The sequence below is a fragment of the Channa argus genome, chromosome 2, assembly GCF_033026475.1.
Source record: "Channa argus isolate prfri chromosome 2, Channa argus male v1.0, whole genome shotgun sequence".
NCBI classification, from domain to species: Eukaryota; Metazoa; Chordata; class Actinopteri; order Anabantiformes; family Channidae; genus Channa; species Channa argus.
The window spans coordinates 636,233-758,128 of NC_090198.1; the positions used below are offsets into that span (position 1 = coordinate 636,233).

Consider the following 121,896-nt stretch of genomic DNA (forward strand, 5'->3'; position numbering starts at 1 on the left):
AATCATAAAATCAATGAGATGTTGATTAACAAAACTTTTGAAATCCTTTCAGTCAACCAGCTGATGCTAAAACATTTTGCAGTGTATCTTAATTGGAATTCTGGAAGGAATTCAGTGCTATACCTGCTGAATGTACAGTTTTTATGTAAAGCATGGGAAAAGCAGCATTGACCACATGTAGCTCTCTACTGTCATCTAGTGGTACTTTTAAAGAGATGGTGACAGCAATAGTGTACAGTGCATCCAGAAAGTATCCCCAGCGCTTAACTTTTTCCACATTTTGTTATGTTACAGCCTTATTTCAAAATGGATTAAATTCATTATTTTCCTCAAAGCACTACAAAATAATACCCCATAATAACAACGTAAAAGAAGTTTGTTTGAACTTTAAAAACTTTGTTCAAATTTATCAGAGGAAACAGGATGCAGCAGAGCTCAATTTTGAGTGTCATGGCAAAGGACTTCTGTACATGTATTTTTTTTTGTTTCTTTTTTATTTCTTATAAATTTAGAAAGTTTTCAAACAAACTTCTTTCACGCTTGAGTATTGTTTGTAGAATTTTGAGAAAAAGAATGAATTTCATCCATTTTGGAATAAAGTAAATGGTAAATGTTCTGCACTTATATAGTGCATTTCCACCTATTGGCACTCAAAGCGCTTAACGCTGCTTCTTATTCACCCATTCACATCCACAATCTCACACACACACTCACACACAGATGGGGGAGCTGCTATGCAGCTGGCCTACACTCACCAGGAGCAACTAAGTTGGGGTTCAGTGTCTTACTCAAGGACACTTCGACATGTGACTGGAGGAGCCGGGGATTGAACCAATAACTGTGAGATTGGTGGACAACATACAACATATATAACATGCCTAGACTGAATATTGCAGGTTACAACCCCTGTTATGGCTTTATCATTATAAGCCCGCTATGCGTGAAAAAGAACATGAACAGACAAGGATTAAGAAAAATATTGTTAATTACCAAAATTTAAGTTGGGACTTGTGCAGTGATTGTATGAGTCTGTTACCCTGGCACTCCAGTACAGGAATCCAGTTCAGTCTTTACATTAAAGTGGTAGTTTCTAGCCTGCCTGAGGTTGAAATGAACTGGTTTCTACTCCAGGCCGAGGCAAAGGAATGTATCCAGCTATTCACTACCTTCATCCTAATCCCCTGCTGCCTCTTCACTAGCACCCGCATAAGCCTGAAACTACAGATACTAATGAAGTCACAGTGATTAACAGTAGCTTCTTTCTTATGCAACAGTTGTGATGGTTGTCGGAAAATAAGATGCAAGTTTACTTTAACTGCTTAGGAGATATTCATTTTAGGGACTAAATCAACTAGAGCCTTCCTCTAGTGAACCTGACTCAGCCACACATAAGCTATTCCTTTTACATCAATGAGGAGGCTACGGACACTTTATAAAATTATAAAATTACAGTTACAGCAGGGAAGCTTTCACTTTAACTGCAGATGTTGTCCTTTATTTGGCAGATGTAAAAGCAAACAGCAGACAACAATAGTGAAAATGATAAAATCAACAATTTATTGTTGCCCTATCATTCTACTCACAACCTCCTTGGTGGTTGAAGTGTGTAAAAATCAAAAATGTAAACATTAGTTGTTGAAAGTCTTTGGTTGAATCTTGATTCAATCATCTGTTTCCCTCCTTCGTGATGAAGTCTCATCTCCAGGCCCGACGGCCTAACTGCCTATGTATCGCCTAGTTAGCCAGATCCTGGATGTCTCCTGCTGGTCTCTGTGACTCTCTGGTCGAAGCAAAAATATTGATGCAGACCGACACAGCTTCCCTATGCAGCCGGAGGACACATGTCTAACTAACAAAAAGCTCGGGTTTTTATGCTCTCCCTCCATTAGGTAACGCTAACAATTAAATACTTTTAACCACTTCACAATTCTCTTGATATTTGATACATTTCGATACATTCAAAAGTATTCACACATCTCCAGTTGCTATATTTCTTTAATGATTAACCTTACTCATATTTTTTCTTTTAATCAATATGTCAAAATGTCATCTCCTCTTACTGTCTTTTGATAATGTCATTCCAGGTGTTAGAGACACACAGTACTGAATCCATTCTGGCTTTGTAGAATGGGCTTGTCATAGTTCTTTTCAGTTGGTTGTCTTTTCCTCTGAGCTGGTTTTAGTTAAATTCCACTATTTTTAGGATAGCATCCCTAAGGCATACTTTGTTTTAGGCCTTAAATGGTAAATGCACATTTATATAACACTTTTCTACCTATTAGCACTCAAAGCTCTTTACACTGCTTCTTATTCACCCATTCACACTCACACACCAATGGGGGAGCTGCTATGCAGCTGGCCAACACTCACCGGGAGCAACTAAGTTAGGTTCAGTGTCTTGCTCAAGGACACTTCCACATGTGACCGGAGGAGCCGGGGATTGAACCAACAACTGTGGTATTAGTGGACACGCGCTCTACCTTCATGCACCAAAGTCACACTCAGGGTACAATCAATGTCCTTTTTTCTCCCCTCCTTGTGGGTCTTAGTGAGTGTCTACAGCTGACTCACATCACAGACTAGCTTGATATCACTTTAATAAAAACCTAAAAACCAATTATTGGTGACTGGTCAGTAAGACTATATCCTTTATGTGCCTTGAGAAACTCTTTGGTAGCATTCCCTGTATGTTTTGGGTCATAATACATCTGCAATATGAAAAATGTCAAACATGGTGTTTGACAGATGATGATGATGATGATGCTTTGAATAATGGGATATTCCTTTCCATCTCCATACTTTCCTCTTCCTATCATTTTGCTACAAGTTAATTTGGTTTTATCAGTCCAGAGGATCTTATTCCAGAACTGGGGAGCATTTGGAGTTCCAGAGTTGTTCAACACGCCTTCTGTTCCTGCGCCTGTCCAAACACCTGTTCCAGACCACCTGCGGTCCAGAGGGGCCCATTCAGTTTGAAGCCAGCTTCAATCGAAGAGACTCCATCCTTGTTGACACTGCCTGTGATCTGGACAGGGCCAGTACTGTAGACCCATGGATACATTTGGTCCCTCAGGACAGTAGTTTCATTATTTGGTTTATAACTAGGTCATTAATTCTCCCCTGGAGAAGCATTTAATTGACTTTTTGCGATTCCCTGTCTTGTTTTTTTTATTATGACGTTACTTGTTTAGTCCCCTTTTCCAGCTACCAGCTGTAATTTTTAGATTAATAAAGTTTACTTGATTTCCCAAACTCCTGCTTGACTGCCTGTGCTCTGCCTGCCAGTTTTTATTAATCTTTTCAGCCCATCTGGCACTTTTGGGTCCAGTTTTCTAAATCCTCACACAAACTAATTATAAGACAGACAGTATGTATATTACTGCAGCAAACGAATAAACTCACCATGGTAAAGATATTAGGCTTAATACATTAGAACAGACAAACACCACATGGGACAAATACTATTCAGAAACAACAACTCACTATGCAGACAGATCCTTTTAACTTCAACAGCAGAACAACACTAGTTGTTATTATTTATACTGTAGAAACACTTAAATACACACCATGGGACATATACTCAATTACCCTGGGAAAAACTTTATGCTATGGCACAATTCAAAAAGAAACCATGGAAAAGGTACTGTGTTATATACAAACGAGGCACAGATACTACATTATTCTGCAAAAAAACAAACAAACCCATCACTGGAAAAATCAGCAAAATTCAGCAGAAACACACCATGGAATTGATATTACCCATCATACTCCAGATGAACAAAGACACCATGGGTAAATTAGTACGCTTTAAACTGCACTTTAAACACAATGTCATCACGAGAAAGATATTTGTTTTCAAATTACACAAACAGATTGTAACTGCTTTGTAACTGATCTGGCCATCACACAGAAAATCACAATGGGAAAGATACTTTTCTTTATACTGCAAAAACATACCAATACAATGTGAAACAAATACTGCACTTTATTGTGTAAATACACAAAGCCATGGGACATATACTAAGCTTTACACTACAAAACACATAGACACCATGAAAAAGATACTGCAGTTTGTATTGCAAAAAAACACACAAACCACACAAAAATTGGATTAGCAACACAGACCATATTTCACCTTTACCTCTCTCCATCTCTCTGGCTTCCCATAAAATCTAGAATATAATTTTAAACCCTGCTTCCTACATATAAAGCTCAGAATTGTCAGGCTCCATCATATATAGAAGACCTCATAGCACCATATCATCCGAGTGGACCACTTCAATTTCAGAATGCAGGCCTACTTGTGGTTCCTAGAATTTCCAAAGGTAGAATGGGAGGCAGAGCCTTTAGCTATCAAGCTCCTTTCCTTTGGAACCCTACTTCCCCTTCAGGAAGCAGACGCCCTCTCTACTTTTAAGACTAGGCTGAAAACCTTCCTCTTTGATAAAGCTTATAATTAGTAAAGTGCCCTGAGATGACTTTGTTGTGAATTGGCGCTATATAAATAAAGTTGAATTGAATTGAATTGAATTGAATTGTTATGCTGCTATAGGCTTAGACTGCAAGGCGACTCAGCCCTCGAGCCACTGAGCTCCTTTTCTGCTCTTACCTCACAATTGTGTCCACTGTATGACATTAACTTTGTGCGTTTTCTCCCGTAGTTGTAACCCCAAGGCTCAGGATGGCTGCCCACCATGAGCCTGGTTCTGCTGGACGTTTCTCCCATTTAAGGGAGTTTTTTCCTCTTCCCTGTTGCCCAGGGCTTGTTCAAGGGGGGAATTGTTGGGTTTTCTCTATACATCTTTGTAGTCTTGACTTTATTCTGTAAAGTGCCTTTAGAGAACCTTGTTGAGAATTGGTGCTATATAAATTAAGTTGAATTGAAATACACACAGTGACAGTTACAGCTTCACTAACAGCACTCATTTCAAAAATAAAACACTGACAAAATGTCTGGAGACCTGGAAATAATCAGATTACACAGAATTAAAGATCCATAGATATCCCTTAAAGGAGAACAAATTAGTATAAAGGCCTGTGCATCTCTTGCAGAATTAGGTTGTTCTTTGCACCTCAGTCAATCCAAGTAAAAACAGTAAATGAATCCCACACTATGCACTGATGCATGTGGATGTCTGGAGGATGTCTCCCCTTTGGAAGATAGGATAAAACTTCATTGATCCCACAGCAGGGAAATTCACTTGTTAAGCACCTCACAGGAATGGTGTAAGGTGCAAAAAGCATTTTTTCCAAAATATTTACACAAATTGAAAAGTAGAATATACAATGTATATCTAAAAGCAGTTAGAGCCAAAACAAATAACACAGCCAAGAGAATATTCAGCTTAACTGTTAAGTTAGTGTTAAGTACAGTCTTACAGCAGAGGGAATGAAAGATTTGAGCTATGGCTCCTTTCTACTCTAAGGGTATATCAGTCTGCAACTGAAGGAGCTGCACAGACCTCCGCTGTCAGATGCAGTGGGTGATAGGAATTTCAGCTTGGCTAACATCCTCCTCTCAGCCGACTCCTCCACAGAATCCAGTCAGGAGGGCAGGAGAGACCTGGCCCCAGGGCTGGGGAAACAGAAGAAGATTTGTGTGGATGCTGGGATGGTCTGAAAAGCATGACTTATTTTGCAAGCACATATAAACCCATGCAATGTCATTATATTTTCACAGTTGTGTGTTGGCGTTTAGACAATGTAAAAAATACAATTTTAAAATAATTTTTTAATACATTCAGAATTTTAGCCGAGTAATGCAACCACAAGGGGGCACAATCCAGTGTCTTGTTGTGCCAGTCCAAAGTCTGGAAAATTGGAGAGGGTTTTGTCAGAAAGGGCATCCAACATAAAACAGATGCCAAATCAAATATGCTAACTTTGATTTCTAATCCAATCCACTTTATTTATAAAGGCACATTTAAAAACAGCTGGGCTGACCAAAGTGTTTTACATTGAAAAAGAAAAAGAAAAAAAAAAACACGTAATAATTAAATCAATAACATCAAAGAATAAGACAAGCAAAACCAAAAACAAAGAGCAAAATTTCTGCGTTAAAGGCCAAGGAATAAAAGCTGGTTTTAGGACTATTTATAAACTTCCACACTCTGGGCCTGCCATTCAGAGGAAGCTTATTGCATAACCTGGACCATATGACTGAAAAAGCAGTTAGAGGTGACTGCTTTTTCTTTTGAGCCTTGTCTTAGCGACCTTAAGGAGCAGCTGATCAGTGGACCTGAAGGTACGAACAGGAATATAAGGATTGAAAAATTCTAAAATATACTACGTAGCCGGTAAACATTCGGCCAGCTGTGTTTTGTGCCAGCTCTAAGCAAGGGAGTGATGCCTGACTAACTCCTGCATACAGTACAATACAATAGTCAAGACGTGTAGTGAGAAAAGCATGTATAAGAGTTTGAAAATTAAGATAGGTATTAATTTAAATATCTGATTTTCTTGGACCCAGAAAGGTGCAGGACAAGCGAAGGAGTTTGAAGGCAATAATAGTTTATTGAATGTAAGTTGTAGTGATGGAACACGTGACCAGATGGTGTGGCAAGGAACAGGTACTGGTGTGGCTAAGATAAGGAAGAAAGAAAAGGTAAGTGACAGCCTAAAATGTATCCTTATAATATAGGGATAGTTGAAAATGATGATGGAACACTTATGAGGGAACAGGTCGGTGAGAGATTCCCCACAGCAAGGCAAAGCACCAGAAGGAGAGGGAGCCAACATAGATGATTGGATGGGGAACAGAGGAGAACTAAAGGCAGCTGATACTAATAGAGGGAAAGAAAACAACAAAGGCAACCACAAAGTAACAACTGAAAATACAAGGTAACAACCAACACATAAAGAAAGTGTCAGAAAAAAAAAGCAAATAAAGTCTGCAAAATCAGCTTTTAATTAATAGTCTAAAGGTAGTAATATTCACAGAAACAAAGTTTGTCAAAAGTCACTTACTTCGAGGATTCACATGCAGGCAGAGTAAAGCAGACATTTTCTGGGGAGACTCAGGTCCAGGACCTAGGCAAACAAACAAACAAACTAACCGACAAACAAAAGTCTCAAAATCAGTGGGTAACTCAAACAGAAGAAAAGCAGAACTCATGGGAAAACCAGATAACTAGATCTGCAGGAAGCGACAGAGAGGAACAGGTAAACAGGGCATATAAGGAATAGTCAACTGGTGTAGAGTTGACGCTGATTAGGCAGCACCGCAGGAAGAGACACAGAGGGAGAGTTTAAAAGAGTTTAAAAGAGCTCCCATCATCCTTTACTGAATCTGACTTCCATACCGGATCGATCGGGCCCGGGTTAACAATGGCTGCCACTGGTGCTGTTGACCTACAGGGTACCAGTGGAAATTGGGGTTCTGTTGGTCAAAGAAGGAGAGGGGGAAGGTGTATTTGTAGGCATAGATAGAAGAGGAAAGCCAAGAGTATAGAACTGATGGTTGGAACTTTGAACGATGGGACTATGACAGGGAAAGGTTTGGCAGGTTTGGTCTTCAGAACAGGAACACAGAAGGACACATGTTTGTGGACTTTGCAAAAAGGATTCAAATGAAAGAGATCAGATACTGCAAAGTATTGGTAGGGGAGATTGTAGCCAGACAACACAGGATGGTGGTGTGTAAATGACACTGGTGGTGAGGAAGATTAAGAGGACAAAGGCAGAGCAGAGGACGAAGTTTTTGAAGTTAAAAAATGAAGAATGTTGTGTCGTTGTCTGGGAGGAGGTGAGACAGACTGAGTGGTCAGTAGGTCTTTCCAGGTGACTGGACCACTACAGCTAATGTGATCAGGAAGACAGGTAGGAGGGTACTCGGTGTGTCATCGGGAAAGAGGAAAGTGGACAAGGAGACTCTGTGGTGGAACAACGAAGTTCAGAAGTGTATACAGAGAAACAGATTAGCTAAGAAGAAGTGGGACACTGAGAGAACTGAAGAGAGTAGACAGGAGTAGCTTAAGGTGAAGGTAGAGGTAGCAAAGGCCAAACAAAGAGCATATGAGGACTTGTATGTTAGGTTGGACACTAAAGAGGGAGAGGTGGATTTGTACAGGTTGGCCAGACAAAGAGATAGAGATGGGAAGGATGTGCAGCAGGTTAGTGTGATTAAAGATAAGGATGGAAATGTATTGACAGGTGCCAGGAGTGTGATGGGAAGATGGAAGGAGAACTTTGAAGAGTTGATGAATGAGGAAAATGAAAGGGAACGAAGAGTAGAAGAGGTGACTGGTGTGGAGCAGGAAGTAGCAAAGATTAGTAAGAGTGAAGTGAGGAGGACGTTGAAGAGGATGAAGAGTGGAAAGGCAGTTGGTCCTGATGACAAACCTGTGGAAGGATGGAAGTGTCTAGGAGAGGTGGCAGTAGAGTTTCTGACTAGTTTGTTTAACAAGAGGATGCCTGAGGAATAGAGGAGAAGTGGACTGGTGCCAATTTTTAAGAACAAGGGAGATGAGCAGAGCTGTGGCAACTACAGAGGAATAAAGCTGATGAACCACACAATGAAGTTGTGGGAAAGAGTAGTGGAAGCTCGGCTAAGGGCAAAGGTGAGCATTTGTGAGCAGCAATATGGTTTCATACTTAGAAAGAGTCCAACAGATGCAGTATTTGCTTTGAGGATGCTGATGGAGAAGTACAGAGAAGGTCAGAGGGAGTTGCATTGTGTCTTCGTAGATTTAGAGAAAGCGTATGACAGGGTGCCGAGAGAGGAGCTGTGGTATTGTATGAGGACGTCTGGAGCGGTAGAGAAGTATGTTAGAGTGGTGCAGGACATGTATGAGAGCTGTAAGACCGTGGTGAGGTGCTGTAGGTGTGACAGAGGAGTTCAAGGTGGAGGTGGGTCTGCATCAAGGATCGGCTTTGAGCCCCTTCTTGTTTGCTCTGGTGATGGACAGACTGACAGATGAGGTTAGACAGGAATCTCCCTGGACTATGATGTTTGCAGATGACATTGTTATTTGTAGTGCGAGCAGGGAGCAGGTGGAGGAAAATCTAGAGAGGTGGAGGTCTGCTCTGGAAAACAGAGGAATGAAGCTTAGCTGCAGCAAGACAGAATACATGTGTGTCAATGAGAGGGACCCTGGTGGAACAGTGAGGTTACAGGGAGCAGAGGTGAAGAAGGTGTAGGACTTTAAGTATGAGTGCAGGCAGGTTGGAATGGGTGGAGAGAATTGTCAGGTGTGTTGTATGATAAAAGAGTTTTTTTTTTGTCCTTTCGTCTTATCCCGTGAGTTCAGGGTCGCCACAGCGGATCATTGTCCGCATGCTGATTTGGCACAGTTTTTATGCCGGATGCCCTTCCTGACGAAACCCTCCAAAATTTCTGCCGGGCTTGGACCGGCATCGCACAGCTGGGGAGGGCAATGGGCTGTTAGAGGTTCAGTGTCTTGCCCTGGGACACTTCGACATATAGCCAGGGCCGGGGATCGAACCACTCGTCCTGTGGTCTGTGGATGAAAAGAAAGGTGTTTAGGACGGTGGTAAGACCAGAGAGGATATTCAGCTTAGAGACAGTGGCACTGAAAAAAAGACAGGAGGCAGAGCTGGAAGTAGCAGAGCTTAAGATGTTGAGGTTCTATTTGGGAGTGACGAGGATGGACAGGATCAGAAATGAGGACATCAGAGCTCATGTTAGATGTTTTTGAGATAAATTCAGAGGCCAGATTAAGGTGGTTTGGACATGTTCAGCCAGGCACAGGAGAGGAGAGACTGCATTCACAGTCTCTCCTCTCCTGTGCCCGGCTTCCCTGAGACAGGCTCCACATAGACTAAAGGATTCAAGGGACAGACACCAAATTATGATAGGTCCCCAGTCTGTGAGTTTGAGATTTACTGTCCTTAATCTGGGCTCTGGGTTGGGGTGTTTGGTACAACATTGTTCCCTTTTAAACCAGAAATACAACCTTTCAATACAACCAAAAAACTACCATTCAAAAGTAATGGGAGATGTCACTCTCCGCATAAGTTTTTGGAAGCTTAAATCAATTGATATAACAGATGTAACAAAAAAATAACCACAGGAAGTCAGAAATAATGCTAATTTACATTTAGTCATTTAACAGATGCTTTTATCCAACGTGACTTACACGTGAGGTACAGGCAGCAATAATCTAAGTCAAAGAGAAAATGTCAAAGCAAATTCCTATTAGAAAAGTGTTTACATTTCACAAGATGCAAGTGCAAGAAAGAGCAGAAATGAACTTTTTTTTTTTTTTGATAGAATAGATTTAAGTGTGGAACAGTTCTGTTTTCAGCAGTTTCTTCAATGTTGGGAGTGAGTTTGCTGAGCGTGCAGAGTTTGGTAGCTCGTTCCACCATTGTGGGATCATTATGCTGAAGAGATTTGCTTGGTGTCTTCTGTCCGGTGCTGGGACCACCAGATGTCGTTCGTTGGCTTGTAGACCTGAATGAGGGAGTTGAGGTAAGCAGGAGCTGTCGAGATGATAACCCTGTAGGCAAGAGACAGCGCTTTCAACCTGATGCGAGCAGCTACAGGAAGCCAGTGTAGAGATCTGAAGAGTGGTGTGATATGGGTCTTTTTTGGCTGATTAAAAGTGAGGCATGTTGCCGCATTCTGGATCAACTGCAAGGGTGTGATTGTGGACACCAGTAACCTCAATAACAAAGCATTGCAGTAATCAAGACGAGATACGACCAGCACCTGTACAGTGAGTTGGGTTTTATATTCCGTGAGGTAGGGTCTGATCTTCTTTATGTTGTAGAGGACAAATCTGCATGCTCTACAGACTGAGGAGATGTGGTCCTTAAAGCTCAGTTTGTCATCGATGATGGCCCCAGATTTCTGGCTGACTTAGTCCAGACAATCACTGTAGACGTTGATGCTGATGTTGTGTTGTGTCAAAGGTCTGGCTGGGAAGACAAGAACTTCGTTCTTGGAGAGGTTGAGTTGAATAGTCGCTGTCTCTCTCATCCAGGCAGAGATGTCTGAGAAACAGGCAGAATTGAGCGATGAGACAGACAGAAGAAAAAGGAGACTTTAGATAGTTTAGCAAAATTACAAAATTGCTGTTGTCATCAACCATCCATCCATTATTCTGCTATCTTCCTCTTATCCTGAGTCGGGTCGTGGTGGCAGCAGGTTTAGGAAGGCTTTCTAAACACCCCTCTCTCCATCAAAGTTTTTCAGCTCCTCTGGTGGGATTCTGAGGCGTTCCCACTCCAGATGGGAAATATAATCCCACCAGCGTGTTCTGGGTCTACCACGGGGTCTCCTACCAGTTGGGCATGCCTGGAAAACTTTCAGTGGGAGCCGGCCAGGATGCATTCTTATTAAATGCTCGAACCACCACGCAAAGAAGCAGTGATTATACTTCAAGCTCCATTTGGATGTCAGAACTACGCACCCTAAGGCTGAACCCAGCCACCCTTTGCAGGAAACTAATTTTGGCTGCTTGTACTTGGGATTGTATTCTTTCAGTCATAACTATAACATGACTCATTCCTAACCTGAATGGGGGCAATCGTTTTCTGAGAGAGAACCATGGGCAAAGACTTGGAGGTGCTGACCAGCTTCCCAGCTGCTTTACACTCAGCTGCAAACCGTACCGGTGGATGCTGAAGGTCATGGTGTGATGAAGCCAAATAGAACCACATCATCTCCAAAAAGCACAGAAGAGATTTTGAGGTCCCTAAACCAGACACTCATACCTCTACCCAAAAGCAGAATCAGCACAAACGTTCAGCCTGAGGTAGGGAAGTAAATCTATATTTAAAAAAATACAAGGTTCATACTAATCAGCAGCAAGTGCAGGCAACTGTGCATCCCTCCAAAGCAGCGGTCAGGGGTGTGGCAATGGAGAGCAGCCACCCTTTACAGGAGGAGAAAGGGTTAGAAGAACAATAGGCAAAGCACAAAACACACAGGCTGCACACAGTGCCGAAGTTCGACAATCGGTTAGAATGTGAAACCCTGATAATTGGCATTGACACCCTCCAGTCCCCCATTTTAAAAATGGGGACCACCACCCCAGTCCACACCTGATGGTGTGTCAGAGCTAGTGACATTAATAAACTAAATAAAGTGACTTGCCGCCGAGGAGTTCTTTGAGTACCACAGAGACCTCCACCAGTCCTATGGAAGACGCTTTCACAAGACTTAAGACTCTGCCTCCTCTTCAAAGAGCAAGTTGGACAGGTTCAGGAGCTCCTCAAAGTGTTCCTTCTACCACCTGACAACATTCCCTGTCTGGGTCACCAGTTCTCCTCCCCTGCTGAATACCCTCTGGGTCAAACCGTCCTTTCTGTTTCTAAAGCATCTGATGGCTTTCCAGAATTTCCCTGAGGCCAACTTAAAGTCCCTCTCCATAGAATCCAGGCCTACTTGTGGTTCCCAGAATTTCCAACGGTAGAATGGGAGGCATAGCATTTAGCAATCAAGCTCCTGTGGAACCAGCTCCCAGTTCAGATTCAAGAAGCAGACACCCTCTTTACTTTTAAGTCTAAGCTTAAATCCTTCCTCTTTTATAAAGTTTATAGTTATGATGCTATATGGTAATGCACTGAGCTCCTCTTGACACTCTCTCCTCTCACCCCACAATTGTCACCACTGTATGAAGTAGTTTACTGTCTCCCTCTGTCCCTTTCTGCAGGTGTCCCCGGGCTTTGGAGCTGTGTGTTTTCCAGTGTGCAGCTACTGGTCCTACCAACCTGCCCGATCTTTGTTGTTGCTCTTTTCTTTTCTCTCTCCACTTTCGACTCACCCCAACCGGTCAAGGCAGATGGCCGCCCACGCTGAGCTTTGATCTGATGGAGGTTTCTTCCATTAAAGGGAGTTTTACCTCTCCACTGTTGCCTAGGGCTTGCTCAAGGGGGAATTGTTGGGTTCTCTCTTTACATCTTTATAGTCTTGACTTTATTCTGTAAAGTGCCGTGAGATGACTTTGTCAATTTGCGCTATATACGTAAAGTTGAATTGAATTGAATGTGCACTTATGGCGTAGATCAATTGTAAATGGTCTGCACTTATATAGCGCTTTTTTATCTATCTGCACTCGAGCGTTTTACATTGCTTCTTATTCACCCATTCACACTCACAAACACACACCCACACACGGTGTGTGAGTTGTTTTTTTTTTTTTTATAAATTTGGAAAGTTTTCAAACAAACTTCTTTTACACTGTCATTATTGAGTATTGTTTGTAGAATTTTGAGAAAAATAATGAATTTCATCCATTTTGGAATAAAGTAAATGGTAAATGTTCTGCACTTATATAGCACTTTTCTACCTATTGGCACTCAAAGAGCATTCACACTCACAATCACACACACACTCATACACCGATGGGGGAGCTGCTATTCAGCTGGCCAACACTCACCGGGAGCAACTAAGTTGGGGTTCAGTGTCTTGCTCAAGGACACTTCGACATGTGACTGGAGGAGCCGGGGATCAAAACAAACAACTGTGAGATTGGTGGACGACCGCTCTACTTTCCTACGCCACAGTAACCCAGTGACACAAGTGGACAGAGGATTAGACATTGATGACCAGGCATTCCATATATTTTCAATTATTGAAGTAATGAAATTATTCTACTTTCATGGTATTTGTTTTAATTTTTAGATTTAAAAAAATCTATAATAACCAAGAATCAAATAGGTCAGAAAAAAAACATTCAGGCAAAGCAATAACATCCTGATGTCCTCCCTATCATTTATAGTCCTTTTACATGTGTCTAAAGAGACCAGCGCCTTCAGACGTCAAAAAATGTATATTGACTGACAGATTATATTTAAAAGCTGTGATTTGTGGCAGGTTTTCAGGCTTTGATTTTGCATTTAAATAACTATTTGCCAAATTTAAGAGAAGTTTAAAATGGTTATTTTGAACGGTATTGAATGCTGACCAAAACTTATGGATGGCTTGTAATGGTGCACATGAAAAGCTGTAGATTACTGTAGGCTGTAGGTATTATCTGCAAACAAGTAAAATTGTGCGTTGTGAATATTCTGGTTAATGTTACCTTTCTTAATGGTGAGAGATTTAGATGTGCAACTTTCTGCCTGTACACATTGAGTTTGGTCTGAGAGGTAATTCTGTAACCCATTTACAGTTTGATTTGACAGTCCGCTAGCAATGAGTCTGTGTTCCAATGTGGTTTAATGTGGAATCATGTCATTTACTATTTGTAGTTGTAAACAATACCGAAATACCTTTAAATACAATTAAACCCGCCAAAATAATAATCAGTTTTTCTGGCTTTTACCCTGGCCAGGTTATGGCCCTGTAACAGTTTGGATAAATCAGGGGTGAACCAAACATTGTTAAGTCCCTTAACTCTAAATTAAAAAAAAAAAAAAGAGCTTGTTAACAATACCACTAAACCCATCATAAAATGACTTTCATGCCGTTTCAACATCAGAAATAATTTTTCCTATACAATGTTTTAAATAACATTTTATAGCTTCTGGAATATTAGTCGAATCTGTGGGTCAAGATAACCCAGTACAATCCTTTAGTTTTAGTCCAATTATGGTCTCTGAGGTACAAAGGGCCCTCAAGCTCCTGGACATAACAAATTCAGCAGGTCCTGATGCACAAGAGCCCTTCTTTTTAAAGTAGGTGGCAGACATTATCTTCTCCTTTAACATCCATTTTTAATCTTTGTTTGACTACCATTGTAATTCCTAATATTTGGAAGTCAGCATTTTTTCTTCCACTGCTCAAAGGGGAGATCCCACCATCCTTAATCATTATAGGCCCATCTCTCAATGATCTGTTTTGGCTAAGATGCTAAAATCTCATGTGAGTGACCAATTAAAGGAGTTTTTACTTGCTATAATGTTCTATCCATGTAAATGTTTTGCACTTATATAGCGCTTTTCTACCTATTGGCACTCAAAGCACTTTACACTGCTTCTTATTCACCCATTCACACTCACAATCACACACACCGATGGGGGAGCTGCTATGCAGCTGGCCAACGCTCACCAGGAGCAACTAAGTTGGGGTTCAGTGTCTTGCTCAAGGACACTTCAACATGTCACCGGAGGAGCCAGGGATTGAACCAACAACTGTGAGATTGGTGGACAACCGCTCTACCTTCCTGCGCCACAGTCGCCCACAATCTGGTTATAGAAAAAAACAAATTTTATTGAATGTACAGATAAAAGGCAGCATTGTGTAGCCCTTTTTTATCAACCTTTCTAAAGAATTCGACACAGTAGACCATACAGTACTAAAGCAAAGGCTTGCTGCACCTGTACTATCAGAAAAAAGCTGTTAGCTGGTTTGATAATTATCTTTCTGATCAAACTCACTGTGTGCAGGTAAAGGGCTATAGTTCTAGTCCACTCAGAGTGATTAAAGATGTGCCCCAAGGATGAGTTCTAGGCCCACATCTTATAAATATTTACATCAGCAACATTGAACAGTGTGTCGCATGCAAAAATTCATTTCTATGCTGATGACATTGTTCTATACTGCATTGGATCAGCACCAGACCAGGCTCTCTCTCGACTACAACAGGCTTTTAACTCTGTTTACCAAAACATCATTTAAAAAACTTTTATTGTATTAAATCCTAATAAGAAAAAAGTTATGCTTTTCTCAAACACAAAATCAGAGAATCTGCCTTGTTTTATAACTTTACATGGAACAAATATTGAATGTGTTTCTAACTTTAAATGGAATTTTAATTGATGAAAATCTCTCCTTTTCGTTACATGCATAGAGCTGTTGAAAATGAAGTCTAGTTTTTCTCTTAAAGCTAAAAAGTGATTAATTGCTGCTACCTTTCTGTCCATATTAGATTATGGGTGATGTTTTGTACATGCATGCTTCATCTCAGAGGCTAGTGCACTTAATACTGTTTACCACGGTGCTCTGAGATTTATCACTAATTGAAAAGCTCTCACATACCATTGCCTCTTGCTTTTGGTCTCTGAGGTACAAAGGGCCCTCAAGCTCCTGGACATAACAAATTCAGCAGGTCCTGATGCACAAGAGCCCTTCTTTTTAAAGTAGGTGGCAGACATTATCTTCTCCTTTAAATTGCCTCTGTCCCTTTCTGCAGGTGTCCCCGGCTTTGAAGCTGTGTGTCTTTCAGCTTGCAGCTACTGGTCCTACCAACCTGCCCGATGTTTTGTTGTTGCTTTTATTGCTCTTTTTCTTTTCTCTCTTCACTTTCCACTCACCCCAACTGGTCAAGTCAGATGGCCGTCCACCCTGAGCCTGGTTCTGCTGAAGGTTTCTTCCGTTTTTTCTCTCCACTGTTGCCTATTCCTTGCTCCAGGGGGGAATTGTTGGCTTCTCTCTATACATCTTTATAGTCTTGACTTTATTCTGTAAAGTGCCCTGAGATTACTTTGTTGTGAATTTGCGCTATATAAATAAAGTTGAATTGAATGGTAAATGGTAAATAGTCGCTTATATAGCGCTTTTATCCAAAGCGCTTTACAATGTTGCTTCCCATTCACCCATTCACACACACACTCACACCGATGGCGGTGGCTGCCATGCAAGGTGGTCACCTAACCCACCGGGAGCAACTTGGGGTTCAGTGTCTTGCCCAAGGACACTTCGACTTGTAGCCAGGAGCGGGGATTGAACTACTGACCCTGTGGTCCATGGTCAATTGCCTTACCAACTGAGCTACAGCCGCCCCTGAATGTGTTTCACCTGTAGAAGTAGGGAAATCATGGTTGTTTTCCATAAATCATAACATAAAAAAATAGCATATTAGGAATCAGTGTAAACTGTGATGTTTTGTCTAACTCCTAAAATGACACGATGGGTTAGAGCAAACAAACTCTGCTGCTTGAGCAGACAAATGAACAGCCAATCTGGTGCTTTCAATTATTGCAGTGCTGCTACAAATGGCATAAGCAACACAAGGTGATCCATTAGCAGGATTCCTTGTTGCAGATACATGTGGTTCTCCACCATAAGGTGTAGGGAGTAAAGTTGAAGGTTTAGGTACAGTGCTTCAGAGTAACTTAAGACATGGCTAGTAAGACTTTTTTTCCAGTGCAATAACCTAGCTGGTTTAAAATGAGTGGTTATTATTCAGAGAATGACATGCACTGTTAGTAGACAAAAAGTAGCGAGGTTAGTTGTAGACAAAACAACTTTGGTAGCAGCTGCTAGAGCTCTTAAACCTGCAACCATACCTGTCTAATATCCTATAAGTATTAATTGAATTAAGCACAGGGTGTGTGACACTCAGTCTCTGCTACTACAGTCAGATTGTCAGCCATAGCCATATGTTTTTTTCCCCATGTGTGATGTCATATAGAGGTTGGGAGATCTCCGCATCAATAGACAATAGCCTGCTAAGCCAAAAAAGGAGATTATTTGTTTTTTGCACATCCAGAATTGATTGGATGTGTGTAGGAACCAATTATTAACCTCTGGAGTTATCATATGGCCAAGATTCCAGAAAGATTGCAAAACAAGTTGTAACTTATCTTTTAAAACCTGTGGCTGTTTTCCACCAGAAAACAAAGTAGGGACACTGGGTCTGTTTGGTAAATGACCTGCATTTATATAGCACTTTTCTACCTATTGGCACTCAAAGCCCTTTACACTGCTACTTATTCACCCATTCACACTCACAATCACACACACACTCACACACATACCAGTGGGGTAGTTGCTATGCAGCTGGCCAACACTCACCAGGAGCAACTAAGTTGTTCAGTGTCTTGCTCAAGGACACTTCGACATGTGACCAGAGGAGCCGGGGATTGAACCAACAACTGTGAGATTCGGCATGCCATCTGAGTTTGTGAACAAACTAACAAGTCAACGACATACTGAACTAGTGTACTACCACATGGGGGCTCCCAATACAAGAGATTTTCTGCCATTGCCAGAGAAAATAAAGTTGAACTGAAGTTGGTGAACAAACCTACTTTATTATCCTCTGACATTATTGTTTATGTATAGAATTTACCATTGAAAGTGGAACCAAATCAGAATTTTGAGTCAGGATGGACAGCAATGCTAAAATGTGCAAATGCCAAATCAGTAACCAAAAACCACCAAGCATCCTCTGAAAACTGTCACACCATGGTTCTTAGTTTTGTCACACAGGAGCTGGATTTCATCATCCAGCTCCTGCATGGCTCCGGCTTCATTTACAGTTTTAAGGTGTTGTGATGTGTGTGACTGATCTCCATCCCCCATTTTGTTTCTCTACAGGCAAGATGTAGGGGGTGTTGTAGGGCGAGGGCGAACATTCCATTATGGCACCATTGTCTATCAATGGTTGCATGACAGGAGCAATGCTTTCAACCTCTTAAATGGTCTAAAATTCGACTGTTTGTTGCCCTCAATTGCTTAGGTAGTTTTATGGAAAGCAATCTTTCCTCCTCAGCTGTCAGTGTCATAAGTTTTATGCTTAGTTCAGATTTAGAGAATATAAGCTATGGATACATTTAACTTGTATGTTGAGTTACTCAAGGTGGTGTTTTGTAATCTGATTGTATGGTAGCTGCATCATAGCTACCACACAATCAAACCCTTGCAGAAGATTCAAAATGTGGCAGCACACCTACTTTTTAATCAGCCAAAAAGGACTCATATCACACCAGTCTTCAGATTTCAACACCTGCTTTCTGTAGCTGCTCGCATCAGGTTCAAAGCTCTATCTCTTGCCCACAGGGTGATCACCTCAACAGGCCTTGCTTACCTCAACTCCCTTATTCAGGTCTAAAATCCCTCCCATCTGCTGCGGTCTGGTGAACGACGTCTGGTGGTCCCAGCGCAGCACAGAAGACACCAAGCAAAACTCTTTAGCTCAGTGATTCCACGATGGTGGAACAAGCTAACAAACTCTGTGCGCTTAGTGAACTCAATATTCCCAATATTCAAAAAACTGCTGAAACATAACTCTTTTGCACCGTATTTAAAAAAAAAACAAAACAAAAAATCTTTCTCTTTCTTGCAACTTATGAAATGTAAACACTTTTCTGATAGGACATTTTTGCTGCCTTGTACCTCACTTGTAATTCCCTTTGGATAAAAGCATCTGTTAAATAACTTAATGTAAATGCAAAATATTGAATTAAGAGTCACTAGAATATGTTATTATAAAGCTGCAATAAAACTCCAGTATATTCTGCGTTAGTCTGTACACAGTGCTCAGCGGGGCAGATGATATTTAGGCGTGCCTTTTATCACAGCTGGGAGGGTACACTGTAATGCCCCAATGCCTAACTGATTAACAGGCCCTGCAAAACAATATGAACGTATAAGATTTATTGCTGGTATGTTTAATTGATTTGTTTTTATTACCTGATGTGTTTGACACAGATGTCTTTGCACAACTCCGCTATAATGTTCCACCATTTATTTCCCAGCTGGCTTTTATTAGGATTGAATTAATTTCCTTGAATATAGCAGGTTTGCCTCATACATAAGTGATGCATCCTCATTAGTATCAAGCAATAAATGCTTATTCTAGTGAACATTAATTTCTTCCCAGAGTGTTTTTTTTAAATCTGTGGTCAAACTGTTTCCAAGAATGTTATGTTAAGATTGTATTTATTTCTTGTCACAAATTGAGGTTAGAGGGTGACCCAGGTAAAGTCTGCAAGAAGGAGTGTGGCAAATGAAGGGCTTTACAATGAAGGGCTGGAGGAAAGGGAAAGGTGAAACAAACTAAGGCAATTATATAGATACAAATATGAACTAGGAGAACAAATGGTAAATAGCGCTTTTCTACCTAGTGGCACTCAAAACACACACACACAGCTATGCAGCTGGCCAACACTCACCGGGAGCAACTAAGTTGGGGTTCAGTGTCTTGCTCAAGGACACTTTGACATGTGACTGGAGGAGCCAGGGATCGAACCAATAACTGCATCCGCTCTACCTTCCTGCGCCACATTAGCCCAGGACAACATGGGACAAAACTAATTATCATCACTAACTAGGAAATGTCATATGAATAAGTAAGAGAATGGCTAACTTCTCTGAGTGACAGGGAAACTAAGGAGTCCAAACAATAATAGGAACACAGAAGGAAATTAATGGATCAGAACAAAATATACTAGAAACCCATACATGAGAACAAGTGTAGAAATAATAAATTAACACAGACCCTTTAGAAAATGAGGAGAATACCAAAAAGACTAAAAAACTACAACAGATTAATCAAAACAACAATAGTACAATAAGTAAAGAATATGAATGTGTACAGCGAAATGAAAAAAAAAGACAACAGAAGAGATTGACAAGGAACAGATATACAATGACCTAAGAGTGCATGGTTAAAGAGAACAAACAGGATCTGATACACTGATAAACAGAAGAAAGTGCACACGTGCAGGGGATAAGAGCAAAATTAACAATAAATCAGTCGCCAAACCTCAGACTAACGTAACAGAAAATAGTCCAAAAGAGGGCAGACAGAGCAGGGAAGTGCAGGCGGATCCAGGAACATGCAACGAGAATCTGGAAAGGAATTAACCTTCAAGAGGGCTTAAATGGATAGGGGCACAGGTGAAAATAATTTGGACTGATGAGGTGTGTGAAGTTGCTGCGAGAAACTGCGCAACGGTAAGTGGGGAGGGGTACTATAAAATATAGCTCTAAGGCAGGAAGTAGAGAAAGAGAGGGGGAAAGAGTGAGTAAATGGAACAGGTAAAACAAATACGCAGAACAAGGTGTGAGAGTGAGGAGGTCAGAGGGCAAAGAAAGTCCAGGACCAGGACCATAACAATTTCTGGTGTAATTGGCAGATAATATTGTGACAATACTGTGGCATCAAACTATAAGATGATACAGCCTAAGAAGATGATGTTATTACAGAGATAAAATAACAAAAAACTGCATTAGTTAACATAATTTTAACTCACAGTACAGAGAGAGTAAATTAAAGTTACAGATCAAAATCCTGCTGTTACTGTCTAAGCTATAGACTCACATTACAATATCCCTATCTGGTCATGTTTTAGTTACAATATTGCAAAAGCAACCTGGCTGCTGCCCCCCTTAGCAACTATTCATTCACAAATATGTGGAGTCAGAACATTATTGAGGAAATCTTATACTGTATGTCAATTCAATTCAATTTTATTTAAATAGTGCCAATTCATAACAAATTTAAATATTAATTTAAATTTAAATTTAAATATTAATTTTTAGCTCTGAGAAAGATTGTGAACCCTATGGCCATATGAAGGTGTCACCTTGATCCTCGGCTCCTCCTACCTTCCTCCTCCTACCTACCTTAGACTGTAATCATCTGCTGGAGGTCTGAAAGCTGGTCTGAGTGCAGAATGTTGGTCTCTCTCTCCCTTCAAAGGCTGGTGCCTTGTTGGCACCTTGCTGGCAACTCGTTTATACCTATATCCCACCTTTAGCCTGTTTTTGACAATTTCGAACTTAATAAAGGCCTAAATCTTTCACTTTGTGATTAGCATTTTATTTTTTCTTACAATGCTCGACAGTTTGATGAAGTTGCTCTCTTTACACTTGAAGTGGTCGATGTTTATTTTATTACAGATGCATGACTATAGAAGACGCTCCAACAAAATGCTATAATCCAGCGATATGGCTGAATCCAATTTTAATATCACTTATCCCATTTCTACTTCTCACAATCTCATTTGACCTGGTCAATATGATGCCAGCATTCTATTTTTGAAATTCAGAGTGGGCTGCCAGTTTCAAACATTAGGAGCAAAGCTCTCATCATATCACTTTCATAGGAAAAATGCACTTTGAAATGAGTGTTCTCTTCTGAAGGGGTTTTAGCAAATATTCTGTTGTCACACAATTTTGTTATTTACTGTAAATGAGGTCAATAATCAATATTTAACTATAATGGCTGCTGAGCTTTGCACAGATGGATACAAACAGAACAACAGAAATCTACCAGTGGACAGAAAATGTGATATTAAGTGTGGCCTTTCTACAATAATAACCAAAGCATTACAACTAACAGGACCCTTGAGTGCAGTTTGGTGGGATTACTTAAACCCCAGTCTAAGCCTATAACAGCATGTTTATAACAAACGAGAAGCTTTATCAAACAGGAAGGTTTTAAGCCTAGGCTTAAAAGTAGAGAGGGTGTCTTCTTCCTGAATTTAAACAGGGAGCTGGTTCCACAGGAGAGGAGCTTGATAGTCTAAGACTCTGCCTCCCATTCTACCTTTGGAAATTCTGGGAACCACAAGTAGACCTGCATTTTGAGACCGAAGTGGTCTACTAGAATGATATGATGCTATTATGTCTTCTATATATGATGGAGCCTGACCATTCAGAGCTTCATATGTAAGAAGCAGGGTTTTAAATTCTATTCTACATTTAATGGGAAGCCAATGGAGAGAAGCTAGTGAAGGTGAAATATGATCTCTCTTGCTAGTTCCAGTCAGCACTCTTGCTGCAGCATTTTGGATTAATTGCAGGCTCTTTAGGGAGTTACTGGGGCATCCTGAAAGTGGGGAGTAACAAATGCATGGACCAGTTTTTCAGCATCACTTTGAGACAGGATGCTCCTAATTTTGGCAATGTTCCGTAGGTGGAAGAAGGCTGTTCTAGAGATTTGTTTTATATGTGAGTTAAAGGAAAAATCCTGGTCAAAAATAACTCCAAGGTTCCTTGCAAGTAGTACTGGAGGCCAGACTTATGCCATCTAGAGTAACAATATGGTTGAAAGCATATTTCTGAGATTTTTGGCCCCATATGACTTTAGTTTTGTCTGAGTTTAGAAGTAGGAAACTGAGGATATCTTCGCCTTTATGTCTTGTTGAATGGCATGGTTGAAGCTTGATTATTTGTTTTTTTCATCTGGTTCCATAGATAGATATAGCTGGGTATCATCAGCATAGCAATGGGAATTTAAGGAATGTTTTCTTATGATGTTGTTTAAAGGAGACATATATTAGGTAAAAGGTTTTTGGTCCTAACACAGAGCCTTGTGGAACTCCATAGCTATTTTTTGTGTGCATGGAAGATTAATGATTAATGATCAGATAGATAAGATTTAAACCAACCCAGTGCAGTTCCTGTCTCTGTAATAAAATGTTGTGATCACTTGTATCGAATGCAGCATTAAGAATAAACAGAACAAGTATAGAGACGAACCTGTTATCAAGATTCAAAATTATAAAGTTTTTATTTTCATATGCACAGACAGAAAGCATGTTTCCCTGCACAATGAAATTCCACACTAAATGTCATACATTAAGTAAAATAAAAATAGAAATAAAATAAAATAAAATAAAAAAAATAAGAGGAAAAAATAAGAGCAATAAAGGCAATAAAAGGTGAGGCAGTGCCGTTTTCGGTGAGGTATCTGATGCCAAGAAAAGATTGCTGATCTAATGCATCAAAGCAGTTGAAACAGGTTGAAAAGAGAAATGCAATGTAACATTATGTTATAGCCACCAACATTATGGGCCCTTTAATTCCACACTAATGTTACAGGTTTGACATAAAAGAAATACAGTGTCATGTACGCATCGTACAAGTCACTCCACATGCACACGTCTCATTAGCATACCATGCTGACTATGCGATAAACCATTCTTTATATTTTACACTACAAGTCATAAAAATACTGATAACACAAAACCAAAACATGTTGTAACCAAATCGGTTAGCTAACCAAATACCAACCAAAAAGCAATAAAAAAATGTTATCTGTACTAGGCACTAACTCTGAATAAGGGATTTAGAGATCGGAGATTTAATAATCCACATTTAATTGTTTTGGGTTTTGTTTTGTTTTTAAATTTTATTAGGTTATTATTATTTACTCCTCTTGTTTTATTTTTGGTTTATGTAATTTAGGTGGTACAGTCTCTATAGGTATTAAGGAGTTGTCGGATGGCTGACATTTGTAAGGACACTGCAGAGAGGCATGTAGGACTGGATCTCTGCATCCTATGCTCAACTCTGGATTGTCATACTTTAGGTCGACAGAAACCAGCCATATTTCTTGATAAGAAAGCTGCACCATCTAAAGTAGGATGGATGCCATCTCTCCTAATTAGCCTAGTCTTTCCCCCAAAATGTTTCCAATTATCTATGTAGCCCACATCGTTTGCTGGACAACTACTAGACAGCCAGTGGTTGAATAACAACATGCGGCAGATTCGGCCGGGGTCCAGAAAAAACTAGTCCGACATTGTTTTGGCAAAGTCACTACATATTCATTTTAGTGACCTCAGATTTGTGTAATCGGCTGCCATTAACTGCTGTGTGAATAATAATTTGTATTTACATTTAGCCAGGAGTTTCAAATATGATTTAATGTCGCCCGCTCTGGTACAAGGAAGACATTTGACTACGGCCGCTGGAGTCTTTAACTTCACATTTCTGACTATAGAGCTGCCAATTACCAGAGTTGGTTTCTCAGTGGGTTTGTCGCTGAGTGGGGAAAATCGATTAGAAACATGAACCGACTGGTGATGAACGTCAGGTGTCTGTTTAGCATTAGATCTCTTACGAACCGTCACCCAACCAGCTGGGGGACAGCTAACAGAGGTTACGCTAGGTTGGTCCGCACCAGCTACCGGGCCTAACTAGGTGGATTATTTTCCATAGCGCAGAGCCACGGTTCCAATTCCGTGAACCTCGCCTCCAAAGCTGCAGAAACCTTACACTTGTTCAATATTACATTATCACTAAAGGAGGCAGAGGAAAAAATAAACATGAGACACACTGAGCAAGTGAGAGAAGGAGAGACAGAGGAAGACAGAGAGGACATTGCCAACAGCTAAGCTAGCAAAGCTACGATAGGTTAAATTTGGAATTAGGTAACGTTAGGTTGTTATGTTTTAGAATAGCACATACTTGCGTAATACAAGCAAATATTTCACCTAAGGTATTTGTCATCGTGCCGAGAAATCACTTGTTTAAGTAAAATAGGAGGTACGATTAGTCAGTGAACAATCCTTCAGCAGAAACCCAACAAAGTGTGAAGTAACAGGAAGTCACAGAATACACTTACCGCAGGAGAAGGATGTCAGTAAACCAGCAGTATGCATTCTCCATTAGAAGTGGTGATTTGAACAAGAATTCTCTAAGACACAATCAAGCCAAGAAATGTAACCCATGAGAAATACAGCTGCAGAACCTGAATGACACTGTCTCTTTCAGAAAATTCAAAATAATGGTAATTGCTATCATTTGTCTGACCAAGGCAGATAGTCGCCTACCCCGAGTCTGGTTCTGCTGGAGGTGTTCTTATAATAGGAGTGTCCTATTGCTGAATTCAAGTACTGCTTCCCGCTTTGCTGCTATTACTCCCATCAGAGTAGTAAGACTACATCTAAAAATGTGTTGCTGGAGCTTAATGCCTCTTTGCTGCGGTTGAATCATTCAAGGGAGACAAGTTAAACATCTAGGCTGTCCATCTGTAGTTGTCACTGGTCTCCATGGAGGCTGACATTGCTCAGAAGTCCTCCTCTGCATCCAGGCAGACACCAGCAATTAAAGTAAAATTTAGACAGCTGCCAGACTTCAAGGTCTCATTGATCATTCTTCTGCTCCTCAGCTTCAGTTATAACTGAACAGTCAGAAGCCAAGTGAAGATAAGGACCAAAAGCTTCATGCAGATTTATAAAGGTTCAATAAAAAGCATTTACTGTATACAGAAATTTTTACATCCCTTTATTTTAAAACGGCAAAAAGAGTAAAACTATTATGGTAGGTTTCAGGTTTTAGGGCTTAGTCTTAACACAATGACAGGGCTCAGCTACAACTGTTTCTTCATTATCAGAATTGAGTAAACTGGTCCAGGTATAGTAAAACAATGAAAATTACAAGAGTGCAAAAGCTTGCATCCTCCTTCATTGATGATTTAAATTTTTATTAATTAATCCTCCTTGCTATGTCAAATAAGGGGATCCAAAGCTTTTTTAACCAACTGTAAATTAATCCATTCCTTTATTTAAGTAATGACTTGAGACAGACATTATTTGTATCATTGACTCTTCATATAACTCTGCACTATGCATCTTTGAGGAGCAGCCAATTCTCTAACTTTGAAGCTATAATAAAAATAAAGGTGTAATATAGCTTCCTCCATTCAAATGAAAGGATTTTACCAGATATATTCTTGTTTTTCAGAAGACCTTAATACAAAAACCCTCAAAGTGAAAACAGAGGAGACGAGGTCTCTTTGTTACTGTCCCTTTAAGCAGTCAGTATGGCTTTGACTGGACTGATGAGTGAATGTGCTTTAATGTGAACTACTGTAGTGTGTGGCTACAGTACAGCTCCAGGCTTCACATCAGCAGGTTGCTCCGGCAGAATTTTCAATTCAATCAGACAGAGCCTCCTCACACACTGACCTGCACACACTCGGAGGGGAGTCAGCATGAGTATAGTGTCTGAGCCTTTGGTCAGCAGCAGCAGCAGGTCTCTGTCTGTGGCAAAGAGACACAAGAGTATCAGGAAAAACTCTAGGAGGATTTATTCAGCCTACCAGGACCACCAGCAGGGGTAAGTCTGCTCTCTCTTCCTTCATTTGATCATCTCACTTTAATAATCCATAAAGCTTTTTTCCTTTCCTCTCCCTGTCTCTGTCCATCTCACTCATGGCTGTCATTCTTCCTAAATGGCATCCTGTAGTTTTTACAATTAGTCTTGTACTAAACCTAATAACTGCGGAAAATTACAAAGTGTTTCCTATGACTATATACTATCACCCATGCACATCTGAGAACTCGTGAGTAGGTAGAATAAAACAACCATGTCTGAATTTACATTTTTCTATAAAGGAATGATTTTGCTGTATAGACTTTTCAGAACAAAGCATGATAATTGCTTTTCTTCAAATTTTTATTATGAATTCAACAAATTTTGATAACATGATGTTAATGAAGCTCACATTATGAAACATGATTTGGTGGAAATGCAACAAGCTTGAGGTTTTGTTTTATTCTTACTGAGAAATCCATGTTGAATTCTATTTACATGTTTTCAAATAATCCATCAGATTTACATAAATCGAAGGTCACTCAAGCAGCTGGAGAACATATTAACACAAGATGACTGGATTTCACATGTTGCATAAAATTGATATTAGCAGTTGGGAAATGTGCAGATTTTCCAACAATCTCCACAATGATTCATTTCAACTTTTTGAGAATAAATATGTGATAGTTTAAGATGTAAAAATGAAAATGTATTTCAAAAATGTGCATAGATGAAAGATAGATGAGAAAAAATATACTTAAAATGACAAAAATCTAGGTTTGAGCTTTAGACTCTTCTTTCCATCATCCAGATTTTAATTAATTGAATTTGTTATCAAGTAATGTTAGTAAGTGTTCATATGAACATACACTCTGTGTATCTTATTTGTGTCTTGCAATAAATGTATTTCACAGTCTATTCGCATTTTATTTACGTGAAAATAGCTCGACAAGGCATTTGTCATACTGCAGAAGTCTCTGCATCAGGTTTTTAATTTCTTTTTAAAATTGATCACCTTTCAGAAGTCTCTCTAGATATGTTTTAGGACGTATAAAACAGTGCTTTGAATAACCACTTGTCCATGAGTGTCTAATAGTGTGTGTTGCACTGTGAAAATTTTTTCTTTTTTTTTGTCCTTTCGACTTATCCTGCGAGTTCAGTGTCGCCACAGCGGATCATTGTCCGCATGTTGATTCGGCACAGTTTTTACGCTGGTTGCCCTTCCTGACGCAACCCTCCCCAATTTCTACCGGGTTTGGACTTGACTGCACAGCTGGGGATGGGAATGGGTTTCACTGTCCTGCCTAGAGACACTTTGACCCATAGCCAGGACTGGGGATTGAACCACTGACCCTATGGTCCGTGGACGACTGCCTTACCAACTGAGCTACAGCTGCCTATCTGCTAAATTCATATAAAATTAACCATAATTCACATATTGCAGTTTATTACTAGTTCTTAATGTCAATGATGAAAATAATTAATAACTGATCAGTCTAAAGAAAGTGTTTAACACACATGATATCGCACAAGTCATAGGACAATAAACATTTTCTACTATAGTAAAATGAATTTTAAACTAAACATAAAACTGACTTGCGAACCGAACTACGGGTACATAAGTGGTGACCTCCTGTCTGTTAACTATTCACAGAGAGAAGATAACCCATTTATACAGCTGTCATGAGGAAACACTCCCCTCTGAATATCAAACACAGTACATGACTAAGGCATCATGTACGTTGCTTAAATATGGTAGTCAGACAAAATCATGCAATACGTGTACATCTATCAATGGCACACTGATAATTTTTCATTGAGACTGCTTTTCTAAGTTAAACATTGTTAAAATCTCAGACTCCCACCATGCACAATCCTTTAATAGTCTTTATTTTTTGTCCTCTATACAATGTAAAGCACAAGGCTTTTATTTATGATCCTCTTAACTTACCCTGCAGCTCCTCAGATGATGAAGATAAAGAGGATGAGCGAGTGGACAGCAATGACCCAGAGGAAATGTTCCAGAACATTCAGTACCAGAAGGAGATCATCGCCAATATTCGGACCAGACCATGGCCAATGAGACGCAAGCTCAAAGTTCTAAAGTAGCCCTCTCTTTATTGTTTTCTCCATATCCATGCAATCCTCTACTGTTTTAAAACACTCACACACACACACACACACTCCATATGGAGAAAGGATACTTTTCTAAATAAAAGTGCTGTGGAAATAAATATCAGAGAATTTAATTTGAATGAGGCAGCAGCTCATCCATCTGACCCTTATGAAGTACTGTAGACACATGACAACTGCAATGCATTTGCAAATCTGATTTGACAATTAAAGATTTCAATTAAAGATCCGTAATTAAATTTTCAAGTACAAACTACCCATTGTGTTCAATTGGAAAACTAATTGAAGATCTTTACAATAATTTACATTCAAGAATTAATTACATTAATGAATTACCATTAATGAGTATTTCTTACTATAACTTTATCTCCTAAACATGTGTACTTTACTAGCAAATGGTTCAGTTTAGTTTCCCTTTTTACAGTGCACAAACTAACTAAACACCATACTTACATATCATGAGGAAATAAGGAGATTTTGGTCATATTTAAAATGTAAGGACATTTTCTCACACCTAAGCTCTCTCTTTTTTAGTAAGTAACCAGTCACCATCAACTTATGCTTTTAATTGTCTAAACATTGCCATATCTAGAGGAAAAGAACATTAAAAACACATCGTAACCTTTATGTAAATTGTTTCTTATAGACACAGTAACGCTTGTTGTAACACAAGTATGATATTTGTATCAATTCAAAATTCTGAAATGTAGTTCCTGAAAAAATTTGGTATTCTTCCCTCACACTGATCTATTTTTCAGCTCTTATTACAGTATAATAATAATAATAATAATAATAATAATAATAATAATAATAATAATAATAATAATAATAATAATAATAATATAACTAACATATTTCAGATTTTGTTCTCACACTTTTTTTAGATAGACATCAGCTCTTGAAATCTTGAATAAACAAAAAACTCAGTTAGCTCAGGACCTAACCATTAACGGTCTCTTACATGGGGACAGACTACATCTCTGTGAAGAGGACAAAAATAAAAATGTGCAATAAAGATAATTTAAAAGATTATAAAGAATACATCTTAATCCCCAAATTAGATAATAATTTTCTGTGGCTCTATTTGATTAAACTTTGCTCTACTTGACTTAACTAAATTGACTTTGAGTCCCATAAGTTGTATATTGTAGTTTTATCTTTTTTAAATGCCTTGAAATATACACAAGAAAGACCTCACTGTTTTGTTTTTGTCCCAATCTGGGGTAATTCCTCTTAAATGTGATGTTAGCTGTTCTTATTTTGAGAAGATTTTCAGTTGTCACTAATGTCAAAATAAGAATGTGAATAACTTCTCAGGAGACAAAAGAAAAACATGTATGAGTTATATAATTGTTCCCTTGTATGCTTTAATTGCAATGTGTTGAAAGTAAATGATTCCGATACAAGAGTGAATAATTTGACAGTATTACCCACTATGTAAAAACCAAATAGTACTTCAGTTACATTTTTGTTAGATATGGGGCTGATAAGTAGGACTTGATTGTAATTTTTGGAGGACAGAGTTTGCTATAGAGGGTATGTGTTTGCATTGTGGAGGCTCATAGAAGAACTGGTTGTGCTGATGGATTCAATTTGTACCTATTTACTCCTACAGCCACACAGAGCTGGAGTAGACAGAGACATGGAAAGGTTTCACAGCAGGATTTAAAGTGCATTAAAAAGTACATTTTCAATGCTTTTACCACATTCTTGCTATTTACCAGAAACAACTCTGGACAAATATACAGCTGGAAACACCCAGCATGATGCCTAAACAAAAAATGACCCCTGGGAGTCACACAACATTGTGATGGCTGTGTTCTAACACATGACTAAACAGATAGTATAGCACAGACTGAGCCAGAGAAGGAGTAAATGAAGAGCTTCTAAGATGTGCTGAGTATGTGCCATGGATAACAGGTTTTATATGGGCAGTTTGTTATTACCGCACAGGTTTTATTACCACCATCAGGGATGGGATGCAAGTCTGCGTTTTTACACTCGCTTTAATCTCAGCCTGAATGTCTGTGATTACTCCCACTGCAATAACAGCTCATATTTCACACCGCAAATCAATGATTTCTTACCTACAGTTACTGATAAATTGTAGTTCGAGTCATGATTCTAATCTCATCAACCTGATATCACATAATATAAGTATGTCTATTCGACAACTGTAAATGTCACTTTTCATGGGTGAGGAGTGTACATTAGGTGCATAGTGACAGTAAATCATACAATCACTTTAAACTGTTTACTTCAATGGACCAGTTTGCTGTGGCTAGTTTTAGAAAGAAAATCTGTCTAATAGCACTTATTGCATTTTGATTTTAAAATATTCAGCATAATAACAATATGAAATAGTGCATTATTTGGATTCACCAATTAGTCTTTCAAGGAACCACTGTTGTATAAGAACAACAGAGCCTCAGTACAACAACTTAATGCAGACGTCATTCTAAACTCAAAATGTTTTACTAGAAATTATTTTCATACACTCCTAAAGTGTCTCCCCTACTGACACTGTGGCACCAGTGCAAATGTTTGCTGGATTATGTTATGGAAGGATGATAGGTTTTGGTTCAATATAAATATACCAAAATTTGAAGTAAATGGTAAATGGTCTCCACTTATATAGCGCTTTTTTACCTATTGGTACTCAAAGTGCTTAACACTTCTCATTCACTCATTTGCACTCACAATCACACACACTCACCCACGAGGGGGGAGCTGCTATGCAGCTGGCCCACGCTCAGCGGGAACAACTAAATTGGGGTCAGTGTCTTGCTCAAGGACACTTCAACATGTGACTGGAGGAGCTGGGATTGGTGGAAGATTGCTGTACCTTCCTGCGCCACAGTCGCCCCTTGTAAAGGGGAAGTGACCTGACCACAGCGTTTTCTTGACATTAAGCAAGTGATATGAGTGTCTTAAACCCAGCAATTAAAAAGTTTAATGATGCTGGGTTATTATTGACCTCTTCCAGTGGCGACTGCATTGAGACAGCAGGTTGACTTCACTACACATATAGTAACTGCACAACACGTTTTTATCCCATAGTTTCAGCATCAAACTGTGTGGTCTTGTTTCTTTGGTGTTACTATTGGACATTCCAAGATCGCCAATATTTGATGCCCTGGAAAAAACGGCGTCCTGTATTGGACATCCTACAGTGGTTGGGTTTATCCCCAGCTCCTTTCATTACATGTCAAAGTATCCTTGACCAAGACACTGAACCCAACTTAGTTACTGTAGACCCTTTACCTGTTATCTTCTACCTGTGTATGTTTGTTTCCCAGGCAGGCCAGAGAGATTGTTCTGAAGTATGAGGGCCGACTGACACGAACCAGAGGTTACCAGACTGCAGGAGCTGATGTACGGACATTAGTCATCCAATCATTTACACTCACAGGTGTTTTCTTCTACATGGGGTAATACTGACCCAAGCTTTAAATGCAACTTATTAGAGAGTCAACTTACATTTACCATTCACACTCACACTCACACCTACAGGCATGTCTTTAGAATATGAGAGGAAACTCACATAAACGCAGGGAGAACATGCAAACTCCACACAGAAAGACATGAGTCACAAGTAGATATGAACTGTGGATATTCTAGCTGTGAGGCAGCAGCTTGAACCATTTGACCACCGTGCTGAGCACAAATACAGTTTAATTACTGTATATAATTACAACACAATGCAACCTATAGCAAGCCTATAGCGGCATGGTTAGTTATAGTCATGCTGCTATAGGCTTAGACTGCAGACTTTCACCACTGTATTACATTAACTCTGTGTGATTTCACCCGTAGTTGTCTTTGTCCTTCTCTGTCTCCCTCTTTCTGTCCCTTTCTGCAGGTGTCCCCAGCTTTGGAGCTGCGTGTTTTCCAGTGTGCAGCTACTGGTCCTACCAACCTGCCCGATGTTTTGTTGTTTGTTGCTAGAACTTCATAGAAATACGTATCCCATACTGCACAGTCAGGACTGCTGAGTGCTGACAGGAGGTTCTTTGTGCTATTTCACTGCACTGCAGGAGCTTAATCTAAGCCAGAATGATTAAACGCAGTGAATGATTTTAAATGAGCTCCTAAACTCTGATTTGAACATTGCTTTTCTTCGCCTGTGGGCTGAACATACATATATCATACTGTACTGCAGATAACGTTCCTATTCTGTCCATATGTATAGCATATATACATATACAGACAGGAAGACAGGCAGGGAGGAAGAGAGCTATGCAGCCATAGAGTAGCAGCAAGACTGAATTTATAGTCTGTTGTTATAGCTGATTTTAATTAAATGTTCAGGCTCCTCAGGCCCATTAGTGAGCAGTCTGATTATGAGTTATTAATTCTATAGTTTGGCTCCCACTGACTTAAAACCGGAATCACTGGTCCATCTGACCTTACCTTGATTAATGATCATAATATCTGTTTTGATTTGATCTTTCATCCCATCATAAAATTTGAAAAGCTTTGCACATTTACATTGTTTCACATCTTGTATGGTAATAGGTCTGGTTGTATATCATATTCTATCAATTAATGCCTAAATGTCAAAATGGAGATTAGTTCTTGTGCTGTCAGTCAAATTAGCACACTAGAAGGTATTTAGTTGCATCAGTGATGTAAGCTGTCAGCTGTTCTTTGAAAATCTTTTGCCACAGGTAGTGGCAAGGTAGAGGTATGTTAACTCACTGATGTAGAAAACAAAGATATCCTATCTCTCAGAGAGCTTCAAGGAGTCTTCTGCATGCTGTAAAGTGCCCTGAGATGACTTTGTTGTGAATTGGCGCTATATAAATAAAGTTGAATTGAATTGAATTGATAGCAGCTCCCTGATGACTGCAAATCAATTACTATATGCCAGAAACTGAACAGGTGGATTTGCATGTGGTTCGTAGGACAGCTTTGCTTTTTCACAGACTAGAGAGCCGCCGTACACCCTCATCATTGGATGGCGGTAGCTGTATGTCTCTGTTTCCCCAGCAACAGCAACACTAAGCACAATAACAAGCATGTTACTACTATGTCTCATTAAAATTGCTTAATGACCTGACATTGGCATCAAAACACCAATGGTCAAATACATCTTTGCACAATGTCATCATCCCAGGAAATTATGTTTGATATAAATGTACAATGTTTATATAAGCCTTTATTATTGTTATTAACTAACATCAATTGCACTGGAATCAGTCACATTGCAGTTATATTCAATTCTATTCAACTTTATTTATATAGCGCTAAGTCATAACAAACTAATTTCTAGGCACTTTACAGAATATGGTTAAGGCTATACAGAGGTGTAGAGAAACCAGACAAATCCCCCTTGAAAAAGCCATACGCAACAGTGAAGAGGAAAAACTCCCTTTAACGGAAGAAACCTCCAGCAGGACCAGGCTCAGGGTGGGCGGCCATATGCCTCGACCAGTGTGGGTGAGTGGAAAGTGAAGAGAGAAAAGAAAAGAGCAACAAACGCATCAAGAAAGATCGGGCATGTTGTTAGGACCAGTAGCTGCACACTGGAAAACACATAGCTTCAATGCCGGGGACATCTGCAGAAAGGTAGGGAAGAGGAAGACAGAGAAGGACAAAGACAACTACAGGAGAAAACACACAGAGTTAATGTCATACAGTGGTGATAAATAAATGTGGGTTGAGAGGAGAGCAGAGAGGGACAAGAAAAGGAAAGGAGTTCAGTGCAGTCCAACCTAGAAGTAACAAATGCATGGACCAGTTTTTCAGCATCACTTTGAGACAGGATGCTCCTACTTTTGGCAATGTTCCGTAGGTGGAAGAAGGCTGTTCTAGAGATTTGTTTTATATGTGAGTTAAAGGACAAATCCTGGTCAAAAATAACTCCAAGGTTCCTTGCAGTAGTACTGGAGGCCAGACTTAGAGTAAGTAGTCTAGAGTAACAATATGGTTGGACATTTAAACCAACCTAGTGCAGTTCCTGTAATCCCAAATTCATGTTCCAGTCTCTGTAATAAAATGTTGCAATCAATGGTATCGAGTGCAGCACCCCGTGCTGTTTCTGTACTATGATGAACTTTTTCTGAGATTTTTTTGGGCCCAAATACTATGACTTCAGTTTTGTCTGAGTTTAAAAGTAAACAATTATGGGACATCCAGGGCTTTATGTCTTGTAGGCTTGAAGCTTGATTAACTGATTTTTTTTCATGTGGTTCCATAGGTAGATATACATTTACATTTTACATTTACATTTAGTCATTAGGCAGATGCTTTTATCCAAAGCGACTTAAGAGTGAGGTAATAGGCAACAAAAATCTAAGTGAAGGAGAAAACATCAAAGCAAAGTCCTATAAGAAAAGTGTTCACATTTCGTGAGATGCAAGTGCGGGAAAGAGCAGAAAGGAAGTTTTTTTTATTATAGATTTAAGTGCCTATAGATATAGCTGGGTATCATCAGCATAGCAATGGAAATTTATGGTGTTTTCTAATAATGTTGCCTAAAGGAGACATGTATAAAGTAAAAAGTATTGGTCCTAACACAGAGCCTTGTAGAACTCCAAAGCTAACCTATGTGTGCATGGATTATTCATCATTAACTTGAACAAATTAAAATCTATCAGATAGATAAGATTTAAACCAAACTAGTGCAGTTCCTTTAATCCCAATTTCATGTTCCAGTCTCTGTAATAAAATGTTATGATCAATGGTATCAAATGCAGCACTAAGATCTAACAGAACAAGTATAGAGATGAGTCCAGTATCTGAGGCCATGAGAAGATCGTTGGTGACTTTTACCAGTGCTGTTTCTGTACTATGATGAACTCTAAATCCTGACTGAAAGGCTTCAAACTAATTAAACTGTACTGGTGGTGGCATAATTGCTTTTCAACTACTTTTTCAAGGATTGTAGAAAGAAAGGGGAGATTAGATATTTGTCTGTAATTGGCTAAAACACCTAACACACAGTTATACAAACCTAATAAATGAAACATACATTTTTATACTTAGCAAAGCTTCACTTGGTTTTGATGAATCGCAATAACCCCAGCCCCAGTCAAATCCAGTTCTTTGTACTAGTCTAGGAAACAGCTGGTGGCACACTGGAACTAATTTGCTTGTCCCAGACCCAGTTCTCAGAAGTCGGCACTGGCTTTGAACCAGCCCTGGAACTGGCTTGGTGGAGTATTTATCAACAAGGAGACATGCACTAGTCTGACACAGAGGTTTAAAAATTCAGAGGCAAACACTAGGCTCGTGCAGTTCAATAAAATTATGTCATTGCGGGGTGCAGGGTTTTGCCCCATCTTCCGGAGGGATCACCCATGTCTCAGTATCAAACCATTGCTCCATGTTCTACACATTGTGAAGGTGTGCGTGACTGTCAGACTTTTCAGTGCTCCTTTAACTCTGTGTCTCCTCCTGTAGCTGCTGAAGAAACTTTCCCGTTTGCTTTACAACATTGTGGTTCTCTTTATTCCATGGGAAGTGAGGATCAAAAAAATTGAAAGTGAGTCAGACGAGATCCAATTTAATGTGATTTGTTAATATCGTGATAATGTTTGTGGTGTTTACAGGGCACAGAAAATGAAGATTTTTGACACCATGACTGATTTTTGTAATTATCTGTGTACCATCTCTAATATGCATCTCTGATTGTCTATAACGTATCATACACATGTGACTTTAGCTACTTACTTGTTAGTTGCTTTGGATAATCGACTAATTGTAATTGAAGTTATCATGTTTTTCTCTGTCTTGTTGAGGTCACTTTGGATCAGGTGTGGCCTCCTACTTCATCTTCCTTCGATGGTTGTTCGGTATTAACATTGTCCTCACCATCATGACTGGAGCGTTCATCGTCCTACCAGAGGTTAACAAGTCTCTGACACGATTTACTATGACAGTAACAATGTGAATCCTATGTAAACGGTTGATGAATTAGAGGCTCTGTACAGAAACCAATTAGCACTAATCGGACCCATAATAATCATGTGTATAACCATATTGGCCCCGTTTTTCTGTAACACATGGTAAACAAAAAAATTATAAATGGCTTTAAATGTTTTGGTCCCTCAAGTACTACTGGAAAAAAAGGTAATTGTTTGTGGTGTACCTGGGTTATTCTCGAGCAGCATCAGCTCATGCAGTTAAAGTACTAACTGCCGACAGGATTTATGTTTGTCACTGACATGTAGACACAGGCAATTTCCCAAGACATGATTAATCATCCCCAATGCCTAAATTTATTCCTTCATTTTGTTTTTCTATATCTTTCACTCCTTTCAGCTTTGCTATGGCTCGCCTTTCACTGTCACCTTTTATCCGTCCCTCCTTTATCCCACGTCTGCGTAGCAAGTAATATTATACAGCATCAAACACCTTGATGCCTCTGCCTGTTTAATAATTTGGTTTATGTGAGAAGATATTGAATGTAAGGTTAGACCACCTCCACTATTACTATTACTATTAGAAATGTAAACTAGCAGCTTGTTTTATACAATTGTAGAAATGTTAGCATGTATTCAGCAATGTTGACACTTTTCATGTGAAGTGATTCAACATGCAGTTCTTTGTTAAGCACTACAATTACTTTTGACTTCTATAGCAAATGTCTTCTATACATTAAAAAGTAAAAAAGACTCTATCCCTGTACTTTCTACCTGCATTTATCCAGCACATGATGGGTCTTTGGTGTATAGTATCATAATGCACTGAATTGTTCTGTGGTTTTACATTAGCTGCTGGCTGGAGCACCTTTTGGAACAACGAGGAGTAAAACTATCCCCAAAGATCATCTGGCTTCTGCCCAGGACCTGGACACCATCTGGTCTCTTGGGGTAAGCCTGCCTTCTTTTTACTGTTTTATCAATAGCACATTACTTACAGACACAATGGAGCATTAACATTTCTTTACTGCCTCCTTGACCTTGGCTTCCACAAGATACATACATTCAGAGTAGGGATGAAATACTGTTTGTTGTCAACGTGTGTGTTTGCTCTCCATAGGGTTACCTGCAGTACTCTGTGTTATTCTATGGTTACTATGGCAGCGTGAGGAAAATTGGCAGTGCTGGTTATCGGTTGCCGCTTGCCTACTTCCTGGTTGGGATGGCTGTGTTTGCCTACAGTTTCATCATTCTGTTAAGAAAGTAATCATCATGCTTTTTACAACTTATACTGATGTCATAATGATTTATGATGACGTAATATTATTATGTAATTCTTGATGTCATTTTAAGCAATTTTTAAGATCAGTTTTGAACATTATGACTTGGTTTTATACAGTAGTGTCTTTTTTAACAAAAACATATTTCTCATTGAAAAGTGACTTTAGCAAAAAAAAAAGATAAAATAACAAGATAAAGATAAAAACATAATTAACACAGATGAAAGGCAAAATATGATATTAAAATATTATTATCATATATGATTAAAATTATATTCCACACCGAATCTGACTTCCTCCACACCGAATCTGACTCCCATACCAGATTGGTCGGGGCCCAGGTTAACAACAACCACCACCGATGCTGTAGACCTACAGGGTACCGGTGAAAATTGGGCTACTGTTGGTTGAAGAAGAAGAGGAGAAAGGTGTGTTTGTAGGCAGAGAGAGAAGAGGAAAGCCAAGAATGTAGAAATTACAGTAAGGACTTTGAATGTTGGGACTATCACAGGGAAGGCTAGAGAGGTGGTTGACAGGCTGCAGAAAAGGAAGGTGGATATACTGTGCGTCCAGGAGATTTGGTGGAAAGGTAGCAAGACTCAAAGTTTAGGAACAGGGTTCAAGTTGTTTTATAATGAGTTGGATAGGAAGAGAAATGGAGTAGGAGTTATCCTGAAAGAGGATTTTGTGAGGAATGTTCTAGAGGTGAAAAGAGTATCACACTGGTTGATGAGTCTGAAGCTGGAAATTGAATACAATGTTTTTAGTGGTTAACCCCTACAGGTAGGATGTGAGTTAGAAGAGAAGAGAAATTCTGTAATGAGTTAGATGAAGTGATGCAGAGCATCCCCAGAGGTGAGAGAGTTGTCATTGGTGCAGATTTCAATGGGCATGTAGGTGAATGGAACAGAGGTGATGAGAATGTGATGGGCAGGTTTGGTCTTCAGGACAGGAATGCAGAAGGTCAGATGGTGGTAGACTTTGCAAAGAGGATGGAAATGGCTGTAGTGAACACTTTCACTAGTGAGCACTCAGGTGGACTACATCTTGTGTCAACATTGTATTCTGAAAGAGATCGGGGACTGCAAAGTGTTGGTAGGGGAGAGTGTAGCCAGACAACACTGATGGTGGTGTGTAAAATAACTGGTGGTGAGAAAGATAAAGAGGAATAAAGCATAGCAGAGGACGAAGTGGTCAAAGTTGAAAAAGGAAGAATGTTGTATAGTTTTCAGGGAGGAACTGAGACAGAATCTGGGTGGTCATGAGGTGCTTTCAGATGACTGGACCACTACAGCTAATGTGATCAGGGAGACAGGTAGGAGGGTACTCGGTGTGTCATCTGGAAAGAGGAAAGTGGACAAGGAGACTTGGTGGTGGAAAGATGAAGTTCAGGAGTGTATACAGAGAAAGAGGTTAGCTAAGAAGAAGTGGGACACTGAGATGACTGAAGAGAGTAGACAGGAGTACAGGGAGATACAGCGTAAGGTGAAGATAGAGGTGGCAAAGGCCAAACAAAGGGCATATGAGGACTTGTATGTTAGGTTGGACACTAAAGAGGGAGAGGTGGATTTGTACAGGTTGGCCAGACAAAGAGATAGAGATGGGAAGGATGTGCAGCAGGTTAGTGTGATTAAAGATAAGGATGGAAATGTATTGACAGGTGCCAGGAGTGTGATGGGAAGATGGAAGGAGAACTTTGAAGAGTTGATGAATGAGGAAAATGAAAGGTGGTAGTAGAGTTTCTGACTAGTTTGTTTAACACGATCTTGGAGAATGAGAGGATGCTGAGGACTGGAGGAGAAGTGTACTGGTACCAATTTTTAAGAACAAGGGAGATGAGCAGAGCCATGGCAGCTACAGAGGAATAAAGCTGATGAGCCAAACAATGAAGTTGTGGGAAAGAGTAGTGGAACCTCGGCTAAGGGCAGAGGTGAACATTTGTGAGCAGCAATATGGTTTCATGCCTAGAAAGAGAACAACAGATGCAGTATTTGCTTTGAGGATGCTGATGGAGAAGTACAGAGAGGGTCATAGGGAGTTGCATTGTGTCTTCGTAGATTTAGAAAAAGCGTATGACAGGGTGCCGAGAGAGGAGCTGTGGTGTTGTATGAGGACGTCTGGAGTGACAGAGAAGTATGTTAGAGTGGTGCAGGACATGTATGAGAGCTGTAAGACAGTGGTGAGGTGCTGTAGGTGTGACAGAGGAGTTCAAGGTGGAGGTGGGTCTGCATCAAGGATCAGCTCTGAGCCCCTTCCTGTTTGCTCTGGTGATGGACAGGCTGACAGATGAGGTTAGACAAGAATCTCCATGGACTATGATGTTTGCAGATGACATTGTGATTTGTAGTGAGAGCAGGGAGCAGGTGGAGGAAAATCTAGAGAGGTGGAGGTCTGCTGTGGAAAACAGAGGAATGAAGCTTAGCCGCAGCAAGACAGAATACATGTGTGTGAATGAGAGGGACCCAAGTGGAACAGTGAGGTTACAGGGAGCAGAGGTGAAGAAGGTGCAGGACTTTAAGTACTTAGGGTCAACGGTTCAGAGCAACGGAGAGTGTGGAGAAGAGGTGAAGAGGCGAGTAGCAGGTTGGAACAGGTGGAGAAAAGAGTCAGGTGTGTTGTGTGATAAAAGAGTATCAGCGAGAATGAAAGGAAAGATGTTCAAGATGGTGGTGAAACCAGAGATGTTGTTCGGCTTAGAGACAGTGACACTGAAGAAAAGACAGGAGGCAGAGCTGGAGGTAGCAGAGCTTAAGATGTTGAGGTTCTCTTTGGGAGTGACGAGGATGGACAGGATCAGGAATGAGGACATCAGAGGGACAGCTCATGTTAGATGTGTTGGAGATAAAGTCAGAGAGGACAGATTGAGGTGGTTTGGACATGTTCAGAGGAGAAACTGTGAATATATTGGTAGAAGGATGCTGAGGTTGGAGCTGCCAGGCAGGAGGTCTAGAGGAAGAACAAAGAGGAGATTTATGGATGTAGTGAGGGAGGACATGAAGTTAGTTGGTGTGAGTGAAGGGGATGCAGAGGACAGAGTTAGATGGAGGCACATGATTCTCTGTGGCGACTCCTGAAAGGGAACTTGTGTGTGACTTGTGTTTTCAAGTCACATTTTTTGGATTTATTGACATTCACAATGGCAAGTTTACAAGAGGAGTCAATGGAACAATTATATATTGTTAATATCTACTGCTAGCATGCTTCCATCTGGTGACAAATTTAGTTTCCGGTCACACCACTTGGCCAAAAAGTCACAACATTAGGACCCCTGCTTTTTAATCATTCATGGAGCTTAAGGGAGTAACTTAAGTCAGTATGATATTTGTGTTACAAAGTATGTGACCATAATTTGTAAACAGACATAAATATATACAAATATTTTATATCTAGGCCATTAATGGCCTTGATGAGGAAAAGTGAAAAGCATAAAAATGTAAGCATCATAAATATCCCTAAATTCAGTGGACATCTGGCTAAGATGTATCATAAATCCCTCTGAACCAAAGTGGAGAACTGGCCAACTGACTGATCAGCTCACCAGGTTGACCTTGCAATTCTAAAATTGTTGCTGTGATAATAGATTGCACAGTTTGATAATGTGTCCTGAATATTGATTGTCCTGCAGAATGGCCAAGAACTCCCGTCTGAGCCTGGCCAGTGCATCTGATGAGAACTTTACTTTTTGCTGGAGAGTTTTCTGTGCCTGGGATTACCTGATAGGAAACCCAGAGGCTGCAGAGAGCAAAGGAGCTGCCATCGTCAACAACATCAGGGTCAGAGATACATGTAGACAGACCGGACTCAGTTACACTAGCAGGGACACCTACTTTTCTCTTTTGCAATAATGTATATAATAATGTTTTTTCTGAACAGGAAGCAATTGTTGAGGAGCAGGAAAAGAAGAAGGATACCAGTCTGTAAGTGTAGTTGTTGCTTGTGTGGCATGTTCTCTTTGCATGTTCTTCATTAGTGTTCTTATTGTCCAGTAAGCTGAAATAACCAGATAGTTACGTCATCAATCCAGCTTTTTCCAGCACCCAGCTTGTAAAATCTCCACAGCCTCTTTATTCATCATTATATTAGTTTTATATTAGTATTATCAGAGAGACATGTTAGATTGACAAGAAATAATTAAATTATTATTAAATTATTATGAATATTTATATTGTGTCCTCCTCCTGGTTAGATGTCATCATGGCACTCAGAAAACTGTAAGCTACTAAAGGGTGCATAAGATATGTGTACTTTCTGTCTGATCAGTGAGTTTCTTTGTGTTTCAGGGCAGTTTTGATCAGTCTGCGTATCTTAGCTAACATCCTGGTGCTGCTGTTTCTGGCTGGTAGCATTTACATCATCTACTTTGTGGTGGACCGTTCTCAGAAACTGGAGCAGGAGAAGCCAGAGCTAACACTGTGGGAGAAGAATGAGGTAAGAGAACAGAAAAGACATCATCATTAATTTGATTCAATTATCCAACATACAATACTGGTAGAAGAATCAATAAAATTGGAAACCTGAGACTGACTCAGTGCAAGAAGCTTTCATCTATTTGTCACAGTTCATTTACTTTAAAGAGGCTGTAAAGGCTGCTGTTATGTCACCCTGATGATTCCACGACCAGATCAGTCTTCAAGTCATGCACTGCAACCATGGATACATTTTGAAAAAATTGGCTCCTTTTGATCAATATTTTGTGTGGGTCTCCAGACTATGTAGACAGCCAAACTATGACAAAAGTCCCCTTTTCTTTAGCTTTTTCCATCTTTTTGGAAAAGTGTGTTTGACCAGGCCACTCAGTTCTCTCCCTTCATGAGAAGAGTCATTAACATTGTTCTTCCTGTGGCTTAGTCCAAACACAATGGAGGCTTGAATGCTAGTGGATTCAGTAGATTATATATGGTTCACACACCTCACACTTGGGCAGTACAGTGTGTGTGTGTGTGTGTGTGTGTGTGTGTGTGTGTCTGTCTGTGGGTTCAATTGCATAAGCTACAAAACCCAGTTTTTTGTAAATATCTAAATATTGCATGATTTGAGTAATATAATATGGAATCTTTAAGTTATAATGTGAATTGGATACACAATTGAATTGTGTCAATTCAACTTTATTTATATAGCACCAATTCACAACAAAGTCATCTCAAGGCACTTTACAGAATAAAGTCAAGACTATAAAGATGTATAGAGAAAAGCCTACAATTCCCCCCTTGAACAAGCCCTAGGCAACAGTAGAGAGGAAAAACTGCAGGAGAACCAGGCTCAGGGTGGGCGGCCATCTGCCTTGACCAGTTGTGGTAAGTGGAAAGTGAAGAGAGAAAAAAAAAAAAGAGCAATAAAAGCAACAACAAAACATCAGGCAGGTTGGTAGGACCAGTAGCTGCACACTGGAAAACACACAGCTCCAAAGCTGGGGAAACCTGCAGAAAGGGACAGAGAGAGGGAGACAGAGAAGGAGAAAGACAACTACAGGAGAAAGACACAAATCTAATGTCATATAGAGTCTTGAATAAGGCTGTTCTAGAGATTTGTTTTATATGTGAGCTAAAGGACAAATCCTGGTAAAAAAAAAAACTCCAAGGCACCTTGCAGTAGTACTAGAGGCCAGTATGCTATCTAGAGTAACGATATGGTTGGACATTTAAACCAACCTAGTGCAGTTCCTTTAATCCCAATTTCATGTTCCCGTCTCTGTAATAAAATGTTGGGATCAATGGTATCAAATGCAGCACTAAGATCTAACAGAACAAGTATAGAGACAAGTCCATTATCTGAGGCCATGAGAAGATCGTTGGTGACTTTTACCAGTGCTGTTTCTGTACTATGATGAACTCTAAATCCTGACTGAAAGTCTTCAAACAATAATTCCTGTACAAGTGGTTGCATAATTGCTTTCCAACTACTTTTATAAGGATTTTAGAAATAATTGGGAGATTAGATATTGGTTTGTAATTGGCTAAAACACCTCAAGTGTCAAGACAGGTATTTTTCACAGATTGATTATGTCTAATACGAAAGTGTCTATCAAGGGTAAAGCTTCCTTGAGCAGCTTAGTTGGAATAGGGTCTAGCAGACAGGTTGTTGGATTAAATGAGGTAATAATTGAATTTAGCTCAGTGAGATCTATGGGTAAAAAGTAGACTAAGAGGGATTAGGGCCTTATTGATGATTCTAGCACTGTTTTACGTGATCGATCTGTAATATTTGTTACAATTTTATTCATAAAGTAAGTCATTGCTGCTCAGAGTTAACGGAATACTGGTACTAGTAATACACTCTTTTAGTACATTTACATATAAATTTATGTGTACTGTATGGAGGGACCTCCAGATTCCATTGGTTATGGGTGTTTAGGCAGGACAATGATGTTGGTTTGACTAATTTGTAGGTGCCTATCAGAGCTTGAACCCAATGCGAACAACTACTGGAAGCCAGGGTGGAGATCAAAAGAGTGGGGTGACGTGTATTGTTTTTGGCTCTTTTTGCATGTTGCATTGCGGCACAGGGATTTGGGTAGCACATTTAGAAGGCCAATTTGAGGCCAAACCAGCACGTCCAAGAGATGCTGTTAGTAATGCTTAATTGGTCAGTAATGACGACACCCAGAATTCTGACCTTGTGGAGACATATGTGTAGGTTCAGTGTGGGTAACTGTGGGGCAGGAAGGTAGTGGGGTCGTCCACCCAGTTGTTGCTTTGAACCCCAGCTCCTCCGGCCACGTCAAATAGTCCTTGAGCAAGGCACTGAACCCAAACTTAGACTCCTACTGAGTGTTGGCCAGCCGCATAGCAGCTCTCTGTACTCTTTTAAACAGTTAAAAGTAAAATAAAGTTAATAGTTTTTAGCATTCTAAATTATTTACTTGTTACTTCAAGTTAATTTACATTTCTGCACAAACATATACAGATATAATCTAAAAAGTTGTGTTTTTCTAAGCTGTTGTAGACAAAGAGTTAAAAACAACAAATGTGTAAACCATTTGTGTAAAACAAAAACTAAAGTCTGTGCCTTTATTTAGTCTAAATATATGGACCCATACCATTTTTACTGCGCCTACAGACTAGTTTTTCGGCCTGATTGAGAGTGTGGTGCGGGGGCTGTCAATAGACATATCATTCAGTTCCTGAATGAAACAGCTGTTCTTGATAACAGTCTACTGAGTCATGTAGGAAGTGGGGTAAGTGAAAAATTAGTAATAGACATTACTGGGTTGATAACTTTCCACATGGGCATAAATACAGTTCTTAGAGGGACTTGCTGTGTAGAAAGACACAAGGGGGCACAAGCCAGTGTCTTCTTGTGCCAGTCCCAAGTCTGGATAAATGTATAGGGTTGTGTCAAGAAGTGCATCCGACTTCCACACTGAATCTGACTTTTCATATCGGATCGTTCGGGACCCTTCATAACGACCGCCACCGGTGCTGTTGACCTACAGGTTACCTGTGGAAATTGGACTACTGTTGGTCGAAGAAGCAGAGGAGGAAGGTGTGTCCGTAGGCAGAGAGAAGAGAAAAGCCAAGAATGGAGGCCTGATGCAGAGAAGGAAGGTGGACATAATGTGTGTCCAGTTAGAAAGGTAGCAAGGCTAGAAGCTTAGGATCAGGGTTCAAGTTGTTGTACCATGCGTCAGATAGGAAGAGAAATGGAGTAGGAGTCATCCTGAAAGACGAGTTTGTAAGGAATGTTCTGAAAGGTGAAAAGAGTATCACACTCGTTGATGAGTCTGAAGCTGGAAATTGAAGGCGTGATGTTTGTGAGTGGTTATGCCCCACAGGTAGGATGTGGGTTAGAAATTCTGGAGTGCGTTAGATGAAGTGATGCATCCCCAGAAGTGAGAGAGTGGTGATTGTTGCAGATTAAAATGGGCATGTAGGTGAAGGGAACAGAGGTGATGAGAATGTGATGGGCAGGGTTGGTCTTCAGGACAGGAACACAGAAGGACAGATGGTGGTAGACTTTGCAAAGAGGAAAGAAATGGCTGTAATGAACACTTTCTTCCAGAAGGGTAACATATATTAGCAGAGGTAGAAGCACTCAGGTGGACTACATCTTGTGTAGATGTTGTAGCGAAAGCAGAGAGCAGGTGGAGGAAAATCTATAGAGATGGAGGTCTGCTCTGGAAAGCAGTGGAATGAATCTTAGCCACAGTAAAACACAATACATGTGTGTGAATGAGAGGGACCCAAGTGGAACAGTGATTTCAGCTTGAGAATGAAAGGAAAGGTGTTTAAGACGATGGTGAGACCAGCGATGTTGTTCACCTTAGAGACAGTGGCACTGAAGAAAAGACAGGAGGAAGAGCTGGAGGTTGCAGAGCTTAAGATGTCGAGGTTCTCTTTGGGAGTGACGAGGACAGACAGGATCAGGAATGAGGACATCAGAGGGACAGCTCATGTTAGATGTGTTGGAGATAAAGACAGAGAGGACAGATTGAGGTGGTTTGGACATGTTCAGAGGAGAAACTGTGAATATATTGGTAGAAGGATGGTGAGGTTGGAGCTGCCAGGCAGGAGGTCTAGAGGAAGAGCAAAGAGGAGATTTATGGATGTAGTGAGAGAGGACATGAAGTTAGTTGGTGTGAGAGAAGATGATGCAGAGGACAGAGTAGATGGAGGCACATGATTCTCTGTGGCGACTCCTGAAAGGGAACAGCCCAAAGGAAAAAAAGAATAGGGACTTGCCATGAAGCTAAAGAAATGTTTAAATACACCCTCCATGTTCTTCCTCCCTTAAGGTGAGTGTGGTGGTTTCTCTCATCACCATGATTGCTCCGTCTGCCTTTGAGCTGGTGGCTCAGCTTGAAATGTACCATCCACGGACTTCGCTGCGATTCCAGCTGGCAAGGTGATCCATTACTCCAGTAACTGTTGCCAAAAACAGCATTGGCTACACACTGTACTGTGCAGTGTACAATGTCACAAATCTAACTGTACTTGTTTATGTGTTACAGGGTGCTTGTTTTATACCTGGGGAATCTCTACAGCCTCATCATTGCCCTCCTAGATAAGGTCAACAGTATGAGCTCTATGGTGGGTATAGAAATTGCAGAAACAAAAGAGACTTTATACTTCTGTTTTTAGATCACTTTGTATCCTCTGAGGTGTGGCTGCTATTCCTTATAGCTTTAAAGTAGCAATAGTTACAGATCTCAGAAATCAGACGGATTTCTGACAGATTTCTGAGATCTGGAGATTGGGTTATAACATAAAAATTTAATCAGGTAGGGCAAGCAATTAAACTGATAATGCTTCTGGTTTAAAAGGGTATGTGAGACAAATTTAAAATAATATTATATTTTCTTATACATTGTTTCCATGGCAAATGCTGCAGATCAAAAAATATATTTAGTTTCTTCAGACTAAAAATAACTAGACGCTGTTTCACAATATGGTAAACTATTCTTTTAATATCGCAAAGTTGCAATTACATTGACTATGTTAACATGCACTTAGGTAACCAGGTTACTTTGAGAAACCATCTATCATGAGTAATTCAAGTTTAAATGGACTTAAGAAACCAGGTAACTGGAATTCTGCATATACATGCAGCAGAGGAGTAACCTGATTTCTTCCCCACCTCTGAGTTTTTGTGGTAGCCTTGCTTATTATTATTAATTAACTCCACAGTATGTCACTGCAGATTAACATCGCAAGGGGAGAGAGGAACAGGGAGACAAAAGAGTCGAAAAAACAATTGCAGTGGAAAGAAAGTTATGTAAACTTCTACGAGACACATTGTGTTAGTTTCCTTTTTTAACTGGACATTGGGTGTTAAAGACAGCATTGTCCCATTAATGATCACTCCTTTCATTCAGTCTTCTTTTCAGCTTCTTCTGTCTGCAGCCTTTTGCACGCGCAGTTGGAGAAAGCTGATTAGAAACCTGCTTTTACTTGTACAGATGGCAAAGAAATCTGTGTTCTCTAATATCTAAAATAAATCTACCTGTGGAAATCAGGTTTCCCTAATCCCCTAAACTGATTTTGGAACAAGCTCTTCCATTTACATGATAGTTAAGAAATAACCTGTAACCTGTTTACTTAAATGCATGTAAACACACTGATTGTTGTACAAAAATAATATTGCATGGATCCAATACATTTGTCATTCAGGTCCCACTGAGTCCAGGTAACTTGTCTGAGTCCAGCTCCTTCCTGGCTACCATCTCCCAGCATGAGGTGGATAGCCTTTCTACCTTGGTGTCGGAGATCTCAATCTCTGAGTATCATAACAGCACCGCAGCAACCATTGCCATGATGCTGGATGTAACTAACAGCAGCAGAAGCAGCTTAGAGACCGTTTCCAACCAAACAGCTCTATTTGAGAAGAACACCCGTTCTCAGCAGGACCAGTGCTGGGAGACCTACGTTGGACAGGTTCTGTCAGATTGCAGTACACTTTATATGACTGTTGAATTGACCTGAGTTTATCTTGTGATCTGTTTCAGTTTCTGTGAAACGTACAGTATTGAAGGGTTATAAATTTGTCAAAGTGTCTCTGGGCAAGATACTGAATCACTAACAGCCCATTCCCCTCCTCAGCTGTGCAGTGCCGGTCCAAGGCTGGTAGAAATAGGGGAGGGTTGTGTCAGGACAGGTATCCGGCGTAAAAACTGTGCCAAATCAACATGCGGACAATGATCCGCTGTGGTGACCCTGAACTCACAGGATAAGCTGAAAGCACAAAAAATAAATAAAGATTTTCAGAATTAGATGGTTTGAATGCAAGGACAACACCTACAAGGCCATTAATGAGAACAAACTAAATTATTTACCAAATTGTGGTGATAGAGTAAGTGTCAGGGGAACTGCCATCATTTCAATTTGCACACTTGTTACTGTTGCTACTAATTGATCATTATCATGTGGTTCTATTTCATTTGGACAGGAGGTACAATGTGCACATTACTTACTACTACTGCTGCTACTGCTTGAACATTCATATATGTTTTGCACGTAAGTCATTATTGCATACTTACTTTGCACATCGAGAGCATCCGGAAAGCATTTACAGCGCATAACTTTTTTCACATTTTGTTATGTATCAAATGGATCAAATTCATTGTTTTCCTAAAATTTTACGAACAATACCCCATAATGACCATGTGAAAGAATTTTGTTTGAAATGTATTAAAAATAAAACACAAAAACAATCACATCTACATAATTATTCACCACTTTTGCTTAATTTGTTGTTGAAGCGCCTCAAGTCTTTTTGAGTATGATGCTACATGCTTGACGCACCAATTTTTAGGAAGTTTCTCCCATTCTTCTTTGAAGTTCCTCTCAAGCTCAAGCCATTCTTTATTACTTCTTACTTTTAAACTCAGACAAAACTGAAGTCAGAGTATTTGGGCCTACAAATCTCAGAAATATGATGTACAGCTTTTGTTGGCATAACCCCAAAATTAGGAGCATCGTGTCTCCAAGTAATCACAATAAACTGGTCCATGCATTTGTTACTTCTAGGTTGGACTACTGTAATTCCCTACTTTCAGGATGCCCCAGTAACTCCATAAAGAGCCTCCAATTAATCCAAAATGCTGCAGCAAGAATGCTGACTGGAACTAGCAAGAGATCATATTTCACCTTCACTAGCTTCTCTCCATTTGCTTCCCATAAAATCTAGAATAGAATTTAGATACATACATACATACATATAAAGCTTTAAAGTCAAACTCAAAACTCATAAACAAAAGACCTCATAGTTCCATATCATCCCAGTAGACCACTTTGCTCTCAGAATGCAGGCCTACTTGTGGTTCCCAGAATTTCTAAAGGTAGAATGGAAGCAGAGCCTTTAGCTATCAAGCTCCTCTCCTCTGGAACCAGCTGCAAGTTCAGAATCAGGAAGCAGACACCCTCTCTACTTTTAAGTCTGGGATTAAAACCTTCCTCTTTGATAAATAGTCAGTTATAGTCATGCTGCTATAGGCCTGGACTGCTGGGGGACCCACCCCCCGATGCACTGAGTTCCTTCCCTCCTCTTGTCCCTCTCTCCTCTCCTCTCACTGTATGACATTAACTTTGTGTGTTCTCTGTGGTAGTTGTCTTTCTCCTTCTCTGTCTCTCTCTCTCTGTCCCTTTCTGCAGGTGTCCACAGGTTTGAAGCTGTGTGTTTTCCAGTGTGCAGCTACTGGTCCTAGCAACCTGCCGAGGTTTTGTTGTTGTTGCTTTTGTTTCTTTCTCTCTCCACTTTCAACTCACCCCAACCGGTCAAGGCAGATGGCTGCCCACCCTGAGCCTGGTTCTGCTGGAGGTTTCTTCCATTAAAGGGAGTTTTTCCTCTCAACTGTTGCATAAGGCTTGCTCAAGGGGGGAAATGTTGGGTATTCTCTATAGATCATAGTCTTGGCATTATTCTGTAAAGTGCCTTGAGATGACTTTGTTGGGCGCTATATAAATAAAGTTTAATTCAATTATCTTAGGGTCAATATCCTGTTGAAAGATGAACCGTTGCCCCAGTCTGAGGTCCAGAGCACTCTGGAACAGGTTTTCATCCCGGATATGTTTGTACATTGCTGGATTAATTTTTTCCTCGTTCCCTACTAGTCTCCCAGTTCCTGTCGCTGAAAATCATTAGCATGATGCTTTACTATAGGGATGGTATTCAATTCAATTCAATTTTGTTTATTTATATAGCACCAATTTACAACAAAGTAATCTCAGGGCACTTTACAGAATAATGTCAAGATTATAAAGATCTATAAAGAGAACCCAACAATTCCCCGCTGGAGCAAGCCATAGGCAACAGTGGAGACGAAAAACTCCCTTTAACGGAAGAAACCTCCAGCAGAACCAGGCTCAGGGTGGACGACCATCTGCCTCGACCGGTTGGGGTGAGTGGAAAGGGGAGAGAGAAAAGAACAGAGCAACAAAAAGCAACAACAAAACATCGGGCAGATTGGTAGGACCAGTAGTTGCACGCTGGAAGACACACAGCTTCAAAGCCAGGGACACCTGCAGAAAGGGACAGAGAGAGGGGGACAGAGAAGGAGAAAGACAACTATGGGAGAGAACACAAAGAGTTAATGACATACAGTGGTGACAATGGGGGTGGGTCCCCCAACCGTCTAAGCCTATAGCAGCATAATTATAATAAACTATATGCTTTATTAAAGAGGAAGGTTTTAAGCCTACACTTAAAAGTAGAGAGGGTGTCTGCTTCCTGAATCTGAACTGGGAGCTGATTCCACAAGAGAGGAGCTTGATAGCTAAAAGCTCTGCCTCCCATTCTACCTTTGGAAATTCTGGAAACCACAAGTAGGCCTGCATTCTGAGATTGAATTGGTCTACTGGGATGATATTGTGCTATGAGGTCTTCTCTATATGATGGAGCCTGACCATTCAGAGCTTTATATGTAAGAAGCAGGGTTTTAAATTCTATTCTACATTTAATTGGAAGCCAATGGAGAGAAGCTAGTCAAGGTGAAATTGATCTCTCTTGCTAGTTCCAGTCAGCACTCTTGCTACAGCATTTTGGATTAATTGCAGGCTCTTTAGGGAGTTAGAGGGGCATCCTGAAAGTAGGGAATTACAGTAGTCCAACCTAAGGTAACAAATGCATGGACCAGTTTTTCTGCATCACTTTGAGACAGGATGCTCCTAATTTTGGCAATGTTCCGTAGGTGGTAGAAGGCTGTTCTAGAGATTTGTTTTATATGTAAGGTATTGGCCAGGTGGTGAGTGGTGCCTAGTTTCCTCCAGACTTGACACTTGGTATTCAGGCCAAAGAGTTCAATCTTTGTTTCATCAGAACAGATAACTTTGTTTCTAGTGGTCTGAGAGTCCCTGAGGTGGGCTCTCATGTGTCTTTTGCTGAGGAGGTTTCCATCTGCCCATTCTACAATACAGGCCTGATTGGTGGAGTGCTGCAGAGATGGTTGTTCTTCTGGAAGGTTCTCCTCTGTCCATAGAGAAACGCTGGACATCTTTCAGAGTGACCATTGGGTTCTTGGTCACCTCCCTGATTAAGGCCCCTTCTCTCTCGATCGCTCAGTCTGGCCGACCGGCCCGCTCTAGGAAGAGTCCTGGTGATTTCAAACTTCTTTCATTAACAGATGATGGAGGTCACTGTCCTCATTGGGACCTTCAAAACTGCAGGAAGTTTTCTATAACTTTGCCCAGATCTGTTCCTCGATACAACCCTGTCTCAGAGGTCTACAGACAATTCTTTGGACTTCATGGCTTGGTTTGTGCTCTGACATGGACTTTCAACTGTGGGACCTTATAGACAGCTGTATGCTTTTCCAAATCACGTTCAATCAACGAAGAATGTCATGGTAAAGCCCGTGAAATCTTATGTATATGTGATTTTTTTGTTATTTATTTTCAATAAATTTGCAAAGATTTTAAACAAACTTTATTCACTTAGTCATTGTGGGGTATTGTTTGTTTAATTTTGAGTAAAATTATAAATTTAATCCATTTTGGAATACAGCTTAAACATAATACAATGTGGAAGAAGTTAGGCGTAAATTTGTTTCGTTTGCACTGTACAGTTCTACATAGTCCCTATTTCTATTTCATCATATTTTTTGCTTTTATACAGCATAATTGTTTTAATTATTATTATTATTTATTATCTAGTTTATACCTTTTTTTACTCACGCTCTCAGTGGAACATTTATAATAAAAACTATGAATGTCATGCCAATCAATCACGTAGCTCTTGGTGGAAAATAGCCAATCATCAACCAGTCAACCAGCTAAACATATAGACATAGAGACTATCTGTATTGATACCCCCCAATTACGCATTAGTGCTCTCTGTATAAGTTTATTTCTAGAGCAGGGGTCACCAACATGGTGCCCGTGGGCACCAGGTCGCTCGCAAGGACCACATGGGTAGCCGGCGGGCCTGTTCTAAAAATAGCTCACCATAGCGCTACTTACCAATGAGCTGCATCTAATTTTTTTGTTGCTATTCTTTTTTTAAATTACATTTGATAGTTATTGTGAGAAATCATTAACATCATCCTTGTCTTCACATAGATGAATATCATTAATTTAATTAATTATTAATAATAACATTTAATTAAAGGTGAATTGAGCAAATTTGTTATTTCAAAAGTGTGTATTAAACTGGTAGCCCTTCGCATTAATTGGTACGCAATATGTAGCTCTGCGTTTCAAAAAGGTTGGTGACCCCTGTTTTAGAGGTACCTAAGGTGATTGCTGCAGGTATTTTTGGGATGGTCATCTTTAGAATGCTGAATCACACAGCTACAGACATTACTGAATGAAGGAGCAGTTTCTAGTCTGATTTGAGTAGCAAATCAATAAATGACTAATACATGATTGTGTGTGTGGTATGTCTTCAGGAGATGCTGAAGCTGTCCATCATAGATATGATCTTTACGGTGGCCAGCATCCTGCTCATCGACTTCATCAGAGGTTTGGTTGTTCGCTACCTGAGCGACTGCTGCTGCTGGGATTTAGAGAGCAAGTTTGTAAGTCACATGTATTACTTTTCACAGATATTCATTTATTTATGGTGATTATATCTATACCCTAACAAATACAGATGATCTTACCTTACCTTTAAGTTCTGCTGATTATCTGTTGATAATGCATTTGAAAACCCTTAACCGTTTTTCATGTCTGTAAGTTGCTTTACATAAAATCGTTGTCCGGGGTACACAGCACAAAAGGCATTTTTTGTCAGATAGTTTTAAATGTTTACCTTTGATAATTGAAATTTGTTTTGAAAAAACATCAGTTGGCAAAATGCAGAGACCTGCGTAAAGTCACTGTGGCAGCTGTCAGAAGGAATTTTCCTTGTTACTACTGAACTGTTGTATACACTAAGTTACTTTGAAAAAATATGCCAATAAAAATCATAAAACCAGAAAAATGCAGTTCTTGAACTAATCAGCTGATGCTGAGCTGTGTTGCCTGCTAAAAGGTTGAGTAGGAGCAAAACTGCAATACTGGCAGAATATGTGAAGAGTTGGAATAATAGCAAAGGTAGAAAGGTAGTGAAATATAGTGTAAGCAATAGAAAGGTTTTGGAATAAGAGTTGTAGTACCTACATCACTAATCATTAGTACTAAATGGAAAATGACCTGTGTTTATTAGCTAAACAAATACTTAAAACATAAATATTCTACATATCTTGTGGATTATTTAGAATACATTTCCTGCTGTCTTTGGGATATATTCTAAATATGTATCTTAAAATCATGATGTAGGTTTTTGAGGTATATCTGCTTTGGCTATATTAAGAGTAATCATACTAGAATTACATTATATTAGTTTTAGTGACTCATCATGGATTTTTCATTCTCACCACACACATTAAGCAACAAATGATACCTGTTTTTGAAAAGCCTTAAAACCAATGATGGATAGTCGTTAATAAGCATGTCTTTCTCCCTTATTGAAAAAAATCTATATGCAGATATACACTGTTGCTAATAAAGTTAGAATAATTCTGTTTTCAGACACATTTATTTTTTTTGCAAAGGATAACTGTGTTTTAATGTTCAGTGTTCAATGCATTTTTCAAAGAGTTTGATCAATAAAGTATTGAGAATATATACACTTTATCTATCAAGAATAAATTACATTGACTTTATGAGAAGAAATAAAAAATATTTTATTCCAACTTTATGGGCAACAATGTATTTCAGTTTAAACAGCTGGAGACACAATCTCACTTGTTTTAAGACCTTTTACCTGAAACTGTTGAACAAAACAAACTAAAAATCACCACCAAACCTACAAATATGCTTCCCTTTGTCTTTCCACAGCCTGAGTATGGAGAATTCAAAATAGCAGAGAATGTCTTACACCTGATTTATAACCAAGGAATGATCTGGTGAGTGTGAAGCACTGAGGACATCATCCTAAGCTGTTCAATTGTATCAGCAGAGTCAGTGTAATAGAGCATCTAATTCAGAGTAAAGTCTAGCTGGTGCTGACCACCCCCATAACCCTATTTAAAGGACTGTTGCCCTCTATAATCTCTCCATTATACTCTTCACTGTATTTCCCCAGCTCATTTCAGAAATGTCACTTTGTACCAATGAATGTAATGAACTGAAACCATGAGGCACAGGAAATAATGTCTTTTATATGGGCTGTGACCCCAGTGTGTGTGTGTGTGTGTGTGTGCGTGTGCATGTGCGTGTGTGTGTGTGTGTGTGTGTGTGTGCATGTGCGTGTGTGTCTTTCTTCTAGGATGGGAGCATTTTTCTCTCCCTGTCTCCCTGCTTTCAATGTGTTGAAGCTGATCGGTCTGATGTATCTGAGGAGCTGGGCTGTTCTCACCTGTAATGTTCCTCATCAGCAGGTGTTCCGGGCCTCCAGGTATTGAATCTTATTTTTGGTGCAGTGAATTCTTATGTCAAACCACATTATTCAAATTATGGAGCCTTTTTCCTAAACTTTATACCATCTGCATTACAACTTTGCAGATACAATACACAAACCACACTGAAACTAATCATAGTAATAAAATTAGTATTAATCAACTTTGATACTGTGATGGGGTCAACCTTCATAGATAGAAGGTAAACAGGTTTAGACCCACCTGCTGGTTGCGACTTTTCTGTGTGATGTTTTCATGTTCTCCCTTTTTGTAGGTTTCCTCTAGGTACTCTGGTTTCCATCCAGTCCAATAGTCCAAAAACATGCATGTTTGTTAATTGGTGACTCTTGATTGTCTGTAGGTCTGAATGTGAGCGTAAATGGTTGTCTGTCTATGTGTATGTGTGTCTATGTGTATGTGTGTGTGTGTGTGTGTGCATGTGTTTGTATGTTTGTGTTCAATGTCACAGACTGTATGACACAACACATGACTTTGTCTCTGTTTGTGTGTGTATTTGTGTGTGTGTGTGTGTGTGTGTGCGTAGTACTGCAGTACAATATATGCACACAAACAAAGGCCTAAGGCACTGTAGCCCCTCTGATTCATGTAACAAGGTTATTGGGCCATTTATGTCCTTATCAGTTACTCCCAGACATGTTAGACACAATCATGTAGTAACCCCCGACACACACACACACAAACACACAAAGCTGAGAGGAAATTTCTTGTGAGCTATTAAAAGCACTTCTGCAGGGGAGAGACTGATAGTAACACAAGGCTGATAATAAAAAGGCCCCCCATTTTTATGCCCCCCTGCACATAATTATGGAATACTGACATACTGGAATGTTTAACACAGACTATATTTCTTTTGATGATAATATGGATTTTGTTCCAGTTGTTCACTAAAGAAATTCAGAATTCTTAGTCTCAAAAAAGATGTACACCAATTAAAAGATGATAATTGGTCTCCGGTTGCATCTTATTGGTTGTAATTTCAATTCAATTCAATTCAATTCAACTTTATTTATATGGCGCCAATTCACAACAAAGTCATCTCAGAACAGAAAGAAAGAACAGAGCCACAGAGAAGCTAGTGAAGGTGAAATATGATCTCTCTTGCTAGTTCCAGTCAGCACTCTTGCTGCAGCATTTTGGATTAATTGCAGGCTCTTTAGGGAGTTACTGGGGCATCCTGAAAGTAGGGAATTACAGTAGTCCAACCTAGAGGTAACAAATGCATGGACCAGTTTTTCGGCATCACTTTGAGACAGGATGCTCCTAATTTTGGCAATGTTCCGTAGGTGGAAGAAGGCTGTTCTAGAGATTTGTTTTATATGTGAGTTAAAGGACAGATCCTGATCAAAAATAACTCCAAGGTTCCTTGCAGTAGTTCTGGAGGCCAGACCTATGCCATCTAGAGTAACAATATGGTTGGACATCATATCTCTGAGATTTTTGGGCCCAAATACTATGACTTCAGTTTTGTCTGAGTTTAAACGTAAAAAATTGTGGGACATCCAGGCCTTTATGTCTTGTAGATATGCTTGAAACTTTATTAACTGACTATTTTTATCTGGTTCCATAGATAAATATAGCTAATTATCATCAGCATAGCAATGGAAATTTATGGAGTGTTTTCTAATAATGTTGCCTAAAGGAGACATATATAAAGTAAAAAGTATTGGTCCTAACACAGAGCCTTGTGGAACTCCATAGCTAACCTTTGTGTGCATGGAGGATTCATCATTAACATGAAAAAATTGAAATCTATCAAATAGATAAGATTTAAACCGACCTAGTGCAGTTCCTGTAATTCCAATTTCATGTTCCAGTCTCTGTAATAAAATGTTATGATCAATGGTATCAAATGCAGCACTAAGATCTAGCAGAACAAGTATAGAGATGAGTCCATTATCTGAGGCCATGAGAAGATCGTTGGTGACTTTTACCAGTGCTGTTTCTGTACTATGATGAACTCTAAATCCTGACTGAAAGTCTTCATACAAATTATTCCTATGAAGGTGATCACATAATTGTTTTGCAACTACTTTTTCAATTATTTTAGAAATAAAGGGGAGATTAGATATTGGTCTGTAATTGGCTAAAACACCTGGGTCAAGACAGGGTTTTTTAAGTAGTGGTTTAATTACAGCTACCTTATAGACCTGTGGTACATAGCCTGTTTCTAAAGATAGATTGATGATATCTAATATGAATGTATCTATTAAGGGTAAAGCTTCCTTGAGCAGCTTAGTTGGAATAGGGTCTAGCAGACAGGTTGTTGGTTTAGATGAGGTAATAATTGAAGTTAGCTCAGAGAGATATATGGGTAAAAAGCAGTCTAACAGGGATTGGGGCCTTATCGATGACTCTAGCACTGCTGTACAAGAAGATCTATCTGTAATTTTTGGGGGGATGATCTGGTTAATTCTTTATCTAATAGCTACAATTTTATTCATAAAGAAGGTCATGAAGTCATTGCTGCTCAAAGTTAAGGGAATAGTAGGCTCAACAGAACTAATGTAATACAAGGTAATGGTACCTTTTCATAAAATAGACTGTTTCAAAAGAATGGGAAACGTGTTAAGCACTATGCCGGGGTCAATTATTTTTTTCAATTCAATTTTATTTATATAGCGCCAATTTACAACAAAGTCAGCTCAAGGCACTTTACATAATAAAGTCCAGACTACACAAGCATGTCAAAGCAACCAAACAAATCCCCCTTGAGCAAGCCCTAGGCAACAGTGGAGAGGAAAAACTCCCTTTAACGGAAGAAACCTCCAGCAGAACCAGGCTCAGGGTGGGCAGCCATCTGCCTTGACTGGTTGGGGTGAGTGGAGTGAAGGAAGAAAAGAAGTGAAGGGAGCAAAGAAAAGAGCAAGAAAAAGCAACAACAAAACATTATACAGGTTGGTATGACACAAAATTAATAAATAAATAAAAGTATAGAGAAAAAGAGGGGGTAGCTCATTGCACTTGCGGGAGTCCCCCAATACTATAAACCTATAGCATCTTAAGTAGGAGCTAGTTCAGGTTGAGTGAGCAGTTTTAACTAAAAGTTTATCAAAAAGGAAGGTTTTAAGCCTAGTCTTTAAAGTAGAGATGGTGTCTGCCCCCCGAATCTGGATTGGAAGCTGGTTGCACAGGAGTGGAGCTTGATAGCTAAAGGCTCTTCTTCCCATTCTACTTTTGGAAATTCTGGGAACCACAAGTATTCTGGGATCGAAGTGGTGTAATTGAATACAGAACTATGAGATCTTTTAAATATGATGGACTTTGACCATTAAGAGCTTTTGTATGTACAGAGGAGGGTTTTGAGGGTTTTTCTAATTTAGATTTTATAGGAAGCCAATAGAGAGAAGCTAGTGAAGATCTCTCTTCCCTAATCAAGTCAGCACTCTTGCTGCAGCATTTTGGATTAACACCCCAAGAGTAGGGAATTACAGTATTCCAACCTTGAAGTAACAAATGCATGGACTAGTTTTTTGGGATCACTTTGAAACAGGATGCTTCTTATTTTAGCAATGTTCCGTAGGTGGAAGAAGGCTGTTCTAGAGCTTTGTTTTATATGTGACGTAAACGCCAAATCCTGGTAAAAAATAACTCCAAGGTTCCTCACCGCAGTACTGGAGGCCAAAGTTATGTCATCTAAAGTAACTATATTGTTAGACAGCATATTTCTCATCTTTTTAGGCCCAAAGAGAATCATTTAAATTTTGTCTGAATTTAGAAGTAGGAAATTGTAGGACATCCAGGTCTTTATGTCTTTTAGGCATGCTTCAAGTTTGACTAATTGGTTAGTATCTTCCAGAATAGTCCAGCTCACCATTACCGCGTGAAAGAAAGAAAAACTATCCAACTATCTGGCTTTGTCCAAATTTCTAAAATAAAAAATAGATTTTATTAAACACTGTTCTTCTAAACACACACTTGTTACCAGTCAAAGGAAACAGTAGTGGGGCGACTGTGGCGCAGGAAGGTAGAGCGATCATCCACCAATCCCCCAGTTGTTGGTTTGATTCCCAGCTCCTCCGGTCACAAGTGTCCTTGAGCAAGACACTGAACCCCAACTTAATTGGGCTCCGCCATCAGAAAAGTCCTACATAAGTGCATAACATTTACATTAAAGTCTATTGTTTGGCTTAGCTTGGATATTGTTCAGTCCGCGTAATCTACACTAGAGTTGAAAGCAACACATTTAAACTTTGAGTTTAAAAACAATTGATTTGGATGTTTTCCTTAGACATACAGTACAGTATGTACAGTCAGCCCCATTTTAAACCATATTTAGTGTGTGCTTTGCCCATACAGTCTTTTTTACATAAATGTCAATGACCATGCTTTTGTATTTGCAATGGGAGTAACACAAATTTAAATTTGTTGGTTAGGAATCTCTGTTTCCCCTCTGTGCTTATTATTATTTCACCTGTGTGCTTACCATTATTCTGCTCAGAATAAATGTCCCAATGCTCTTTAAAAAAAGCTATTCATTTCTGAAGAGAATAATGGATAGAACAATGGGTGTTGTACTTGGATTCCATCCAGTGATCAGAATGTACTAACCTTGATGTATAGTGTCCATAATAAGCTGGTGCATGCTTTTATTCTGAAATGCAAAAACACAAGAAAGCCTTTAAACAACATTCAACTTTGGTTAACTTTATACCTATACAAAGGTAAAGTTTTATTAAATGTGTAACGTTGGCCACATTTTCTTCTTTATTCATATTTTGTACGGTGAGGATAGATTTTACAGCTCAATGAACTAGTCCCTGAAATATTATACAATACATGCATTTTAAGAATTTATTTTTTATTTAGGCTAATAAGACTGGCGAGTAAAATCCTTGTAGTTTTCTCTGTAATGTCCCCATTTTAACTTTTTTTTTTTTTCAGATCAAACAATTTCTACCTGGCTATGCTACTATTCATGCTGTTTTTGTGTATGCTGCCCACTATCTTTGCCATAGTGAGATACAGACCGTCACAGCATTGTGGACCATTCAGGTAAACCTGACTTCCCTCAGTTTTATCTGGAATTGTTAAAAGTTATTTAACTACAATAAGAATGAAAAAAATAGTTTCTGGCCCTAACAAACATATGTTTATAAAATACAGTACTAGACCCACATACCTATTTCTCAACTATTCTTTATTGTAAATGACTGAAGTGTACTGCACCTCTGAGGGCTTGGTGTAGTTAGCTTTTCATAGGTAGATAGACTCATAGTTCCCAATAAAACATTTATATGTTTAACATTTTTCATTTATTTTAGCAGGGATATGGCAGATTGACGAACAATTAACATGTGCCAGGATTAGTAAAACAGCAAATTTTCATATGCTACAAGGACTTCTCCATCCTTTAAGTTGTCATAGGTCCTTTTACTATGTTTTTTAAATGTGATTTGTCAGCCAGCTGTTTGTTTAGGAAGTTACTGGTTCTTTGGGTCTTTGGGTCACCAGTTTAAGAAGGTATTTCATGCTTAGGCCATACTGTACAGATATACAGTGAGTGTTAACTATGTTTTTCAGTGGTCAAGAGAAGATTTATGACATAATCTCTGAAACAGTGGCCAGTGACTTCCCCCTGTGGTTCAGTAAAGTGATGAGTTACATCACCAGTCCTGTTGTAGTGCTGCCAGCACTGCTGCTGCTTTTGTAAGACTGAACACACACACACACACACACACACACACACACACACACAAATACATACCACCATGATTGTTGAATTCTACCTGTTTGTTTCAGCATGCTGATATATTACCTCCAGGCCATAGCCAGATCCCTGAAATTTACCAACAACCAGCTGAGGATGCAGCTGCAGACTGTGAGTTTCTTATAAACCACTTCCCGAGGGGTTAAGCAATATTTATATTAATCAAAAGATTAATCAACAAGTTAATCATTTGAAGATCTAACAATAATTTGTGCATGGTAACTCATGGTAAGTGTTCCAGGTGAGCTTGACCCAATGCATCCTGCCAGTCCTGGCAGTCCTTCCCAATAATTCCCAATAGAAGTGTACTCTTAACCTCTATGCTATCCAGTATTTACATACATCATTAGCGCCAATGAAATAAGTATTGGGGAGGGTAAATAATGTTCTAAACTGATCATTACAGACACTACATATTTTCTTAGTTATGTCCGTCTTATTTACTGTCTGTAGGAGCGGACAGATGACAAGAAGAAAGTCTTCCAGATGGCGGCAGGTATCTGTGATGTTTTGTCATGTCTGTAGTGTATAAAATGGTTTAATGTGCTGATGATATAATTTACCCTTCCGTCAGCGAGATTGCAGGCTCCAGAGGCTGCAGCAGACAAAATGCAATTGGACCAGCAAGATAGTGACATCACAAGTCAGGAGGCCTCCATCCACACTCCATCTCCCAGACGGAATGGCAGTGTCACAAACTTTCAGTCTCCTGTTCGTCGTGGAAACAGCATCCATACAATAACCCAGTCAGCATCCAGGACTGACCTGAACAGAGGAAGTGTGGCTGGATCTGTAAGAAGTCCAACAGTGACTATACTACCTAAACCCAGGCTGGAGCACATACCTAACAGGTAACAAACTAACACACACACACATTTGCATACACACACACGCACACACACACAAACACAGTGACCACATGTTGTGGTTCAACAAACAAAGCTGACTTTAGATGTTAATATGCATTTCTGGATATTTTTTACATGTTGTTCCTTTGCATCGTAGCGATTTAACATACATTTGTGGATGCTGCAACAAACTGTGTTCACTGAGAATGGTTTTCAGAGCCCATGCTGTGATTTCCAGCGCATATTAAAGTCTTTTAGTAATGTAATACTTCCTGAGGGTCAAAAAAATCATAACCATTCAATGTTGGTTTTTGTCCCTTTTGCACAGATATTTCTATTGATCATCTGTATGTTTTAAGATATTATAAACTCATAATGATGAAATTCCTTTATGTAATTTTTCCAAAGACAGGGCATAGACTAGAATGATGAACCTTACACCATCCCCAGTTTGAGACGCCTCTATTTATCCTCAGTCATGATACTGACTAATCAATTAACCTTATTAGTTGTCAGATGTTTCAAAGCTTTTACAGTTTTTTTGTTGCCCCTGTATCATTTCACCTGAAACATGAAACACCCAATTGAAAATGAGCTAATAATAATAATAATGCTATTAATAAAATCTCAGTTTTAACATGTCATAGGTTGTCTCTGTTCTTGATACAATAATTAAAAGGTTTCGAATTATTTACATATCATTGCATTCTCTTTTAAATTTTCTTTTAACATAAGATCCTAAGTTTGCCAGAAACAGGGTTTTTATATACTGATGTATTCAGTTGATTTCTTAAATAAACTTAAATAAACTTTCTTAAATAAACATTATTGTTTTGTTGCTCTGGTTTTAGTTGATCAAAAAATATTTGTCCAAATGTAAATAGTATGCATAATAGAGTAATAAACAGAATAGAGAACAAATCTCTAGATATTTATTTATTCTCAATAAAATGAAGTAAAATATTCAACATTAATGACTGAAACCATGACAGCCCAATTATACTTTCAATCACAGCTTGTTAAGATGACAATGAAATTAAATTCAATATTAATAAACTTGCATCTGCAGTTTTGTGTTCGTAATAGCAAGGTTTTAGTGAAGAGTTTCCTAAATGCTGTCTAAGATTCTTTTCCATCCTGAAAAAATTAACATTCTATGGGAAACACTAAGTATTTGTACGTTTTTGTGAATGTTGTTTTGCCTGTAAAGCTTTTTAAGCACCCATAATGTTCTTCTTCTTGCATGTTCAGGATACTTTTTTTTAAGTTGCATATACGTTACACAACTGCTGACCAATGTACAAATCATGCATCATTTTTGATTTCATCCCAAGCTTCCACGCAGTCCATTACATTCCTTAATAGCGTTTTAAATCTACTTAATTATCCATCACAGTTAGAGTCATGTTTCTTTGAATTATATATGTGAAGCGCACACATTTCAAATCTTTCAACATTATGCAACAATAACATACTAACAACAACATGACATAATGATTCCTTTGTGTGTTCTTCTTTCTCATAACAGGCCCCCACCAATTCTTGGTGCCCCTAGTGGCACCTGTAGGTCCAAGTCTTACCACCACATAATGTACAATCCCCCATCTCGCTCTTCTGACAACATCCACTCTGACCCCCTGTACAGAAAGACCGTACGTTCCATACGTCCTGTCGAGGCTGCTGGGATTATTGCTGCACAGAGTTATGGAGGACGGCGTGGTCACACCACACGCTATGTGATTGTCAATGAGCACGAGCCCAGAAAAAAGCTCCTTCGCTCAGCCACTCGGATCCCACGCCATTATCTCATGGAGGAGCCTGCAGAGATCCTCGAGCTCTACCCACGCAACATTAAACGCTACACACCCCGCACTGCTCACCACCAACTACATCCACATCACTCCCACCCATCACAGCAGCACCTGACTGAAGAGGAAGAAGAGGAGGAAGACGGAAAAGGCAGGGGAAGGGTGTCATCAGGAAAGGCTCATCGACCCCGTTCACTCTCTGATCTCAACCAGTCAACACACTTCTACATTGGTGACCATGACGAAACCCACATATTCATGGCTAAAGACAGCCGGAAATGTAGAGGAAAATATGGAGCACAAGAAGAGGATGAAGAGGAGGATGGAGAAGGGAAAATGGACTGGGGAGATTTGCATTTACAGTCCAGATCGAGGGCCAGCGTGAGGGGAGCAGATCCTCTTTTTGTGAGAACCACGCATCACATCCATTCCCCAGGACGACACTGTCAGTCCCCAGCCAAGACCAGGCATATGGAATCTTATGTGAAGCCCAAGATGAGACAAAAGCTGGAAACCCCTCTGACTGAGTCAGACTCAGCCTCCTTGGCCTCCAGCAGTGACCAGCAGAACAGCAGCACAGACCAATACATTCAGGTCATCCATAACAAGGAGCGCTATCTCAAGTCTGATGCTAGGCAAGGAAAGATGGCCAAAAAAAAGTCCAAAACCAGCTTTGATCTAAATGTTACTGAGTCAAATGACCTGGTCTGCTCCAATGTATGAGACCTTTGCTAAGTATTTTTCAAAATCCAGTACCTGTATGTGCTAATAGGTGTTAATACATTGCACTGAAAGCACAGAGTATATTATATAAATTATTTCCAATATGTTTTTGGTCTGCTAAAATTCTGACACATCTATATGGTAGCTACTTACATTTACTTGCTATTTCAGAATTGTGTGTTTCAATAAAGACCAACTATATTCACTTTGTCTGAGCTCACCCATAAAACCTACACATCTTATATAATTAAACTGTCTTCCAATGCTATCACAAGAAGCACACAAAACACCCAATGGACCCCCACCAAGCATTTATACTGAATAAACGTGGGATAAACTAAAAACTACGATTCCCAGCGTGCATTGCTGCAACAAGGGCTGATTCCAGCCGCAGGGGGAAGAAGTCAACCAGAATGCAAGAAGGAGTTGCCGCTTTTGCCTTCAAAATAAATTACCCAAAGCCTGTCTCTTGATTAAACGTGTCTCTGTTTCCAAACTGAGTGCAATCCTTGGATAAATCACTTAATGCTCTTGGACAAATAGGCATAATTTCGTATTGCAGTTATTATAGTGGATAGCACTTTGATAAACTGTTGAACACGGAGTTGATTTTGAAAACTATAACCGGAAATATACATTTTCTGAATGATTTAACGCTTCTTGGTTTTCCGAGAATTCGTTCTGCTGCTTTTGGTTTTTAACTGAAGCCGGTTTGCGCTTTCACACAGTCTTCTGCAAACATATTTTACGGTTAGGAGTAGCTGACAGTTGTTCGTGTTATTTATTCAGATACGTTGGTTTGTACCTGAGCGAGCGAGCTGCTTGTTAGTTACCGATACCTGACGTTAGTAACGTTCTAGTTAGCTCGTTTCATTCATTTTGGCTAACGCTAGCTTTACAGTGGCACCAACAGAGCGGACCAGGGTTTGATTCAGCGTCATTAGCTAACGTTAGGTACGCTCCTCTGAGTCCAGCGACAGCGTGTACAGTGGGGTTTCTATTTTTAATTTGTATTTTCTGGAACTATCCCTTATCTCTAGGACTCCAGCCTTTGTACCTAAGCTAAGTTTGTTTGCGAACTAGGTTAACAAGGTAACTAAAGTTTATTTTTACTACTATGGATTATGAACATAAGGCGAGGACAGTGGCTGACTGCTTGCTGAGCTACAAGAGGGATGATTCCGGATGGAAAGTCTGCAAGAAATCGGTAAATGAATTCAGTTAGTCGGATACAATTCTTCTGATCATGTAATAGAAAACCAAAGGAGAGTTTCTACGATAAATGTGTTGTCACCGACAGAGGTTGTTTACCAGAAAGCACAGATTTAGGAACTAAGTTGAGACTCAACTCTCAACATTTTGTCAAGAACTATAAACTACGCCAAGTACAAGTAAAATAAACACGTTTTATGCTATACTTTATGCTACTTTTACTCCATTACAGTTACAAAGAAGTATTGAAGTTTGTACTCCACTTCATTTATTTGACAGCTTTACCTATGTATTACTTTTTGGAATTCTAGTTTCCTAAATGAAGGAGGTAGAGCCAGAATGTTGGTTCAGTTCCCAGCTCCTGTCACAGGTCCAAGTGTCTTTAAGCAAGACACTGAACCCCAAGTTTTTTGATCCCCCATCGCTGTGTGATTGTGAATGAGAACCAGCGTAAAGCACTTTGGCCACCAATAAGGTAGAAAAGCACTATATAATTGCAGACCATTTACCATTTTAAAATATAATCAACTAGATACTGATGTATTTTATGGATGAAGAAGCCCTTAGTAGATATAGTGGCTAAAATTGGCTCCACCTTTACCAGCTGCTGGTTTTAGTCCACACCGAGTCTTTACACTAAAACACATCTTTGTTCTTTTTTTAGCAGATAAATTTGGAGTAGACCTTTATGTTAATCATATTATAAAAGCTCAAAAATGTAGTACTGTTTAGATAGAGAGTGATCTTAATAGGGTACTTGTATTTTAGGTAAAATGCAAAAGTGTTCATGTTAAGTAAAAATAAAATAAAACTTGCTTTATTAGATCTATTAGAAGAATAAATTATTTTACACAAATGGGGGATAGAATATTAGAAACATGCACGAGCTATGATACATTTTTGATTAAGGGCACAGGGAACACCTGAATCTTTTATATTTGTTTACTCTGTGGGAAGTATTTAGACAGACAGTGGCTCTTTTAGGATTCCATTCTAGATTTGCCACTGAATGTATAAAAGATTTACTTGTGATCGTATTATGATTTCTCTGATTTCTTTCCCCAATCCCCATACAATGTATGATGATAGATTTGTTTTGGTTCAATGTTTAGCATCATGTCAAACTCTATGTTTATATCAAAGTCATTTAATAATCACAATTTTGTGTTAGGAAGCTGACAGTGTTTGTGTGGCACAGAAAGTATAATAGATACAATATCCATTGCATAAACAAACCGCAAAATATAAATGCCTTATGTTTATTTACCTGTGTAGTTTCATTTATAGTTATTTGAATATGTTTACTTTTCAGTGCTTTTCTTGTGGGCTTCCTTTATCACATGCTTCTCAAGGAAAAACATAAAAATACTCTATATAAGAGTACTTTTTCTAGTCTTAAAATACATAGCTCTCAGAGGAAACAGCATGTACTGAGGCCACACTTCTCACTGTAAATTTTACTGTTTTCTTTGGCAGAATGATGTGGTTGTGTCTTGGCGTCCTTCTTCAGAGTTTCCTGGGAATGTGTAAGAAACCACAACTTCACTTTTTGTTTTTTAATCATCCAAAATTAAACACAACTATGAAATGGACAGATAATGCATTTTTAAATAATACTTTGCTGTCATGCAGGTCTAAGGGCAGGTAAAAGTAAGAGTCAGTCAGAACAGATTACCATGTTGGACGAAAGCTGAAAAATCCATCTAAAATTCAAGCAAGTGAAAGCCAATTATGGGGTATAAAATTCTGCATGTCCCACATTGCATGATAACCAAACTGTACAGTTCAAATTTCCCACCAAGATATCCATATTTAAGCAAAAAAAAAAAAAGAAACAAACAAACAAAAAAAACAACATTAGCAACATTGGAAAATTTGTGGTGGGCTTATGAGCAAAATTCCTTTACAATTATTTAACTTTTACAAAATATTATTGGCTGGCTGTAGGATGAACACAGGTTGTGTTCGCGTGGGCTTCTGTTGGGGCAAATGTTGGCGTAGTCTTTGTGGTGTGTCTTGCGCATTTGGACATGGTCAGCAACTCTTCAGCCAATTCAACATGTTGATTCTCTTTTGGCCAATCAGTGAACAGTCTGATTGGCTTTTTTACTTACAGAATCAGTATTAACTCTACTCTAACACTAGTGCAAATTGTACTGTTATTGTAACTATTGTGCTGTTATCATAGTAGTTATAAGGCATCTTTGGTGAGTGGTGTGAACAAAGGCTGCTTTGTGTAGAGTTTATACATTTGGCGTCTGACGTGTGGCGCAGGAAGGTAGAGCGGTCACCCACCAATCTCACAATTGTCGGTTCGATCCCTCGCCCCTCCGGTCACATGTCAAAGTGTCCTTCAGCAAGACACTGAACCCGACTTAGTTGTTCCCCGGGGAGTGCGAATGGGTGAATAAGACACAGTCTAAGCGGCTTTCAGTGCCAATAGGTAGAAAATCCCTGTATAAGTCACAATTTACAAAGTGCAGCACTACTAGCTTGTGAGCTCTTGTCTTTGTGGTATGTTCTAATATTACTTTTCGGCCTAGACAAAGCAGCAGTTGATGTTTGTAGATGCTACTTGTTTTCCATTTGATGACTTTGGCCACTTTATTGAATAATCACAACTTCAACTTTTACAAATAGCTACTAATACTAAAACAAACAACGAATTGCTTCAACTCACATATTGTGTCAGTCAGTAACCTGTATTAGCTTACCAGTCTATTTTGTAATGAAAAAACATGTCACCTACAGCAGTGCGTTTGGTTGTTTTTATTGATTTTCAACAACAGACAAACAAGATATTATAAGCTGTAGACTGACAGACATTACGTGTGAGTAGAGATAATGTTTTAGTGTCTGTATGGGGATTGTAGAATGTAGGGGGGCTATATAAAATGGCCTAATATATATATTTTTTGTGTGTGTATATATATAATATAAAATATGTTATTTGCTTGTCCAACCATGTATTAATGTCATTTTAAGCAAAATAACTCTCAACTTACTATGTTCTGTTATCTTATTCTTTCTGCAGTTACAAGGGGGAGGGCATTGTCAGTGGCAGCCTGGAGAAAGTGTGGGAGTGTCTGAAACCAGTTCCCAATGGCCTCAGAGTCAAATGGGACAAAAATGTCAAAAGGTTTGAGCTTTTGGAACAAATAACAGAGGTGTGTTTCTTTCTGTCTTCTGATCAGAGGATGGTTAGTCATTATGATGCGATTGATTTTGATGTGATTGGTTTTTCCCAGTCTCATTCAGTACAGTTGTGTCAAAATCTTTTACAGCTTTTAGTTTTTAAAGCTGCACTATGTACTGTAATATTTTATTGGGTTAACAGAAAACTAACTTTAACTGCTGTTCCCCTGAAGTGATGTCACCAAACTACAAGAAGCAAAAGATTATTTTCCCAGAATGCAGTTAACTGTATATTATGATTTCAAATCACTTAGTTCTAATAACTTATCGGTTTTATATATTTTGATCTACCCATTCACTGCCATTCTTATTTGATATATTTTTTTTTTTCAAATATTAAAAAAAAATTAAAACAGTGCAGTTTTAAACACATACATGTTATACCTGAGTATATATCCAGTTTTTGCTTTTGCTTTGTTTGACTCGTTCTTTGAGTTCCTTCCCTTGTCTCCCACTCTTGCGCAGGACATCTCTATCTGCAGAACAGTCACGCCCTCAGCAGCTATGGGTATCATAGCTCCACGAGACTTTGTGGACGTTATTTTAGTGAAGCAATACGACGATGGCACAATTTCATCTAATGGTGCGTAATGAATCATTCTTGTCTCCTCTACTTCCTGTACTTGTTTCTTTTGTACGGTAACCTGAGCAGTACAGTAGGAACTAGACGGCTACTTGCAAGAGTAATTTGGTTGCAAGCCCATTTGTTTCTTTAAACAAAGTCATGTGGGATTTAAATATGTTGACGACACATCAAACGTCTAAGCAGGCTATTTTCAGTATCACACACTTTAAGTGCTTTTTCTCCAAGAACAAAAAAGTCAACCAAATCAATAGATATATCTGCTGAAAAACATTATTATTGTCAGAAGTCCAAGAATTCTACCTAGATTTACACTGCTGGGGTCATATTTATCAAAGCATGTGTATAAAATCAAGTATTTATTAAAATTGCACACATTATTTGTCTATGTCTATCTTCTTATGCATAAACAGCTCATTTACATCTGAAAACCCTTCCAAATGGCAAATCTGGACAACAACAAACAACCAGAACTCACAAATAAAAATGTATTTGGCTTAATTAGTCAGTGTTTTGCCTAAAACTTAATAAAGATACAGCCAATACAAGAACTGGTGATAGTCAAATAAAAGATGTAATGAACATAAAATACATATTTAGATCCATGACATCAGCTCAGTGTTGAACTATTAGAGAAACAAGATTAAGTAGAGCCAGTAATGGTCCCATTAGCAGCATAACTATAACTAACTATGCTTTATTAAAGAGGAAGGTTTTAAGCGTAGACTTAAAAGTAGAGAAGGTGTCTGCTTCCTGAATCTGAACTGGGAGCTGGTTCCACTGGTTCCATTCTGCCTTTTGGAAATTCTGGGAACCACAAGTAGGCCTACATTCTGAGATTGAAGTGGTCTACTGGGATGATATGGTGCTATGAGGTCTTCTATATATGATGGAGCCTGACCATTCAGAGCTTTATATGTAAGAAGCAGGGTTTTAAATTCTGTTCTAGATTTTATGGATGCTCCTAATTTTGGCAATGTTCCGTAGGTGTAAGAAGGCTGTTCTAGAGATTTGTTTTATACGTGAGGTAAACGACAAATCCTGGTCAAAAATAACTCCAAGGTTCCTTGCAGTATTACTGGAGGCCAGACTTACTGTAGTACAAATGTCTATTCTGTACAGTAGCACACATTTCACTGGTTGATGTCTCCTCCATCTTAATTCACACATGCGATGCCAACAGAAGGCTGGAGAGCAACTGAAAGTTCAAAAAGCATACATTTTCTTAATGAGTTTGGAGAACAAACAAACATCAAAGCCTATGTGTCTCATTGTACTGTTTCTGGGGCATTATTCAAATATTTGAATCTAAACTTTGATGGACAAGAAACCTCCCCCTCTCTCTGAAACCTTTTAAACTAAGAATACCATCTTAGTCTTCATTCTTCCACAAAACATAAAAAGGACAAAAGACAGAGTTCACACCATCTGGCAAGGGAGGCCACTTGAATTTACTGCTTTGACCTCACTGACATGGAATACCCACAGTGTTGCATTAATACCAATAGTGATGATAACAGTGATAATGTCATTAAAGCAAAATATACATGTTCAAAAAGTACATTGGTACATTGGCTTCAGCTGGAAACATGGAAGAGGTTGACATGAAGACAATATGTCAAATGTGTTTCAATTGACTGTGGCTCAGGACGTACAGCACTTGTCCACGGATCCCAAGGTTGTTGGTTCCATTCCCAGCTCTTCCTCCCAAATGTCAAAGTGTACTTATAAGACACTGAAGCAAGACACTGAATCCCAACTTACTTGCTCCCAGAGAGTGTAGGCAAGCTGCACAGCAGCGCATCCATCGGTGTGTGATTGTGACTGCGAATAGGTGTAAAATGCTTCCCATAAAATTTGGGCATTAAAACAGCAGGGGACAGATCTATAAAAAAATTTGCATGGACAGAAAATGTGCACATGCCTTTTCTCACTAATAAACTGGTATGCATAAATACAAGGTGAGGAAAAAGGTGCAACTTTATGGAAACTTCAGACCATGTTTGCAATAATTGGAATAAATTTGGAGAATATAAAAATGTGTTATATTATTATACAATGGCACCTACGCAGCTTTCTATTTTATTATTATTTTAGTGGTTTTATACAGTGCAATCAAATGGTTGTGAATGGATCCTACAACATGCACAAACTGACATTTTCAATGTAAATTCAGAAAAAAAAAAGCCCAAATAAAACTTTCCATAAAGAACAACTTGTCAGTCCATACTTGTCTTGCGAAAGGAAGTCTTATTCAATATAAAATAAAGTCAAGCAAATAAATATTTCTAAAAAGGTGTAAACTGTAGTCTCAAGAGGCAGCTTGCACTGGATCCAATCATACAGAAGATGCAATGCCTTACTTAATGCCTTACTGCTCCTAATTTGGCAGCGTTAACCAGAGACCAGAAACCAGTATGCACTGACACTGTGCATAGGCGACTCAGGTTAGCTGGCCTCATGGGTAGAGTTGCCAAGAAAAAAGTTTGGAAAACCATTAGAAAAGGTTGCAGTGGGCCAAGATGCTCAAACAGTAGACTTTAGATGACTGGAACAAAGTCTTGAAGATTGATGAGTCACAGATTAAGATGTTTGGATCTAAGAGATCATCAGACACAGAACCATGAAAACATGATAGACGCCTGCTTAACACTGTCAGTGAAACATTGTGCAAATTTGAGGATCTGGGGATTCTTCGGCCTTGGGAAAGTGAATCATTTGCGTCATGTGCAAGGCATCCTCAATCAGCATGGATACCATATTTAGGGGTAGCCATTCTGTCTAGACAATGACTGACTGGGGGTAACTTCATTTTCCTGGTTGTGTAGACTTTCTTACACAAGAAGAAAGTAGCTGCAGGAATAATTTCTACTGTGATGAAGAGCTGACCAACCAGCACAGCAGGCCTTTGGGAAGGGCTGCAGAAGGCCTGGAAGGAAATCACAACTGCATATCTAGAAATAATGCCACAGATTTTCCAAACTTTTTCTTGCCAGTGTATACAAGTAGCTGATTATTAGGATTTCTGGAAAAGAACTACATTGTCCCAAAAGACATAAAGCTTTTTGAATAGGCTACTGGACTGTGTAGCTAGACAAGAACACTGCCCTTTTTAGTCAGCTTGGAACAAAGCCAGCAGGAATAGTTATCCAAATATTTTGACATACTTCACTAGGAAGTGGGTTTACTTTATTGTGAATTAGACAATCAGTGTTTTTTGCCCCATTGGACTTAGTTGTTGTGATGTACCTATGCTGCCATATCTCAGCAGTGACCTTGCTGACTACATAATTGGTAGAATTTATGAAACTGTAAAAACTAGGACCTGAATACCACATACAATGTAAATCTGTGATCTCCTGTATACAGAATATGCAGTATGGTATATATGTGTCAGCCCAACAGTACAGTGGAGACTCAAATGTCTTCAGAATTTTAGTTTTCATGGTTCCCCTAGAGTAATTTAGGGGGAACTTTAGAGGACAACTCTTGTCATTAAAGGAATTTTGCACATTTGAGGAAATCCACTTATTCACTGTGATGCAGAATGAGTTAAGAAGATTGATCCTACATCTATCAAATTAGTTTAGGTGTGGGATTGATGTTCACTTTCCAATGGTAAATGTTCTGCACTTATGTAGTGCTTTTCTACATATTGGCACTCAAAGCACTTTATACTGCTTCTTATTCACCCATTCACACTCACACTCAGGGGGAGCTGCTATGCAGCTGGCCAACACTCACTGGGAGGTACTATGTTGGGGTTCTAAGTTGACCGGAGGAGCCGTGGATTGAACCAACAACTGCGAGATTGGTGGACAACCGCTCTACCTTCCTGCGCCACAGTCGCCCTAAATCAATCAATCAAATTGTCAGCAGTAAATCAAATGAGTGGATGTCCCAAAAGGTGAACTACTATAAAATGTAATGAAATCCTATGGGCCCTGGGTTTAATTTTATATATCTGTGTGTGTATGTTATGTCCAACAGCCACCAATGTGTGTCACACGGCCTGTCCTCCCCAGTCTGGCTACGTGAGAGGACACAACCATCGGTGTGGCTGCATCTGTGTTCCCATTTCAGGGTGAGTACACGCAGGCAATTACCAAGGGCGGGATACATTTGCAGATGCTCGTCAGAACTGATGGACACTGTACTACTTTTGCTTCTCTTTTTGTTGTAATTCAGTTTCATTTGTGTGTTTGTTGTATTTGCAGAGAGCCCAATAAAACCCAGGTGTTCACATTCTTCCAGACAGACCTGGGTGGCTTCCTCCCTCGCTCTGTGGTTGACTCGTTCTTCCCCTCCAGCATGGCAGAGTTCTACAGCAACTTGGCCCAGACTGTTAAATCCCTTAAGGACCTTTGAAAAGAATTAGACGTTCACACATGAGGTCCACTGACTGGTCAGACCACATGTTTGTTTTGTTTAAAGTCTAGATTAGCAATCAGCACACTGAGATTACCAATCACTTTATTTAAATAGAACTAATACGTGTTTTATGTCTGATATACATTCCTATTGTACTGTATATTCCTGGATTACTGGAGAGAGATTACAGTAAATCATCAGCAGTCAATGCCCTTATTTGAAAGCCATTTTGACATACTGTAGAAACATGCAAAAGTAAGAAATATGGCTTTCTTTTGACAGAATCTGCCTCTGAAACACCAGTACCTTTATGTCCCTTACATCTTTGGGATTTATTTATTTTTTGCCAGTTTGAAGAATGACCTGCATGTAAAACATATTTGTACATGTGCTAATAGTGTTGAATCGTTCTTACGAGAGTCATGTAAAACCACACATTTCCTCTTATTTAAATCGCACACTTGCATGCACACATGCATGTTGTATGGAACCTATTTACCCCCTACTGGTATCAGACCATTGGTTTGGAGTACTGCCTCATTACCTCAGAACAGTTTGTGTACTTGAAATGTCCTAGTTTTGCTCATCTCTACTAAACCTGTCAACCATTTTATCTCCCTTATACATGACATGGTAAAAGTGAAACACAGGAGAGATGGCATAAAGTACTGTAGATTGTTGTTTTAAACAGTTTGTTTCTCAGCAAATGCCTTTGGAATAGGTAATTTCTTTATTCTGACAGATTTTTTACTTTAAATTATAGCTTGTAACATAGACAGAAGAAACAAAACCAAACATGGATAGACAACATTGAAACATAACATTCAAAGATTCTTACCTCACACAACTTTTACAGCTGACATTAAATGCTTTCTTTGTATTTGATGCTCATGCTCCATGACAAAAAAACAATACTGATTTATATTGATTGTTTCTATTCTGTCATGTAACATGTAAAACATAATGGAGTAAATGAGAACTTTCTAAGGGGAAGAAGAAAAGGGGAACTGTAATTCAATTACCATTTCATTTTTATTGAACACTTTAACTCATGCCTACATATGGAAAATTATATCATTCGAAAAGTGTGGGCGTATGAATAAAAATTTGTTATTCTTAATGTAATTTAACCTTATATATTTAGGTTTCTGCCTGTGGCCAAAAAAACATTTTCTCTATTGACTATAATGATTAAAGGGAAATCTCTAAAGGTGTTGACACGACACCTTTAACTACAAACAAAAGGTTGTATTTTCATTTTCCTCCCTCTTTTATTTTTAATGCATGAAAGATTCAAATCTGGAAAATGTCCCTAGAACCTAAACAAGTTACTTTTATTTTTTTGACATCACAATTAAAATTCTATGGACTGAATAAAATTCTGTGGATGTGCAGTGGGCCACATAGCATGAAGTCAAACCCCAAAAGGCACAAAGTGTGAGTAAAGTGCCTGGACACCATCTGTGAGTCAAGCAGACAGTTCTGTTTAATATATCAATTCAATTTAACTTTATTTATATATAGCACCAATTCACAACAAAGTCATCTCTAGGCACTTTACAATAAAAAGTCAAGACTATAAAGATGTATAGAGAGATCCCAACAAATCCCCCTTGAGCAAGCCCTAAGCAACACTGGAGAGGAAAAACTCCTTTTAACGGGAGAAACCTCCAGCAGAACCAGGCTCAGGGTGGGCGGCCATTTGACTTAACCAGTTGGGGTGAGTGGAAAGTGAAGAGAGAAAAGAACAGAGCAACAAAAAGCAACAACAAAACATCGGGCAGATTGGTAGGACCAGTAGCTGCACACTGGAAAACACACAGCTCCAAAGCCGGGGACACCTGCAGAAAGGGACAGAGAGAGGGAGACGGAGAAGGACAAAGACAACTACAGGAGAAAACACACATAGTTAATGTCATACAGTGGTGACAATTGTGGGTTGAGAGGAGAGGTGAGAGGGTCAAGAGGCGGAAAGGAGCTCAGTGCATTGGGGAGTGGTCCTGGGGACAGCTGCAGAAAGGGACAGAGAGAGGGAGACAGAGAAGGAAAAAAGCTTGATAGCTAAAGGCTCTGCCTCCCATTCTACCTTTGGAAATTCTGGGAACCACAAGTAGGCCTGCATTCTGAGATCGAAGTGGTCTACTGGGATGATATGATGCTATGATATATATGAGCCTGACTGTTCAAAGCTTCATATGTAAGAACCAGGGTTTTTAATTCTATTCTAGATTTAATGGGAAGCTCAGCAGGCTCAGGGTCAAAAATAACTCCAAGGTTCCTTGCAGTAGTACTGGAGGCCAGACTTATGCCATCTAGAGTAACGATATGGTTGGACATCATATGTCTGAGAATTTATGCCCAAATACAAAGTAATATGACTTCGGTTTTGTCTGAGTTTAGAAGTAAAAAATCGTGGGACATCCAGGCCTTTATGTCTTGTAGGCTTGAAGATTTAACTGATTATTTTCATCTGGTTTCATAGATAGATATAGCTGGGTATCATCAGCATAGCAATGGAAATTTGTGGAGTGTTTTCTAATAATGTTGCCTAAAGGAGACACATGTAAAGTAAAAAGTATTGGTCCTAACACAGAGCCTTTCAGAGCTCTTAGCTGACCTTTGTGTACATGGAGGATTGATCATTAACATGAACAAATTGAAATCTATCAGATAGATAAGACTTAATGTGGTACATAGCCTGTTTCTAAAGATAGATTGATGATATCTAATATGGACGTTTCTATTAAGGGTAAAGCTTCCTTGAGCAGTCTAGTTGGAATAGGGTCTAATAGACATGTTGTTGGTTTAGATGAGGTAATAATTAAAGTTAGCTCAACGAGATTTATAGGTAAAAACCAGTCTAAGAGGGATTGGGGCCTTATCAATGATTCTAGCACTGCTTTACATGAAGATCTATCTGTAATATTTGGGGGGAGGATCTGGTGAATTCGTTCTCTAATAGCTACAATTTTATTCATAAAGAAAGTCATGAAGTCCTTGCTGCTCAGAGTTAAGGGAAAACTAGGCTCAACAGAACTATGGTTCTTAGTCAGCCTGGCTACAGTGCTGAACAGAAACCGGGGGTTGTTCTTGTTTTCTTCTATTAATGATGAATAATATGCTGTTCTGGCATCACAGAGAGCTTTTTTGTACATTTTTAAACTTTTTCCAGGCTAAATGAGATTCTTCTAAATTTCTGGAACGTCACTTCTTTTCTAACTTTCATGGTGCCTGTTTTAAGTTGCGTGTTTGTGAACTATACCATGGCGATCACCTCTTCTGGTTTACTTTTTCAGAGGGGCAACACTATCGAGTATTGTACGTAGTGAGCCTGCAGAATTATCAACAAGATAATTAACTTGTGCAGGAGTAACATTAAGGTGGCTAATTTCTGTACTAAGCACTAAATCAGATAGAAAATCAGAAAATTCAATCAAAAACTCTGAATAAGGGACTTGAGGATGGTACATGATAACAAATAATAGTGTTTTTTGAGTTTTCCAGTTTGGCTAAGAATAAGGCTCTCAAATGAGTTATAACTATGTTTAGGTCTAGGGTTTATTGGTAAGCTTGAGTGAATGATTGCTGCTACTCCTCCACCTCGGCCCTCGCTTTTAGGAACATCATAATTAATATGACTTGGGGGGGTTGACTCATTTACACTGACATATTCTTCCTGCTGCAACCAAGTTTCAGTAAGACAAAATAAATCGAATTGATGATCAGTTATTAAGTCATTTACTAACAGAGATCCAGGCATTTGCTAGATTGGTAAAATCCTTCCGAGAACTGGAAACAGTTTGCCCACTTTGCCTTGCTGCCAGTCACTCATGGTATTGCAATGACAAAAATCCCCTCGTATGCCAAATGATAATAGTTGTCTTAAAATTGCTGAGCCAAATTTTAAAAAACTTTGGAAACAAACACAAAGACAACTAAAATTGCTAAATCAGAAAATCACACTTTTTGAATGATATAATATTGAATAGAGTTAAACTTGCACTTGCACACAAATTTCTAAGCCTACAGCACTTAAACGGAAAACAATCATGTCTTTATTATTAGTTGTGAAAATACTTCCCTTAAGTTGGATAAATAGAAAAACTGATTTCATGACTGCCAGAGTGATTTTCAGGTAAAAACAAACAGGCATGAATACACCTGTACTGTATTAAGCATCGTTCCAATCTTCATACACTGAAATTTGCTTCCCTCTTTTTGATGGTTAAGTGACCCTTCCTTTATTATATCTTGACCTTTAAATAGGACATTCTAAAAAACTAAAAGAGCATGTCAAAAGATAATGAGAAACAGAATCAGGGAAGGCTGGATGATAGTTTTGATTTGTGTAGTAGAGTGCTGATGTATACACTTTTATATGTATAATAAGCCATATACTGTATTGTAACAAATTGTAACTATCCTTTTTTTTTTAAATTCCTTGAATCATGTTTTACCATTTTACCTGCAACATTTATTTACCTCACAGTGTAGCCAGTCGTTTTATGAAAAGATGTGCACTTGAGATGTTGATGCTTACATGAAGATCTAAAAGCATTTGTGTTGTTTCAAGTGGAGCCAGAAGGTTTTTCCTTTTATTGTGAAATGTTCTCAATGCATTAACAGTTAGCTGCTAAGGTAGTAGAAACACCGATGGCATGGAAGCCCAAATTTGTGAGTAAACCAATACTGAATTACCTCGATTTTTCTTGACTCCATATTCAACAGGTATTAATTCGGGATCTGTATCTGAATCACTTCATCTGGATAATTATATCTGATAACAGCCTCAATTACCTGTATTTACTCTTTGATTTGGTCGACATTTTAGTTGTTTTAGTCAAATAAAATCCTCAATATTTCAATTACATTTTATGTAATGAACACACATATTGTCGCCATTCAAGATTCAGCAGCATTATTGTCGAAGAGCAGCTGTCAGATTGTAGACTAAAGTTAATTTGAAAATAAGATCATCATTGGTTGTATGATAATTATGATTTGCAGCTTTGCAGTGAGAGTATTAAGGTAACTCAGGCCAAGTCAACAGCTTGTTTTTGGACAAACTACCTTCTTCACCACCGCTTCTACAGATGTATAGATGAAGTGTTTTCTTTTGTTTTGTTTTTTTTACTTTTTGTCAGTCACCTTATGTGGACATTTAGTCAGTTCTTTCATCACACATCTTTGTGTTGACCCAATGGAAAACGGGTTTGTTGACTAGTATATTTGAGTTTTCATTAATGTGACCATCAGTGTTTCGAACTGTAACGGATCCTTTAAATGCTGCTGCATAGACACTCTAGTTTTGCTTTTTGTCAGGCAGCTTTAAATACAGTAGCTTGAAGCAATTTACACCTCTCTGACACAGCTATTAAACTGGTCTGCCTGAATCAATTTGAACTGTTGATTTGATTTCAACATGTTTATCTTGCAAATCATACATCTACATAGAGATCACATTAATTCTAGATGGATATGGGGTCTTTGTTCAGCTATTGGTAAACACCTGCTGAAACATGTGTTTGTACTAACACCAAAAATCAGGCACACACTTTATCTGCTAAGTCAACAGCAGGTTTTTAGCTACATTTCTATCAGTTTCCTAACAAATTTTTAGAAATTATCACCACTAGTGGTTAGTGCATACTGCCAACTTGGTGTCCTCTGATAAGAAGAAACAACTCCAAAATTTTTTTTCCATTGCAAAAACCTAAAACTCTTCATATTGTGAACTCTTGGAGAGCAGTGCAGAACATGTAAGGGTGGATTGATTTACATTCACTCACCTCAGTGCACTTTGAAAACACTGACACAGTCACAGTGACATGCTGGTCAAAGAGCAAGTAAGCTATGGCAGAACCAACAGTTAAACTTGCTTAATAATTAAATTGTGCATGTGAAGTTTTTCACCATGAATGTGACTAAATACCCTGGATGAACATTTAGTACGTGTGATTGAAATTATAATGCCTGTACACAGTTTTTGGGGGTCATAGTAGTTTTGATATGTTGTTTAAAAAAACATTGTTAAATGAACTGCAGACTATCATGTGTACTTACTGTCTTGGGTTATTACATGACTGATACATCAGAATATATTGTAAAAAAAAAAAAAAAATGGTACAATGTCAAGAGTTTATAATTTATTGCTCTTCTTGAGAGCAACTCCTCAACCACTGAGTTTTACATGCCCAGTTCTGCTCACAGTTACATGTCACCAGCAATAAAATGATTGTTGTCACTCACTTCCCTTTGTACTTTGTATTATATAGCAGAAGAATATTCATGTGTGACACAATTTTAAAGAGGTCTGCAAACTTGAAGAATGAAACATCACAGACTTTAGCTCATTTTTGAATAGTTTTATATAAGATCTTTGAACTCTTACAGCAGATGCAACGGATGAACACCTGATATTTTAGCTTACTGCAATAAAAACTATTTGTTCTGTGGGTTGATTACAAAAGGATGGCATTGTATATGTGTATTAATCCCAAGTGCACAACGGGTCATTTTATGCACAGAGAATGACTGTATGTACACAAGTAAAATTTTTGTTGAGAAATTATTACTGCTCACAGTTGAGAGACAATTACAGCTCTGTAGCATTCAAGTTGTGTTTCCTTTAACAGATAACTGAAAAATCACAGGAGGGTCTAACTCAAAGCTACTGAGCCAACAAAAGTGCATAACAGTGTTTGATCTGCTTTCTCATACATTACAAGTACCATTGTTCAGAACAATACACATTTACTCTGACATACGTGCACATATATGTGTGTGTATATATATATATATATATATATATATATATATATATATATATATATATATATATATATATATATATATATATATATCATCCACTATGAACCATTCCAGTATGACAGCAGCATTGTTGCAGAGTTTTGGTACTGGTTTGGTTTGTCCAGAATTGGTGCTTTAATTATGCCTGTCTCCTGTAATTATTTGCCTCTTCTTCAGTTCGTTATGTTAAACTGAACTAGACTAAAAAAAATCTTTCTGCCTCATTTTTGCAGCATCTGAGGCCATCTGCCCTATATTAACTAAAACTCTGTCATAATATGTTCAGTGAGTCACATCACCTGATTTTTTATTTATTTTTGGACATTGACCTGCTAAACCCTATTGATATAATATGCCAGTTATTTTAGAAATTGTGTCTTTTTGGAAATAGTGAATATGAACAAATATTAGCCAATTGTTCTATGAAGGTGTAACAGAGAGACAAGAAACAAATTAGCTTTCACAATCATTCAAGCACACATTACTACTTCAGTAATGTGTTTGCATGAACTAAAAGAGCAATGTTTACATTTGAATACTGATAATAAAGGATGTCAAAGACAACATAACCTTTATGGAGAAAAGGTATATCCAAATAAATCTGAGCAGTAATAAGTATATATTACATAGCAGTAGGGGGTGGTGTTACTGTGTGTGGTTTGTACTCCAGGCAGTTACTGGAACCTGAACGGGATTCATTTCATCAAGTTAATATAGTTGGTTGTTACATGTTCTACATGAGTCTGTGTCCCCCTCAACACATTTTTAAGTAGTGATGCTACATAGGATGTTGTTTGACTAATACTGATATGCTTGGGCGATAATGTGTAGCCTCATGTTGACAATTGTTTGGATTTCAGTAATGGTGAGATCTATGGATATTGGTAGTTGTGACACTTTTTATTACCACTACAGCTGATCAGAAAGGAAACACTCACGCTGTGCTTAAAATGTAGACTGGCTGGTGTCTACAATTGCTCTGTATGAATGTATGTGTTTTACATTTCATCCAATTTTGTTTTGTCCAAACCCTTAAATTAAAGCTGATAGAATACACTTTAGGCCCAGGTTGATTGTTTTTTTCACATTAGTAGTAGCGGTGTTAAACCTAAATGATGAAAATTACCAAAATGCAAGGACCTCAACCATTAGCCTCTTTGCCTGTTGAAGAGTGGTATGTTGTCTTTGACGAATGCAAATTCACTAGTTGATCAGCAGTGTCTCATTCTGTGACCTCCTGTCTTCTCCTGATGATGACTGTGACTGGTCCTTCAGGTAAAGCCTTGATCATATTCCAGGCCTCGAAGCGAGTCATGTCCTGCACAAAGACCTCCTGCACTTGCTGCAGCTCATCTCCACACTGCAGACCACTCTGCTCTGCTGCTCCACCTGATACCAACACACAAATCCTCATGTTTAACTCTTTGTATCAGTTATACAAAGAGTTAATAGTAATAGTACTGCACTGCAATAGTGCAGTAAATTTTTAACATAGAACATTTTCTGGGGTGGTTTATTTTTATTTCACAGAAGTTATACGTAGGTTTTGACATTACTGGGTAAGTTCACACTTCACAAGAGCAAGCTCAAAGTCATGTTCGCACCGAATAAAATGAGTTGTGAGATATTTATGTCATGGTGGGGTGATGCTGGTGAGTGATAGCTGCTGTCTCAAACTGTTGCACTTCAAATGAACAAAGCTTTTGCAAAGAGTCATGTGCTTTAGTTCCAAATAGACCTGCTCTGTTCACAATTCACAAAAGAAATTCACACAATTCACACATACATACACAACACTGCCTACAGATACAGATGTAAACTTCAGATGCAGAAGTTCCATTCCAGACTTTCAAATATTTGGCATCCAGAAATTATTCACTTATTTTCCTCCTTAAAGAAAGTCAACATACACTTTCTGAGATTCTTTAAAATCTGGTTATTGGGGCAGGAAATCCTCCCCTGCTCACCAGCGTAAGTCAAACAATTGGTCCAGTAATATTATAGCACTGTCCCTGAACTGCCTGAACACCTTGCACAGAGCGAACTGACGAATCCAAAGGGCCCAAACTTTGTAGTGTCCTTGAATGCACCTCACCTGCAGTTTTTTGACGGAACTAGATGCACAAAGGGAAGAACAAGTCGAAAAAAAATGTCCACTCCAACTACCAGAGCACCATTCGATCAGCTGTTTGATTAGCTTTCTGATTAGCTTCTGTCTCACAGTATTCAGGTTAATTTACTCCCCAAAAACAATATCAAGGTCAACTATGTCCGTATCGTATCGTGTAATAGGTCAATAACAATATTACTGTAACAGGCCCATCTCTGAGTTTTTTACACCTTTATTTGCCACCACATATTCACATCTCCACCATATTCGCCACAGAGACGGCTTTGTTTATTCTCTTGCCTTTTGTTAGTCACCAGTGTGGAATCACAAGGTAACAGGCTTCAAAATGGACCAATAAGCAAGTGCAAATCTTGAATTTATTGGAACTTGTTTTATTGTGACTGAATCAAATAATATAGATTAAGAACCATGAGTTTACCTTTAAAGATCCTGTTGATGACCAACGGTCTGTCTCCTTGGATTGAGCCTTTTCCGCCCTCTAGAGTAAAACCGACTCCTCCAACTCCTTTCTCCAGCTCCACTGTGACTGGAGCTCCCTGCTCCTCTCCTGCAACACATAATGCAAATGAGCGTGAATGCAGCCTGCATGGAGCCTACCTATTATTATGCATCTGAAAATTTAAAGTTTAGATATTAAGAGGTGTCACTGATGTCACAGCAGATATTGTGAAACCATTTTGTAGCGGACGTAAGTAAAACAGAAATTACTGAGGAGGCACATGAGAAGGCTAAAGCACTTCACCTCTTTGTGTTTAGTGTAACTCACCCGCAGGGCTAAGTTCTTCAGTCTTGCAGCCTCCTGCCTCCCTTTCTTCCTCCCCTACTCTCTTGCAGATGACCACCACAGCCAGCTTTAAGCTACGGGCCTGACGCAGAGCAGCGGTTGCATCACCATGTGTGACACCACGGAGAGTTTGTCCATTTATAGACAAAACCTCATCTCCTTTGTGTATGGTGCCCTCCTGAGCTGCCAGGCCACTGGGAAACACTCGGTGGACCTGCACAGAAGACAAGCAGTGTTCCACAGATTTAGACAAAGTGTGCACATTCAGTTTATATCATTTCAGAGCGTCACAAAATGCCTTTCAGCACTCACTCTATAGTCTTAAAAGCAAGCAAGGGGACTTCCTATCTAGAGAGAATGATAACGTGACATCTGTTACAAATGTGTCTGCATGTATAGAGAAAGAGGATGCTGTCAACATCTCCTGTAACATCAAATGAAACTCACACAACATCGCTGGCAGTGGTTTAGAAATAAACAAAGGCCCAGGGGCCCAAGAGTTAAAGAACCAGAGCTATTGAGTTTCAAGTTCATATTTCTTGTTTGACAAATCTCAGTTAAAAAACACAAACTACCCTTAAAGAAATGCCCACCGAGCTTAATATATTAGAAAGAGGGTCCATTTTCTCATCATCACTCCATACCTACTCATCACTTCACCATCTCATCATATGTTATGGCAGCAAAAAAGGCAGCTTGTTTTATTTTAAGTCTGCCAAAGTGATGCAAAGTATTGATTGCTGCAGTCATGTACTGTAATTGGAATTGGAAATGGAATTTGTTGAATACTTTCCAGTAGTACAGTTCCACTACTGTGTGTTAGTGAGGCTAATATACTGTAATGTGGATAATACTTAACACAACCACTAACTGACACTGCTAAGACTAATTCTTATTTTGCCTTTAAGTCGGAAGCATAATATCGACTCTCGAATACACATCTATATAAAATAACACAGTAGGTTTATTAGGTTACAGTGTGCGACATTTTCTAACATTTTGTTGATAGAAATATGCTCCAATAAGTATTTAAATGTGGAGAGGTGAGGGGTAAGCCTCCTGCGACACAGACACACTGAATAACACTGGAAGCAGTGTAGAGATATTCACTTCTAAAAGCATTAGAGCGAGGCTCACCCTGCAGACCAATTAGAGAAAACAACTATTTCTGCTTAATGACCACGTTTACTAGCATTCTTATTTACTAGCATTCTTAACTCTCCATAAATTGCACACTATAGCTTCAAGTGGTTAGTGCTGCTCCCTCACAGCTATAAGGTTGTGGGTTTGTGACTCTGCCTGAGTAATGTAAAGGCACATTAATTCATAAAGTCAAAAATAGCAGACACAGTGTTGTGTTGTTCTGACCAACTGTGATCAGTTAATATCATGTCCAAATTAAACAGGTTTTCAATGAGTTCTGTGGACATCCAGTCTGTTTACAGGAGGAGACTCCCATTCTCTTTCACAGTTTTAGGATAGAAACAGAAATCCCAGATACAGATAAAAACCTGCATACACCACCATATACCATGAGAAGTCAGTGAGAGAAGATGTGTTCTGTGTATTTGTGGGCAACTGTAGCGCAGGAACGTAGAGCGGTCGTCCACCAAACCCGGTTGTCGGTTCGATCCTCGACACCACATGTCAAAAGAAACTGAGTAAAGCAGTGTAAAGCGCTTTGAGTTCCAATAGGTCGAAAATTGCTATATAAGTGAAGGCCATTTACCATTTGCTGGATGAACCAGCTCTTTAGTGAAAGAGGAAAGAGAGTCACCTGCCAGTCTTAAGAGGTCATAAATACACATCAGTGACTGGAAGTGTGTGAACCACCTGATGGTAAATCCAACATCTTGACTTTCACTCTAACTTTTGTTGTGATTAGGCTGAATGTGTAGTGGGTGCTGCTTACAGTTAAAGCTTTGCTCTCCAGGTCAGACCCTCCAGCGATGCTGAAGCCCAGCCCAGTTCCCTCGTCCTTATGCAGAATCACTACATGAATGTCCACCAGTTGCTGTGAAAAAAGCAGCAAAGTTTAGCTCTGATCACCTTTTTAAATTATTAACTACTACAAAGCGACTTTGAGCCAGCAGATCTGCTCAGTGTGCTTATGGAATATGTAATGGCTCCCAGATGACCACATAATCCAGATGTTACTGACTGATAATGTTATTACAACAGAGGCAAACTGGCCTTTTAAGAGAAGATATTAAAAATGGAAATTTCTTACTCTTTACATAGTATTTTCGTGGCTGGGATGCAAGTAATTTAAGTCTTTTTATTTGTGCAAGAAATGTGTCTCTTCTAATACATTGGAGCGTAAATAATAACAAATTACTAAATAAGGAATAGGTCAATAATCTAATTGGTTAATATTAACAAACAATCTGGAGCCGTTTTGCTTTAAACTAACCTCTATTTATTTTATAGAACTGGGATATACAAAGAGTGTTTGATACCTTCAGTGTCTCGTCATCCAAAGCTTTGACTTCCTGTATCATCCTCTGTATTTCCTGTGAGGGGATGGCTGAGATAACAGAGTGAGCACAAGCAGAAGTGACTGCTGCCTCATTGTGAGATGCGCCCTCCCCACGCTCGATGGTACACTCCCTCAGTGTGGCCAAGCTGGGTTTAAAACGATGAAAACCCATTAAACATGATGTCAGTCACAATCCTCTCAACAACTAATTTAACATCTGTTCTGGCAGCAACAAACTCACCACTGCTACTCTGATGAAACAGGAAGTGATATTTTTTTAACCAGAAACCACTTCCTCATGAGTATAAAACAGTCAGTTAGTCTTTTGTATAATTCTGTCTAACTAAAAAGTCTGAGGAAGTCTAACCTGAGAGAGAATCCTCTGTCAGTGCTGTCCACTGCAGGCTCAGACTCCTCAGGGTTGGTTAAATCCACTCCCTCGTGCTGCTTAGGGGTACGAGGGTTACCATGGCCGGGGTACATGGGCGGAGAACGCATCAATGCTTGTGACACCTGCAGCATAAACAGCATGTGAAACAAACAGAGTCAAAATCCGGTTATGATTGTACCAAATAACATGAGAATACTGCAAAGACAGTTTTATTTGAATACACAAGTAGAACTAATAACATGTTGGTTGATATTCTCTATATACACTAGTCATATACAATATAAGTTAAATTCAATTTTCAAATGGTCTGACCTATATATGTTTCAAGGGTAAATAACATCGAAATGTAGATGTAGGAAATGAAGTGTGACAAAATAATGACACACTGTAGATGTACAAATAACCAAACCAGGGAACTTTTAGCTGCGAAGTGGCAGGTTAGCCTCTCTCTTTATGGGTGAACCCATCTAAAACTACATGAATTCACATGGGTGCTCACAACAAAGTCTGGGGTCTCAGGTTGCAAACAAGAAACCTTTCCAAGTTTTAGTAAGTATATTTAAACTCCACTATATCTGAGAATATGACAAATAAAGAACATTGTCTGGGACATGTCTGGTAGATTACCTGGTTAGTGAAGGCGAGAATCTTCCCTAAACTTTCTTCCTCCAGACCTCTCAAGGAGTTACTGTCTATGGGACGAGCAGCACTCTCAGTCGTGCTCAGAAGTTCTTGGTTCTGTGCTCCATACCCCTCTGCCCCCTCTGGAGGACTTTCCCCATCATCCTGACTGGACCTCTCAGATTTCACAAAGGGTGGCTCCTCTGTGGACCTGCTGAGATCAACTCTGTCTAGCTCAGCTTCCAGTTTGGATGATGAGACACTTCCGTCATCATGAGCTAAAGCTGTATGGCAATAATTTATCCCTGAGTCCAGATCAGTGCTGATGGCATCAGAAGGTTGAAGATCTCTGGGGGACAGAATTGAGGAAGGTTCATCTTCATGGGACTTGGCTGATTGACCACACGCTTCAGAAGTGGAGGAGGTGAAAGCAGAGGGAGAAGTAGGGACAGGGCTGTCTGCCTCCCCAACAGGTGCAGACTGGTTGGATGGGATTTCATAATTGCTTCTCCCGCAACTTTCATGTGATGCAGGATGACTCCTGGTCTCCTTCTCCACCAGTGAAAGGGAAGTAGAAGGGGTCACAGACCTTCTGTTGTCCCCCTTCTCTAGCCCCTCTGGACTGGAAAAAGTCTCAAATGAGTGGATTTTTTGTTTGATTGATAGGTTGGCTGCAGGTGAGGCGGCTTTGGCCCCTAAGCTCCTGATGAAACCTCCTGCAGACCTTGGCTCTGCAGGCTTACCTTGCTTCTTTTGGTCCTGTTCATCCCGAATTTTCCTCAGGCTCTGACGAAACCAGGCTGGCTTTGGTGCCACTGGGGGAGCCTTCTTTGACCCCAGAAGACTTTCAGATGTGTTTTCGGGAGTGTTTTCGGACAGAGGATCTGAAGTTATATCTGTGGCAGTGCCATTGGGCTCATTGCAGTTTTCTTCATCACTCATGGTGGAGGGCTTGCTTTGGATGTTGACAAGCTGTGTGCTGTCTTGCTGGTGAGGCTGGTGGTGGATCTTGGGCAGCTGTTCAGGGGAAGTGTCTGGAAGACGAATCCAGGGATTGTGTGCCTGCTCTTGAGTATGATGTTCAATGCAAGCCTGCCTCCTGAGAGCTCCTTTCTTTGGATGTGAACAGAGCACAGTTGATGAACCGGCTGTCAATACAGAGCAAAATGCAAGTGTCTTAGAGGTGTCCTACTGTATGTTTGCCATATGCATGTCAATATCAATGAACAAATATTAGAATGTAATTTTTTGTGAGTCAGGTTAAGTTTCAGAAGTGGGAAGAGGGCGTTGTTGTTTGGCAGGTATATTTATATCTATTGAATCAGAAAAACAATTACTTAATCAAGCTTCAAGCATGCCTACATTTCCTCCTCTTGACCCTCTCTCCTCTCACCCCACATTTGTCACCACTGTATGACATTAACTCTATGTGTTTACTCCCGTAGTTGTCTTTGTCCTTCTCTGTCTCCCTCTCTCTGTCCCTTTTCCTCTCCACTGTTGCCTATGACTTGCTCAAGGGGCAATTTTTGGGTTCTCTCTATACATTTTTATAGTCTTGGCTTTATTCTGTAAAGTGCCTTGAGATGACTTTGTTGTGAATTAATTCACCAAAAATAAACAAACAGACAACAAAAAAACAAACAAATACAAATCAAAAAAGAAACAGTACAAATCACACGACACAAAACTACCACTTAAGAATAATAATAGAAGAAGAATGATATTGATAATAATAATAACTATAATCAAAATCAATTACTACTGCTAATATAATAGTGATGGATATTAATAAGAATGATGGTATTTATTAAAAAAATAGGATCATGACTTATTGTTTGCTGTTCGTGGCAGGGGTGCGTATGTGGAGGCATTTTGTTTAAGTTAAAATATTTTGGTTTAGCCCATTTTTAACATTTTGCTCTGAGTGATGTGGATTCTGTGAATGGTCTTGTACTGTATAAGTTGTACGTTTGTGTTGCTACTCATGGAGAACGTGTTGTTACAACACCAACGCAATATAAATAAAGTTGTACTGAATTGAATTATATTGAATTGAATTATACTGTATAACTAGGCTGATGGCAATGATCACACATCAAATCTAATTTCAAATAAATAATGGTGCAAGATGAAAAATGAATTTCTCCTCAAATCAGATATAAAATTTTTATAAAATGTGTATTAAATAATTCATTACAACTCCTCCAAATGGGAAATCTAAAGACCGGCTACTGTTTGTCTTTAGGAAATCCATGAATGTACAAAAAACCACAGTAACTTGATGAAAGTGTTGAAAGTGTTGGAAGGAATGATCAGTCCTTTGTGGGTAAAAATGACTAAGCATACACTGATGAGCCACAGCATTATCTAATGGTTTTGTATTGTCGTGGTGAACTGGGGAAAGCATAGGAAAAATGTCACGATGCCCAAACACAATCCACTTTGCTTGGTGGATAGATGCAGGGGAAGGGAATAGGAACATTTTTGTACAGAACGTACAGAGGTATGAGTAGGAACTTCATTCATTTATCTAAAACCTCAAAATCTGCATTGAATGTTGTTTCTGATTGTTGCACAATGCCTGTTGTCCAATGGAATCCCACCTGTCCAATTTTCTTTATTCTATGCATTTCTTAACACTATTTTCATTGTGTAAATTGCAACTTCACTTTAGTTTTACTTTTACTTTGGTTTTATCTCATACATTTTTTACACATGGCCCTCATCCTGTGCGTTGAACTCTACGTCCTGGGTGTGGTGTCTTCACTATCATGAAACCTGTGATGCCACAGTGGGTCAGTTGTCAAGTTTGAAGTGTGTTTTCTCAAACAGCTTTGATGGGTCATCAACATAAAGACTGCTCTAGCCTCAGATGAGCCCCATCATCATGTCCTGATTTAGTTTTACTGACACATAAATGCCATGCTTGAAACAGGAAATTAAGTTACCTTCCATTGACATTAACTGTGAACAGCGGCAGGCTCAGCCCCTATGTTTTTGGAACAACTGTCTGTTTCCTCACCTAGTCCTGAAATTGCGGTTATGTGCAGAAATGTAAGGTAAAAACACCTACCTGTGAGTTGTCTATTATCAGTAAAGGCTGCAGTGTCTGGATGACAGATGTCTTCTTTGCTCTCCTTTGACTGTTCTCTTATCCGTTCTTTTTCCTGCCACACAAACAGGAAGTACTGTGTCACCATAACTTCTCTAGCAGCAACCACAGAGACGTGCAATAATGTACTCTGCTTCCGCTCAGACATTCCTCCACGTTCATTTAGCGTCAGTAACATATAAGGTGGTACATAACCGAACCAACATCAAGTGTGATGCATACAGGCACACGGCGTGCGTTTTTGCATGCTGACATGCACACAAACACAGAATTATCTTAAAGAGAGCATTAAAAACACAAGGCATCAAAAGGTGCCCTGTCATACATCCGAATGACTGATTTAAAACACACACACACACACACACACACACACGGATTGCATTCATATTGGATGATTTTGCCATGCACAATATACACACAGTGCCAGGGTTCAGTGCCAATGCAGGAAGTAGTGTGCCTGTTATACAGTGAGGTTGTTAGTAAGCAGACCAGAGTTTGCATTCTGACATTGACCTGCAGTCAGTGGTTCTTTATAGATAACAACGAAAATATTTTCTCAACTTTTCTTAAATCTAAAGTTTTCATTTTACATTTTTGGTATAGATTTGCTCATTAAATTATCTTAATGTAGAGAGAGGCTGTTGACACCTTTTCTGGTTAGATTGGTTAGAAGGGCAGGCGAGTCAGCAGAGAGGCTTTGTGCACCATATTCTGATGCAAAAAGGTACCTTGCATGTATCTGATAGACCCCACTGGCTATTGATTTAGTGTCTGTGATTTCCCAAAGTTGCATATTGTGGCTGTAACCATCACCAAAATTGTAATTAAATGCTCTGCACTTATATAGCACTTTTCTATCTGTTGGTACACAAAGCACTTTACACTGCTTCTCATTCACAATCACACACACTCACACACCGATGGGGGAGATGCTATATGCAGCTGGCCATCGCTCAACACGAGCAACTTAGATGGGTTTCAGTGTCTTGCTCAAGGACAGTTCAACATGTGACCGGAGGAGCCAGGAATCAAACCAGCAATTAGGGAATAAGTGGACAACCGCGCTATCCTCCTGTGCCACAATCTGGATACACAGTTGTTGTGTACAGATTGTAGAGAGAGGGAATTGGCAGTGGCAGTTAAACATATTATTACCAGAAATATAGTGTTCTGCAAACTTATCCAATCACAATGTTCTGGTCTAGTGATAAATTGCACAACAATGTGTAACTGTTGGACAGGTTTCAACGACATTGTGAAACATTCCAGAATAAAAGTACACAAAAGCACAGAGACAACATTTTCTACATATAGTTGTCCACAGAGTGCACATACAGAAACAACTATTGTAGAAATACAGAAGTACTATGTGCACTGCAGCTGTACTTGTTATTGGTTTTAACTGTAATTTTGATTTAATGGTCCTTTGCCTGCTTCGATAGTGGCTTTATTAATATTATTAAGTGTTACAGCTAAACTGAGCGATTTATGTGAACACCCACATGTTTGAACTGTTAAATTAATTATTATTATTAATTAAATAATGTGCATCTACAGTATAAAGCAATACAAACCTAAGTAAATGGTCTGCACCTATATAGCGCTTTTCTACGTATTGTACCTAAGTGGTTTAAACTACTTCTCATTCACCTATTCGCACTCACAATCACACCGATGGGGGAGCTGCTATGCAGCTGGCCAACACTTGCCAGGAGCAACTAAGTTGGGATTCAGTGTCTTGCTAAAGGACACATCGACATGTGACCGGAGGAGCCGGGAATTAAACCAACAACCCTGGGGTTGGTGGACAACTGCTCTACGTCTTGCACTACAGTCACCCCAATAACTCATTATAAGTCAGAACTTATAATGAGTTATATAAGACAATATATATATATATATATATATAACTTATAATGACTATAATGCCCTCTTATACAGGGGGCTTTACTACAGAGGAGTAACAATACACAATTTACAATTTAGAAAAATACAGCAATGAAACACTGAGTTGTCAAATGGCTGTAATTGCCATATTGTCTCTAACTGGTCTCAAAACTTAGCATTTTATAAAATCATAAAATCCCAAAAGCCATTCCACATGCTTTCACTTGCAAAACACTTAAAGCCACATTATTTCACATACATTCCTCAAGAACAACCTCAGGATCTTTCGTAAGGCCTTGTATATACTGCTGAAGAACTGCAGGCAGTGGAGAGGAGCAGGTTACGTGTTATTCTTAGTCAAAAATAGTGCTTTGAAGAAAAATTTACAGTGCAGTGAATAGCTATCAGTCTGTTTCAGAGAGAAGTCCCCGTGGAAGTGAGATACAGATAAAGTGGACAGTCTCCTTATATGGGCACTTCAGATAATGTCAGATGTTTATCTGATAACAGTCTGAGAAAGCAAATTAGCCGTCAGCATCTCTAAAACAGAGAAAAATCAATACAGTGAACAAGGAAAACCTACACTAATCGCGTTGAACATGAACATGTGTTCAACTACTTTAACTGTGTTTAGCATCTGTGTTTAGCATCTGTAGGTTTATTGTGCCCTACCAGACAACTGCTGTGTGATGAGGCCTCTAGTCCCTCTTCTCTAACAGGAGATCCTCTACTGGAGCCACTGGAGTCCCCATTATAACCCTCCTCACTGGTCACATCCTGAGGCCAGCACTTCCTAGTTGGAGCAGCACGCACTCTGAAGTTGGGCTACACACACACACACACACACACACACAGCATGAAAGCTATAAACACGTGAAGCAAAAATACAGAATCTAAACAATTGTCTGATTCCCAGTCATTCAGGTTGTTGTGGGTCACTGATCGTGACACTGAACATCCATCTGTTATCTAAACCTATAATCCTGTAAGGGTTGTGAGAAGACATCGTATCCGTATCAACTGTTAATATAGTGTGATCAATTCCTACCAGCCTGATTCTGAGTCTCACTCAGAAATTCAATCACAAAGAAACTAAATCAGGCTAGTAAATGGTTCAAGTGTGCTCAACACCAGCATACTGTATACACACTTTCTGCCACACTGCTCCAATAGTTATGGGACTAGTGGAAACTTTACTGTTATAAGAATGGATATTTTATTGTATTTATGGAAATATGATTTCACCTTGGCTGGTAGTGCTACTTATGGAAGTTATGTCATGGTGGTGCCTCACCTAACAAGGGATAACAGGATTACTGTCACTGTGTGTATGAGAGTGGATCCAAGTAAAAGAAAGTGAAAGGGGTGTACTTTAAAAAAAAAAAAAAGTTTATTGAGCACTGCAAGGTATAGAGAAAGCCTAACTAAAAATCCCTCCAGGGGGGAGGACAGAACTGGCCTTAACTAAAGACAAGATTGTAAGACTAGCAAACACAATGGTGCAGAGCCAGAGTTAGATAAGATAATATGGCTTGGTGAATTGAGAGAAACTGTACCAGGAGCAAGCTGAGGGAATTGGGAGAATTAAATATGAGCAAGTATAACAGAACTAAGAGATAAACATGAACAGGACTAATGAACCAAGAGAAACTAAGACAACTAGAGGAAACACGCTAAAGAAAACTAGACAAGCTCGACTTGACCCGCACAGTAACAAAAAATGAACTCAAAGATGTAACCAGGATGCACAAATACAGAAAAAGTAAAGGGGGCACAAAGTCACACTTGAGAGCAAGATACTAAAAAGTGTGTGCATGCAGAAAAAGTAACCAACTGAAAAAGTCAAAAGTGAGCACTAACAGGGTACACGTGGAAGCAGGAGTAAACACAGGTCTGAACAGACACTAGGATAAATGGTTACCAGTGAAAATAAAACAATGGAGAAAACCTCAGACTGAAGACAAACTGGCAAAAGGGTCGAAATGATAAAAGTCAGGTAGAATCAGAAGGAAGCGTGTTCTCTCTTGGATCTGGCAGGGAGTGAATCTTGCTGGGGATTTTAATAGACTGGGGGCACACGTATAAACAATTGGAAAAAAAATAGGTGTGTGAAGTTGCCGGCAACAGGAAGTGGGGAGAAGGCCTACAAAATAAAATTCTGGAACAGGAAGTAAAGATGAATGGCCAGATCATGATAATTACAGAGAAAGTGGGGAAGAAGGGATGGATGTGTGGGTGGATGGATGGATGGATGGATGGATGGATGGATGGATGGATGAATGGATGGATGGATGGATGGATGGATGGATGGATGGATGAATGGATGGATGGATGGATGGATGGATGGATGGATGGATGAATGGATGGATGGATGGATGGTTGGATGGATGGATGAATGAATGGATGGATGGATGGATGGATGGATGGATGGATGGATGGATGGATGGATGGATGAATGGATGGTTGGATGGATGGATGGATGGATGGGGTACCTTGTGGCTCCTGTAGGCCAGATCCAGGGCCTGCTGACTTGAGATGCTGGCAGCAGAAGCATTGTATGGGATATTATAGTCTTCATCAGGATACACAGGCACTGACAGTCTGTTGTCAGACCATGTCTCTGTCAGAGACTACAGGACAAGGAAGGGACTAAGATAAGATGAGACAGAAAATCGAACCAAACCTCAACACTCGGACATGTGTGGCAGCAGTAGTTAGTAGTAGCTCTCAGAATACTGAACCTGATTCTCTCAATAAACGGTGTAGAGGTACATTTGGTTACCTTAGGCGTCTGTAGGCTGTGGACTCGGGCTGACGGGTTGTGGATGACGAAGCACCGGTTGTGGTGGTGGCTGCTGGTGTTGTCACTGCAAGAGCGCGTCATGGTTTTCTGTGCACGTCGTACCATCAGCTGACTGAAGTTCCTCTCCAGACAACGCTCGCATCTCTGACGGCCTTGAGAGCAAGACTCCGGTCTACGCAGGCCTGGGACAGAAAGAGACACACAAAAGTTAAAAAAAAATTAAATAAAATATAAAATATAATGATAAGAAATACAAAAATACATGCAAACAAACATGTCACTTCTGGCTAGTTCAGGTAATCGTGTTCTATCTTAAGCACACCTGGTGTTTCATTAGTTGGACTGGATGTGCCTGAGACAGTACCTGACTAGCAAATGTGTGCTCTTATGACGGATTCTATTCAGGGGTTGAATAATTTGGAGTGCAACTATATGGTATTAAAAGATTTCTCTCAGATTCAATTTCACGTCCTAATTCATTTGAATGTTTTTGCTGCTTATTAAATGTCCTAAAGTCTGTAATATTGTTTATTGGTATTATTAATCTTCATAATTTGTCTCTGTTCCAGTAACAATTGCCTTCATCCTCTCAATGTCGACATGCTCTGAGGTGTATTTCCATTTTCTGTTGTTCCAGTCAGACGTGTCCACAATCTCCATGTTGCTTGTATTTTGTACTTTTTCTTCCTGATGTGTTGTCTGTAGATGTCTGCGTTCCCCATGATGAGATGCTCACTGAGGTAAACGTTATTTTCCTTTTGCCTTTTTTTATTGATTGACTGATTATGATGTATGGCTTTATTTTGCTGTTTCTCCCGTAGCAAGCTCACTTTCAAATGTAGTTACAGTTTTTTGCAGGTACTAAGATGTTATTTTTTTTTTATATATTCATCATCATCTTCCTACCTTCATCTTATCTTGCAAATGTGTTACACTTTTTCAAAATTTCTGGTTGAGGTTTGATAGGTGGCGTTTTTCTATTCTTTTTTAAATCAAGTTTGCTAAACAAGGATCATCTGTCAAGCTTCGTACATGCCACATTGTCTGATGCCATCAACACACCTTGGCCATGAGCTTTTAGACAAACAATTGAATGTTTAACAAATGAATCATCTGGGCCGCTTTTAAGCTGTACAAAATTAAAGCTGTCTATAAAAAATAAGCTACACATTGCTATAGTAACAAAACATGCAGCATAAGCCATTTTCAAATTGGAGCTGAAAAATGACACCTAAATGTAAAGAAATCACACATGCTCTATGTGAGAAGCTGCAGCTCAGCAATGACTCAGAATATGAAAATGTAACAGGAAAATGAATAATGAATAAATAAATATTTACCATCGATACTCCATTGGCTTTTATCCTTTCTTAATTTGCTGTTTTCCACTGCCATAGCGATAGCATCATTCAGCTGCTGCTCTGACACCTGTGACACGAAGTGCACAAGACGTCAACATCAGTACCAACATTAGACTCTGCTCAGAGCAACTTCAAACGACTCATAAGGCTGTGACATATGAGAGTATAAAGTATACAAAATATTTCACTTTAGTCTTAAAACCCAAGCTGTAAAATGCTAATATCATAATTTCAGTTACAAACAGAATTGTTGATAAAACTTATTCTCATTTGAATAAATGCCAGTGCATCAATCTATGTCATTATCTTAAAATCGATTTTTCCTCCCTGTCCAGTAATAACCATTTTTAAGCAATGTACAATAAGAATAATAATAGAATAATACGATTTTTCTTATTGTCAAGAAATCCAATGAAAATGCCAAAAACAAGGTTCGTTTGTGTACTCAAACCTTAAATCTATTTAAAACCCATCAGGGCACATTGTTGCATTTGCTGATATGTTTCCTCATTACTCAGTCCCACATGCACCAGTCTGCTGCCACAAATACTCAATAGAGCACTAAATATGGATTAGTCCACCATTGGAAATAGTTCACAGCAAATCCACTATGTCTTTCTTTTGATTATTAAAAACGACAGGTTTTTGACAGACATTTCTACTTAATTTGATTTAAAATAAAAGTACTGTACACATTGTAACCTAATTTAAAAACGAGCAGGATCTGACGAGAGCCACATGTAGGTTAGAGAAGTTGGGACTATTGACACATTAATTGACAAAAAAATTAAGAATGAAAGCAAACATATCTTTTAAAATAAAACAAAGTCAAGGGAAGAAACGATGGCCTTGGCAGCAAACAGACTGTAACAGTCACAGACGCCACAGCATTGTTAAAAATATATGTGTATGTGAACAGAATAAATTAGAAATACTATCTTTGGTTGTAAGCCTCCAGATACCCAACACATATGGTGGCTGTAGCTCAGTTTGTAAAGCTGTCGTCCATGGACCACAGCGTTAATGATTCGAGTCCTGGTCCCTCCCTTGCCCATGGGCAAGACACTGAACCCCAAGTTTCTCCCAGTGGGTCATGTGAATGGTTGAATGAGAAGCAAGATTCTAAAGTGATTTGGTTAACAGCACTATATATTATACATTAATGTCTGTACAGATTCTAATCAGCCCAATTGGACATTAGTACCCAATTTAAAGCAAATCCCTTAAGAAATAAAATGCAATGGGACAGACAAATGGACAGGCAACACTCTGGCTATAGCTGTCGCTGGCTAAAGAGGCAAAGTTAGAGCGATAAATAGAACCACACAGGACTTTACAGGTGATGGGACAGGGTGACTAACCTCCATCAAAAATAAGCTGTTTAAGAAACTTAAAACAGGGTCACAGGCAGCAGAGAGCAAATAATGGCGTCCTTTCCCCTGAACAGCAAAATATAAAATCATTTACCAAAATTAATCTCTTTTTATGGCCTTCTGACAATTACTTCAGCATTTTGTAAAGCTGATTCTAGTCTGCACAAGACCTTGGACATTTTGAAATATAAATATAATATCTTTAAATGTTTCCTGCTAATTTTTCTGGTTGCTACTAAACATTTCTTATGAGTGTGGGGTTCTCTAAGATGATGTCCCATGATCTTTGAAATCTTGACCATTGTCTTTGTGAGTTCTTTATAGGCAATGTAGATTTGTTTAACTTGCACAATTTTTAAACAAGGGTTTTTAATTTGCAATGAATGTTTCTAAATTGGTCTGTATGTTGTTCATGGTGCAATATGGTACAGCAAGACAGAAGCTTCAATTGAGGGTGAAGTCCCTGAAACAATCAAACAGCTAACACACACACACACACACACACAGGCAAGTATCTAAACTTGCTGGGTCAAATTGAAATGCCCACATTTGCCCTGTAAGCCAGCTTATTTGCCAAATTAAATAAATGTCATACTTTAGGGTCAGGGTGGCGACTGATGATGATGTGGACTGGACCAGGTGAGCACTGGCTCAGGACTGTGTAGACGTCATTCAGCGCCATGTTGTAAACCACAGTGTCATTGATCTCCATGATCTCATCCCCATGTCTAATGAGAAGAGAAACATAGTGTGCATAGGCATCAAACAGTTGACACATCACTGTACACATCCATAGTATAGCTCAGATAATGAACCACTGCAATACAAAACAAGAAAAGAAATATAAAAGTGTAATTAATGAGCATTCGGTAGCACTGATGCTCTGAGTGTCACATTACATGCATATTATAGCACATAATAATTGTACTGTAATAATTGTACTTAATATATTGTACTCCATTACGCCATCTCTATCTTATTTGTTACTGCAGTTACATGTCTTCACAATTGTCTCTTTTATTTTTTTATCCATCACTAATCACTAATGTCTCCTTACCGCAGTCTACCATCCATGTGTGCTACAGATCCAGGAGAGAGTGTATGGATGTAGATCCCAGGGCATCCATCTCCAGATGGGACACAGCACAATCCAATACCCAGGCCAACACCAACCTCTGGGAAGTTACACATACACAACAATTAAGTGTAGAGCCATAGAAATAAGTCTTTTAGGCACTTAATACATGCTTTTATTAATGACTGTTCAATCTATTAGTCCATAAAATGTAAAGATAATGAGAAATGACATCACAAGTCTTAGGTGGGTGTGATGAAACAGTCTTTGTGATGGAGAAACCCCTAAAAATGGTATTTCTTATGTAACTAAACTGCAAAGTGTGATGATGATGATTATTAAAGAGCTTAATCTGTGGATAATTATAATCTGATCTGCATCTAATTTGGGAATGAATGAGAACTACATCGGGTGTGAAGGGATTCAGGTGGATAAAGCACGGGACCGGCACCCCACAGACTCCATGTGTTTATGTACAATAAAAAAACGAAAGCAGTCAGCCACTAGTCACAGGGTCAGTGGTTTGATTCCTAGCTTCTGTGTTGAGTGTGAACTTCTCTATTAATCCAAAACAGTCTTTCTCTAATGCTGCTGTGAGCCTCTAAACACAACCGTAAAAAGAGGGTATTAACACTGTTGTCAGAGGGACCAGTGGATCGGTGGTAGAGCATTGGGTTGGCATGCAGAAGGCCGCGGGATCAAATCCCAGCACAGTGGGTGAGTGGTTGAGTGGGTGGTCCCCACCCCCACCCAGCCACCAAGGGCCACCCTAGTGCTGGTCCTGAGCTCCCAAAAAATTAGAGGGTTTCAGAGGGAAACCAGATCAACATGCAGACGATGTGGCTGCCCCTGAAGGGACAAGCCAAAAGCTGTTGATCTACTCAGACTAACTGAATGTTACGCTAAAATATTTGCTATTTTGGAGGACAACAGGATGTTTTCTAGAAATATTTAACTGATTTGTTCAGTATCAGCATCATATCAGACTTTAGATTAAATGTCAACATATTCTCATCAAAATAACAGAATCATACTCTAGTTATAATCATGTACCTTGCAAAAACATGTTGTTTTTTTTTTTTTAATAAAACATTAGGAGTTTACACAGTTTACACAGTCCAACCCTATCTTTTAGAAGACAGGGTTGGACTGCAAGGACAGGGATGGCAAACAATAATTAGAAGATGCTATTAGCTGCATTATGTGGAATTTAGGATGCAGCATCTGTGGGCTTGGGCTACTATATTTACTAGGTCAACTTCAATCAACACAGAAAAAAAGAAACAAAAAAACTAATATTCTTTTTATCTGATAAAACTGAGGAAAGCAAATAATTCATCATTAGTGGAAGTGGAAGTGAAAATGTATAGTATTTTAAAGAGCAACTTTACCAACTTTCAACTTGGCTTTAGTTCAGGGTGTAAATATACATTATTGCTTTTAAACTTCTGTCTGACTTCTCTTTATCAAAATATCTCTCTCTCTCAGACTGAAAAATGCCTCCAGATGACATCACTTGGAGGAACCTTCAGTTCAGATTATGTCATCTCATTACTCACTCTATGGATGTTGTGATCATGATCAACCTGCTTTTCCAGAGCTCCCCCAGATGATATTATCTGAACTCCTAATGATTTAAAACTCCTTCGAGTGATGTTGTCTTGAGGCATTTTTCAGCCAGAAGAAGAGAAATATTTCAAAATAGGGAAGTGAGAAAAAGATTTAAAAGCATTATTGTATATTTACACCCTAAACTAAAGCCTTGGGGAGTAAGTTCAAAACTGGTAAAGTTGCCCTTTAAATGATAAGATACCAAAAAGTTCCCTAGCAGATCAATTGTCCAAATAATATTGAGGCTGTCCCCTGAGGCTGACCTTTCTGCAGGATGATCTCCATCATGATGCGGTCTCTGGGTTTAACAGGCTGACCCGGGATGCTCGGTGTGTTAGTGCAGGTGTTGCTCAGGTAGTTGTATTCTCCCATATCAGCACTGACCCTGGCCATACCTGTAGTGGAGCTGAGGGAGCGTGACCTGCACAGCTGAGCTACCTGCACCTGACCACACAAAGCCCCCACACGTAGGCTGGTCCTCACCACCAGAGTCAGCAGGCCCTTTTTGATTTGCTGCATTTCAAAAAACATGCCACATTGTAAATCAATGCTACGCTACATGCTTCACTTTACCTGTGTTGTTTGTTTTTTCTTTCCTTTCCACTCATTTTGTTCTTTCCTTACTCTATGACGTCTGTAGAGATCTTTACAATACATCCAAAAAGAGGCAATGCAGTAAGTGCTTATACCAGGGCTTTCAGTTGTGCATTTGCATACATTTGGGTTTTATGCATGTACACATGTGCTGAAGCAGAGTTTTGGACATTTACTTGGGGGTGGAGTGCAATAAAAGACCAATGAGGTATAAGTCATAAATCTATGTGGGAATATTATGGGAGTAGAATAGAAGGTAAATTATTTGTATGTGTACAGGGATTTGTGTGTCTGTGCTGGGATTTGTATTTCACTCTGTTTGTGTGTCTGTACACAAATCTGTAACTGTAAATAACATTTGTGTGTATGTAAAATAACGTTCTAACGTATTCACCCAAAAAACTAAATGAAAGTGAAATTATCTGAGAAAAGTGATGGAAAGCCACACAATTTTCTGTCTTTTACGGGTGTATTTTTTGCTACTGTTCTGTTCAACAGTTCTGCTACTGTTCAAGATTCATGTGTACATAAAGCGATTTGTGTGTATTGAAAGGTTTTCCTTGCCCTCAGCTCGGACTCCCAGGCTCAGCCTTACATGCCAAGTACAGTTCAGCTCACAGTGTGCCTTACAGTCTGAATTGCAGTCGCTCAGGCTTAGTGAAGATCACTGAAGCTCCAAGGTTATGCCAGTGTTAAACGGAGGAGCGCAGAGGCGCTGCCACAGTCCCTCAGGTGAGTCTCACCTTTACCTGTCTTTGTGGTGTTTTGCTCTTGACTTTCTCCTACTCAGCCAAAGAGTGTTTCTAGTGTTTCTGTACTGTTAGCTACAGCAAATAACGTTAGCCGATGCAGGCAGGTAAACAGCTACAGCTAGTGGAGCTAACAGCGAACAAACAGTGGGAGCTAACTTTACTCCTAAAAGTGCTGTTCAGTGGCAACTGCACTTGTGATTGAACAGGCCTTTCAGAGGACAGAGGACACATCTTGGAGACCGACAAGCAGAAGTCCAGTTTCCACTGAAGAGCACTTTAGGATAACCATGACCTGGTGAATCCCCACAGACCAGCAACTTTACTGGTTTTAGAACATGAGCGTCAGCTGTTGTGAAGCTCACGGGGTTTTAACTCTTACAGTGACTATATCTGTGTTTGGTCAACCTAGTTATTGCAGCTTTTATGGCTGTTAACTCATCACTGAGTCTTTGCAAACAAGTCACTCAGCACAATTAAGCTTCCATCCAAAATGCTGTAATCAAAAAAACGTCATATGCCAACACCAAGGAAACTGTCACTCAGACCTCACTGACTGAAAAATATTAACAATGTGTGACTTAATGACTCTGATATTTCCTTTGATTTGGCATAAACCAAGTTAACATTATAATGAAAGAAGGGAGACAGGGTTACTGTGTGGATTGTACCACATTAGTTTCTCCACAGAAATAATCAGAAATGCTGTAATATAATTAAATTGGCTTTCTAGCCATTGCTGCATAGAGTTACAGTAATGCAATACACAACTAGACATATCCAATATATTTTCATAGTATTTGTATCTGATAGGCACAGATACAAATACACCAATGCTAACTTTTCTGCATTTCAAAACTGGTTTACTGACTGTAGCTGCTCTATCCCACTTGATGCTTCTCAGTCATCCAGGTCGTGGTTATCCCTAAGTGCTATTCAGTGGAAACTGGAGTTCTGCTTGTAGGTCTCCAAGATGTGTCCTCTCTCCTCTGAAAGGCTTGTTCAAGCACAAGTACAGTTGCCACTGAACAGCACTTTTAGGAGTAAAGTTAGCTCAAACTGTTTGTTTGGTCTGTAAGCGTGAGCCTGGGAGCCCGAGCTGAGGGCAAGGCAAACCTTCCAATACAGACAAATCGCTGTAAACACACAGATCTCGCAGGTGGCAGGACCGTAGCAAAAATCCACCCATAAAAAGTGAATACATTTGCACCATATTTTACATTCACACAAATATTATTAACAGTCACAGATTTATGTACAGACAAATCCCTGTACACATACAAATAATTTTGCTTTTATTCTACTTCCATATAATATAGTCACCAATAAAAAAAATTTTATGAAAAATGTTACATAATGTAAACATACAGTCAACCCTGAGTTTATATTAAAAAACTATTACATTACAAAAAATAGAGAAGATTTTTCAGATACACACCACAGTGTACAAAGTCTTCACTGATTTCCCTCAGATGCAAGCTTTTTAAATATTGTAAATTAAACATCCAGTAAAACCCTTTTCCTAAAGTGAGTTGACTTACTTTGAACTTGTGCAGAGCTTCATCATGAGTCAGACCATGTAGTGACTCTCCGTTCAACTCCAGGATCTCATCACCTGCAAGCACAAGATCTCAGAGCATTCACAGCTATACATCTAAAATATAATGATTTGCCATTATTACTAAAACATACATACAGATTTCATACAGTCGTTATTTTGCTTATTCTGAAGGATTTTAATCTATTACTTTACAGCTGGCAGACTCTTAACCCTCATACAAAATGTGAATTTTGTGGAATCCATTAAATTAACAAATATATAATTGACATTTGCAGGCTAAGATGACTACTTTTTACAGTCAGAACTCATGAACAGGTTTGCTACAGGTGAAGGTTTGCTACAGGTTTCTTTTTTTCCTCTCCACTGTTGCCTAAGGCTTGTTCAAGGGGAATTTGTTGGTTTTTCCCCAAATATCTTTATAGGCTTTATTAAGTAAAGTGCCTCCAGATGACTAAATAAAGTTAAATTGAATTGAAAATTTTCAGCATATGTAAACACCTTCCAAATTTGAACGTCAACTGGAATAAAAACCTAGTTCTCAATGTTTGAACTGTTCAAGCACTTGTCAGAAGGTTTGTGTATAAGCTTTAGTCCTCATTTTCCTCACCCTCCTGTAGCCTCCCATCAGCAGCTGCTGCCCCTCCAGGGAAAATGGTCTTGATGTAGATGCCCATTGGTCCATACATGCTGTCCCTTCCTCCCACAATACTGAAGCCTAGGCCCTTGGAACAGCAGCAGGAACATGATTAGTAATAGCTTCAACATTGTTTATCAATCAATCAATCAGTCACTCTGTCTGTTCAACTTGGAGCCAGAAATCCAAATCCTTTGCACAATTCAGTAGTTTAGTAGTTTAGTTAACAGTCAAGTACATAATGACCTGCTGAGAGTTCTGATTGAAGAACAGCCATTTGCTCAGAATGTGATACTAGTGAGAATTCAGACATTAAAGGGACAGTTTTGGGACAGTTGTGGGACAGTTGTAGTGGTGGTGCATTGTTTCTACCTTTCCATGGCCTTTCATCAGCACAACATTACAGATGATGAACGCTTGCGTGTTGCTGCTAGAGTGAACCAGCTGGGCAGAGCTGAGAGAGCGGGAGGGACGGTGCACAGGCTGAAGAAGAGCCACATGTAACACACATGCACAAAAGGTTACAATCATGTCACAGTAAAGTACAATGTTTTGCTGACTGTCATTCTAGCAATGTATTCAGTAGTGTTTTTAAAAGTATTTACTAGGCTGAATTTTTGAAGGATTTGTTACAACTCTTTTTGCCTAAGAGCCTAGTGTCAGTCATTTATTATATTTTACTGTTTCTGTTTTCATTTAGTTAAATGCTAAAACCAAAGAGTCTTAGGTGCAGCTATAACGTGCCTTCTCAATGGGTTAGTACACGAACAGGAAGTTACAGTATTACAGTAAGGCAACTTTAGTAGTAATTAGTACACAGAAAAGAAAGTGAGGTGACACAGTATTTACAGTGACAAAGTCAGCAATAAGTAGGTGGTGGAGTGAGAACATCCAAAACAAACAAACCTTCAAATCCAGAGAGAAATGTAGTGTTTTAACAGTTCAACGTGAAACCACATTATTTATATTAAGCATGATGATGATGGTCCCATAACATCAAGGAAGTGCTTATTTTAATCCAAACTAACCCTAATGATTATTGCTCCTAAGCTCAACCAAATCCCAATCAGATCTTTTAAATGATGAAGAACGTCCAAAACGTCCAACCATCATTATGGTGATGTTTTACCGTAAGCCTGCTGCCATAGGGGCCATTTCAAGACATTTTCCTGGGACAAGAAGGTAGAGACAGTCTTTATTCAGGTTGGAGCTTGTTTATGTTGCTGTCTGTGTCTTTTTAACAGATGAACACACAGATGACTTGTGTGTGTGTGTGTGTGTGTGTGTGTGTGTGTATAAATAAATCTTTATTTATTTATTTATTTCAATTATTTGTTATCCTTAAAACTACATCAGTGAACATGTACAATTGTGTCAGCTAAAAGGACATTTTAATTAGATGTTATTTGTTAAATTATTTCATATTTTAAAATTCAGATGAAATACCTGTGTAGGAAACTCCAGCTGTTGAGACAGAGACTTCCTGTTACCATAAAAATCCCCATATTCATTAGTGTGACTGCTGTAAAGCTCTGGGGTCTTCATGATGATGCTCTCCAGATCCCCGATCCAGTAAGGATGAACACCTGCTTGTAGACACAGAACCATCACAAAATGGAGATCAGATTGAAATCTATTATACACCCTATTCAAAGTTGGAAAAAACCTTTAGACCAACGGTAAACCCTGTGAAACCAAGTGTATTAATAACTCTCTCTTGGCAAACACAGAGTGACCCACAAAGCAGAAATCACCAGACTTCTACTTAATTTAATATGATCAGTTCATGATAAGATGACTCTGTTAGTTGACTCAGTTCCATTTAATTTGCTCAGAGAAAAATAATAATGAAATATTAGATTTTTGGAATAACATTGTGCTTTCTTGTTATGTATGTTTGGCTGGATTGTTAAAGTATTATGTAGTTTGCTGGTAATATAAAACAGAGTTATATACTTGATTTCTTGTACACTTACTGTATTAATGCTATTTTAACAAGGTTGTAAGAAAGTCAGATTGTAGACTGAATGACCCCAGATACTTACTTATGCCATCATATTAACATATGATTAACCCTTGTTAATTAGCACGTAACTTAAAGCACAGGTTTGGCTGATGACATTGTGGCAGGACTTTGAAGCAAAGGACAAGGGATCACAAAGCTGTGATTTAACCTTTGTGTTCCATGAATGCTGGTACAAAATATCATGACAATTCCTGCTACAATTTCCAAGGTCTTTTAGTATGAATTATTAATCACTTCTGTTTCAGTACCATTGTGTCTTATTGTTACTGAAACAGAAGTTCAGACTTGTACATGCAATTTACCCACTGCACATCCCGTCCCCAGATTCTACTAAATGGCCTGACCGCCATTGAACTCTACAGTCTGTTCAGTTCTGTCTCTCACTAGTGGAGCTGAAAGCTCAGCATTATTCACAATTAGAAGCACATTTCCCATAAGCGGTGTGTTTTCTTGGTGCAAAAAGGATATTATTCTCAGGTCTCACATCTCCCTGAAGACAATGAACATATTAGCATCAATTTTGCCAAAAGCCCCTGTCCCATTGCTACACACTCAAAAAGCTCTGTCTGCCTTCTACCGTTCACACAGCTTTTAGAAGTAGTTACTATTAATAAAATGTTAAAATCTGTGTGATACACACTGGTTGAATTGGAGCGTGTCCTGTTGCTGGCCATCTGTCCTGGTGGGGTCTGCTCACTTTTCTCAGTTTCCCAGCATCTCTCCTCATTAACCTCTGGGATGGGTAACTACAGATGCCCACACAAAACAGACACACACTGAGGTCAAAAGGACACAAAAAGACACCTCCCCAAAAATAAAGAATGGAAGAATTATAACAATGACATAATAATCAGAAACATTTGGCAAAAGATGAATTTACCTTGAGATGGTTGTTGTTGACAATGTTGTCTTCATCTGTGTATCCAGGTATCAGTAAAGAATCAGAAGGGGACATAAGAGATAGAGGCTGTGGGCTTGCAGTCAGACTTTGAGAGTGGAGAGTTTCTTCACATGTGGAAATGTCCTGAAGTGCACGACATACCAGCAAAGAGAAACATGAATCACATAAAGCTCTTTGATCAGCTCAGCAGTAGATGGTTGGACTGGTCAAGGAGCTGCACACAAAGGACATAATCTCCTTTTATCTGACATTAGCCTGACACATATTCCTCTCTGTACCAAGTATACATCATTATAATAGTTCTCAGAGGTTTCTCTGTCCACTGTAGGTCTAAATCCTGTTTGTCAGGCACTGATTTTGAGTATGCTGTATATTACAGTGTGTAAGCAAAGTATAGAATAGCCTAATACTAGAGTATTGTGTCATTTAGAATACTGTAGATATTATATAGCATAATATACTTAAAGCAGTGCTGTACAGTACAGTTGAGTAACCAATAGAATAGTTAAGTGTGCGACTGCGCTGCAGAGAGGTAGAGTAGTCGTCCATCCAACCCCAGTTGTTGGTTCCATCCTCCTCCGGTCACAGGTCGAAGTGTCCTTGAGCAGAGACACTGAACCCCAACTTAGCTGCCCCTGGTGAGAGTTGGTGAGCTGCATAGCAGCAGTGTGTGTGTGTGTGTGTGTGTGTGTGTGCGTGTGTGTGTGTGTGTGTGTGTGTGTGTGTGATTGTGAGTGCGAATGGGTGAATAAGAAGCAGTGTAAAGCGCTTTGAGCACCATATACGTGCAGACCATTTACCTTTTACCATTTACCATTTACCATTTAAGTCCAGGCAGTAAATTGCAAATACGAAGTACTGTATATAAACCAGTGGTACATTACAAAATATTACAGTATAATTCAGAAGACAGCAGCATAGGCAGTAGAAAAGTATTTTGAGGTATAGTATAACATGCACCAGCATAATGTAGAATCACGGACACACGATATTTATACCGTATGATATTGACATGAGCCATGTAGCTGTTGTAAAGAGGGATGTAAAAAAAGGTTCTGCTGCACAGACCCAGATGATCTGGAATGAGCAGTGTCTTACAGCACCGGGCTCAATGTGAGAAACATTTATTCAGACATTCCTGAATCTGAAAGGTTTGAGTCAACTCCCTTGGTGTAAAGCTCAGTGTATCACTTTTTATATCCTCTGTGTTATCATGTCAAAGGGATGTTAAATCATTGAAAGCAGACATTTTTAGAATGTTGTTGTTGTTGAAAAGACATTCAGCTGAACCCACTCGTCACATGTTACACATTCTTTCCTACTGTTCATTCTGCTCTTCAGCTTTCCACAGCCTCTTAAAAGTGACTCAGACAGACTTGGCAGCATGGTGAGGTGTTTCTCATAGAAACCAAAGTATCACAACTCAAAAAGAACCTCCTCAAATAGCTGCAGCAGCAGCAGAAGCAATGAAAACACACCTCTGCTCCAAAATGACGTATACAAAGATACAACATGTGCTGCTCATTTTTGTCACTCACTACACACAGTATTACTATCATGATCTGACTAAATCGCGTTTCTTACAATAACATTTTACATCGTTAAGACTTTTAACGTTAAGACCAAGAGCCTGATGTGAATTTACATCAGGATTTCCATGACTAAACCGAGAGATTCCAAAACTGTTTCTGCCTTATCAATCATGTCAGTCACTGGACAGCGTGCGTGTGTGTGTGTGTGTGCGCGTTTGTAGGAATTGCAGAATTGCAGAATTGATAGAAATGCCATGCCCACTAAAGGCTTCACAGCAACAGTAGAGTCATTTTCTTTGACAGTCTCTGGAGTCTAGTCTTCATGTAGGAATTTATTTAGATTTGTTAAACTTTTTATCAAATTCAGTTGGACTTTCAGTGAGCACGCTGCACTAATGAGTATTTCTAATGTAAATTCATATAGGCTCCTCTGTAACCAATTTATTATTAACCCTTAGATTTCATTAAATCTGGAAAATTGCTCAATATGCAGAAATACTATAAGAACAGAACAAATAAAACGTTGTGAACAATGTATTGTCTAAAGTTTAAGCTAAATTATAAGCAGAGGGTTGTAGAGGTTGCACTATATGCAGTGAATGTCATACATGGATCAATTTGCAACAGCAGCTCAAAGCCATATGTGCACGAACTAGGACTAGATCTAATGTAATTAAAGGGGAATTAACACCTAAAACATATAGGCAGATATGTTGTTCATGTCAATGTTTTTGCTTTACTGCACTGAAGAGCGAGTATGCTGAATTTAAAAGCCTTAGTTAAAGAGAAGCAAACACAACAGTCCATTTAAAGTTCAGCTGCTGTTACCTCACTACAGGCTTTAATATGAATGCTGCTTATTCCCTCCCCGTCCATCCAAGCACTGCCATTTAGAAACTGTCCGTTAAAGGGTGCCAGCTTGTCTGGGCTCAGGAAGCTGCAGCCTCTGAAGAGAAAGCGCACAGACAGACATTATTCAAGTACAAAACCTCACTGCATGACTCATTCAAACATTATATTGCACCGTATAGTACTATAATGTAGGATCTGGCCATAAGGCCAAATATAGTCACATATATTTTGTCGCCCACACTAAAACCCACTTTACACTTGTACATGACCCTAAGGATACATACAAAGCATTTTTGAGCGTAACCATTAAAAGAAAATGTCTCTGGAATTCTGTCCCTGGACACTATGGCTCCTTTCTGGACTGCAGACTGAAGAGACTTCTGGAGAGTCCACCCTATGATAACTGGATGCATTTATATGTCTGCACTTGCTCATTTACCCTCACGAGTTTGTTATTATTCTTAATTTATATCTAAAGTAGCTCAGCTTGTAAAGTTTTCCAGCACATGTGTATAAATGAAAGTGGTTCAGGTCGGGTGTTAACTTTGATTACCTGTGTAGGTTTCCTCCGTTCCTCCCTGGCCCCACATTAGTGTCTTTGTCCTCCGTCTGGATGCTGTTATCAGCCATTTGTGGGCCACACACCTCCTCAGTGGGCCCTGTGGCTACACACATCCTCCAGATACTACTCTCCTGTAACATCACATACATATATGGTACATACACACACATAAGGGAACCTTTGTACTGCTTTATGAGCGTATCAACCATCTGGTGGAGTGGGGTGACAAAACAGCAGTGTGCTTTAATAGGTAACTGAAGTGAGCTGTAGTGTTTTGAGGTTAAGCTCATGGGGAAAAGTCACATATGTTACAATGGCCCTTTAGGGGACACTGATTAAATAAAATAACAAAGACGGAAATGACTTTCTTTATGACAACATGATTATTAGCAGACTTCTTTTATATAATTCAGTTTGACTTTAAAGATCTAAAAAAAAAAGACAAAATGACAGTTGACTGATGGGCAACCTGGCACAAATTAGCCCGAAGGGAAAAACTCTGCTCCATTAAATTACTGTTAAGCTCAGCTTCTCAAGGGTTGTTCAGTGGCCTGGGCTTCAGTCCATGAAGTGGTATAAAACAGCCAGCTGTTATGGATTCACCATTATTGGTGTGCAATTAATAAGCTTTTGTCACTAACTGCAGATGCAACACAATTAATTCCTATTATGTGTATTTAGAAACGTTTTCAGTAACATATTAAAGTATTAGACACCATAGTTGTAAATGGGTGTTCTATCACTGTGCTTGCTCGATTATCATGCAATGTAGTTCCCCTCCGGATGACCTGTGATAATACTGATTATATCCTGTCAATGAGCAAAATCGTCACATTATATTATTATTTTGATCATATGTTGTTTATGAACATATTAGACTAAAGAGTCATCTGACTCATTTGGATTTTGTTTTTAGCACTGTGGGTATCCTCACATTATTATTACTTTATATATATTAATTAGAATAATTAGAACAAACTACTGTATTACAAAGAGCTTCCTATGTTAATGAAGTCAAACAGATCCTCTAATGTATTATACATAATACGTATCTTCGAATAACCATACAAGTATGAGAATAGCACTAATTTGTCCAAATATAAATTTGAATGGTCCACCTTAACTTCAGAATTAATCGTAGTATGAGATTGAAGGATTATCCCTTTAGGTTGACTACAAATAGTCGGTGTAAGACATGTTGTGCGTTGACATAAATGAACTAATTTGCATTATTTACAGCAAGTCCCAATCTAGTTGACTTTGGGACCCTGAGCTGTTAGAATGAGCTGTGGAAACTGCACAGTACAACAAACCCTGTCTTTGTGTGAATGCTTGACATTCAGGCCAGCCACAGCTCGCAGTCTAAAGACACACCAACACAAGGCATGTGATTATCATTAGATTTATACAAGAAACACACCCACAGTGTACATAGCACTATTCCAGGATATTCTACAAATGTACAAATTAATTTATGTTTAATGAAGGAACATTTGTTATTAGGGGAATGTGCACAAAATAACACACTGATCTTTTCTTCTTTTCAAAGTAAGAAGATGCAAATCTTTGCACCCAATTGTAATTATTTGGGTAAGTCATAAATCTGACAGTATGTTACATAAAGGTTTCACCTTTTACTACTGGAGTTGCCATAGCAACGTGTACAGTTTGATGTGCTGATTATGTTGTAAAAACTGTAAAATGAAAATCACAATTATTTCTTATAACATAAGAGTTTTTTTTACCGACCTACTGAGTAAATGTTCTGCACTTATATAGCGCTTTTCTACCTATCAGCACTCAAAGCGCTTTACACTGCTTCTTATTCACCCATTCACACACACTCATACACCGATGTGGCTGGCCAACACTCACCGGGAGCAACTAAGTTGGGGTTCAGTGTCTTGCTCAAGGACACTTCAACATGTGACTGGAGGAGCCAGGGATTGAACCAACAACTGTGAGATTGGTGGACAACCGCTCTACCTTCCTGCGCCACAGTCGCCCACAGTAAAGCAAAGAAAACATATTTAACTGTGATTAAGAACTTTAAACCAAAACAATAACTGTCATTTACATTCTACACTGGCAACCTGTCATTACACCATTACAGGTGAATTTTGCTATATCTTTAGACCTGATATAGCATCATTATAAACTAGTTTCAAAAGCTTGATTTGTTGTCGTGCATCACATACACCATAAGCTAAGCAGGTGGTCTACACCATTGTGAGCTCTGTATGTGTGCTAGTGTGTTTGTGTCATGCTGCAATTATTGAGTTTCTTTGCCACAGTGTTGCATTTGTTCACCACTATGGTGAGTTTATTTATTTTTGTGTTCTACAAACAATAGTGACTGAAACTAAGTGGATAATGTTGAGTTGTACTTAACAAATGTTGTTTTGCTGAAATTAGGCAGGAAAGACAGCAGAAGCTGGAAGAGATCTACATGACCACTGAACCAATTGAAGCAGAAGGACCGAGAAGACCAATTACAGTTGCTGCTGCACCATGTAGTTACATGTCAGGATACTGTGTTGGGGTTTTTGGCTACACAGGGTTAGGAAAGGATCCTGGTTTTGAGGGTTAATTTAATATGATGTGTGTGAAATTTAATTTTTCTCTAAAGGCAGACAACCATATTACCATAACTCACACGTTTGTTAATCAACCAATCACATTCCTTTGTTTACCTTCATATTGGACAGCCTGTGATTTCAGCTGTGCAAACGTTGTAACACAAAAATTCTAATTATAATAGAATCAATCATCAAAAAGCAAAAAGTAATGATCCTATTAACATTAACTTCCTTCCGGTATCTGTAGCAAAGTTTTGTGATCAAAAGCATTTCTCTCAGATTCTTCATTGTGTGGGTCTCTGGCCCAACAAAAGAATTCCAGCAGCTCTGTTTCACAAGAGGGCTTATTGGGATTGGGCCCATGAACGTCTGTACAAAACAATTATTTTACTTTGGAACAAAGATTTGGTCTGACGGACCAACCCCCCTGACCAATCCCTAGATCCATGTCATAAGCACGGTTAATGTATCTATCAATGTGTCTAGTGCACACCCCTGCCGTTAATACCTTGATGCTGAAGGACCTCTTTATGCTCCTTTTATTCTCTCTGGGAGTAGTGGTGTGATGCACTTGGTGGTCTGTCTCGCTGACTCCCCTTCTGTCCAACGCTGATTGCTGTGTTGTTCTATAGTGTCCATTCTCTGTACCTCTGTACTCTGTTTGATCCCTAGCACTGACATCTGTCTTCCAGCTTTGACTCCATGTTCTGCAACCATCTGACACTTCTCCTGCATGCTTTTCTTCTAGGTTGTCATCATTAGCCTTAGAGTGACATAGCATAAGGGACCTGGACAGAGTGAGTAAAAGTCAGTTCAATGGCTAACTAATTTTGCAAGACTGAAAACAATAAGGTAGTGCAGTTTACATTTGTTTGTATCTAATTGTAAGCCTCTTAGTGGTATTCGTACCTGGAGAGCATGGCCAGCTTCTTGGAGCGCTGGTTGTGGCTGGTTGGCTTGTTGTTGTTGCTTTTTCCCTGTTCCCTGTGCCTCCTCTCCATCCTCTTAGCAGCCGCTGTGCTGGCTTTCCTTCTCTGGTGGGAGTATCTTTGAGGCATGGCCGTCAGCGAGTGTATATGTGTGTGTGCCGGGAGTTCAGGAACCAACACACTCTTCTCAGCCAGCCTGAAGCCTAATGGAGAGGGACGCTCTGGAGGGCAATTAGAAAATTCAGTTAGGAGAGTCTGACTGCATCAGTGTGTATAAGTGTTCTGAGAATTTGCTGTGGCAAATGTGGAGACTAGCATAGATAAAAGCGCTTTTCTTCCCTTGCTTAAAAAAAATGAAAGTTGCCTCAGTCCTCATGACTACAGCTTAGTCAGACTTCTGTTATGAGACACAGGAGCATGCACACACACTCACACATCTGCATGAACACATCAACAAAATGAGGTAGTAAAAGCTCACTCTGAGCTTAATTCACATTTTAGGTGTACACACTATATGAGAACAGATAATTCTGGTAGCCTTGGTCTACTGATCCCATTAATGGGCTTTAGTGAATGATGGTCTGTATGTGTCTTCACACTCCAGAGAGCATTAGAGGATGACCCTTAGATACATTATACATGCCAGTGTAAATGGTCTCTGACAAACGCAATGGACATTTAGTCAACAATGTGCTAAGGCTCATAAGGCCTTTGGTCTGACATCATTACATTGTTACTTTCCCCTCTTAGAGTTGCAGCACATGCACAACATTTTCCTGATCATACTCCCCTATAACTGTGGAGATCCAATTGGAAAAAGAAACGGGGAAAGAAAGTTGATGTTCAGGGACATCTTCCACAAAGGTACACAAAGCACCATCTATACCATCTATGATATTTGCAGATTTGAGGCCAATAAATAGGAAAATGCATGACTGTAGCTCAGTTGGTAAAAGGCAAAGGTCCACGGACCAAAGGGTCAGTGGTTCGATCCCCGGTCCCGGCTATATGTGGTAGTATCTCTGGACACTGAACCCCTAACAGCCCATTCCCCTCCCCAGCTGTGCAGTGCCGGTCCAAGCCCGGTAGAAATTGGGGAGGGTTGCATCATCAAGGGCATCTGGCGTAAAAACTGTGCCAAATCAACATGCGGACATTGATCCGCTGTGGCGACACTAAACTCACGGGATAAACTGAAAGGACAAAAATATAATTTATATAGGAAAATGTTTGAGTTCCATGGTTATTGAAGGTGCTACTTAAAAAACCCTGTCTTGACCCAGTTGTTTTAGCCAATTATAGATCAATATCTAATCTCCCCTTTATTTCTAAAATAATTGAAAAAGTAGCCGCAAAACAATTATGTGATCACCTTCATAGGAATAATTTGTATGAAGACTTTCAGTCAGGATTTAGAGTTCATCATAGTACAGAAACAGCACTGGTAAAAGTCACCAACGATCTTCTCATGGCCTCAGATAATGGACTAGTCTCTATACTTGTTCTGTTAGATCTTAGTGCTGCATTTGATACCGTTGATCATAACGTTTTATTACAGAGACTGGAACATGAAATTGGAATTACAGGAACTGCACTAGTTTGGTTTAAATCTTATCTATCTGATAGATTTCAATTTGTTAATGTTAATGATGAATCCTCCATGCACACAAAGATTAGCTATGGAGTTCCACAAGGCTCTGTGTTAGGACCAATACTTTTTACTGTAGATATGTCTCCTTTAGGCAACATTATGAGAAAATATTGGTATGATAATCATACCCAGCTATATCTATCCATTTAACCAGATGAAAAAAAATCAGTTAATCAAACCTTTAACCCTTTAACTGGCTTTTTGCGGGTTGATTTTTTGTTGCCACTATTAATAAACTATACTTTTTAAACTAAACTTTTTAGGCTACATAGACATAATTATACCAAACGGTTTGCCTACTTGTGAACATATTACACATATGAATCCTGATGCCTATGTGTAAATATTTGAGCTGTGGTTTTTATACTTTTTGAGATGAATCTGTCTGAAGTCACCCATGCAGTTCTGGATTGCAGATTAACACCAATAATTTGACTGGTGAGCACTGTTGTTGAATAAATGATCATAGCTCAAAAAACCTTCAATATTTACATTGAATGAATCTGTACAATTGTGTGAACATTTAATATGCCAAAATATAAAAATTTCTATTTAATTCTCTCTCACACACACACACACACCTACTCAAAGTATGTATTCTAACCTCTGTGATGTTTTTAATGGAAAAAACCAAAACAACAATTTTGTTGCAGAAATAAATACAATCCAATCATGCTTAGGATAACCCTTGTAGGACAAGTCAACCTTCTAGTTGCCTAGGCACATAATGCCCAATATGACCCTAAATTAGCAGCTCAACCAGCTGGTTGACTTGCGTATCTGCTTCCTGATTGGGTAATCTGACAAAAAAAAAAAAAAAAAAAAAAAAAAAAACTGAAATATTGCTAAATGAAGAGGCAGCAACACAATTTGACTAATTAATATTTTTTGCAAATGTATTTCTTACTGTGAAAATAAATAAAATCTAGAATAGAATTTACATGTACCAGTAGACCCCTTCGATCTCAAAATGCAGGCCTACTTGTGGTTCCCAGAATTTCCAAAGGTAGAATGGGAGGCAGAGCCTTTAGCTATCAAGCTCCTCTTCCGTGGAACCAGCTCCCAGTTCAGATTCGGGAAGCAGACACCCTCTCTACTTTTAAGTCTAGACTTAAAACCTTATAGTTATAGTTATGCTGCTACAGGCTTAGACTGGTGGGAGACCCACCCACCAATGGACTGAGCTCCTTTCCTCCTCTTGACCCTCTCTCCTCTCCTCTCACCCCACATTTATCACCACTATATATCATTAACTCTGTGTGTTTTCTCCCGTAGTTGTCTTTGTCCTTCTCTGTCTCCCTCTCTCTGTCCCTTTCTGCAGGTGTCCCCGGCTTTGAAGCTGTGTGTTTTCCAGTGTGCAGCTACTGGTCCTACCAATCTGCCCGATGTTTTGTTGTTGCTTTTGTTGCTCTTTTCTTTTCTCTCTTCACTTTCCACTCACCCCAACTGGTCAAGGCAGATGGCCGCCCACCCTGAGCCTGGTTCTGCTGGAGGTTTCTTCCATTAAAGGGAGTTTTTCCTCTCCACTGTTGCCCATGGCTTGCTCAAGGGGGAATTGTTGGATTCTCTCTATACATCTTTATAATCTTGACTGTATTCTGTAAAGTGGCTTGAGATGACTTTGTTGTGATGTATATAAATAAAGTTGAATTGAATTGAATTGTACTGACATGAACTGTTCTGACATACATCAGCCATCGTTGTTGGGCTTCCAGAAATTTTGTTACATTTTTCAGGCATTTTTCACGAGTAACAATACTGTGGACTAATACTTTGTAATGTGGACTCACCAAGTTAGTGGATAGCAAATTTGATCCCTATCAGTTTGCATGTAGACATATCATAGTAGTAAGGATGCAGCTGTAACCTTCATACATTTTAATGCATTTAGGGAAATCTACTTAGGCTGCTCTATCATGACGCTCACATATATTCTCCAAGTCTATATTATGTCTAAATTTTTTTGACCACTGGTGCTTTTGGCACAGGTGCAAACAGGAGCTTTGTGGAAGACAGGTGGAATACATTGGGCACAGAGCATTGTGGAGTTGGGGTGGGTGTCAGTAGTAGTCACTAGCTCTGAACTTACAACAAAACAGTTCAGATAACTGGTTGGGTGGGGCTGAGAATAACTTAGAAATAACCAGGTAATAGATTGACTGAAGTCATAAGATTCTGCTCTGGACTTTTTTCACTAACTACAGCTGCAAGTTTGTTTAAACATAAAACTCATCTAATTTACTTAATATTTGCACTGCATCTGTGTTTGCAATAAAAGAGGACCTAAGGAGGTTCTGTCACATAAGCTTGTTGGGTCCAAAATCATCAACAAAATTGACCACATCTAATCAGATTAAACCCAGCCTGCATTCAAACAGGAGCGTAAGAGAGAGGAGCTGAAAATAAGGCGTCTCTAAAGAAATGGGGATAGTTGACAGTAGTGTCTGACTCCAGAGACCTGCTGCCACTGTAGTTTGAGTGAGAAGAAAACATAATCTCAGTTTTTTTTAACAATAGATTTTTCACATCCTTTAAAAAGAAATACATTTATCAAGTTAGTTTGATATATATTTCAGCCTTACATCAAACAAGGGTTTTGGAACAGTAGCAACAATTTAACGTTTTGTCCACAAAATTGAGAAACATTTCTTCACAGTTCTCTGATCCTTTTAAGGTTGTACATGTGATTTTTCAGGGTTCCATGCAGTCTTAACATGTTGTGATGGCCTAAGACAGATCTGGGTTCTGTCTTTGTCCATGTATGGTTGGCTGTGTGTTTCCTTGTCTTCCAGGACGGCAGTGGGTGGAGCTGTGTTTTAGGGATGCTGCACACCTGTGTCAGTAGGGTTGAGGTTCATATAAAGGAGGCCTTAAAGATCGGCTCATCTCCCCCCTTGAGCCTGCCTGCCTTTTTTTCTTGTCTATATGTAGACAGACTCTTTTACACTTTCCATCCAACATTGCATACAACTCTGACTTGCTCACCAACATAACTAAAATCTTTATGCACCTAATGAAAAATGTTGAATTATTTGAAAACCTTGTGCGGCCTCCCTTCTTTGTCACATAGTGTTGAGCCAGGTTGTGACATGTTGAAGAAGTCACACATTGTTAATCTACAACACTGACTTTAAACTAGAGATCATGGCAATGTTTCTGTTTTTGCTGTGCCAATATTCTTATGATGCGTTGATGTGTTGGGAGGAGATCTATAGAAAAAGTGAAAAGTGTAAACAGTTTTTTTTTTTTTTAAGTATTGGGCTTGAGGTTTAGTTCAGTCGTTGAATTTGCCGCAACTAACAAGCTGCAAAACATGACTAAAAAAAAATGTTAAGCAACAAGTTAAGAGTCTCGGAGATAAAAAGCCTGTGTAACGATATGATTGTAAGTATGTCACACACTGTGCTAAAAAGGTTATAATAATGGTCTAGATTAAAAATTGCTCTAAGAATACTAGAGGTATATGTGAAGGATCACTGTCGGCTATAATATTATTTTGAAGGTACTGTAATTTTCTGATGAATGAGGCCGTAGTTTGATTTGAGTGCCCTGTTTCAGTGATGTGGCAGTTCATACACTGACAAATGCCTCTCTGTGCTGTGAATATTCCAGTATGCAGGTAGACTTCTCAAACACTAAAGGCAGCATGTCAGAGTCAGCGCTCGTTTGTTCCACATCTCAAACACCAAAGAAAATGAAATTGCAATAAAATAGGTCAACACATCTGAATATCCAAATAAGTAAATGAATCAGGGATATGGCTTCAGTGAATATGCCGTAAAAAACGTTTCTGGTGAATCGGTGGCTCTCATCCTGAAAGTGTGTTAGTAATTGTGGCGCATTAGTCTGCTGGCCATTTACACAGGAAACAGAGACAGAGATCTCTATGCTGGAGCCCTGTAAGTCCCATAGTCTCCATCTCACTCTCTCACTCCTGCTCTTTCATAGAATGATATGCTCTGCAGCTGGATGTTTGCCAGGAGTGTTGGAACATTTACAGTAGCAGGATCGAAGTTATTCTCAGGTACTGTCTGTAAACCAATGATTCAATAGTCCGAAATGCACATGTGCATTCGTTGTGTTTACTCTACACTGAAGATGTTTGGTTTTTAAAAGCATAAAGAATGTTTAGGTTGTATTTTCTGTTGATACAAGACTGTATCAGATGACCACATTTGAAGTGAGAAGAATATATTAAAGATGAATTGAAGTAAAGAGCACATAGCTGACTATCGGAGAAAAGCAAGTCAATTTAAATCTGAGACTAACTGGAAAAAAAATTTAGAGGTATTGCTCAAACTACTGAGCAGTGTGATATAAAAGGTGGCAAATTGTTATGTATTCAGGTTTAAGGGAGGTATAAATGACCTTCTGAATTATAGTCTCATGTATACATCTTTTGATCTAAAAGCAAAATGTCAGTGTGCAGCAAAAACAGATGAATCTGCCTTGCTATTCCAATATTATTGGAAAGGACATACACACAGACACACACACACACACACACACACACACACACACACACACAAAAGGCTGATTAAATTTATAGCGTGAACATAAACTAGTTTCAAGATAGAGTCGCTGAGCTCAGGTTTTGGTTTAAATGTCAGCAATATTACAGCGTGAGCCCAACTTTCCTAACACTCTCTATGTTGTGGATGTAATAGCACAAGACAGTTCAGTATGGAACCTTGGGCCAAGAGGAAAGATTGGGGGTGAAAGAGTGTGTTAGTGTAAAAAGTGTGTTAGGATAGGTTATACGCCCTGTGTGTGTGTGTGTGTGTGTGTAAGCATACTTTTTATGCAGAGCATTAGCATGGCAGGAACACCAGCCTAACAGAACCTGATTGAGAGAGAGCAGAGAGGGGGGGTGGTTGTGCAGCTAACAAAGTTTGCGTTGTTTGGAGTTTTCACTGGAGATTTTTCCAGTCAGTGAGACGGAGCAGGACTAAAAACAGTCAGAGACAAGCACCTGAAGGGAAAACCTCGTCAGTTACACACCAAGTGAAAACTCCACGGCTTCTACAAATATGTACAATCACAGAAAATGTTTGTGAGCTCGGCTCTGTGAAAGGGACAATCCTGATCTTGAATTCACGTTATATGCAAGTGATCTCACACTTTGCAGGGGGGTTGTGAGTGTGGAATGAGAACTGCATGCTTTGTATTGCCATGTGGTTGCAGGAGAGCAGAGAGGAAGCTCTGGCCACCCACTACTGCCTCACTGTGCTCTTTGTGCCCTGAAGGTCATTTTGGAATAGACATACACAAAGATATGTAATATGCATTTTCATAAAGGGCCTCTGTGATTATCCACACACACACATTTAAAATATTACACACATCCAGCCTTCAGGCCAACAAGAGCATCATCAGTTCTGTTACTAATTTTGGAAGTTACACAATACTCACACACAGACCTCACAAAAAATGTTTTTGTACTTTCCTCTGCTTCACAGTCATACGTCCATGTCCGGTCTGACAGACATATGATTCAGCTAGCTCAGAATTAGTTTCATAAACATCTTTGTTAAAAACCCTTCAGCTTTTGCAGGGCAGTTCCTACTCACCGCAGTCAATCATTTTGTCTTGCAGCCAGCATCCACAGCTTCCACTGAAGGTGTGAACAGGGATCCAAAAGATGGATTCTCCAGATACAAGATCAGAGCAAAAACCAGCGTGTCACTTGGAGCATGTGTTCCTTGCTGTGATTCATCTGTGATAATCTACTCATACCTCTCCTCCTCCATCGTCCTCCTCCTCCTTACTTTTCCTCCCCCTCTGTCTGGAGAACACAACAGTGTGTGTCATTATGACACAGCTCCCCAAAATCACTGCCCCTTTCCTGTGAGCCAGCTCCAGAGAGGAAAACACCAAACTTAGCTGGACGTGACCTCACACCTACTTTGCATCACACACAGGTTGTAGTCTTTTACAAGGATCTGAGAGAGAGAGTGTGTGTGTGTGTGTGTGTGTGTATGTGTGTGTGTGTGTGTGTGTGTGTGTGTGTGTGTGTATGTGCGCATACAGTATGTGCATGAATGAAGTCTCTGTGGTCCTCTCCAGTTTACATATAAACACACACTCGTCCTTTGTGTGTGTGTGTGTGTGTGTGTGAGAGACAGAGAATCCAGTTTTCAGTCTGGGTCTGGGTTGTTTGATGTGCAGCAAGACAGAAATACTCAGACCTGAGTTCATTTTGATAAAGGCTGTGGATGGAGGGAACCACTGGGCCTTTATTGGGCCTGGGCATGAAGTGTCTGAAGGTGCTAATTTTACAGTCAGAAACAACATTCTTTGACAATAGGGTGTTGTCCAGAATATACTGCTTAACTATTCTGTCATCATAAAACCAATTACTGTTCAATTAATTGGACTAATTTTGGGGGGACCTCATGTTAGTGCGAAGAGTTGTCATGCACTTTGTTGCGTCTCCCTCTAGTGTTTGGGCTGAGTCAGTGCAGTTTTTGGAATTGTCCAGACTCTTTAGGGTTCCAGTTTGTCCAGCAGTAAGGAGTTGGAGTTCAAAAGGATGGATTGTACAGTATCTAACCACTTCTGTGAATTACATTTGATATTTTAGAAAGCATGGATACATATTTCAGAAAGTGTGGTGATTGCTGCATGTCTGAATAATGCTGTTGTTACTGCAAGAACTGCTGTGTAAAAGTATTTTCTTCTGTTCTTCTGCCATGTGCTGGACACACTGGGGTATAACCATATACATTGAAGATTATTATGCTCTTTTAAGTCTCCTTTATGCAATTCTCCCCTCTGAGGTAAATAATGTCTGATTTGGAGATATTCAGGCTCAGATCTGCCTCTCTTCCTTGCAGGTACATCAACCAACCATTAGGAGATGCTCTTGGTGTGATAATGACATCAGGCCATGGTATAAAGATATTTTCAATAAAAACCTGTCAAGCAAATACATATTCTCAGAGTATACATATTCTCTCAAAACTCAGTGAAAGGTATGTACAAAATAGACTAGGTGTTTTAACCCCTGTATTATAGTCATTGAAATTTAATATGAATCCATTTTCATTTGTAAAATATATTGGCATAATTTATCCATTTAGATTAGTATTTTTTATAATTAATAGTTTATTTATTCCTGTACATTTTGCTCTTGGAACACTTTTGGTTGTAAACATACTATAGGTCTGGATAATTGGATAATTGAAATCAACACTGAGATCTGAGAAGTTATTTTCAATCAGATCACTGATGGAACTGTTCATGCTCTTAAAAAAAATAAGTGACATTATTGGACCTTTAGGGATATAATGGCTTGTCTCCAGGCTGTACATGCAAGAAAGTCTGAAGATGACGCTTTAACACCAGTCTATTAAATAATCTGTAAGTGCTACTGTACTGAGAGACACTGGCCTGTAACTACAAAATTCAGTATCCTCTGACTC

At 39.2% G+C, this 121,896-nt stretch overlaps 3 protein-coding genes across 5 annotated transcripts; 2 read left to right on the forward strand and 1 right to left on the reverse strand.

The window, feature by feature from the left end:
- Positions 1–26,217: 26,217 nt before the first annotated feature.
- On the forward strand, positions 26,218–64,563 carry LOC137119608 (transmembrane channel-like protein 3). Its single transcript, XM_067495864.1, has 22 exons — positions 26,218–26,431; positions 28,366–28,512; positions 31,840–31,915; positions 35,948–36,029; positions 36,286–36,392; positions 37,261–37,359; positions 37,529–37,671; positions 41,314–41,461; positions 41,562–41,605; positions 41,969–42,116; positions 46,420–46,529; positions 46,636–46,714; positions 47,795–48,058; positions 53,005–53,133; positions 54,437–54,504; positions 54,867–54,995; positions 59,899–60,009; positions 60,538–60,663; positions 60,757–60,835; positions 61,178–61,220; positions 61,299–61,575; positions 63,101–64,563. The coding sequence occupies exons 1-22, from the start codon at positions 26,307–26,309 to the stop codon at positions 64,101–64,103; spliced, it is 3,537 nt and encodes a 1,178-aa protein (XP_067351965.1). The 5' UTR covers positions 26,218–26,306; the 3' UTR covers positions 64,104–64,563.
- Positions 64,564–64,745: 182 nt separating this feature from the next.
- On the forward strand, positions 64,746–75,062 carry stard5 (StAR related lipid transfer domain containing 5). The gene is made up of 6 exons (XM_067493598.1): positions 64,746–65,310; positions 66,792–66,841; positions 68,350–68,482; positions 68,976–69,093; positions 73,084–73,177; positions 73,311–75,062. Exons 1-6 carry the CDS (start codon positions 65,221–65,223, stop codon positions 73,459–73,461), a joined length of 636 nt encoding a protein of 211 aa, XP_067349699.1. The 5' UTR covers positions 64,746–65,220; the 3' UTR covers positions 73,462–75,062.
- A 4,752-nt stretch (positions 75,063–79,814) lies between these two features.
- Positions 79,815–120,204, reverse strand: il16 (interleukin 16). Of its 3 annotated transcripts, XM_067493565.1 has the most exons (26): positions 120,043–120,204; positions 112,802–113,042; positions 112,401–112,680; positions 109,305–109,444; positions 108,728–108,845; positions 106,347–106,490; positions 106,107–106,212; positions 104,887–105,026; positions 103,813–103,923; positions 103,414–103,528; positions 102,787–102,860; positions 100,166–100,415; positions 98,274–98,391; positions 97,812–97,944; positions 95,823–95,910; positions 94,462–94,664; positions 94,172–94,309; positions 92,352–92,504; positions 89,754–89,847; positions 86,687–87,828; positions 86,036–86,181; positions 85,649–85,814; positions 85,102–85,203; positions 83,172–83,403; positions 82,824–82,952; positions 79,815–81,663 (listed from the first exon to the last, which is right to left on the reverse strand). In XM_067493565.1, exons 1-26 carry the CDS (start codon positions 120,053–120,055, stop codon positions 81,497–81,499), a joined length of 4,743 nt encoding a protein of 1,580 aa, XP_067349666.1. In that variant the 5' UTR covers positions 120,056–120,204; the 3' UTR covers positions 79,815–81,496. The 3 variants fall into 3 exon arrangements, with proteins under 3 accessions (XP_067349666.1, XP_067349676.1, XP_067349686.1); XM_067493575.1 differs by lacking the exon at positions 92,352–92,504 and having other exon boundaries at positions 120,043–120,203; XM_067493585.1 differs by lacking the exons at positions 108,728–108,845; positions 109,305–109,444 and having other exon boundaries at positions 120,043–120,203.
- Between the last annotated feature and the right edge of the window lie 1,692 nt (positions 120,205–121,896).

Bases quoted from the DNA above. Each gene is read 5' to 3' on its own strand.
- LOC137119608 (XM_067495864.1), top strand. From the start codon at position 26,307: ATGAGTATAGTGTCTGAGCCTTTGGTCAGCAGCAGCAGCAGGTCTCTG. The intron at 36,393-37,260 runs GTTAACAAGTCT...GTTTTACATTAG, and splicing joins CGTTCATCGTCCTACCAGAG to CTGCTGGCTGGAGCACCTTT. The intron at 37,360-37,528 runs GTAAGCCTGCCT...TGCTCTCCATAG, and splicing joins ACACCATCTGGTCTCTTGGG to GGTTACCTGCAGTACTCTGT.
- stard5 (XM_067493598.1), top strand. From the start codon at position 65,221: ATGGATTATGAACATAAGGCGAGGACAGTGGCTGACTGCTTGCTGAGC. The intron at 65,311-66,791 runs GTAAATGAATTC...TTTCTTTGGCAG, and splicing joins GGAAAGTCTGCAAGAAATCG to AATGATGTGGTTGTGTCTTG. The intron at 68,483-68,975 runs GTGTGTTTCTTT...ACTCTTGCGCAG, and splicing joins TTTTGGAACAAATAACAGAG to GACATCTCTATCTGCAGAAC.
- il16 (XM_067493565.1), bottom strand. The intron at 106,213-106,346 runs GTAAATTCATCT...GGGCATCTGTAG, and splicing joins TCAACAACAACCATCTCAAG to TTACCCATCCCAGAGGTTAA. The intron at 95,911-97,811 runs GTATGACATTTA...TTCGTGTCACAG, and splicing joins GTCGCCACCCTGACCCTAAA to GTGTCAGAGCAGCAGCTGAA.